The sequence below is a fragment of the Euleptes europaea genome, chromosome 13 (assembly GCF_029931775.1).
Source record: "Euleptes europaea isolate rEulEur1 chromosome 13, rEulEur1.hap1, whole genome shotgun sequence".
In the NCBI taxonomy this organism is placed as follows: domain Eukaryota; kingdom Metazoa; phylum Chordata; class Lepidosauria; order Squamata; family Sphaerodactylidae; genus Euleptes; species Euleptes europaea.
Genome location: NC_079324.1, coordinates 59,879,166 through 60,003,225, shown reverse-complemented (window position 1 = coordinate 60,003,225; position 124,060 = coordinate 59,879,166). Strand labels below are relative to the sequence as shown.

The following is a 124,060-nucleotide window of genomic DNA, read 5'->3' as shown; positions in this document are numbered from 1 at the left end:
CGCTGAACGTCGCGGAGGCGGCGCCTTTCGAGGAGCTGCTGAGCCGCGACGACGGCGAGGAGGCCGACACCATCCTTCGCTTCCTCAACCAGCGCGGCACCGCCGAGGAAGGGGCGGCCGCCGCCCTCCTCCTCCGCCAGGAGCAGCGCCTCGACGAGGTCGAAGTCGAAGTCGGTGCGGGCCCCGCCTCCTCTTTTATTTTCCATTATTGTTGTTTTTGAAACGCAGGGTGTGGCCCAGGGGCTGCAGAGCGCGTGCAGAGCGCCGCCGTGGCCTCGCGCGCCCCTTTTTCCCTCTCCAGGAGCAGCGTGCCTCTGAACATGTGCAGAAAGCTTTAGCGCCCCACTGTGCAATAAATACGGCTGCCAACCTCCAGGTACTGCTGATAACAATGCCAATATAGTATAGCTACATATACACTTTACAGTATGTGGTGATGAAACCAACAACAACACATATATTCAGTAAAACAGAGGAGGTACAAAATTTCCACAATTAATTTGAAATATAAATCCTATCAGGTGAGTATTAATCCTGATAGGATTTATATTTCAAATTAATTGTGGAATTTTGTACATCCTCTGTTGTAGCTATAATATATTGGCGTTGTTATCAGCATTGCTCCTGTACTGGTTTTCTCATCCTCCAGATAATAGTACAGAGGTGTCTTTTTTTCTTCTTAACCTCCAGGTCCTAGCTGGAGACCTCCTTCTATTACAACTGATTTCCAGGCGATAGAGATCAGTTCCCCTGGAGAAAATGGCCGCTTTGGCCATTGGACTCTATGGCATTGAAGCCCCTCCCCAAACCCTGCCCCCCTCAGGCTCCACCCCAAAAACCTCCCGCCGGTGGCAAGGAGGGACCTGGCAACCCTAGAATAAAACGTAGCCCCTTTCCTCGGTGCCTACTGCGTGTTGCGGAGCAGTGAGAGAGAGCATTTGAGCATGTGCAGAGTATCTCCCAGTCAGTCACCATAGTTGAGCACACTAGCATTGTCGTGATGCCTGCCTTGAATTACAGGGAGCAATGAGGAGAGTGTCTGCGAGCATGAGGAGAGTGTCTGCGAGCATGAGCAGAGTGCCCCCTCACTGAAGCCTTGAAGTGGCAGAAAAAGTCAGCATATAAAAACCAACTCTTCCTCCTCCTCCTCCTCCTCCGCCATATGTAGAAACAAGAATTCTCCTGAGCATATTAGAGTCTCTCCTTTCCTTGTGCCCCCCCAAGTAATCACAGCCCTTCCACCCCAAAAACACTTACCTGGAATTCTGTATCAATGATAAACAAAGTGCCTTTGAGGTTGTGCAGAGTATTTGCCCCAGTCTTCATAGCCTTGTGCCTTCTCTGTAGGTTGTCACCTCCGGGTTGGAAAATTCCTGGAGATTTGGAGGGGTATCCTGGGAATGGGCAGAGTTTGAGGAAGGACTTCAGGGGGTCTAATGCAATAGAGTCCACCCTCCAAAGCAACCATTTTATTGGTTCTTAGATGCTCCTGTTTTCATCCATTTTGCATGGATGGGAAATGCATACTTTCCCATTGGGCTGTAACATGACTCAGGTCTGTTGTCACTCTCTGCATCTTCTCAAAACAGAAGTACCATTTGAAGAAGGCGAAGAGGAAGAGGAGCGGCTAGGTGCAACCTCTTCCCTCTCCATGGTAGATGGAAGTAAGTATGGGAGCCCAATGAATGCCAGCATGGTGTAGCGGGGAGAGTGTTGGACTAGGATCTTGGAAGGCCTGGGTTGGAATCCCCACATCTTCCATGGAAGCTCACTGGGTGTCCTTGGGCTTGTCATAAATGCTCAGCCTGGCCTACCTCACACTGTTGTTGTGAGAGAATGGAGGTGGGGAGAATGTTCTTAGCCTCTTTGAATCCCAACTAGGAAAAAAAGTAGAATCATAGAATCGTAGAGTTGGAAGGGGCCACCAGGGCCATCTAGTCCTACCCCCTGCACAATGCAGGAAATTCACGACTGCCTCCCCCCCACACCCCCAGTGACCCTTACTCCTTGCCCAGAAGATGGCCAAGATACCCTCCCTCTCATGATCTGTTTAAGGTCACAGAATCAGCATTGCTGACAGATGGCCATCTAGCCTCTGCTTAAAAACCTCCAGGGAAGGAGAGCTCATCACCTCCCGAGGAAGCCAGTTCCACCGAGGAACTGCTCTAACTGTTAGAAAATTATTGTCGAAGGCTTTCACGGTCAGAGTTCATTGGTTCTTGTAGGTTATCCGGACTGTGTAACCATGGTCTTGGTATTTTCTTTCCTGTCGTTTCGCCAGCAGCTATGGCAGGCATCTTCAGAGGAGTAACACTGAAGGACAGTGTCTCTCAGTGTCAAGAGTGTAGGAAGAGTAATATATAGTCAGAAAGGGGTTGGGTTGAGGTGAATCATTGTCCTGCAATACTCTTGCAGAGGTGAGACCCCCTCACCTCTGCAGGAGTATATCGTATACCTTGCAGCTGTGGACAAGTTTACATTGTGACAACAAAACGCAGCTACAAACAAGGATAAAAGAACATGAAAGATACTGCAGACTTGGCCAACCTGAGAAATCAGCAGTGGCTGAACATGGACTGACACAAACAGGACACAGGGTCTTATTCCAAGACACTGAAAGACTAGACAATTCTACCAACTATTTTGTCAGATTGCACAGAGAAGCCATTGAAATTCATAAACATCAGCACAACTTTAACAGAAAAGAAGAGAGTTTAAGAATAAATAAGGCTTGGCTTCCTGTCCTGAAAACCTCCAGTCTAACAAAGACTACAGTCAACAATAGCCATGCAGATTAGCTTTGGATTTCACACATTAACAGATCACTTCAGGATACAATGGTTCCATTTTAACATACCACACCCTCATTAGCACATTATCTTGATACTTACAGGACAATGATTAGCACATTACCTTTGATACTTTTTGCAGGACAATGATTCAGCTCAACCCAACCCCTTTCTGACTATATATTACTCTTCCTACACACTTGACACTGAGAGACACTGTCCTTCAGTGTTACTCCTCTGAAGATGCCTTCCACAGCTGCTGGCGAAACGTCAGGAAAGAAAATACCAAGACCACGGTTACACAGCCCAGATAACCTACAAGAACCAATGTTAGAAAATTCTTCCTAATGTCTAGACGGAAACTCTTTTGATTCAATTTCAACCCGTTGGTTCTGGTCCAACCTTCTGGGGCAACAGAAAACAACTCGGCACCATCCTTCTTATGAGAGCCCTTCAAGTACTTGAAGATGGTTATCTTATCACCTCTCAGTCTTCTCCTCTTCAGGCTAAATATACCCAGCTCCTTCAACCTTTCCTCATAGGACTTGGTCTCCAGACCAAGTAGAAGATAAATAAATAAATGCAAGAAATGCAATACAATGAGGAAAAACCTTTCTAGTAGCTAGAGATCCATATATGGAAACTATTAGAAGGGCCTTGTAGATTGACCTGGATGGCCCAGGCTAGCCTGATCTCGTCAGATCTCAAGCTAAGCAGGGTCAGCCCTGGTTAGTATTAAGATGGAGGACCACCAAGGAATACCAGGATTGCTGTGCAGAGGAAGGCACTGGCAAACCACCTCTGTTAGTCTCTTGCCATGAAAACCCCAAAAAGGGGTCTCCATAAGTCGGCTGCGATTTGAAGGCACTTTACACACATAGATTGAGAGCCGTGACCTAACCAGGGCCAACACTGCTTAGCTTCCAAGTTCTGACAAGATTGGGCTAGCCTGGGCCATCCAGGTCAGGGCAGTTTAAAATACAGCCCTGGTCAAATAGGTGATGTGTTGCAACCATGGCTGCTAACGATTCCTCACTCTGAATTTTATTTTGTTAGAGAGAGGTCGGAAAAGCAAAATATCTCTGTCTGAAGCTGCAGAAAAACGCCAGGCTTCAGCGGTCTCTATTTCACCAGGCTTGGCTGATATAGAACGCGAGCTGGTCGTGGGGATTTCTCCTGTTCGAACATACAAAGTAAGTCGGTTTCTGCTCAGCACCACACAGGCAGTGGGTTAGATTCAGCGTCGATTCCACGAAGGGTGGTTCTTTCCCCTGGCACAAGGAGTGTGTGTCCTTGTCCCTTCCACTGTTTTTGAGAGGGGAGGGTGCCTTGCACTGAGGGAGGGCGTCACCATAAATTGAAGGAGATTCCCCCCATCCAGCACCATTTTCCTGTGTGTCCCTTGCCCCGCCAACAAACCTTTTGCAAGCTATTCTTTTGTTTTGAGAGCCTGCGTGGTGTAGTGGTTAAGAGCGGTGGTTTGGAGGGGTGGACTCTGGAGAACCGGATTCGATTCCCGACTCCTCCACATAAGCGGCGGAGGCTAATCTGGTGAACCGGATTTGTTTCCCCACTCCTCCACATGAAGCCAGCTGGGCTACCTTGGGCTAGTCACACTCTCTCAGCCCCACCTACCTCACAGGGTGTCTGTTGTGGGGAGGGGAAGGTGATTGCAAGCCGGTTTGATTCTCCCTTAAGTGGTAGAGAAAGTCGGCATATAAAAACCAACTTCTTTATCATAGAATCATAGAGTTGGAAGGGACCACCAGGGTCATCTAATCCAACCCCCTGCACAATGCAGGAAATTCACAACTACCTCCCCCCCAACACTCCCAGTGATCCCAGTTCCTTCAGTAGCCAATCAAATGCCCCATCGGAAGCCCACAGACAGGGGAGATCTGGGGCTCACGCTACTGACGCTGCTGTTTGGGTTAGTTGGGCAGGGCGGGTCCTGTTAATCTCGCTTTTGTGCTCACCAGCTATGCAGGCTGGCCAGGTACCAGGACAGCCCCAGGTGTAGGCATCTTCTGTGGGTATCAGATGGTTGCAAAAACTGGATTACATGTTGGGCACAACTTGTTCCCAAGGCCGTCCCATGCAGATGCTCTCTCCTTTGCAAGTGTCAGACTGGAATGCATGAAGCTGCCTTCTGCTGAATCAGACCCTTGGTCCATCAAAGTCAGTATTGTCCACTCAGACTGGCAGTGGCTCTCCAGGGTCTCAGGTGGAGGTCTTTCACATCACCTACCTGCCTCGTCCCTTGAACTGGAGATGCCGGGGATTGAACCTGGGACCTTCTGCATGCCCAGCAGAGGCTCTACCACTAAGCCACAGCCCTTCCCCAAAAGCAAGCTGCAACTAGCCACACCTCCTGTTTCTTTCTGAAGCTGTGAATTCCTTTCTTGTCTCTTTCAGCAATTAATAAAGCAGGAGGTATATAACCTGTATTATCACGTGGCTTTGGATGATGTCCCGGAAGAATTTGTGGAGAGTGAGACTGTGTTCTTTCTCAGAGACAACACAGGTATTTGCATGGTGATTTATGATGGGATATTTCCACTGAAAATAGCTATGAGATGTGTATGTGTGTGTGTGTGTGTGTCACTTTTTTTCAACACAAAACCACAGATTCCCACTGAGGCCTTGACCAGCCATTGAAAGCAATCCCACACCGTGATTGTCTGTCTGGGAAATCCAAGATTTGAACTGCTAGCTCAAAGACCTTTTGGAAGAAAGAAGGGGACAAGTTAGCAGAGGTGGAAATTTCCCAGGTCATGCAGAGTAGTTTCTTCCCATCTTTCAATCCTATTTCTGTTCTCAGACTCCCACCCTGGCTAATGTCTGTCCCTTCTCTTGTACGAATGCAGTCAATATCATGTGTCAGCAAGCAAAGTAGACTATAATTACAGCAAAGAAACCAACCCCTTACTCCCTTTTCTTTTCTCATCCCCCCAGTCTTTATCCATCAAAAACGTCTGCAGTCCAGCTACCTGTGTATTATTCTCATTATCACCAGTATTAGCCTGGGTGGTGTAGTGGTTATAGCGTTAGACTAGTCTCTGGGAAACCCAGGTTCAAACACCCACTTGCTGTGGAGGCTTGCTGGACGACCTTGAGCTAGTCACACCTTCTTAGCCTGACCTACCTCACAGGGCTGTTGTGATGATAAAATGGAGGGGAGGAGAACAGTGTAGACTGCACTGGATCCCCTTTGGGAGAAAGGCAGAGTATAAATGAAGGAAATAAGTAAATAGATCCAACACTTCCTGCCGGTGGAGAGCTAGCTTGTCAGGTAAAAGGCTCTATTTCAGTTTATAAAAATCTTGCTTTTCAGCATAAAATCAGCCCCCGAAGCAGCTCATGGGAATAAAAATCTAATTCAAATGACAATTCAGTGGAAAATGTTCCTTAGGGAGGGGATTCTCAGCTGGATGGGGTTCTGGCATGGTGGACGGGGGCCTGGCTGCTTCCTGCCCTCCCTCTTTAGCCCTCATTAGGTGGAGGGACTGGGTACACAGCTGGAGCTGGATCCAGGCACCTTGATGTGCTAGCTTTCCATGTGCAGAGAGGGGCACATTTATTTAATTTTATTACATTGCGTCACATCACCTCCCCCATTTCTTCCTTCATGGAGCTCAAGGCTGCATAGAATTTCCTGGGGAGCGTTCAGTTCAGGCAGTGGCTAGAGACGGAGCAGCTGCAGCCAAGTTGCTGCCTCATGTGCCTTTAGAGCATACTGCACACAGGGGGGCCCATTCTAATTTGCAATCACCCCGTGGCTAGTGACTCCTAGAAGGCCTGTAGTCCATAATTTCCCCAGACCTATAGATTAGCTGTAGGGCAGGTGGCATGGTGTAGCCCAGTCTCACCAGATCTTTGAAGTTAAGCAGAGTTGGTACTTGGATGGGAGACCACCACGGAAGGCTGTGCAGAGGAAGCCAGTGATAAGCAGCCTCTGCTTCTCACTTGCTTAAAAAAAAAAACCTAGTGGTGGTGGTAGGGGTTGGAATTTGACGAAACTTTTGTATGTATAGATTAGCTCCTGATCAGGAACATAGCTAGAGTGTGGGCTTCCTAGAGGCACCAGGTTGGCCACTGTGGGAACAGACTGCTGGACTTGGTGGGCCTTGGTCTGATCCATCAGGGCCTTTCTTATGTTCCTATGGAGGATGGGGTTGTCCTGCGACAGCCACCACTCCGGGCTGTCTGGGACTAGCCCAGCTGACAACTGATCCAGCACACACACCCCAGGAGACGGGAAAGACGCCACGCGGGCGGCTGAACCTCAGGGCAGACAGGCCCTTACATGGGAAGCTTGCTCTTTCCACAGTCTGCGTGGCGGGTGGCTCGAGGGGCGGGGTTAGAGGGAAGGGGCTGGGAGCCAGGCCTATAAAAGGCCGGTAAAGCCGAGGCCAAGGAGGAGGACTGTCAGAGATTCTATTGCTGGCGAAAGACAGTAGAGTGATCCTGGCTTCTTCTGAGGGAGAGGGTGATTCTCCCTCAGAATGGTCTGAGGCCGAGGAAGCTCCCTTGGCTCGACCCTTCCAAACATCAGAGGAGAAGAGGGCAGTCCCTCTAGAGGCAGCCAGCTCTACAGGGGTTATCATTGGCTACTAGTCCAAATGGATACTAGTCATGATGCCTACCTGTTCTCTCCAGGATCAGAGAAGCATGCCTATAAGATTAGGTGCTTTGGAACACAGGCAGGATGGTGCTGCTGCAGTCGTCTTGTTTGTGGGCTTCCTAGAGGCACCTGGTTGGCCACTGTGGGAACAGACTGCTGGACTTGATGGGCCTTGGTCTGATCCAGCATGGCTTTTCTTATGTTCTTATGTTATTAACACCTCTTTAAACAGACCATTAAAATTTTTTTTTACTGCTCAGAAACTGTTACTGAACCTAATGACTTGATTGAAGCTAACGACGTCCTACCGCAAGTACTGGAATATGGCATCCTGAATGGTCATACCCTGGTGATGCTCAAACAGATCTTCTCACTAGTGAGAGTTTTTTTTTTAAATCACTTCTTGAAAGGGGTTTCTTCATAGACCAAGTCACTGCGAATTCGGAGGCACATAGACCACAGGCATGTAGTTATTCTGACGGCAAATGCCTGCAGTCATGGAAATGACTGAGCTGGGATTCTGGAGTTGTCCTTAGCAGGAGATTCAAGAGAAGCTGTCTCGCACAGAAGCACTAGTGGGAAAACCATTGATCGGCCTACATTCATCATTTATGTCGTGGGACTGAAATGGCCTGCTAGCCGTTTTGGGCTCAGCCCTTTGCCCAGAGCACAAGGAATGCCTAGAACATAACCAGTGGCAAAGGAGGAGAGAACTCCTGTCCTCTCTTCCATCTCTGTGGAAGTGGGCATTTGGATATGTACAGCTGTTAGTCCAAGGGTGAGAACAGCTGCAACTTCTGGAAGTCCCTCTGGTGCATAAAGGAAATAAGGGGTAAGCTGCAGTACTGCAGTCAAAAGCTCTGCTCGCATCCTGAGTTTGATTCCAACCAAAGTCAGTTTCAGGTAGTGCCTTAAGGTTGACTCAACCTTCCATCCTTCCGAGGTCGGTAAAATGGGTACCCAGCTTGCTGGGGGTAAAGTGTAGACAACTGGGGAAGGCGATGGCAAATCACCCCTTAAACATAGTCTGCCTAGTAAATGTCAGGATATGACATCATCCCGTGGGTCAGGAATGACCCAGTGCTTGTGCAGGGGACTACTGTCACTTTTTTACAACTGGATATAATATCAAAAATTGCCACTTAAAAAAAAAACCTCAAGTGAGGCTCTGCTTTCAGAAGACTGTATTTAAAGTTTTGCATGCATTTAGCGGTCATATTCGAAATGGGAAAAGGCTGTTTGTCTTTCAGGTTTATTTGCCTACCATGTCCTATAACCAATACAAGCCAGCTTCTGCTACTTACCCTGAAATAGATAAAGGAGAGGGTGAAGATGCTGTCTCTGTAGCGAAGAGGAAAGAGATGCCAGTAGAAATAGGAAGCTTCCAGAACCTAAGGAATGAGTTCCTAATGAATATGCAGAAATTCCTAAACCACATTCAAAGAACCATACAACAGATTGAAGGCAAGTTGACAGAATTCACGTCCAAGGCCATTCCCCTCACCCACGTTTCTATCAGTAAAACATGGCAAAATAAAATGCAAACCACATTTTCTTCCAACAGGGGAGATAAAGTTAGAGATGCCATCCTTAATCCTTGATGACGATGCAAATGACCTTGCTGCTGATCGGGACGTGGTTGAAATACTGGAACAGCTGGCTACAAACTGGCTTAATCAAATATCCTCGGTAGACGAGCAACTGCAGAGAAAGACCCCCCAGGTAGTCTGGCTCATGTGAAATGTGTTGCTTAGTTCTCTGCCTTCTCCAGTTAGGGGAAAATATCCGGCCAGGTCAGTCGGGAGGTAGCTTCCTTTAGAAGAAGATGGGTTTGATTCCACACTCCTCCACATGAGTGGCGGACGCTATTCTGGTGAACCAGGTTGGTTTCCAACACTCTTACTCATGAAGCCAGCTAGGTGACCTTGGACTAGTCACAGCTCTCTTAGAGTCTTAGAGCTCTCTTAGCCCCACCTACCTCACAGGGTGTCTGTTGTGGGGAGGGGAAGGGGAGGTGATTGTAAGCCAGTTTGATTCTTCCTTAAGTGGTAGAGAAAGTCGGCATATAAAAACCAACTCCTCCTCCTCCTTCTTCTCCTTCTTTATCGTGTTCAAAACACATCCCTAAAAATCCTTTGCCAAAGGACAAGACTGCCAGCAATGAATACAATCTGCATTACATGTGTGTACAGATGGTCGGCCTTCCTTCTGATGGTCGGCCTGGCGTCTCACACTGCTTCTTATCACCTGCAGGGGAATGGCCCGTTGGCAGAGATTGACCTCTGGCGCGAGAGAAACGCTACCCTGAGTGCCCTGACCGAGCAGCTAAGACTGCCCATTGTCCAAAAGGTCTTGGAAGTGCTCGAAGTCGCCAACACTGGGATTGTCGAAAGCTTGCAGATCGTAATCAACGAACTCTGCAAGCACCACGTGGAGGCAAGCGACAACGTGAGGTTCCTTTCTACCCTCGAGCGACATTTAAAGGTATGTTTCTTTTAGCTTTACAGCAGGGATCCCCAAACTTTTTGAGCCTGTGGACACTTTTGGAATTCTGGCACAGCATGGTGAAAGGGTTGCCAGGTCTCTCTTCGCCACCTGGAGGAGGTTTTGGGGGTGGAGCCTGAGGAGGACGGGGTTAGGGGAGGGGAGGGAGCTCAGTTAGGGTTGCCAGGTCCCTCTTCGCGACCGGTGGGAGGTTTTTGGGGCAGAGCCTGAGGAGGGTGGGGTTTGGGGAGGGAGCTCAGTTACGGTTGCCAGGTCTCTCTTCGCCACTGGCAGGAGGTTTTTGGGGCAGAGCCTTAGGAGGGCAGGGTTTGGGGAGGGACTTCAATGCCATAGAGTCAATTGCCAAAGCAGCCATTTTCTCCAGGTGAACTGATCACTATCAGCTGGAGATCAGTTGTAATAGCAGGAGATCTCCAGCTAGTACCTGGAGGTTGGCAACCCTACATGGTGGGCGCTGCCAACAAAATGGATTTTATGGGAGGCAGAAATAACCACAAAGTGGCTGTCTTGGGTGGTGGAGCCAGCCACAAAATGGCGGCCACAGCTTCAGTTATACAGTAAAGATCCTTGTGCTGTGATGGTAGCTGCTGCCAAAGCAACATTGTTTTTTAAATCTGCAGAGCCAACCAGAAGCCTTGCTGGGCAAAAGCCTCACCTGGACACATCCTCTTTCTAAAAACACATGGTGGGGTCCAGGAAAGGTGTCGATGGCTGCCATGGCACTCATGGGCACCACGTTGGGGACCCCTGCTGTTGACGCCCTCTTTTGGAAGGAGGAGGACAAGATCCAACAAGGTGCAAAGGACTGTTCTTGGACAGAGGCCTTTTATGCAGGGACGTTTCCCCGTGGTCACCCCCGCCGACCGCTTCGGGGCTTCGCTTTGATTATGCATGCCTTTTCTGCCAGTCGGTGGTCACCTCGTTCTCCCTGTGCATTTTGCCCATGTTTTCCAGATTCTGGCTAAAGCAGCATATGGAAAATGTGGGCAAAGCGTGCGGGGAGAGCGAGATGACCTCTGGTGGAAAAGGCATGCATAATCAAAGGGAAGTCCCGTAGCAGTCGGTGGGGGTGACCGCGGGGAAATGTCCCTGCATAAAAGGCCACAGAGCTCCAGAGCACCAAAAAAGCTATATATCTAACTAGCAGTTATATATTCCTTATGCAGCTCAACCCTGCAATAAATCTGGAACAAGTGGGAAAATGTCATAATGAAAATCCTAAGGTGGGGGGGACTCAGTAATCAAGCAGAGGGCTAAACTACCATCAGTTTGGAGGTATTTTTACATGCTTACAATTGAGGGACAGTCCACCAGGTGCCTCTAGGAAGTCCACAAACTGCAGCAGCATCGTCCTGCCTGTGTTTCACAGCACCTAATATAATAGGCATGCTCCTCTGATCCTGGAGAGAATAGGTATGCATCATGACTAATAGCCATTTTTACTAGTAGCCGTGAATAGCCCTCTCCTCCATGAACACATCCACTTCCCTCTTCAAGCCTTCCGAGTTGGCAGCCATCACCACATCCTTGAGCAGGGAGTTCCACAATTTAACTATGCCTTGTGTGAAGAAAGACTTCCTTTTATCTGTTTTGAATCTTTCACCCTCCAGCTTCAGCAGATGACCCCGCATTCTAGTATTATGCAAGAGGGAGAAAAGCTTCTCCCTGTCCACTCTCCAAACCATGCATAATTTTATAGACCTCTATCATGTCTCCCCTCAGCTGCCTTCTTTCCAAGCTAAACAGCCCTAAGCGTTTTAACCGCTCTCCATAGGGCAGTTGCTCTAGTCCCCTGATCATTTTGGTCCAATTCAGACCTTTATTGGCATACAGATCATTTTGGGTGCTCTTTTCTGCACCTTCTCAAGCTCTGCAATATCCTTTTTTTTAGGGATGGTGTATCTGTCTTTTGTGGTCAGTAACACCTGCATCCTGCTTCTTCCCACTATCCTTCCCTGATTATATTTGCCCGTCCACTCAACAGAACTTGGCCCACGGCACCGGCTTCCACATTGTCCTGGACACGATCCCGTCGTTGATGAACGCCTTGAGAATGGTGTGGATCATCTCACGGCATTACAACAAGGATGAGCGGATGATCCCCCTCATGGAGCGGATCGCCTGGGAAATCTCGGCAAGGGTCTGCAAATCTGTGGACCTGCGGACTCTGTTCAAGTAGGTAGCATTTCCCAGTTGACATTAGGACACAGGAGGGACGTTCTGTCGCCTTCCTGGGTGGGGCTTTGCACTGGCAGCTGTAGCCCAGGGCCAAGGCTACTCGGGGCCCCACACAGAGGTCTATCTGCCCACCACCACCACTCTGTGCACTCCGCCATCCCTCCGCTCTGGCATGAATTGCCCATTCCTTCCCTTGTCCGCCTTAACCATGATCCACATCAAAAGTATAAAGTATGCTTCTGCTATGTAATTCCTGCATCACTTAATGTGTCGTGCTTAGATGCTTATGCTTTGGCCATTTATGCAGGGTCAATTTTGATGCTTGCTCAAAGCTGTTTTTTTAAATGCGACCTTTAAAATGCCTATTCACGGTCCCGATGCAAAAGAAGAAATTCCACCCCCCCTCACTCGCCTGCTCCTTCATTCCTGTTTGCATAGCCATTAGCAACCTCTGTGTGCATAGCTAACGCGCGGCTGTAATTTTGCAAGGTTCCTTGAGGGGATTCTTCGCGGCGGGGGCGGAGCAAACACAAAAGGTTGCGTTAAAGGGGCTCTTAAGAAATACGAAGCTTTGCAATCACTTCCTGAATGTTGGTTCAGTGTGAAAAACTCTAAAAAATATGCTGGGCAATTCAGCCTGGAACATGCTGCTAATTACCAAGCATAAATGGCCTTTGTTTCAGGTTCCTGCTTGTTTTCAGGTTTCTCTAACCCCAATCCTATTGCATTGCTTATTGGGGTGTCCCATCCTGTTTACCATATTGATTTGCACTGTGTAATCTGCCTTGAGCCTCAGCGAGAAAGGTGGATTACAAATAACGTAAATTTTAAAAAGATTTTTAAAAGTGTGGAGCACAATACACTCTTATAAATGATTTGGATGAAGGAATAGAGGGGATGCTTATTAAATTTGCAGATGATACTAAATTGGGAGGGGTAGCAAATACGGTAGAAGACAGAGCCAAAATGCAGGATGATCTTGACAGGCTGGAGAAGTGGGCTAGAACTAATAAAATGCACTTCAAGAAAGACAAATGTAAAGTTCTGCATTTAGGTAGGAAAAATCAAATGCATAATTATAGGATGGGGGAGACTTGTCTGGCAGTAGTGTGTGTGAAAAGGATCTGGGGGTCTTAGTAGACCAAACACTGAACATGAGTCAGCAGTGTGATGCGGTAGCTAAAAAGGCAAATGCAGTCTTGGGCTGCATCAACAGAAGTATAGTGTCCCAATCATGCGAAGTAAGGGTATCGCTTTACTCCGCTCTGGTTAGACCTCAATTAGAGTACTGTGTTCAGTTTTGGGCACCACAATTTAAAAAAGATGTAGACAAGCTGGAACATGTCTAGAGGAGGGCAACAAAGATGGTGAGGGGTCTGGAGACCGTCCTATGAGGAAAGGTTGAAGGAGCTGGGTATGTTTAGCCTGAAAAGGAGAAGACTGAGAGGGGATATGATAACCATGTTCAAGTACTTGAGGGGCTGTCATATTGAGGATGGTGCCGAGCTGTTTTCTGTTGCCCAAGAAGGTCGGACCAGAATCAACGGGTTGAAATATAATCAAAAGAGTTTCCATCTAGACATTAGGAAGAATTTTCTAACAGTTAGAGTGGTTCCGCAGTGGAACAGGCTTCCTCGGGAGGTGGTAAGCTCTCCTTCAGTGGAGGTTTTTAAGGCTCAGTGGAGGTTTTTAAGGCTAGATGGCCATCTGTCAGCAATGCTGATTTTGTGACCTTAGGCAGATGATGAGAGGGAGGGCATCTTGGCCATCTTTTGGTCACTAGTTGTGAGGGGGAGGTAGTTGTGAATTTCCTGCATTGTGCAGGGGGTTAGACTTGATGACCCTGGTGGTCCCTTCCAACTCTGTGATTCTTGACTCACTTGTTCTGAAGTTCCTCTGATAAAATGCCATCTGTGGGCCAAAATACGTTGGGTTTTTTGAATGTGGGATCTGTCTGTCTTTTTGGTTTGTGTTCGTTTCTTGCATTTTGAATAAACGTGTCTTCATGCTCTTTCATGGAATCAAAGAGAAGACAGGCAGATGGCAAAAGCCAAAATGATAGATGCCAAACGGACCCTTGAAATTTGGAAGACGTCTTATTTCGACATCCGTGCCAAAATTGAAGCTTCGGGAAGGGATGCGCGCTGGGAATTTGACAGGAAGCGGTTGTTTGAAAAAACAGACTATATGGCCTCCATTTGCCAAGACTTCTACGATGTGTTACAGGTGACAGCGTGCAAAGATTATCAAAGAATGCTGAGTTTCTAGCACCAGGTCTTTGCTGAGTTTCTAGCACCAAGGTATCATGACTTGTGCTGCAGTCCCCATGTGTGCATAGAGTTCCCTGTGAGCAAGGTCTCTTCTACTTGTCTTTAGCACCGGAGCACCAGCGTGGTGTAGTGGTTAAGAGTGGTGGACTCTAATCTGGAAGGCCAGGTTTGATTCCTCACTCCTCCACATGAAGCCAGCTGGATGACCTTGAGCTAGTCACAGTTCTCTGAACTCTCTCAGCTCCACCTACCTCACAAGGTGTCTGTTGTGGGGAGAGGAAGAGAAGGTGATTATAAGCTGGTTTGATTCTTCCTTAAGTGGTAGAGAAAGTCGGCATATAAAAACCCCCAACTCTTCTTCTTCTCTCTGTCCTTGGCTTCCCCAAGGTGGAGCCTGTCAACTCTAACACTGATGTCAGCAGGAAATCCATTTACATGGGAAGTCAGCTTGTGCTTCTTTGAACTGGAGCCTGTGATGTTGCACACGGTTTTGTATTTCTACTTGTGGCACAGGGGTTTATGTTACTGTGTGTTTGGACTTTGTCTTTCTTTGAATGGAGGAGACGGTGAGTTCAGTAGACCCATTGTGGATGGAAAAAAAACTCTTCCTATTCAAACTGCTGCTAAACCCCTGCTGTCTTTTCAAAAAGTGTGAAGCATGGTTTGCACTTTTCCATCATCTGGTGGGAAGGTTGACTCTTCCGATCGACTTCTGGACCATCTCCATGGGCAGTCCAAATTGAGATTTTAAATTGTGGCCCTTGGGGTGTTTTCCCCCCCATAATTGTTGTTTTCTTTCCGTTGTAAGCCACCACCGCAAGGCAGAAAAAGTGGTTAATAAATGTTTTAAATAAATAAATTGGCACGCTCTTATTTCCTTTTCCTCCTTCCACTGAGGTTGCAGGATGATCTGCTCTGGAAGGCACTTCTGTAGAAATGTTCTCTTTCCCTTTGTTAACCGCATTAGTCTACATTAGATGGGGGAGAGGGGGTTTCTTTGGTTTATTCTTAAACTGATTTTTTTTTAAAGCCACTCAAACGAAGCACCAAAGCAAAGTGACCAAAAGTCCCGTAAAGCTTCAGCCTGAGGGATTACAGGCTGCGCCTGAGCCACTGGGCGTTTAGGGGTGATTCTTCTCCCCAACCAAAACAGCTTCAGGAGGAGGTTTAATGGGACCAAGGTTATTTTCATCAGATGCGTAACGTCTTCTCCTCCGTGATCACAGGCTCACTAGACAGCTTGTCCACCTTCAGTTACTGTCTCTGGGATTCCCTTTTGGCCCGTCTGTCAAAAAAATCTCATACCCTGCCAGAAATTCTGTTAGTTCCGCCACTGGGCGCTTGCTCTTTTCTACTGTCAAAAATAAAGCAGACATTAAAAGCCATTAAAAATATCATCTGCTTATGTGTGAACTATACTTTCTTGCCCCGACAGGTCATACAGGAATTTTACAACATCTTTGGTCCTGAACTGAAATCCGTCACAGGGGACCCGAAGCGCATTGATGAAGTCTTGAGCAGAGTGGATGGCCTGGTGAGCCCGATGGAGGCTCTGGTATTCGAACCTTTCAACATGAAATGTTCTACTCAGTGGAGGCTTGTTATGGAAAGCTTTAAAACAGAAGTTGTGGTAAGGGTGCTAGATGGACTCGCGGAGGATAGCTCCATCAATGACTACAAGCCATGATGACTATAGGGAACCTCCATGTCCAGGGGCAGCGAACCTTTGAATACCAGTGCTTGGGAGGCAGCACTGGGGGCGGGGGGAAGGCCTTGGCCTCCGTGCCCTGTTTGTTGACCCTCCACGGCAATTGTAATCTGTAATCTTGATCTGTAATCTGTAAATCATAATTGAGGATTTTATAATACTAGACTGGAATTATGTTTTAAATGCATGTCTTGTTTGTATTATATGTATTGACTGTTGGAAGCCACTCTGGGCCAGCTTTGCCAGGAAAGGTGCGGGGTAGAAATCAAAATAAATAAATAAAAACTGGTTGGCCACTGTTTGAACCAGTATGCAGGACTAGATGGGCCATTAGTCTGATCCATCAGGGCTCTTCTGATGTTCTTAACCTGCAGTGGGTTCATTTGTCCTTTGGAGAGCCACCGTGGTGTAGCAGTTAAGAGCGGTGGTTTGGAGCAGTGGACTCTACTCTGGAGAACTGGGTTTGATTCCCCACTCCTCCATATGAGCGGTGGAGGATAATCTAGTGGACTGGGTTGGTTTCCCCACTCCTACACATGAAGCCAGCTGGGTGACCTTGGGCTAGTCACACTCTCAGCCCCACCTACCCCACAGGGTGTCTATTGTGGGGAGCGGAAAGGTGATTGTAAGCCAGTCTGAGTCTCCCTTAAGTGGTAGAGAAAGCCGGCATATGAAAACCAACTCTTCTTCTGTAGGATCTGACTAGATTCGCATTTCTCCCTTCCAGCTCCGCATGCTAATCTTTGACTGCAATCCTCATCCGTTCCCACATAAAGTGGCTTGGGGAGAGGCCGATACATTTGCCGTGGTGTTGTGGGGGAGTGAACGGTGATGCGTTAAGATTGCCTTCCTGTGCTACTGATTCATGAAAATAACTAACTCATCTATTCGTGAAAATGACTTTCCCCGCTTGCTTTCCTTAATTTCTAGGATATAGAAAAAGAAGCAAAGAACTTCATTGATGAATCTTTTAAGACCCTTCGTTCTGCAGAAGCCGCTTTTGACATGCTCTTAAACTTCAAGCACATCCGCTCTCGAGAGGCCATTAATAAGCAGATGATGATGAAATTCAACGACATTCTGACACAGTATTGTAAAGAGGTATTTTTCAGGCATGCTTTAGACATTTTGGAGCAATGCATGGAAAAAAAAACCCACATCCTGGTTTCTCCTGGAGGCTCTTGGTCCGGGGGGCCCTTCCTAGGCATCATCCCGCCTTACTTGTTGAGGCCTCCTTCCTCGTAGTCGCACCAGTCAGTTGCACCTAGTGGTGAAGATGCCCCTGCTTCCACAACTAACAACTGCAGCAACCTTCCCGTCACATTGTGCTCGCAGGGAAGTTGATCATGCTTCAAAAGGCTAACCCATCCACCTCCCAGATCCCATGAAAACACCTCTGAAAGCTAGAATTCAAAGGCTGCGAACACGGCGGGTGCTCACTCTTGTTGTGCTGGACATCATAGACAGCATCCAATAGGTCCTGTAAAAAAGAGCTATGTTACAAATCCTTCCTTCGTGTCTTGCATCCGTCTTGGTGCTTAAGCTATCTGTAGTAAAAGGTCTTTTATATGAGAAGTGTGTGACACATGGGGAATTCTATGAACATTTATGCCATCTCAGAATTGAGAAGTCCCCAGGGCCTGGTGTTGAACACATGAAGCTGCCTTATACTGAATCAGACCCTTGGTCCATCGAAGTCAGCATTGTCTACTCAGACCGGCAGCTGTTCTCCAGAGTCTCAGGCAGAGGTCTTTCACATCACCTACCTGCCTAGTCCCTTTAACTGGAGATGCCGGGGATTGAACCTGGGACCTTCTGCTTGCCAAGCAGAGGCTCTACCACTGAGCCACAGCCCTTCCCCAAATGTTGATGCCGGATGTCATATTTCTAGGAAGATGATGTGGAGTAACTTTTGTTTGTTTGTTTGCTTTTGTTCTTAGCTCGAGCAGGTTAACAACATCTTTGTCAGTAACCTCGCCAACCCTCCTCTGTGCAAGAATCACCCTCCAGTGGCTGGAGCAATTTACTGGGCACGGTCTCTTTTCTTCCGCATCAAGCACACCATTGTGCGATTCCAAGAAGTGGAGGAGCTGCTGGCTAGTGACCATGGGAAAGAGGTGGTGTGGGGTTTTGTTGTTTGTTAACAATAGGCATTAGCATATCAGTAACGGAGTGTTTCAGCGGAGTGGGAAGATCTTGGAGACAATTTTTTCCCATTAATGTATACGGGAAACCCCAGTCAAAAAAAATCCTGGGACTTCAGAGGATCTGGAATAATGTTGTTTGAGGATGGGACTACTAAATACTTTTCCTGAGTTTGAGGAGCAAAAACTGAGGAGAACACAGACCAGTGGGAGTTTTGACACGGTGTGGTGGGCACAGCTACAAAATGGCCACCGTAGGAAGCGGAACCAGCCACAAAATGGCTGCCGTGTTCAGTCACAACAGTGGAGATCCCTGTGCTGCGCTGGCACCTGCTACCATTTTTTTTTAAATCTGCAGAACCTATCGAATCTCCAGTGGCCAATCAGAGACCTTGCTGGGAAAACCCCCAGTTGGCCCCGGCCACATTCTAAAAGCACTTGGCAGGTACCAGGAAAGGTGTCAGTGGCTGCCATGGCACTCATGGGTGCCGTGTTGGGGACCTCTGGAGTAATGTATAAAATTGTTTGTTGTCTGAGTGTTCTAGCAGATTTGTTTTGTTCGTTTTCCTGCATGGAAAGCCAGCATGGTGAAGTGGTTAAGAGCAGTGGTTTGTTGAAAAATTTTTTGAGGAATTGGCAAAAACAAATAGATCAGTATATTTTTCAGGTTAAAAATCCAAGATCTGCCAAGTTTTTGAGATACAGCGCACCTGGTAAGGGGGGTTGGGGTATACCAAATATTACATTATATTATACAGCATATCAATTAAGACATATTATTCCGTTGGTCTCTTTATTTAAAGAAAGAAATAAGTTAAATATGGACCTGTATCACTTAGAGAAAGTAGGTGGCCTTCAAATGCTATTTCAAAATAAGAGAGGGAAGAATTTAAATACAACTCCTTGGTCTACATTATATAGCCCGATTATGTGTTGGAACAAATAGAAAAAGAATTTATACCCAGATTATTCCTCATTAATACCTTTTGTCTACCATCCAAATTTTGAGGTGTTAAGAGGTTATGGAAGGGAATTTGAAATGATTCTTGATAAAAGGATGTTTTTAAATAATGTTAAGAAAACGATAGAAGAGGAGGGGGAATTAATGGGCCTTGAGGCTTTCCTCCCTAAACAAAGTCATTGGCTATGGAAATATCAAATAACTTCTTTTTTGAGTAAGAAGGAAATACAAGAACAAATGAAAAAGCCTTTGAATGATTTTGAGGAATTAGTTGATAAGATTGATGTAAAGGGAAGGAAATTGATTTCAAGAATATACAAAGTATTAATTGATCAGGAATATAAAAAGGCATCATCATTAAAGAGGATATGGGAAGGGGAGTTAAAAATGAATTTGAGTGAGGAGGAGTGGAAGGAAATTTTTAAAAGACCCCCATTCAAATCGATATCCATGAAAATTCAGGAACATGGTATAAAAGTATTGCAGAAATGGTACTTTACCCCACAAAAATTACATCTTATAAATAAGGGAGTAGATAGGCATAGTTGGAGAGTATGTGGGGAAATTGGTACATTTATCCACATGTGGTGGGACTGTCCAGTCATACAAAAATTTTGGAAAGAAATTTTTAAGAAAATTGAGGCGATTACTAAAGAAAAAATAGAACCCTCAGTGCAGATAGTTCTCCTGAATCTATTTTTGAACGAAAATGGGAATTGTACACAGAAAACATTAGAAGTTTTGTGATTATACCAGCAAGGTTGGTAATTGCCGTGAATAGGAAAATGGCAGAAAATATTACTTTGGACAGGTGGTGACAGAAAATAAAAATGTTCATGCTTTTGGAAAAAATTACTTTTAATACCAGAGTAATTCAAGGATATAAGGTGGGGGAAGAATTTAATAAAGGTGTGGGGTAATTTGTTACTTTATTTTGGTAAAACCTATGACTGTAATATAAGTAATTTAATTAGGTAAACCAATATTTTATGTCTTAATGAGCAGAGAATTAGTGGAATGTATTGATGCTCACATTGGGGTTTGCAAATGAAGTTAAAGAATGGTCTTTTTCTTTGGTCTATGTAATTTTTGTAATTTTTTTTGGTCTATGCAATCTATGTATTGGGTTTTTTTTTCATTCTTAATTTCTGATGTTCCTGGGTTTTGTGCACTTTCTAACAATAAAACTCTTTAAAGAAAAGAAAAAGAGCAGTGGTTTGGAGCGGTGGAGTCTGATCTGGAGAACCAGGTTTGATTCCCTGCTCCTCCACATGAGCTGTAGAGGCTAATCTGGGGAACCGGATTGGTTTCCTCACTCCTACACATGAAGCCAGCTGGGAGACCTTGGGCTAATCACAGCTCTCTTAAGAGCTCTCTCAGCCCCACCTACCTCAGAGGGTGTCTGTTGCGGGGAGGGGAAGGGAAGGTGATTGTAAGCCGGTTTGAGTCTCCCTTAAGTGGTAGAGAAAGCCGGCATTATAAAAAGCAACTCTTCTTCTTCTTCTTTGTTTTACAATTTCACCATTTGTCAGTTTTGTTTCCTTGCCTGCGGGCTGGATGATCTCACAGGTACCTTCTGGTAGCAATGGCAGTTTATTCTGGCAGAAGGTGCCTTCCCCTGACACAAGATGTTTGGAAAATGACTTTCACTTGGAGAAAGTTTCTTCCACGGAAGGAAAGCACCTCTGCCAGCAGAAGAGATTTTCTGATCCTTGCCAGACAGGAACTGGAAACAAAGAGCGATGTTCTTATTTTTTAGTATCAACCAGCATTTTCTTGTCTGTCTACGGGACACAGCGTCTAACTGTCCCTGCCCTGGGTGACTTCCTGGCCTGTTCCCATGACCCCATTGTGGTGTAGTGGTTAAGAGCGGTGGTTTGGAGTAATGGACTCTAATCTGGAGAACCGAGTTTGATTCCCCACTCCTTCACACGAGCAGCGCATTCTAATCTGGTGAACCGGGTTGGTTTCTGCACTCCTCTACATGAAGCCAGCTGGGTGACCTTGGGCTAATCACAGCTTTCTTAGAGCTCTCTCAGCCCCACCTACCTCACAGGGTGTCTGTTGTGGGGAGGGAAAGGGAAGGTGATTGTAGGCCAGTTTGATTCTTCCTTAAGTGGTAGAGAAAGTCGGCATATAAAAACCAAGTCCTATCTATCTATCTATCTATCTATCTATCTATCTATCTATCTATCTATCTATCTATCTATCTATCTATCTATCTATCTATCTATCTATCTATCCCAATAGGGGCCCAGAGCAGCTTACAGCATTCTCCTCCGCCGTTTAATCCTCACAACAACCTTGTGAGGTAGGTTAGGCTGAGAGTGTGTGACTGGGCCCAAGGTCATCAAGCAAGCGTCCATGGCAGAGTGGGGATTCGAACCTGGCCTCTGCCAGATCCTAGTCTGACACTTTCACCACTACACCAGGCTGGCTCTGTCTGAATCCTTTGTGCAGGTTAACATCTCTTGAGCCATTGCCATGACATCACAATCCCAGTTTTGGGTCTGAGGCAGAATATTGGGACGCTTGTCATCCTGGGAGCCACCTTGTACATTTTATAAGAAGCACCAGAGCATCATCAGCTGACGTGATTTCACCATGATGCTCTTAGAGGTCTCCTGTCCAAAATCCTCTGGCTTTCTTACTGCTCCTGTGATTTCTAGAGGGTTTCCTCCAGTGTTCTCTCTTTCTGCTGTGATGGGCAGCCTTCACACCTGGATAGAGAAAGAGCACCGATCAAATTGCACCTGCTTCCTCTCCTGCAAGGAGAAGACATAACGCCAAGTCTGTCTACCACGGCAAAAAGAATAAAAAAAGACTCACCAGCAAGTGTCAAACTTTTCCTATTGCCTCACTAGGCCATTAGGATCAATTGGACTGTACGGTGACGTCAAGAAACATCTAGATTTGAGTCCAGTCGCACCTTAGAGACCAACATGATTTTCAGGATGTACGCTTTTGAAAATCAAAGTTCCCTTCGTCAAATACTTTGGCTTTCAAAAGCTTGTACCCTGAAAATCTTGTCGTTTTCTAAGGTGCTACTGGACTTGAATCTAGCTGTTCTCCTGCAAAGCATGCCAGCTGCCCTCTGAAACTATCAAGAAAGCCAGTGTGGTGTAGTGGTTAAGAGCAGTGGTTTGGAGCGGTGGTCTATGGTCTGGAGAACCGGGTTTGATTCCCCACTCCTCCACATGAGTGGCAGAGGCCAATCTGGTGAACCTTGTTGGTTTCCCCACTCCTACACATGAAGCCAGCTGAGTGACCTTGGGCTAGTCACACTCTCTCAGACTCACCTACCTCACAGGGTGTCTGTTGTGGGGAGAGGAAGAAAAGGTGATTATAAGCTGGGTTTGATTCTTAAGTGGTAGAGAAAGTCGACATATAAAAACCAACTCTTCTGCTGCTGCTGCTGCATCTACTCTTTTAGAAGTGTGGTTTCCAGCTTGAATTAATTTATTTCAGGTAAGACAAAGATATCTTGAGGTGGCAAAGAAGATGAAAGAGTACGAGGATCTGAAGTATGACCAGTGGAGAGATGCAACAGAAGAGAACCTCCCTACCCTGTTGAAAAAACCCCTCCTCGCTAGAGTTCATCCTTCTGGAGCTATTATTCAGGGTAACCCAGAGGCCTATGAACTGGTGATTATAAAATCTATTCCATCCCGGACTTTTGTCTGTCCTTGGGAATGTATGCATGTTTTAGAACAGTTTCAAGTTTCATGAGTTTCTATCCCCTGATGACATCCTGTTCTTTGTCTTGCCGGTTTGACACGTCACCCTCCGTTCCATGGCGGTTGTTTTCGTGGGATGTAGACCCCGCGTGCTGACGATGTGGAGAAAAATACACGTTTCATAGTCAACTTTTCTCCCAGACTTCGAGAGATCATCAATGAAACGAAATACATGGAACAGCTGGGGTTTCCATTGCCTGAGATAGCAAGGAATGTGGCACTACAGGAGGACAAATTCCTTAGGTGAACCTTTCATTTGAATCTGCTCTGACCTGAAAGAAATATTGTGTGAAGCTCATGGTGGACTCTGATCTGGAGAACCGGGTTTGATTCCCCACTCCTCCACATGAGTGGCAAAGGGTAATCTGATGAACTGGATTTGTTTCCCCGCTCCTACCCATGAAGCCAGCTGGGTGACCTTGCTAGTCACCCAGCTGGTTAGTCACAGCTCTCTCTTCCTTAAGTGGTAGAGAAAGTCGGCATATAAAAGCCAACTCTTCTTCTTGGTGTCCCAAGGCTCTTCCTGACGCAGTTGTGCTATGCATGGGCTGGCGTGCCAAGCCAAGGGTGGGGGGTGAGGGAGCCATTCTAGGAGCCTCCTGGTTCAGCTGAGCTGTGACCTCAAACAGTGGTGGAAAAGATACTGACCTATGGTGAAAGCCCAGCAGTAACTGGCAAATCTTTATGAGGAACCAAAGTTAAGTCAAGCTATACAGGAGCTGGACAGTTCCCAGGGCAAACACCCAGGAGATGGGTGTTGCCTTAACAACTGAGCATCTAAATAGTGCAGGCTTCTGAAAGTACAATCCTATGAAGAGTTACTCCAGTCTAAGCCCATTAATTTCAGCTCATTAGACTGGCAGAGGAAGAGGAAAGAAGAAGAAGGAAGAAGAAGAAGAGTTGGTTTTTATATGCCAACTTTCTCTACCTTTTAAGGAAGAATCAAACCGGCTTACAATCTTCTTCCTCTCCCCACAACAGACACCCTGTGAGGTAGGTGGGGCTGAGAGAGCTCTAAGAGAGCTGTGACTAGCCCAAGGTCTGCCAGCTGGCTTCATGTGGAGGAGTGGGGAAACTAACCTGGTTCACCAGATTAGTGTCTGCCACTCATGTGAAGGAATGGGGAATCAAACCTGGTTCTCCAGATCAGACTCCACCGCTCCAAACCACCGCTCTTAACCACTATATCACGCTGGCTCCCTCTGCATAGGAATGCGCTATGAATGTCTAAACCTTTTGCCTCTGCTGAGAGCCACCTAGAACTGAGTGGCAGAGCACCGTTTTGGAGCCTTGCATACTGGCATTGCTGTGGGTGTTCTTCAGATATATACTCCACCAAAAACTTGGAGTGAACCGAAGGGCAGCTGGAAGAAGTGATGGAGCCTTGAAGTGAAGGTTCCTCCCTTGACTTTGAGGACAGAGGCAGATGTTGGAGGCTCTTCCTCTGGCTGGCCTTTTGGGTGCTCTTCAGATCAAGTCTGCAGGATTTCCAGAGGCAGCCTTTAACTGGACCCACATCTGGATCGGGGTTGTGAGACTCATGCTTTTTGTACTGCTAAACACAGATGGTTGATCAGGTAACACACGCACGTTAAATCAGTCGCTTTTGCCTTGATTAAGAAATGAATGGCTATGAGAGTAGTACAGGAACATCAACAAAAGTATTAAAAAGACAAATACAAACCATATTTGAGGATATGTTTTCCAAATCAAAGGTCTCTAACTGCATTTGAGAAAGCAGGTTTGGTCCAAATGCCAATGATTTTAAGTCTGTCAATTCAAATTAATTTGTAAAAATCCATTCTGTTTGCTAAGAAATATCAGATGGTCATAAACCATTATACTTTCCAAATGTAGTTATGGAAGTACTTGGCAGTGCAATCTTCTTCAGAGTTACTCTAGTCTAAATCCCTTAATGTCAATGGATTGCACTGTTAGTGATAGAGATCCTTGTTGGATCAAACTGAGTTTTCACACTATTTTGATTAATTTCGCTTTATTTCTCTGATAAGTATTTATTTTTGTTACTTTGGGTATTGCATTTTCTATCAGTCATGTTTTTATTCTGCTCTTCCTCCAGATAGCTCAGGGCAGCACTCTTTGCTCTCCCTTACTCCATTTTATCCTCACAGCAACCTTGCGACATAGGTTAGGCTGCGAGAGTGAGTGAGCAGCCCAAGATCAGCTTCATAGCTGAATGGAGATTTGAACCTAGGTCTTCCGAGTCCTCTTCAGCCACATTACCGCACTGACTCTCCCAAGTGATTGATTGATTGATTAAAGTGATTGATTTAATTTGCGTCTGCTTGGTTAACTCTTTTTGAATTTGCTCCTCAGTTTTGTATTGAGCATTGTATGACTGTGTGTTAGTTTGGTTATTTCCTTTTGAATTGAGCTACAGTTGCTTTTCCAGATGTTACTTTTCAGTTACAAAAAATGTAAGGTCAATATCCTTTTTGAATAGTTAGATACATGTCAATTTTGTATCTGTTCCCCTGCCTGGTAACAAACTGGTAAAGCCATATCAGGAAACTGATACACCTCTCACTGTCTAAAAGTGATTTTGGCAATGTTAAGATGGGGTGATGTCCGAACGCAGCAGCTCTTAGCGGTTTCCTTGTGCCACTCTCTTGTCTTAGACATACGGATGGCATAAAGCAGATGTTGGATCACTATTACAAATTAATAGCAACACTGAATTCAGCAGAGACCCAGCTTCTGGACGAACAGATACAAGAGCTTTGGCGGGTTTTCAGATCTGGCTACAAGAGGCTCAACTGGAACTCATTAGGTAAGAGCACTCATGTTGTGAAACCTTTTTCAAGTAGTTTTTGTGAATGGAAACCTTCCCAGATACACCACATCATCCTCTTGTGTCATTCCATCCCGTGAAAGAGACCGTTCAGTTATTCTGGTCCAGACCATAACTCGTGTTGCATTCCTTTCCAGTGTTGTTCTTCAGTTTCCTAGCACTAACCTTGGTGCATTTCCTAGATGTACACTCCTTCTGTTCCCAGTATTAAAGGTAAAGGTAGTCCCCTGTGCAAGCACCTGGTCATAACTGACCCATGGGGTGATGTCACATCCCAACGTTTACTAGGCAGACTATTTATGGGGAGGTTTGCCAGTGCCTTCCCCAGTCATCTTCCCTTTACCCCCAGCAAGCTGGGTAGTCATTTAACCGACCTCGGAAGGATGGATGGCTGAGTCAACCTTGAGCCGGCTACCTGAAACCAACTTCCGTCAGGATCGAACTCAGGTCGTCAGCAGAGCTTTTGACTGCAGTACTGCAGCTTTCCACTCTGCGCCACAGGGCTCGTTCCCAGTATTGCATACCTTTTTTACTGACTTTTTTCTTGCCCCTTAAATAATAATGAATTTGCTTGACTGTACTCTTGAATTCATACAGTTCAGGCCACTAAAATATTTTGATATCCTACATGTAGAAGAAAAAAGGCATAACCTTGAGACGAGACTGTGAAATAAATGAGGTCTTGGGTTGTAAAGAAGGCAGCTTTCGCTTCTGGTGAAGGAATTTGAGTGGGTGCAGTGTCACAGTGTAGAAGATCTGTTTGTTTTTTTAAAGAAGAGAGGAGAGATAATGTTGAAACTTGTCAGGTTTAGGAGTATTTTATTGTTGATTTCAGATTTTTCTGCAAACTTAGAGAATCCCCCAAGTCTCCCAAGTTTCTGCAAACTTAGGGAGTCTCCCAAGTTTGAAGAAAAATCTGTTTAGTGTCAGTGTAGCCTCGATTCGCCGATTTAGGTATCTGCAGATCGGGGTCATACGTTGCTATTAGATATATAGATCAGCTCAATACTCACAATTTGAGACCAAATTTTAGATGCACTTTGCAAAATAATGCTACTTTGGATGTATGTGAGGATAAGCTTCAGTAATACTTCCTTTTTCCTTTAATGGTACAGCTCCTAGCCAATAGGCTGTAAGCTAACAGCACATACTTTCTAGGAGAAGACTGATTGTTGAGCAGAAGTATTACATCTATGCTTGTTTCATGGTTTTATGTGATTACAATGTAAATTGTGGAATCTCCATCAGTTAAAGTAATTTAAGTCAATCTGATGCTCGCCCAAAGCACGATAAATGAGGCTGTGGGAGATCTTTCTTCTGTAGATTTTAGATTTAACCTGAGAGATGTATTAAGGAGATGGCATGCAGACCAATTAACCTAATCAGTGAACAGATCAAGGTAAAGAAGAAATTGTGACCTGGGCTCCTTTGTTTCACAGGTATTGGTGACTATATTGTCCGGTGCACACACGCCATTGGGAAGTTTGAATCACTTGTTCATCAGATTCACAAGAATGCTGAAGACATGACCAATAAGCTTTTATTAATAGAATCAACCAATCTGTTCAAAAGGCCGCCTTCCACTGGTGAAGATACACTTCCTGGTATATCTTGTCATTTTTCTTCTGAATCTGATAAAATCATTTATTTGTTTATTTTGTTTATTTGCTGTCGAGTCACAGCTGACTTATGGCAACCCTGTGGTGTTTTCAAGGCAAGAGACGTCCAGAGGTGGTTTGCCATTGCTTGCCTTCATGTCACGGCCCTGGTATTCCATGGAGGTCACCCATCCAATACTAACCTGGGCTGACCATGTTTAGCTTGATCTGGGTTCAGTGGTGGAGAAAATTATTCTTCTCCTAACTGATATAGATCTGTAAGTTGTCCATGTGATCTCGTTGCTTATTTTTGCTGCTATGAAAATCCCAGCCAAAGCCATGCTTGAGGACTAACCTGTTGTAGACTGATTTGTGTTTTTTCGGCCAAGCTATCTTTGCTGATAGGAAGAAAGTAGATTCCTTTGAAATGTGGTGTTGGAGGAGTGTGTTACCAATACCGTGGACTGCCAAAAAAAAACAAATCAGCGGATTATAGATCAAATCAAGCCTGAACTGACCCTAGAAGTGAAAATGACTAAACTGAGGCTGTCGTACTCTGGTCACATTATGAGAAGACAAGAGTCACTGGAAAAGACAATCATGCTAGGGAAAGTTGAGGGCAGCAGGAAAAGAGGAAGACCCAACAAGAGATGGATTGACTCAATCAAGGAAGCCATGGCCCTCAGTTTGCAATACCTGAGCAAGGCTGTTGACAATAGGACGTTTTGGAGGACATTGATCCATAGGGTCGCCCTCAGAAGTGACTTGATGGCACTTAACACACACACACACACATCTTTGTTTGGTTTCCTATCAATGTTTTATCCAGTTCATTTTTATTGTTTTTTCTTTTTGGGATAATCTTTGTATTTTATGTATTCTCAATATTTCTCAAGACTATAACAGCCTTTGGCCATATGCAATACATTTTTTATTGTATTTGTAGGATACAACCCCTTTTGTTTTTAATGTTTCCTCTGTCACATGTACCTTTGTCACATGGCAGGTATCTTTTAAGGGCGGGGAGAGATTTGTGTGTGTGTAAAGTGCCATCAATTTGCAGCCAACTTATGGTGACCACAGCAAGGGGCTTTCAAGGCAGGTGAGAAGCAGAGGTGGTTTTGCCATTGCCTTTCTCTGCAGTGTCTCCCTTGGTGGCATCTCTTTCAAGTACCGACCCTGCTTAATTTCCGATATCTGGCAAGATCAGGCTGTACCATGCCACCTTCCCTCCTGGGGAGAGATTTGGGGCTTGTGGTTTTATTTTTGGTTTTAAACTGAAAATGTTTTTAACTATTATTGTAAGCCACCTTGAACCACAAGGAAAGATGGGATATAAATGTTTTAATAAATAAGTAAATACAAGACCGTGTTTTCATCCCACTATTGTGATGATTTATTGTCGTTGCAAATAGCATTTGCCTTGATATAGTTAACATCTTAATCTTGCTGCCCACTCGACAGGGGTGAAGGAGTACTTTGAGTATGTCAAGCATGAGAGAGCCAGGGATGTGGAGCACATGGTTCGCAAGTACATTGCCATTGGCCCACTGCTGACGAAAATGGAGGGGCTCATCCTGAACACAAACACGGGCAGATCCCCAAGGCTGGCTCATTATTACGCCTTTTGGGAGAATAAAGTTTATCAGAGCTTGACCAACTTAGTCCTCAAGTAAGTCTGTTTCAGCACCATTTTTCTCATTTGTGGTTGTTTTTCTGATCTTTGATGTACTTTTTATTGCAGTTTATTGTTTGCTTATTTGTAGCATTTTTAGGGTACTTTTTGTTTTGCTTTGGGCCCCTCTTAGGGAGATAAGCAAGGTAAGAAGTGCCTAAATAAATAAAAAGATTGTCTGTTCTTGCTCCCAGGAAACAAATTTGATTGTCTCTTTTCTGTAGAAATTTGCAGTCTTTCAATGCAGCAGTGTTGGGAAATACTCCACTATTTCAAGCCGAAACAATTTTGTCTGCTCCTGAAATCATTCTGCAGCCCAATGCGGGTGAAATTGAAAAAATGTGCGTCCTCAGCATCCGAGATTGTGTGGAAGTAACTAAGGTGAGAATGTCAGGTTTGCTCATTATCAGATTGCCTCAATTCATGCACAGATAGAGTGGGGTCTACTTATTATTAGTATTAATTGCAGAGCAGACCAGGAATGTTACTAGAGGATGTGCTGTCTCTTCATGCTTGCATTCTGCACCATTGCAATCTCAGTGCATGCATAAAGCAGCTGGAGTTCATAGAGCTGTAGATTTCGAGATCACAATAAGTCATGTGAACATGTGAAGGTGCCTTGTTCCATTGGTACATCATTGTGGGAGTTCCAAGGTCACAGTCTACTCCGCCACCACCCCGTAGAGACACTCCCCAGTGCCCCAACTCCCCTGGAATCCTCAAACAGGGAGGGGAGGAGGAGGTTGCTCTCACCTGGGTCCTCCACGCTGCCCTCATGCTCCTGCTGTCTCTCTCTCTGGAGGAGAATAAGTCTGATACCTTCTCATCAGCCTCTGTCTGGGAGGGATTAAGTAATAGTAGAAGAAGAGTTGGTTTTTATATGCTGACTTTCTCTACCACAAGGGAGACTCAAACCAGCTTACAATCACCTTCCCTTCCCCTCCCCACAACAGACACCCTGTGAGGTGGGTGAGGCTTTAAGAGAGCAGTGAATTGCCCAAGGTCACCCAGCTGGCTTCCTGTGGAGGGATGGGGAAACAAATCCAGTTCACCAGATTAGCGTCTGCTGTTCATGTGGAGGAGTGGGGAATCAAACCCAGTTCTCCAGATTAGCGTCCACTGCTTCAAACCACCGCTCTTAACCACTACACTATGCTGGCTCTTAAGTAGCTCTCAGCAGTCTCTCCAAGCCCTGACCATGACCCCCAGACCTGGGAGACTTTCAGACATTGTGAGGACTTCGACTCCATGGCAATGGCTCAGAGGCATGTAGCCCTTCCCAGGGCGCCAAGACTAGGGCTGGTGTCAGCATACTATGCTGTGGGGCAGCTGCCTGGGCCCAGGGGTTCCGGCAGGGCCCAGTGCTGCCACCCACCCCCACCCTCTCACTTGCTAGCCCTCTACCTCCCATGCTCCCCTGCTGTATCCACAGCCTGGTGCCAGTGAGGAAAAGTCTGCAGGCAGCTGTGAGCATGGGCAGTGGGAGGGCTTGTGAGCAGACAAGGGAAGGACACTCAAGCAAGTGGAAGTCATGCAGGTGGGTGGGAGGGAAGAAGGGCATGAGTGCCTGGTGGTGGGCAGTGGAGGGGAGGGGACCCTGGGAACTGTCTGTCCGGGGCTCCCAGAAACCTGGACCCGACCATGGACACAAGACCTTCAGGGCCTCCTGGTGGTCATTTGAATGGGGTGACAGCCTCAGTCTCTGATCTAGGCCTTTGTCCAGCCTCTGGGGGCAGAGTCCCATTGCTCAGTTGACTCATGGCATCAGTCTCGCAGGTAGATGGAGGAGGCTGCTCTGGACGCTTAGTATTGTTTCCTCAGCCTCGTTGTGCTCAGACTGAGAAGCTGGGTAAAAAAACGTAATAACATAAGAAAGGTCCTGCTGGATCAGACCAAGGCCCATCAAATCCAGCAGTCTGTTCACACAGTGGCCAACCATGGGCCTCTAGGAAGCCCACAAACAAGACGACTGCAGCAGCATTATCCTGCCTGTGTTCCAAAGCACCCAATGTAATAGGCATGCTCCTCTGATCCTGGAGAGAATAGGGATGCATCATGACTAGTATTCATTTTGACTAGGAGCTATGGATAGCCCTCTCCTCCATGAACATGTCCACTCCCCTCTTAGGGCCAGCATCAGAGGTAAATGGAGGCACCCAGAGCAGAGAGGAGGCTGGGGCACTAGTAAGGCTGCAGAGAGGAAGAAATGAGAATAGCAACTCAGGAGTACAAGAAAACCTGGAGAGGTGTCAGGAAAAGAAGAGAAGTGGCTGAGGGGTGCAGTAGGGAAAGACAAGGCCAAGCAGGCAGTGAGGAGGCCATGGAGCCTGGCCAGGAACTTCCCTCCCTCGAATTGCTGCTACCACCGACGCATCTGCCCCTCCTCTGAATGCCGCATGTCCCTCTCCCAGTCTCCCATACTGGTAGATTCTGCAAACTTCCCCTCCCCGGCTAGGGTTGCCAATCTCCAGGTACTATCTGGGATCTCCTGCTATTACAAGTGATCTCCAGCCAATAGAGATCAGTTCACCTGGAGAAAATGGCTGCTTTTGCAATTGGACTCTATGGCATTGAAGTCCCTCCCCTTCCCAAACACCCGCCCTTCTCAGGCTCTGCCCCAAAAACCTCCCGCCAGTGGCGAGGAGGGACCTGGCAACCCTACCTGTGTGTTATGCGGCCCCCGGAATACTAATATAACACTTGTTAGAGGCCAAGTGTCCAGTTTAAATAAAATCATGGGCCTGGGATATGCTAGTTAGATTAATGGGGCATTTTAATGCCACATGGGAGAAAGACCCGTGTTTTTTGGTTGTCCTGTCCCAAATGGGGCCAGCTTTTTCTTTTGCCAATAGGGTTGCCAACCTCCAGGTGTTAGAAAAAATAAACAGCAATGGTGCCAAACATTAAACTTATATTAAGCATAAATTGTGATACATGTGTACAAAGCAACAAAGTGAATCATAAACAGTCAAATAACATTTTCGCTTTCATGCGTTTGTTCCCGCTAAGGAACTTGGATGCAAGCGGCAATGGCCACAGAGACACATCTTACCCAACAAAAAGGAAATATATCGAGCCTAAAACTCTGTCATTGCCATTAACGTAGCCCATCGGTTTTCTTCTAAAAGATTGACTGTACCTTTAAGCAATTCGCTAATGTAAAAATATCTTTATAGAATAGCAATATAGTTTGAATAGTTTAGGTGTAGGTTTGACAGTAACTATATATGTTATTTGACTGTTTATGATTCACTTTGTTGCTTTGTACACATGTATCCAAATTTATGCTACATATAAGTTTGTTTGGCCCCATTGCTGTTTATTTTTTCTAACACAGAATGCAGCAAACTAATTTTTTTGTGTTGCAAACCTCCAGGTGTTGGCTGGAGATCTACCTGCTGTTACAACTGATTTCCAGGCGATAGAGATCTGTTCCCCTGGAGAAAATGGCTGCTTTTGCCACTGGACTCTGTGGCCTTGAAGTCCCTCCCCTCTCCAAACCCTGCCCTCCTTAAGCCCCTCCACTCTCCAAACCCTGCCCTCCTTAAGCTCTGCCCCAAAAATCTCCAAGGTAATTCCCAACGCAGAGCTGGCAACCCTACCCCGGGCCCTACAGTGCCTACTGGTGCCCTGGAGTGGTGTAGTGGTTAAGATCAGTGGTTTGGAGCGGTGGACTCTGGAGAACTGGGTTTGATTCCCCACTCCTCTATATGAGCGGTGGACGCTGATCTGGTGAACTGGATTGATTTCCCCACTCGTCCACATGAAGCTAGCTGGGTGACCTTGGGCTAGTCACAGCTCTCTCAGCCCCACCGACCTCACAGGGTGTCACATGAAGACATGAAGCTGCCTTCTACTGAATCAGACCCTTGGTCCATCAAAGTCAGTGTTGTCTACTCAGACCGGCAGTGGCTCTCCAGGGTCTCAGGCTGAGGTCTTTCACAACACCTACTTGCCTGGTCTCTTTAACTGGAGATGCCAGGGATTGAACCTGGGACCTTCTGCATGCCAAGCAGATGCTCTACCACTGAACCACAGCCCCTCCCCTTAGTGCCGCAAGTCCTTCCAAAAAGGAGCAAAAAACAATTTATGGAAGCCCTTGAAGGGCTTGTCACCCTCCTAACCTAAGAGTCTTCCAGATCCATGAACACACATGAACACATAAAGCTGCCTTCTACTGAATCAGACTCTTGGTCCATCAAAGTCAGTATTGTCTCCTCAGACTGGCAGCGGCTCTCCAGGGTCTCAGGCTGATGTCTTTCCCATCAACTACTTGCCTAGTCCCTTGAGCTGGAGAAGCCGGGGATTGAACCTGGGACCTCCTGCATGCCAAGCAGATGCTCTACCACTGAGCCATGGCCCCACCTGGAATAAATGAAGCTGCCTTATACTGAATCAGACCCCTGGTCCATCAAAGTCAGTATTGTCTAAGACCAGCAGTGGCTCTCCAGGTTCTCAGGCTCAGGTCTTTCACATCACCTTCTTGCCTAGTCCCTTTAGCTGGAGATGCTGGGGATTGAACCTGGGACATTCTGCATGCCAAGCAGATGCTCTACCACAGAGCCACAGCCCCTCCCAGCCTAAGATCCTGGGAGACCCAAGTTTGAATCCCCACTTTCTAACGTTTTGCTTGATTCAAGAGTTCCAGGGTGGTTGTTTTTGAGAGTGGAAACTCCCTTCACATGAACACATGAAGCTGCTTTATACTGAATCAGACCCTTGGTCCACCAAAGTCAGTATTATCTACTCAGAGTCTCAGGCAGAGGTCTTTCACGTCATCTGCTTGCCTAATCCCTTGAACTGGAGAAGCCAGGGATTGAACCTCGGACCTTCTGCATGCCAAGCAGAGGCTCTACCACTGAGCCATGGCCCCTTCCCTGTCTGTTGTGGGGAGAGGAAGGGAAAGTGATTGTAAGCCGGTTTGAGTCTCCCTTAAGTGGTAGAGAAAGTCGGCATATAAAAACCAACTCTTCTTCGACGTCTTCTTTTGTCTACCACGTAGCAATTTGTCCGCTGGATGCACGGCACCTGCATTGACTGCCCGCCGCAGCACACCGACGACGATGAGCTCATTGTGGTGAGCTTCTTCAATGACATCTCCCAGAACACACACATCATCGAGCAGGCCATCCTCATCACCCAGAACATGCACAAGCTGCTGGGCTCCCTCACCAAGTACCTCAACCGCTGGAAGAGGTACCGCCCGCTCTGGAAGCTCGACAAGGCCATCGTCATGGAGAAGTTCGCTGCCAAGAAGCCGGCCTGCGTGGTCTTCGATGACAAGCTGCAGTTCTATATGAAAATTGGCCAGGAAGTGATGCAGCAGCTGCTGGTCAAGGACGAGCAGTGCCTCCGGCTGCTGCTCGGGCCTCTGGCCTGCACCGTGCAGGAGAACGCCAAAAGCTGGATGATGTCGCTCGGGAGGCTGCTCAACGAATCGGCCAGAGAGGCGCTCTTCAGCCTCCAGGAGGAAATTGAGGTAGGTGGGAAAGCCTCGGTGTGGGGATGGGGAACTTGCACGCGTTCAACTGATCACTTGCATCATTCTGTATCATGTCTAATATTCTGTGCTTGTTTCAGGTTTCTGTAATCCTCATCCAGGGGTCCCCAGCCTGGTGTCCTTGGGCACCGTGGCTCCTGCTGGCACCTTTCCTGGCGCCCGCCAAATGTTTTTGAAACTGGGTGGGGCCGGCTGGGGCTTTTGCCCAGCAAAAGCTTCTGATTGGCCATTGGAGATTTGATTGGCTGCACAGATACTTTAAAATGGTGAGGGGCTGTGGCTCAGTGGTGGACCCTATGTTTGGCATGCGGAAGGTCCCAGGTTCAATCCCCGGCATCTCCAGTTAAAGGGACTAGGCAAGGAGGTGATGTGAAAGACCTCTGCCTGAGACCCTGGAGAGCCTTGGAGAGGGGCTGTGGCTCAGTGATATGGCATCTGCTTGGCATGCAGAAGATCGCTGGTTCAATCCCCGGCATCTCCAGTTCAAGGGACTAGGCAAGTAGGTGTTGTGAAAGACCTCTAACTCAGACCCTGGAGAGCCGCTGCCTGTCTGAGGAGACAATACTGACTTTGATGAACCAAGAGTCTGATTCAGTAGAAGGCAGCTTCATGTGTTCATGTGTGTTCATGGATCTGGAAGACTCTTAGGTTAGGAGAGTGATGAGCCCTTCAAGGGCTTCCATAAATTGTTTTTTGCTCCTTTCTGGAAGGACATGTGGCACTAAGGGCTCAATGGTAGAGCATCTGCTTGGCATGCAGAAGGTCCCAGGTTCAATCCCAGCATCTGCAGTTCAAGGGACTAGGCAAGTAGGTGATGTGAAAGACCCCTGCCTGAGACCCTGGAGATCCACTGCCAGTCTGAGTAAATAGTACTGACTTTGATGGACCAAGGGTCTGATTCAGTATAAGGCAGCTTCATGTGTTCATGTGTTCAAAATGTTGCTTTGGCAGCAGCTGCCACCATAGCATAAGATAAACTGCGGCAGCCATTCTGTGTCTGCCTCTGCCTTCTGCGGCAGCCATTCTCTGGCGACCATTTTGTGGCTGCGCCCACCACGCTGTGCCAAAATTCCAAAGGTGCCCACAGGCTGAACAAGTTTTTCAGGGTATGAGCTTCCGAGAGTCAAAGCTTCCTTCATCAGATACCTGACAAAGGGAACTTTGACTCCCAAAAGCTCATACCCTAAAAATCTTGTTGGTCTCTAAGGTGCTGCTGGGCTCGAATCTGCAGATTCTACTGCAGACCAACATGGCTACCCTCTGAAATATGAGGAAGGTGGACTCCAAATAATTTGGCTTGCATCTCGTTTGTGGTTCTGAAATTCTAGTGTTGTGTTAATCACAAACAAACGAACAGTTAGATAAAAACACATCCAGGGAAATATTTCCAACTCAACCTTCCTCTTAAAAACAAATACTTCTCTCCAGAGATTGTCACAGAACCTCAAGACAACTCCCAGCACACTGGAGGACCTCAAATTTGTCCTAGGTACTATTGCCGAGATCAGACAAATGTCTCTAGAAGTGGAACTCAAGTACTTGGATATTCAAGAGCGATACCGTACCCTCGCAATGTACAACATTCCAGTAAGTGAAAATTTCTTAAGTCTGGGTGTTGTAGTATTTGTTTGAGGTACAACAGAACCTCTGGGAATCCCTGCTTTAGGGTTCCTTCCTGTTAGTTTTCTTGTTTAGAACATGCATATCCAGTGTGGTTTAGTGGTTAAGTTGGACTAGTATCTGGTACAACCGGCAACTTCAGTTAAAAGAAGAAGAAGAAGAAGAGCTGGTCTTTATATGCTGACTTTCTCTACCACTTAAGGAAGAATCAAACTGGCTTACAATCACCTTCCCTTCCCCTCCCCAAAGCAGATACTTTGTGAGGTTGGTGGGGCTGAGAGAGCTGTGACTAGCCCAAGGTCACCCAACTGGCTTCATGTGGAGGAGTGGAAAACAAATCCAGATTAGCATCTGCCGCTCATGTGGAGGAGTGGGGAATCAAACCCAGTTCTCCAGATCAGAGTCCTCTGCTCCAAACCACCACTCTTAACCACTACACCACACTGGCTCTTAACCACTACACCATGCTGACTAGGCAAGTAGGTGATGTGAAAGACCTCTGACTGAGGCCCTGGAGAGCCGCTGCCAGTCTGAGTAGACAATACTGACTTTGATGGTTCTGATTCAGTATAAGGAAGCTTCATGTGTTCAAACCAAGAAACCTCTCTGCCTTCTTGCCAGCCCTCTACTCTAAATAATAGACTCCCATGAAAGCTTTTCATTTTTTTAAAAGTTAGAATGTTGTTAGATGTATATGCACCATTTTATGAATAGTTCTCATGATTTCACTGTAGGCAACAGAAGAAGAACTGGCGCTGGTGAATAATATGAAGCAAATGTGGGAAACACTTTTCACTGAAGCGTCAACAGTTGATCACAGCCTTGGAAGTATTAAAAAGACATTTACTGAGGTATCAGCGTATTTACTTTAATAATTAAGTGCCGCCAAGTCGCAACCGACTTATGGCAACGCCCCCCATAGGGTTTTTATTTACGTGGTTGGAAAATGCACCAAAGAATGAAACACCAGTCTAATTTGGATCATATTCTCTTTAGATTACACGGGAGCAAATTGGAAACTTCAGTAAGGAAATTGCAGAATTCTACCACAGGTTTACTACCAAAGGGCCAGGTTCTGTTGGTGAGAATCTTGACCAAGGTAAGAAGGTGTAAGCTTTGTGCTTATTTCACTACACACTTTGAAGAAAGGATGGGAAGTGTGTGCCAAATGGGGTTAGGAACCCTGCGACTTTTCAAACCCTCTCCTTTGAGAAAGCAAGGGTAATTTGGATCAGCTATATATACTGTGATGACACTCCTCGCTCTAGTTTACTTTTTTGGGTCTGCTGCTGTTCTCTGTTTTGGTCATTTTTGTGAGCCAATTCCAGTCCTGTTAAAAGGTTTTTCTCAAAGGGAGAATTGGGTTCTGTTGACTCAAAACTATGTAGCACTTTGTCCATGAAGGTCTGCTTCAACTCAAGGTTTTTTTGGGGGGTGGGGGGGGCACAATGCTGTAGCCTCAAAACTATAGAATTGTAGAATTGGGTTCTTTTCTCTTGATGACGAGCGTTCTTACTGCCGTTTGCAGGGGTCGAACTTATGATTGTTTTTGAAAAAGAACTAGAGAAACATGAGAAGAATCGCCAGGAGCTGGCGAATGCTGAAAAGCTGTTTGACCTTCCAATCACCATGTATCCTGATCTGATGAAAGTCCAGAAGGAGATGAAAGGCCTGAGGCAGATTTATGATATTTATAAGCTGCAAAGAGTAAGTCCTTTGGGATAAGGTACTTTCAGGGCTTCTGTTTTTACTAGATGGCAGAAGGTGGGACATTCATATTGTGCACCATCAGGCAATGACTGGGCTCCTTCAGCAGTAAACAGGGCCTCATCTACTGGGCTGGGAAAGTCAAAAAGTCTTTCCTCCCTCCCAAATCTATCTATCTATCTATCTATCTATCTATCTATCTATCTATCTATCTATCTATCTATCTATCTATCTATCTATCTATCTATCTATCTATCTATCTATCTATCTATCTATCTATCTATCTATCTTCCTTCCTTCCTTCCTTCCTTCCTTCCTTCCTTCCTTCCTTCCTTCCTTCCTTCCTTCCTTCCTTCCTTCCTTCCTTCCTTCCTTCCTTCCTTCCTTCCTTCCTTCCTTCCTTCCTTCCTTCCTTCTTTGTAATTTTTTTATTTAGTTTTAAGGATACAGAAAGAAAAAAGAAAAAGTGGGTAACAAGATAACATCATTGGGTCAGTGTCCAGACCAGGCCCTCCTCCACATCTGGTATTAATAGATTCATTAATAATTAATTATAATTTTGCCTGTCCTTCTGTCTGACCATAGTTGCCTTAATAGGAGAGGTGAATAGGAAATTTCAATCTTACAAGTTACAATAATTCCATAAGATATGAACCCTTATTCTTACTAGCATGTGGTATTCTATCTGTTGCTTACATTATTAAACTATACATTATTTTCTTACATCTAGCTTCAAAATAAATTCTATATTCACATATGAATTTTATATTTCTGCTAACTTGACACATACCTATTGTAAAAAGTTGCACGCTTGTTCCCATCCTCACCCTGTTGTGTCTTTCCATTGTTTGGAGTGCATGGAGCGGATAAGCCAGGGAGTAGAGGGGGAAAGTGAGGTTGGGGAAAGGACTGGGGATCTCCACCCCTTTCCTGCCCATCAACCTTGATAGCTAGTAAAATATTAATCAGTTGCACGGAATTAATTTCTGCCTTTGGACCACCAAGCACAAAGATGTGGGGTGCAATTTATTTGTTTGTTTCTGCTGGATTTCTTGCTTTTGTTAGTGGTAGAACTTATGAAGGGAGTGGTCATCATCAGCCACATGTCACCTGCAAGTTTTTTGCTCAGGTGAACAAAGGGGATTCTTTGGTGTTGGGTAATACTCACTTGGTCCAGTGTGGTTGATGCTGGCCGGGGGGCGTGTGCATTTCCCTATGCCGTTTTATCTTGCTTTACAGTATGTTTGCACATTTGGAAGAGTCGTTTCTCACAGTCTATTTCCTGGTTCCAGGCTGCTAAAGAGGAATGGTCCCAGACTCTGTGGGTGAACCTCAATGTGCAGGTTCTGCAGGAAGGGATCGAAGGGCTTCTGAAAACCCTTCGGAAACTACCCAAACTCGTCCGCAGCAGTCCTGTCGCTTATCACCTAGAAATGAACATGAAGGCGTTTAAGGAGTCCATTCCTTTGCTGTTGGATTTGAAGAACGAGGCGTTAAGAGAGAGGTTCGATACTGGGTTTCTAACACATGGGTTTGGGCTAAAGCTAAACATTTTATTAATGTGTACCTCAAAAGTAGTCCTCTGTGCAAGCACCAAGTCATTCCTGACCCTTGGGGTGACCTCACATCCCGATGTTTACTAGGCAGACTATGTTTATGGGATGGTTTGTCATTGGCTTCCCCAGTCATCTTCCCTTTACCCCCAGCAAGCTGGGTACTCATTTTACTTACCTTGGAAGGATGGAAGGCTGTGTCAACCTTGAGCCGGCTACCTGAAACCGACTTTTGTCGGGATCGAACTCAGGTCATGAGCAGAGCTTGGACTACCTTTACCTTTTATTTATGAAGAAGTGGATAAAGGTGCCCAAATGCACAGCACCTTCTGGTTTTCTCCTCTCATCTTCTCAAGGATAGCCAATGCATTGTATGATTCACATGTGAATAGAAATGTTCTTCATGCAAAAAACCTCCAGGGTGGCTTAAACCTAATGGCTAATATCACTCAAACACTATGGAAGGAGATTAGCTTATGCATTTCCATTTTCATTAATTAATATTTTTATTTCATATAAGCGTAAACATATAGACAAACAATAACAAGATAAACAAAAACAATACATACCCAATACATCACATAAGCAGACAACACAATACGTATGTGTGTGTTAAGTGCCGTTAAGTCGCTTCCGACTCATGGCGACCCTATGAATCAAAGTCCTCCAAAATGTCCTATCTTTGACAGCCTTGCTCAGATCTTGCAAATTGAAGGCTGTGGCTTCCTTTATTGAGTCAATCCATCTATTGTTGGGTCTTCCTCTTTTCCTGCTGCCCTCAACTTTTCCTATCATGACGGTCTTTTCCAGTGACTCTTGTCGTCTCATGACGTGACCAAAATACGATAGCCTCAGTTTAGTCATTTTAGCTTCTAGGGTCAGTTCAGGCCTGATTTGATCTATACCCACTGATTTGTTTTTTTGGCAGTCCACGGAATCCATAACACTCTCCTCCAACACCACATTTCAAAGGAATCTGTTTTCTTCCTATCAGCTTTCTTCACTGTCCAGCTTTCACACCCATACATAGTAATAGGGAATATGATGGCATGAATTAATCTAGTCTTGGTGGCCAGAGTCACATCCTTACACTTAAAATCTTTTCTAGCTCCTTCATGGCTGCCCTTCCCAGTCTCAATCTCCTTCTAATTTCTTGGCTGCAGTCTCCCTTTTGGTTGATGGTGGAGCCAAGGAATAGAAAGTCTTGAACAATTTCAATTTCCTCATTGTCAACCTTAAAGTTGTGTAATTCTCCTGTAGTCATTACTTTTGTTTTCTTGATGTTCAGCTGTAGTCCTGCTTTGGCACTTTCTCTTTTAACTTTCAGCAGTAGTTGTTTCAAATCTTCACTATTTTCTGCCAATAATGTAGTGTCATCAGCATATCTCAAATTATTAATGTTCCTCCCTCCAATTTTCACTCCACCTTCATCTAAATCTAATCCAGCTTTCCTAATTATATGTTCTGCATATAGATTGAAGAGATAGGGAGATAAAATACATCCTTGTCTGACACCTTTGCCAATTGGAAACCATTCCGTTTCTCCATATTCTGTTCTAACTGTGGCCTCTTGTCCAGAGTACAGGTTGCGCATCAAAACGATCAGATGTAGTGGCACACCCATTTCCTTTAAAACCAGCCATAGCTTTTCATGATCCACACAGTCAAAAGCTTTGCTGTAATCTATGAAACAGAAGCTGATTTTCTTCTGAAATTCTCTCGTACGCTCCAGTAACCAGCGTATATTTGCAATATGATCTCTAGTGCCTCTTCCTTTTCTGAAACCAGCTGGAACATCAGGCATTTCTCGTTCCATATATGGTAACAGCCTTTGCTGTAAGATTTTGAGCATCACTTTACTTGCATGAGAAATTAATGCAGTGGTCCGATAGTTGTTGCAATCTTTGATGTCTCCTTTCTTGGGAATTGGAATGTAAATGGATCGTTTCTAGTCTGTGGGCCATTGTTTTGTTTTCCATATCTGTTGGCATATTCTTGTCAAGATTTTGATGGACTCTGTTTCTGTGGCATGGAATAGCTCTATTGATATCCCATCTGCTCCTGGTGATTTGTGTCTCCCGATTGCTCTCAATGGAGCTTTCACTTCACTTTCTAAAACTGTAGGTTCTTCTTCAAAAGATTCTTCTTGGAAAGAATCTTTTATCCTTTCATCTCTTCTGTATAGTTCTTCAGTGTATTGTTCCCACCTTTTCTTTATTTTGTCCTGTTCAGTTAATGTATTTCCAATATGTATACAAGATCTAAAATACACTAAAATAATATTTAACTGAGGGGACATGCAAAAGTTTTTGTTCCCCTCTTGTTATCTTCCCTGTAAATACTGTCATAACTTTATTACATTGAATCTACTGCTTTTTAATCAATCTTTCTCATAATATAAATACTTTAAACCTGCATTAAAGAACTAACCGTTATTAAATCATTGTAACTTCTTAGAGCCAGCGTGGTGAAGTGGTTAAGAGCGGTGGTTTGGAGCAGTGGACTCTAATCTGGAGAACCAGGTTTGATTCCCCACTCCACTCGAGCGGCAGACTCTAATCTGGTGAACTGGGTTGGTCTCCCCACTCTTCCACATGAAGCCAGCTGAGTGACCTTGGGCCAGTCACAGCTCTCTTCGAGCTCCATCAGCCCCACCTACCTCACAGGGTGTCTGTTGTGGGGAGGGGAAGGTAACTGTAAGCCAGTTTGATTCTTAAGAGGTAGAGAAAGTTGACATATAAAAACTAACTCTTCTTCTTCTTAGATAAATTTGTATATATCTAGATTATAATATATACTTTTCCATTATAGCATTATAATGAAACATTATCATTTCCAGTTTTAAATAGTTTACAAAACATATGCATAATATAATTTCCCTTTTTTCTTGAAACTCTTCACTGGATATTTTGTTCACATACTTTGTCAACTTAGCCATTAACTTATGCCTTTCCCATACCCATGGAGCCCCCAGTCGGGACAAATATAATCTTCCCCAGTCCATTTCAGGTCAGAAAAACCTCACGAGGGAAGACACCTTCTCCCTGCAGTTTCCTTTCCCACCAATTCTCTTCTACAAGAGTTCCCTTCACTCCAGTGTTTGTATGGCATGCTTGGTTTGGGACCATGCAGTTGCCAAGGTAACATGCAGTTCTGCCTTAAAGCATTGAACCAGAGCATCTTATTGTTGACTTGTCAATTCATTTCAGGCACTGGAAGGAGCTGATGGACCGAACCGGGACCCATTTTGAGATGGCAACAGAAACGTTCACTCTTGAGAATATGTTTGCTATGGAGCTGCACAAACATTCTGATGTTATCATTGAGATTGTGGGCTCTGCTGTCAAAGAGCTCAGTATTGAGAAGGTAAATTCTCTCTCTGCTAGCAGCCAGGCCCAACTATCGCCCTTAAGGCGCTGACAGCAAGAAAACAGTGTTGCTTACCTGTAACTGTTGTTCATTGAGTGATCCTCCTTGCAGTCCCACATGGGAACTGCGCATGCCCAGGCCAGCTGGCCTGCACATGCACAGTTCCCATGTGGGACTGCAAGGAGGCCATGAAGATTAATTAGAATAATGAATTAGAATAGCCCTGAGGGATGCTGACCCTTATTTTTTGCCTTTCTGCTCTCTCATAGGGCGTGAAGGAAATAGTGGAAACCTGGGAGATTATGAAGTTTACGGTACAAAGGTACTTCAAAGGCACCCAAGAACGGGGCTTCATTTTGGGATCCGTCGATGACATAGTTCAGATCCTGGACGACAACGCTGTCAACCTCCAAAGTATTTCTGGGAGCAGATTTGTAGGACCATTTCTGGCAACCGTTCACAACTGGGAAAAAACTCTCTCCTTGATTGGTGAAGTGATTGAGGTAGAAAAGAGTCAGGGTCCATTTAATTGGTAATTTTGTAGTCCTTTTTAGTTTAGGTTGCTCACTGTTTCCCTTTTTAAATGTTTGACTTTCTTAGGTCTGGATGATAGTTCAAAGGAAATGGATGTATCTGGAGAGCATCTTTATTGGAGGAGACATAAGATCTCAGCTGCCCGAGGAAGCTAAAAAATTTGACAACATTGACAGGATATTTAAAAGGGCAAGTAGCTGGCTTGAGTTTTAATGGGGACTTTGAAGCAGTACGAATGATTGATTGCACGTTATTCTTTATTTATGCCATTGGTGAGTGCCTTTCGGTATTTCAGTCTACAAAATGGCTTACATCATGAAAACACGGTCTGATCAATAAAATAATAAACCCCAATAAAACTACAAGGCAAGTCAAACATCTTCATTCTCAGAAGCTTTGTATCAGAGAAACATTTTTTTCTGCTTTTGAAAGACTGCAAGTAACGGGGCAGTCTGGTAGGAAAGCAATCCACAGTATTGGGGCACCTACCGAAAAAGGCTTTACTCCTGGTAGATACCCGTGTGGTATCCACTGAAGGTGGTACCTCAGCAGGGCCACATTGGTAGATCCTAAAGCCCACATGGTTTAGGACTCACCACCTTGCACTTACAGAATAATTCACGGTCAGTACTTCCTCAACTCCGTTTCCTTTTACCTGCAGATAATGGCTGAAACAGTCAAAGAGCCACTGATAAAGAAGTGCTGTGAAGCTCCAAACCGTCTTTCAGACCTACAGAATATAAGCGATGGCCTGGAAAAGTGCCAGAAAAGCTTGAATGACTATCTGGATTCTAAGAGAAATGCTTTCCCCAGATTTTTCTTCATATCTGATGATGAACTGCTTAGCATTCTTGGCAGCAGCGACCCGCTTTGCGTGCAGGAACACATGATAAAGGTGGATTATGAGTCCTTCCATAAACAGCCCTTCCACGTTTTGCTCTTCTGTGTCCATGGGCTGTCTCTGCAGCCAGACTGCATGCCTTCCTTGAGACACCATGCAGCAGTTTCCTTCTGGTATCCAAAGAAACTAGCCAATTACACAGAATCCTCAGATCTTCAGAGGGGCCGTGTCTCAGTAGCAGAGCATTGGTTTTGTGTGCAGAAGGTCCCAGGTTCGACCCCTAGCATCTCCAGTTAAAAGGGGCAGGTAGTAGCTGATACGAAAGCTCCACCTGAGACCATGGAAAGCCGCTTCCAGTCACAGTAAAAAAGAAGGACCTTATTAGACCAATAGTCTAGCTCAGTCTAAGGCAGCTTCTTACAGTATGTTTGTATGTCCTGCTTTGAGCAAACAGTCAGATATATGTGCATTTGAGTGAGCTTTAATTAACTATGGCCATTTATGCAGGGGTATTTCACTTGCAATCCCTGCTGGACTGCTTTGAGGCTCCTTTGCATTATTCATGATTTTAACAACCTTTAGAAGTTACTTTGCTCCCACCTCATTCTTTCCCCGCAGTTCTAGGTTGCTGTTTTATAATGAATTCTTTCTTCACAGCAAGAGCGAGGCAAATCCTTGCCATTTCCATGCATAGTCCTAACTTCAAGGTTTCTCTCCCCATGCCCATTCTGGCTTCTCCCTCCCACATGTCTGTCCCTCCCATCCAATCCCTTCTCTCAAAGCAAAGCACAAAAGAGGGAGTGAAACCTTCATGAAATGTGCAGGAAGGCACCAACCAAAGAGTGGCTGGAAGGCAGCTCCTGGCAGGGAGCTGTTGAAGAAAGGAGAGGAAGGAATACCCAGCTTTGCAAAAGCACACACACAGACAGGGAGCAGTCCCTTTAAGAGCTGACCCGCCCCCTCCAAGTAAAGGGGGAGGGACTCAGAAGCTCCCTGATTCACTGGGGATGCATAATTAATCACAAGGTACTCCTGGAATTTCTTGGGTGGGGAGAGAGAAGCCCTCATGCATATGATGTTTGAAAATTCGGATTAGAAAACTGCAGCAAACCAAACAAACTTCCCCTGGTAAATGACCAATATATTTTGTCCAGGTATTGGACGAGACCAAAGTTACACGTAAGAAATGGTGACATACACGAGAACCTCACTCCTATTAGCACTGTCCCAGATGCTTATATATTTGGCTTGTGTCTGTCTCGTTTGCAAACTAGGGAATTCCATATTCTTCACTGGTGGAGGAGGGTTGCCCACCTGCTCCATCCGTAGGCAGGGCTGTGCTCAGTTTAGCAGGGTCTTTCCATTTCCGATGGGAGGCGGGTGCCTAGAGCACACCCTGCCCGCTGTGCAGGAAGAGGTCGCCTTGTCAGCTCTGCTCCTCTTGAATTTTACAGCCGGTGATGCAAGAGTCTTAGGAGACTAAGGCCATGCTTAAACGTTCTCCCTTCTTGATGCACCTTAGATGTATGACAACATCGCCGCCCTGAGGTTTCATGAAGATGACAACGGCACAAAGATCGCCTCCGCCATGATTTCGGCTGAAGGCGAAGTGATGGAGTTCCGCAAGGCTATAGCAGCTGAGGGCCGAGTAGAGAACTGGATGACCGCCGTGCTGGTTGAAATGAGGAGGACCAACAGGCTGATCACGAAAGAAGCCATCTTTCGGTACTGTGAGGACAGAAGCAGGTGAGGCAGTCGAATGCAGCATGTTAGGCAGACGATGGGCTGGACTGAGTTGTTGCTTAAGGAAACATTTTCATGTCAGCTCTCCAGTCTGTGTTTTTTCACTACCTGTCTGCATTTGCAAGTGGGAAGAAGAAAAGTTGGTTTTTATATGCCGACTTTCTCTACCACTTAAAGAAGAATCAAACCAGTTTATGATCACCTTTCCTTCCCCTCCCCACAACAGACAACCTGTGAGGTAGATGGGGCTGAGAGAGTTCGGAGAGAACTGTGACTAGGCCAAGGTCACCCAGCTGGCTTCATGTGTAGGAGTGGGGAAACCAACCCAGTTCACCAGATTAGCCTCCACGGCTCATGTGGAGGAGTGGGGAATCAAACCCGGTTCTCCAGATCAGAGGCCAGCTTCGACATTTAGTCTGAGTCATTGCACAATGGTGGTGAAAAGTGCCATCAAGATGCAGCCCGCCTATGGTACACTCGTAGGGTTTCCAAGGCAAGAGATGAACAGAGGTGGTTTGCCATTGCCTGGCTCTGTGTTGCAGCCCTGGACTTCTTTGGTGGTCTCCCATCCAAATACTAACCAGGGCTGATCCTACTTAGCTTCTACGATCTGACGAGATTGGGCTAGCCTGGGCCATCCTGGTCAGGATCATTGTACAATGCCCTGTTATTAATGCTGGTTTAACCCCCCCTCACCTTTTCATTTAGTGCTATATTACTAAATGAGCATAAGAATATCTTCTGTAGATGCCCTTGAAGATGCGTGCTTCTGCTTTCAGTTATTTGTTCAATGCAAGGCTATCAGCAAAGTGGTTGCCCCCTGCCTTCTCTGCAAATACCTAATGTAATAAATAATATAGACACAATGTCAATATTTTGCATGCTTTTTAATATTGACTCACTCAACAAACCTATGAGACAAACCATTTCCCCCCTTGTTATAACTGAAGTTCACTGACAGTGTCTTGGCAAAAACAACCCAGTTGATCTGTAGCTAAACTGGGGGTTGATCCCAAATCTCACACCAGCAGCCAGAAGCACCCCGGTCTTGAGAAAGCAGACAACTCTCCTCCTGCGGCCTTCCACTTAAGCTGAACCTCCCAGGTAGCCCTACATGTTTATAGCCCCAGATGTTAGAATACTGCCACCCTCCCTCAGATTGAAACCTTCAGACCTGGGGTGTCCTACTATTTGTTCTCCATCACTGAGACATTGTTTTTCCTTAGAGTTGACTGGATGCTGATGTACCAAGGCATGATGGTGCTGGCTGCCAATCAGGTGTGGTGGACTTGGGAAGTAGAAGACGTCTTTCAGAAAGTGAAGAGGGGCGAAAAGCAGGCGATGAAGAATTATGCCAAGAGGATGCACCAGCAAATTGACTCGCTAGTCACTCGGATCACCAAGCCGCTAAGCAAGAATGACAGGAAAAAATACAACTCGGTTCTCATCATCGATGTCCACGCAAGGGATATAGTTGACACATTCGTAAGAGACAGGTAATTGCAAGCTTTAGAAATAAGAATCAGTTGTGGTGTATAGCAGAGAATCCGTGACACTGTTGTAGAATCTGGTATGAAGCACAGGTTCCTGAGATCACATGTAAGGCCCAACCAGTACTGATCCTCCTACTTTCCTTGCGTCTCTCCCATTTGCCTTTACCTCTGCGCTCTCTGCTTGTGCTCTTCTTTTGATACCACTGGTAGCCTGCTCTGTTGTCATCATAAGCGTCACAGAAGTCTGACCCCTGCGGGGGGCTGTGGAAGATCCTGTGCTTGGCATGCAGCAGGTCCCAGGTTCAATCCCCGGCATCTCCAGTTAAAGGGACTAGGCAAGTACGTGATGTGAAAGACCTCTTCCTGAGACCCGGGAGAGCTGCTGCTGGTCTAAGTAGACAATACTGACTTTGATGGACCAGGTGTATGATTCAGTATAAGGCAGGTTCATGTGTTCATGTGCACATGTACCCAAGACAACAGAGCACGTAGCTCGTACCTGGGAGCCACTGCAACCTCCTTTCTCTTTTTTTAGCATCATGGATGCCCGCGAGTTCGAGTGGGAAAGCCAACTGCGTTTTTATTGGGACCGAGAGCCTGATGAGCTCAATGTGCGCCAGTGCACCGGCACCTTTTCCTACGGCTATGAGTACATGGGCTTGAATGGGCGGCTGGTCATCACACCGCTCACAGATCGCATCTATCTAACACTCACACAGGTAAATTGTGAGCTTTTCCATTAATGAAGTGTCCTTGAACAAGCAGAGTGAAAGTTTGGCCTGCCTACAGCAAAGTCTTTACTCCAGCATGGCGTAGTGGTTAAGAGCGGCAGACTCTGATCTGGAGGACCAGGTTCGATTCCCCACTCTTCCACATGAAGCCAGCTGGGTGACCTTGGGCCAGTCACAGTTCTCTTCAAACTCTCTCAGCCCCACCTACCTCACAAGGTGTCTGTTGTGGGGAGGGGAAGGAAAGGCAACTGTAAGTTGTCTTTATATTTTTATTTCACATTTTTATTATGCTTATATCACTGCCTCTTCCATCTGGAATCAAAAAACTTTTTTAGCCTGTTGAATTTAAAGTTCCAGTAGCATACAGTGCTTCATTTGCCTTTTACAGTATTTATTGATTAATTAATTATGAATCTGATTTTTTTTTGTGGAACTGTATTTAATTCATTTCTTCTGAGTGGCCCTGGGTATTCTTTGGGACAGGAGGGTGAGGCAGAAATTGCCGAATGAATAGATAGATGCCACTGGAGCAGGATACAACATGGTGTAATGGTTAAGAGCAGTGGTTTGGAGCAGTGGACTCTGATGTGGAGAACCGGGTTTGATTCCCCACTCCTCCACATGAGCAATGGAGGCTAATCTGGTGAACTGGATTTGTTTCCCTACTTCTACACACCAAGCCAGCTGGGTGACCTTGGGCCAGTCACAGCTCTCCCAGTCCCACCTACCTCACAGGGTGTCTGTTGTGGGGAGGGGAAGGGAAGGTGATTGTAAGACGGTTTGATTCTCCCTTAAGTGGTAGAGAAAGTTGGCATATAAAAACCAACTCTTCTTCTTCATTTTCGCAAGCTAGCAATACGAGAAAAGAATACATATTTGGTAGCAACAAGTGGAGCCACACCATTGTGCTTCTCATTCCAAGCAGAACCGATACCAAAAATCCAAGCCTAAATCAGAAATTGGTAAAGTTGAAGACAGATTATAGCATTTTTATAGAACCCAAGGCTGTCTGAAAAAGGGATGTTGGTGTGCCCACCTTCATCTCTTGGTGGTGTTTCAGAAACCTGTTAGACCCATTTTACCAGAGGCAAGGGAGGGATAAAAGCAACGTCACGAGAAGACAAACCTTTTCCAAACCAGATCCTTCCTCAGATCTCTTTCATGTCTGTCAGTCTCCATCCTTCGCTGCTGGGGAAGCAGAGCAGACCTTTCTTTCCCAGCCTCATTTCTGGATTATTTTCTTCCCAAGGCTTTGTCCATGTACTTGGGTGGAGCCCCTGCAGGCCCAGCAGGAACAGGGAAGACAGAGACCACCAAAGATCTAGCCAAAGCCCTGGGCTTGCTTTGTGTAGTCACCAACTGTGGAGAAGGCATGGATTTCAAGGTAGAAATATCAACTCTTTCTCTTCTCTGCTTCTCCCTTTCTGTTGTGTAGAAAGCCTATGGTTAGCTTTCCTATAGCTACAGAGCCAGCATAGTATAGTGGTTAAGAGTCACAAAATCACACAAGGTTGGAAGAGACCACAAGGGCCATCCAGTCCAACCCCCTGCCATGCAAGATCCCACAATCAAAGCGCTCCCGACAGATGGCCATCCAAGTGGTGGATTCTAATCTGGAGAACCGGGTTCGATTCCCCACTCCTCCACAGGAAGCCTGCTGGGTGACCATGGGCCAGTCACAGTTCTCTCAGAACTCTCTCAGCCCATGCAGAGCCAGGCAATGGGAAACCACCTCCGAACATCACTTTTCTTGAAAACCCTACAGGGCCGCCATGATTCGGCTGCAGCTTGATGCACTTTACACACACAGAGCTATCCAGTCTTTCACGAGACACAACAGACACAGGGGGCCTTGATCATCCTGTGACTATTGACTTCTTCCTTAAAAGTAGCACAATAACAATATGGTATCCGTATTCAGAAATGACCCCCGTTTAATGCTCTAAATTCTCCTTTGCCTTTTAGGCAGTGGGCAAAATTTTCTCTGGCCTCGCGCAGTGTGGCGCTTGGGGCTGCTTCGATGAATTTAATCGGATCGACGCCTCTGTGCTTTCGGTCATTTCCTCGCAGATCCAGACTATTCGGAATGCTCTGATGAACCAACTGAAAACATTTCAGGTAAACGAGAAGGTGACTTTGTCTGTGAGAGGCTAGATTTGAGATACGTTAATGCATGTGTGTATAGACATGGATCACGGGGAGGGGCCAAGGCTCAGTGGTAGAGCATCTGCTTGGCATGCAGAAGGTCCCAGGTTCAATCCCAGGCATCTCCAGTTAAAGGGACTAGGCAAGTAGGTGATGTGAAAGACCTCAACCCGAGACCATGGAGAGTCACTGCCAGTCTGAGTTTAGAAAAATGACTTTGATGGACTGATGGTTTGATTCAGTATAAGGCAGTTTCTTGTGCTTATGGGGGTCCTGCTGTAGGCCTGTTCATTGTGGCATGCCTATGAGTGACATTGACTTGTGTCTGTGTCTCAGTTTGAAGGGCAAGAAATTTCTCTGGATTCTCGAATGGGCATTTTTATCACGATGAATCCTGGCTACGCTGGCCGTACCGAGCTCCCTGAATCCGTAAAGGCTCTGTTCAGACCTGTGGTTGTGATTGTGCCCGATCTCCAGCAAATCTGTGAAATCATGCTGTTTTCGGAGGGGTTTCTTATGGCAAAGGTAGGCATTGCAGAGGGGCTTATTCACACATGCGTATACATCCCTTGATTATTCTAAACTTGATGGCTGGCAGGTGAAATTTGGAAGTGAATACATTGGAAAACACTGTGCTCAAGGTGATGTAAAATTTAGTGGAAGAGCCAAGATGGTCCAAGATCTTGCCAGAGTGTTGAGCTTGCTTTGTATACTCACCAACTGTGTGCATAGCATGGGCTCATGCATGCAAATCATTACGTGGTGCTATACTTGCCAGGCACATGTGTGGATCAACACAAATTGTATTTAAGAACCACTAATTTACATTACTGCGTCTTTTATACAAATATTTCTTTTCATGCTTCGTTTTGTCCACCAGACCCTGGCCAAAAAGATGACAGTCCTGTACAAGTTGGCCAGAGAGCAGCTTTCTAAGCAGCACCACTACGATTTTGGGCTTCGGGCTTTGAAATCGGTGCTGGTGATGGCTGGGGAGCTGAAGAGAGGGTCTCCAGATCTCCATGAGGTAAGCCTGTTCTGGTCCATTATCCTGCAAAATCAGGAAGCGGCAAGGCTAAGGGCCCATTCTCATTGATTTGACCCAAAATCAGCCTGGGTCCCTTGGGGGATATGGTGCACATGGTAGCTAGGCACTCAGTCACAAGATTACTCTACTGCAGAATGGACTCACTGGTGTTTAGCCCACAGCAAAGTGCCTGTTGTAACACTGCAATGTGATTATGGTGTGAGACATGAGATGAAGTTATCTTATGTCCAAAGCAGATGTATATCTGAGCTGGTCAGGAACAGAAGCAATGCTTTTAATCTCTGTATTGCAAAAGGGAAGGGAGAAAGAGCTTGTTCCTCCAAGCTGGACAGGGACAGAAGCAATGCTTTTAACCTCTGCATTGCAAAAGGGGAGGGAGAAAGAGCTTGTTCCTCCAAGCCGGACAGGGACAGAAGCAATATTTTTAATCTCTGTATTGCAAAAGGGAAGGGAGAAAGAGCTTGTTCCTCCAAGCTGGACAGGGACAGAAGCAATGCTTTTAATCTCTGCATTGCAAAAGGGAAGGGAGAAAGAGCTTGTTCCTCCAAGCTGGACAAGGACAGAAGCAATGCTTTTAATATCTGCATTGCAAAAGGGAGAGAAGTAAGAGGTGCTTCATGTCCTTTTCTCTGCATCCTTTGTCATTGACAGTTTGGCAACACAGTTGTAAAATATAACTGATGGGCAATGTGAGGCTCAAATGGTGGGGAATTTCTTCAGAAAATACATTTAGTTCACGAAAAAATATTAACTCTTGTTCGTTTGTTTAAAATACTAGGATGTGGTCCTGATGAGAGCCCTGCGAGACATGAACCTCCCTAAATTTGTTTTTGAAGATGTTCCTCTTTTCCTTGGGCTGATCTCTGACCTGTTTCCTGGACTAGATTGCCCTCGAGTACGTTATCCTAAATTTAACGATGCTGTTGAACAGGTGCTGGCTGAAGGAGGCTACGTTGTTCTGCCGATTCAGGTACCTAAATAGAAGGGAGGCTTCCTGCTCATACAGCCAGAACTTCTTGGGGCGAGGTAGAATTGCATCTTGAAAGTCAGGCTGTGGCTCGGTGGCACCTTCTGCACAGCCCTCAGACAGCAAACCTCATGTCAAGCGAGCATCACGTTGGATGACGGAAAAACCTTTAGGGATGATGCATTAGGGATGGTGCTTGAGATGGGTTTATTCTTGTGTTTCCCTCAGTATAGGGTTTGGCTCAAATATCTGGGCTGCATCTGTCTCACCAGCCGGGTTGTGTGCAACCTTTCTATACCTTGGACTTCCTTGTTTGTGCCCTGAGAAACACCATATGTAGTACTCGGTGGGTAGCTGTGTCCAGTAGCACGTTAAAGACTAACAAAATTTCTGGCAGGGTATGAGCTTTCATGAGCCGCAGCTTACTTCTTCAGACATTCTATCTGCATCTGAAGTGAACTGCGGCCCACCAAAGCTCATACCCTGTCAGAAATTTTGTTAGTCTTTAAGGTGCTACTGGACTCCTACTCTTTTCTACTACATATGTAGTACTGTGAGCTATCTTGCTTTCCAGGGCTTGAACCATGCGCCTCAGAGCTTGAGGACCAGCAAGTTACTTGGGACAGTTTGTGCTCAAGACCCAGAGCCCTTTTCAGCCACTGATAGGCACAGAAGTGTGTGACCGTATTCCCAGCAGTTGGCAGACATTCTGAAGCTTCTGGATTGGCCTGGCCTGCTATAGAATCATAGAGGTGGAAGGGACCTCCAGGGTCATCTAGTCCAACCCACTGCACAATGCAGGAAACTCACAACTACCTCCCCCACCCACATCCCCAGTGACCCCTACTCCATGCTCCCCGCAAAACCCCTCCAGGATCCCTGGCCAATCTGGCCTGGAGGAGAATTGCTTCCTCACCCTGAAGTGACATTCGGCAGTTTCCTGGGCATGTAAGAAAGGGTCATGAGAACTAAACACCTACACAACCCTTCCTGCCCTCCCTGTCATGATCTGCCTAAGTTCACAGAATCAGCATTGCTGACAGATGACCATCTACCTGTCCTGAGGCTGGTTTCAGCTGGGGAGGGCAGGATAGAAATTGAAAATAATAAATGAATAAATAAATATCTATATATACTAGAAGTTTCTCCTGTCCAATAGAGCAGTACGTTTTGCCCACTGCACTTCACAACTCCAGCCACTGTCTTTGGGGCTTCTGGATTGGAAAACATTGTTCCCCAGTCTGGATTCTAGTGCAGCCACCCATACCTGTGCTTTGACCCCAACAATTACTTTAATGCAGTTTAAGAGCCAGGCATTAGGAAAGGCACTACAGATATGTTTACAGACCCTTTCTGAGACATGGTGGAACCTTTTGCTTCCCATAAATACAGCTCCCTTCCAAGTTCGTAAAACCTTCCAACACTCCATGAGGTTTTTTTTTAAGGCAGTGAGGGGTCTCCGTCTTTGTGCTCCACTCAGTGAGACCCTCAGTCCTTCTTCTCAAGAGAAACAGGCCTGAACTGTGTGAGCTTTTGAAGGATGTACACAAAAAGCTTTGCAGTGGCAGCTATGGAAGTATGGCCTCATCCAAGACGCCTTCTGGGCTCCTGATCTCTTCGAACCCTACCATGTACTGAAAGAATGTGTTATTTGCTTATAGCCAGCTCTTTACCACTAAGCATTTCACAGAAGATGGAGATATGGATTTTTGAGCCATAAACTTTGTGTTTGATGGATATGCAGAAAACCAGCGGGGCCACTTCTGCTCTTAAATCCCATGAAATGGAGCTTTGTTGATTCCTGGGGAAAAGATTTGTCAGCAAGTTTAGCAAGTAAATGTCTGTGACAAAATGTATGTTTTGACGGCAGGTGGATAAAGTTGTCCAAATGTATGAAACCATGTTGACTCGTCACACCACGATGGTGGTAGGACCAACTGGAGGGGGCAAGTCTGTGGTCATCAATACCCTGTGTCTTGCTCAGACAAAGTGAGTATGGATCATGAATGCAGGCAGGAATATACTTGGTATATATGGCTGTTGTTTGCTATGCTAGAGTGTCTCGAAAACAACAGGCGAAAGAAGAGGAGGAAGAAGAAGAGTTGGTTTTTATATGCCAACTTTCTCTGCCACTTAAGGGAGAATCAAACCGGCTTACAATCACCTTCCCTTCCCTCCCCACAACAGACACCCTGGGAGGTAGGTGGGGCTGAGAAAGCTCTAAGAGAGCTGTGACTAGCCCAAGGTCACCCAGCTGGCTCCATGTGTAGGAGTGGAGAAACTAATCTGGTTCTCCAGATTAGCATCCACCACTCATGTGGAGGAGTGGGGAATCAAACCCGGTTCTCCAGATCAGAGTCCACCACTCCAAACCACCGCTCTTTACCACTACACCACTCTGAAAGAGAAGGCACTGATCCACTTTGGTGATCATCCTTCTTAACTGAACTAACATGAGAGGCAGCGTGGTGTAGCGTCTAATGTGCCAAATTAGGATCTGGGAGACCCAGGTTCAAATCCCCACTCTACCATGGAAGTTTGCTGGGTGAGTTTGGACTAGTCACCCACTCTCAGCCTAACCTACCTCACAGGGTTGTTGTGATGATAAAGCGGAGTAATGGAGAGTGATGCAAACCACTTTGGGTCTCCACTGGGGAGAACAGCGGGATACAAATGAAGTAAATAAATAAACGTCATGGGTGGTCTTGCAGCATACCTGGCTGTGTTGGATAAATGACCTCGATGAATTATTTTGGAGTGCTTTCTGTTATTGTTGTCCTTCCTAACTGTATCTCTGATTTTCCATTAGGCTAGGATTGCTGACCAAGCTTTACACACTGAACCCCAAAGCCATGAGCGTCATTGAACTCTACGGCATTCTAGACCCCACTACGCGGGATTGGACAGATGGCGTTCTGTCCAATATTTTCAGAGAAATCAACAAACCCACTGACAAAAAAGAAAGGAGGTAATTTGTTAAGGCTCAGGTGTTACATTCACAGGGCTTTGATAGTTTTAGTACCCCTTACCCACTTTCCTCCCACATTTCCTACTAAAATCTTTTGATCCGGCTGTCAGCCAGAGCATCCATTCGGGCCCCTGATAAGCAAGCTCCGTTCTCCCCCCCCCCCCCGTGCTCATTTTTTCTCTCGCTTGGCATTAGCCTTTCAATAGACATCCGCTGTGAGCTAGCTGGAGCCGCAGGACTATGCCTGGGAGCCCGGCAAATACTTCCTTATTGTAAACTTGTATCTTTTCTCATTCAGGACAGCTCTGCTGCATCTCATCCTTTTGTGTTCTGCCATTACGTGTAATCAATTCTATTGTATGTTCCCTATAAAGATGACCAGTATTTCCCCCATCTGTATTCTGACCTTAAGTTTGTATGGACCTACTGAACTCATTTTGCTTTCTTAATAAAACTTTTAACTCACTGCACCGTCTGGAGTGAAGTTTACTATTACTGATATGCAATGAGATACTGTAGTCCTGACACCGGCAGACCGGGAGTGTTTTGGGGATGCATTAATGTGCGAGAGGTGTTTACGCCAACTTTTGTGCACAGGTACATTTTATTTGACGGTGACGTGGATGCTCTCTGGGTTGAAAACATGAATTCAGTGATGGACGACAACAAGCTGCTGACCTTGGCAAATGGGGAGCGAATCAGGCTTCAGACTCATTGTGCCCTTTTGTTTGAGGTAAGGGCGCCTTGTGGCCAGTGTTGAAGCTGGCTGCCTGGCTGCCGGAAAATGTGACGCTTCAGAAGGACCTGTCCCCATTTTGGTCTTGGAGGGCAGTGTTATTGTAGTCCTATTTTCCTCTTAGTTGTTTATTTTTTTACCATCCTGCCCTTTCTTTAAAAAGCTCAGAGCCTTATTATGTATGAGCCCAGCTGGTCTTTCATCCAGGCAGCTTATAAGGCTAAACCCACGTAGTTCAAACCACATTATGTGCTTTCACATCCCTTTTCTTCAGTGGTGAAGGCTATCCTGGAGCAGCTGATTTCTCCCATGATCCCATGATTCAATTTTTAGTCCATTCCAGTAGGAAACCGCAGTCTCTCGTTTGCCTGCTCTGAAGCAACAGGGGGCTCCCGAATACCCACTGTTAAAGATTGTGGTGCAAACCCCAACTGAGTAGTCTGATAACCTCCCTCAGTGGGGGGAATTGCTGGTATCTCTAGGTTGCTATAACTTCCTGATAGGCAGGAATGAGCAAGGGTCGTGAATTGAACTTTGCCCATGGGGACAAGTCTATGCAAGCTACTGTAAGGGTTACAGCAGGGGTGTCAAACTCAATTGTTACCAGGGCCGGATATGACATAAATGTCACTTGGTCAGGCCGGGCAATGCTTCGCCAGCCCAGATCGAGGGTGTGTGTGTGTGTGTGGCTGCCTTGGCTGGCTCGCGTGCCGGATAAGAGCTCTCAAGGGGCCGGATCCGGCCTGCTGGCCTTGTTTGACACCCCTGGGGTTAGAGGTTTCAAATCCTCACCTTCATGAAGCTCACCGGGAAGCCTTGGGCTGTCTCCCAGCCTAACCTACCTTGCAGGGCTGTGCTGCAGGATAAAATGCGGAGACCGATAGATGCCTCTCTGAGGTCCTTAGAGGAAGGATCAAATGTGATAGGATCAGTGTCTGGGTCTTCCCCGAAAGAATTTCAGTGCATCAAGGTGATTCAAACCTGAGTGTCAGGTTGGTGGGAGCTCACTGTCTCTGTTGGCAGCACACTTAAGGGGGATCCAAAAGCACATTGGCAGAGTCATCAAGTTTTAGACTGGGGAGGGGGGAGAAGTTGGTTGAGGGACAAGTCCTGATATTTCAGTGGTTGTTGATCCTTCCTGTGCCACGCAGACTGGCGGTGGTGGGGGTATCAGCAAAGGCAGAGAGCAGGTTGTAATCCTCAGAGACCAGATCAACTGAATGAGTGTTTCTGATCCCTGCAAAATGCCCTGTGTGTAAAGATCTCATGTCTTCCGTTGCATTTGGCATCAATTCCTGGAACTACTAGTTTCGTAGCATAGAATTCCTGGTAAACGTATGGATTTCCTTTTTTTAGGTTGGAGATTTACAGTATGCATCACCTGCAACAGTATCACGCTGTGGGATGGTCTTTGTGGACCCAAAGAATTTGAAATACAAACCTTATTGGCAGAAGTGGACGAACCAAAGGAACAACAAAGTAGGAAGCAGTTGCTTAAGTTTTTTTCCAACATTGTCTGAAATGAGTGCAGCTCATTGATTATTAGATGTGTGACAATCTGGCCAAGCTGATTTTTGTGGACTGCATCGTGTGGCTTAACCTCCTTTAGCATTCCAACTCACGGATTTCAGTAGGAAGAGATGTCTTACCCCCTTCTTGCGTCTAGTACCTTTTGCGGTCCTCCTCAGCAGAGGCGATGTGCATTCACTAGGAACTGAGCTTGGGTAAACTGACCTGTTCTCTTCTCTGAGACTCAGAGGACATCTTATAAGCGGGTGTTTCTCTTCCTATGCTCAGGGATAGGCAGGATCTTAAAGACTTTCACTTCCTGTCCTGTGGTAGAAACGCCCCCTGACTCCCAGTTCTAATCCTGCCTCAGAGGGATAAGCACCATCAAAGCGAGCTCCTGCTAAGCTTTGAGCCGAGCTACCATTTCAACCTACCCTTTTTCCTACTAAAGCCTAAGGTCTACCCTTGTTGTGTCTTCCCTGTCAAGTCTGTACCTTGTTGTCCCGCTTGTGCCCCTGTTGCCTTCCCGACCCGAGCCTGCTCATTTTTTCCCCTCACGGAGGAAAATGGCGGCAATGGAGGAGCGCTCTGGAGATGAACTTCTCTCCGGGGACGAGGCCGTGGACGCGGGACTCCTACCCCCCCGCCGGAAAAAGACAGTGGAGGAGGGTGGGGGAAAGAGTAAGCGGCGCAACGAGCCTGAGGCGGCCGCCGGGAGATCAAAGCGCAGGCAGCCGGCCGAAGAAGCAAAAGCGGCCAGGGAAGCTAAAAATGGCGCAAAAAAGGCGCGCGCAGAGGAAACGGCCGCCGAACCTCCCCGTTTGTCCCTGCAAGGTGACGAGGGTGAGTGCTCTCAACCAGCCCGTAATGCCGACCCTGAAGGAGACTCTGCTACGGGCGACGGACCCAGCACAGTAAGAACCTCTCTTTCCCAACTTATGGCGGGGGGGGGGGTGAGTGAACAAAACATGATTGCCTTAATGCGAAGGGCCCTCAGGGAAGAGTTTGCCCTCCTTGGAGAATCGTCCTCTAGGGGGCCAGTGAGCTCCAGGGCCTCCTCTCCCTCTAGAAGCTCAGTAAGATCAGAGCGCTTAATGATTTCTGAGCCTGCAGCACAAGGCCCCAGTACTGCCTGGCCAACTAAAGCAGCCCAAAAGGCCCATCCAGCCAATCCGCCCAGGCTATCCCAAGTTGTTCAATCCCAGGAAAATCCTTACCCTGAGGAAGAGAGAGAGGAAGGCGAGTTCTCCTCAGAAGAGGAGCAAGAAGGGGGGACCCAGGGCCAAGACCCCCACCCACGTTTATTTGCAGGGGAGGACTATCAGTCTTTCCTCTGCAAAGTCATGGCAGCCCTTGACCTTCATGAGGATGAGGACACTGAGGCCATCAAGAGCAAGGCAAAATTTAGGGGATCCAAGGAGTTCTTCACTAGACTCCAAACCAAAACAAGATCAGTGCCCTTCCCAGAGTATTTCGAGGATCTGGTTAAGGCTGAATGGCAGAAACCCATGTCTAATAAGCAAATTCCAGCCTCCATAAAAAAGCTGTATACACTGGAGCCTAGAGCCATGACTCTGCTGCAGGTACCACTGGTAGAGGCACCAGTAACAGACCTCCAATCCTCGGGCCTAATCTCGGAAGATGGGGCAGGCAATATAAAGGATCCCCTGGATAGAAAAATTGATTATGCAGCCAAAAAGGCACACGAGGCTGCAGCATTGTCTATCCAAGCGTCAGCCACCGCTGCCCTAGTGGCAAGGGCTAGCATAATGTGGATTCGAAAAATCATTGATTTGCTCCCACAGGACAACAAAAGAGTCTTGGACGGTCTCGCACGTCTCTTAAAGGCCTCCAATTTCATGGCCAACGCGACATTGGACTCTATGTCTTTTACAGCTAGATCATTGGCAGCATCCTGTGCAGGTAGGCGAGCTGCCTGGATCAGATCTTGGTCGGCAGATTGTGGGTCTGTCCATCCTACTGGGATACCCTTTCGAAGGGGGAAAATTGTTTGGGCCAAAGCTGGACGACATCCTTGTGGAAAACAAGGATAAGAAAAAAGCCTTGCCAAAGTACCTCAAAAAGGATGGGAAACCATCTTTCTCCCATTCCTTTCGTCCCTTCAGGACATCACATTACATGGCACGCCCCAGATCAGATGGGAGGCGAAACTCTTGGAATTCAGGAAGGGGAACCTTCAGGAGAGGATCCAGATTTGGAAAAGGCCCCCAGTTCAACCAAGGGGCAGACAAAGGAAGCAGATTTGCTGACAAGCAGTCCAAACAATGACTCCAATCAGGCACCGGTGGGGGGAAGGTTAAAGTTCTTCGCAAAAACCTGGACCTCCTCCACAACAGACGCATGGGTACATCGGCTGATATCCCAAGGTTACACCATCGACTTTCAAAAATTTCCTCCGAATCGTTACCTGGTCTCTCCAGTCACCCAAAATCCGGACAAGGCCCTCAGAACACAAGGAGCCATTCAACACCTCCTGGATATTCGGGCAATAGAACACGTTCCTATTCCAGAGCAGTGCACCGGGGTTTACTCCTATTTCTTTACTGTACCAAAAAGGAACGGAGACTGGAGGGCCATTCTAGATTTAAAATTCCTCAACCGGTTTGTTCGAAAAAAGCACTTCAGGATGGAAACCCTCAGGTCCATAGTAGAGGCGCTGCGACCTCAAGCCTATTTAACATCAATAGACCTCACAGAGGCGTGTCTGCACATCATGATACATCCAGCACATCGCAGATTTCTTCGATTCACGCACGGACATCTACACCTGCAGTTCCGAGCGCTGCCCTTCGACCTTACATCTGCCCCAAGGGTCTTCACCAAAGTCATTCGAACCCTACAACAACATGGGTCCCTGGTCAACATGTGCAAGAGCCTCCTGTCGCCAACGCAATCAATACATCACCTGGGGGCCATCATAGATACAACCCAGAACAAAATGTTCCTGCCTCAAGACAAAGTATCCACGTTACAGACTCTAGCCAGAACCACCATGACTTCGAAATCAACCGGACTATCGTCCCTGGTGAGGCTCCAAGGGCTTATGGTAGCTTGCATCGGCGCAGTACCATGGGCACGATTGCACATGAGGACTCTTCAGTGGTTCCTGAAACCATATCAAATCCAGATATCCCAGAAGCGGAACCCTCGCCTTACCTTAACGAAGCAAGTCAAAACCAGCCTCCTATGGTGGACCAAGAGATCCAACCTAACCAAGGGCCTCTCATACATTCCAGAAGCCACGACTCAAATCTTTACAGATGCGAGCCTACAAGGATGGGGCGCTACCCTACAACATCACATCGCCCAGGGCCAGTGGACTGCAACAGAAGCCCGTCTGCATATCAACAAATTAGAGTTGAGAGCCATACACAAAGCCCTTTTACAATTCCAGCCTCTACTGAGGAATCAGCACATCCTGATCAGGACGGACAACGTGTCCGCCAAAGCACATCTGAACAGGCAAGGAGGGTCTCGTTCCTCATCCCTCCATGCAGAGTCGCTACTCATCCTAAACTGGGCGGAAAAACATCTTTCCTCCATACGGGCGGAACACATCAAGGGCACGCTAAATTCACAAGCGGACTGGCTAAGCAGGCAGCAGCTGGACGAAGGAGAATGGACCCTGATCAAAGAGGTCTTTCAACTCCTATGCACGAGATTCGACCGTCCAGCAGTCAACCTCTTTGCCTCAGCCGAGAACCGACAGCTAAACAGGTTCTTCACAAGGTTCGTGCATCCAGAGGCAGAAGGGGTGGATGCATTGGAGACACCGTGGCCTCGGGAGACGCTATATGCCTTTCCACCACTTCCGTTAATCCCCAGAGTGATCAGGAAGATCTGGAGGGAAAAGGCCCACATCATCCTAATCGCCCCCTACTGGCCTCGAAGACCGTGGTTCCCCGCTCTGAGGGAGCTATCCACTCAAGACCCGTGGGAGCTGCCAACAACCAGGGACCTTCTACATCAGGGACCCATCCGCAATCCGGACCCAGCGTGGTTAAAACTGACCGCCTGGGCCTTGAAAGGCAGAGGATGCTGAACTTAGGCTATTCTGCCGAAGTAGTATCCACCATGTTGGAAGCCAGAAAGTTGTCAACAAAGCGCATCTACAGCTTTACCTGGAAGGTTTTTGTCCGTTGGTGCGGGAGAAAACACCTAGATCCTCTTAATATCTCTACGGCTAACCTCCTCAATTTCTTGCAGGATGGCCTACTGCTTAAACTGAGGCCCGCCACCCTTCGCAGGCAGGTGGCAGCTATAGCTACTGTGGTCACCCACCTGGATGGATACCCTACCACTCGGCATCCTCACGTAATCACCTTCTTGAAGGGAGTTTCATACTTAACTCCTCCGACGGTTCACAGGTTCCCCACCTGGAGATTGAACGTTGTGCTCAATGCACTGACAAAACCACCATTCGAACCCCTAAAAGAGGTGTCGCTGTCATTCCTGCGTATGAAGGTCATTATCCTAGTTGCAATTACATCAGCAAGAAGGGTGTCAGAGTTAGGTGCCCTTTCATCTAGAGACAGTCTCTGCATATTCCATGCAGACAAAGTCGTCCTTCGCCCGGATCCAACCTTTATCCCCAAGGTAAACTCAACCTTCCACAGACAACAGGAGTTGTCCCTACCATCATTCTGTCCACATCCGGGCCATCCTAGAGAGAAAAACTGGCATACCTTGGATGTAAGGAGAGCTCTCAAAATCTATCTAAAACGAACCAAGCCATTCAGGAGGGCGGAGGCCCTTTTCATTTCGATCAATCCACCAAACAAGAAACTACGAATGACTCCTTCAACCATCAGCAAATGCATTAAGCAATGCATTCAACTATGTTACCGACACTCCAATATCCCCTGCCCACAGGGAATCACCGCGCACTCAGTCCGCAGTGCGGCGACCTCGGCGGCCTTTGATAAACACGCCTCGGTAGAAGAGATCTGCAGAGCGGCAACTTGGGCAAGCCCATCCACCTTTGTTAAGCACTACAAAGTCAACGCCTATGCCTCCGCCGATGCGTCCTTCGGGAGAAGAGTTTTACAGCAGGTGGTGGAAGATAACTAATCCCACCCAGAAGTACAGCTCTTGAAAATCCCGCTCATAAGATGTCCTCTGAGTCTCAGAGAAGAGAACGGAGCCTTGGCTTACCTGTGAGGGCTCCTTCTTCTCTGAGTGAAGAGGACATCTTGCCCGCCCAGGGTGAAGATCAACACTTTCTAAGCACCACTGCTGAACACCAAGATGCAGATACATGTTTGCCGCCATTTACTCTATCCCACGTGTGTTTTTCCCAAGTTCTAACACCTTGATTGTTGTCAAGTTGGTTATGGCTACACAGTTGTTTAAATTTGTTGCCGCATGTTTTTTCATGTTGTTTAAAATTACTACTGTTATATGTACTTTCTGTCCTAATTTTCTGCTTTGGAAGTCCTCGAACTGGAAGTCAGGGGGCGTTTCTACCACAGGACAGGAAGTGAAAGTCTTTAAGATCCTGCCTATCCCTGAGCATAGGAAGAGAAACACCCGCTCATGAGATGTCCTCTTCACTCAGAGAAGAAGGAGCCCTCACAGGTAAGCCAAGGCTCCGTTTCCCAAGAGGTTAGAGGTTAATTTACCCTAAGCCCTGTTCTGAATTTGGAAGGTTAAAAAGCACTCCATAGCCCGACACTCCCCCCCCCCATGCAATGACCTTGTCCACCCTTGCCAGAAACAGCCAGTGATATAGAGCTACAGCAAGAAAAACTCAAACAGGCCTCCCCCCCTCCCCCCTATGTTACAGAAGGTATGGTTGAGGGCGGCCGCCTGTGTGGCTCTTACAGTAGAACGGGATTGTGCACCATCTCAGACCAAAGGTTTTAAGGCTTAACTTTATTGTTGGTTTTATTGTTATTACTATGTGATAGTTAGGCTTTAAGTGACGTTACCTGCCCTGAGCCGGCTTGCTGGGGAGGGCAGGCTACAAATTTGAAAATACATAAATAAATGAAGTGTGGTAATACTGGGAGAAGATGGGGTGGCACTGTTTGGGGCGGCATTGCTGAGGCTTTCGGCGATGTCAGAGTCGACCCACCCTCATTTTGTAGAATCATAGAGTTGGAAGGGGCTACGCAGGCTATCTAGTCCAATCCCCTGCTCAATGCCGGATCAGCTTAAAGCATTTTTAATTGTTACCTTGTTCCTCTTTCACAATTGCAGCTTGTTCACTGGGGGCACCTGACTAATTTTTTCTGATTACTTCTTTCTGAAGGGGTTGTTTTTCAGCTTGCCCAAGGCTGGTGTCTTGACTTTGCCTGAGAGATCTTCAATTATTAGGGTGTGCATGGAGTTGTACCAGCTATCTGCATATATATTTCTAATCTATTGATGGAAGCAGATGGAGCCATTTCTACCAAGAGCTGAAGGGGACAGGGACAGAGAGGGACAAATCAGACCAGGACTTTGGGAATATTTCTGTTTTGTTTCTCAGCAAGAACAGCTTCTGTTAGATCGGCTGTTTGAAAAATATGTACCCTACCTGATTGACATGATTGTGGAAGGAATTGTTGATGGCCGGCAAGGGGAGAAACAGAAAACCATAGTTCCACAGACAGACCTAAATATGGTAAGTGAGCCAGATTTTGCAGATTAACAAAGCACTTAAGGTGAGCTGTTTGGTATGCTTATTAAGGACTTTGGGGGGGGGGAGAAATCTTGAGAATTTCTACATAATAGGTTTGGGGGATAATTACATAGTTTTGAGAGCAGATTCCAGAGCATGGCCCAGTACAGAAAATTCTACAGGGAAAGCAGGATTTGAGCAACAAAGAGGCACAACCCAATGCTAGCAAGTTTTCCTCAGCGAGGGGTGGTGTACATAGTTCTCCTGCCATTTTGTCCTCACACCAATCCTGTAAGGTAGGCTGGGCTCTGATCAAAGAGGGCCACAGGGAACCTCTCTTCACCACTTTCTCTATTTCCTGGATACTTGAAAGGAGGTTCTTACTGGGTGATGAATTGCAGCAGCCATGTGAAAATGCATTTTGCTCGATTTCTCACCATCTCTGCCTCAATACACTCCTAGTATACTTTGCTTGGGACTGGGTGAGTGGGCTGCACTCTCCTGCCCGGAAGGAGAGTCCAAGGAGTAAGCCTGGCGATAATGAAGCAACCTGTTCGTCCCCTCCTTTAGACTCCGCAAAGTATTTAGTGCTGCTGTCAGCCAGCCAACAGACTTCATAGCAACGTGTCTGGGAAAGAGATTCAGAACAGATAAAAGGAAGTATTTCTTAACACAACACATAGTTAAATTGTGGAACTCCCTGCCCCAGGATGTGGTGATGGCTCCCAACTTGGAAGGCTTTAAGAGGGGAGTGGACATGTTCATGGAGGAGAGGGGTATTCATGGCTACTAGTCAAAATGGATACTAGTCATGATGCATCCCTATTCTTTCCAGGATCAGAGGAGAGAAATATAATTGCCCATTATATTAGGTGCTTTGGAACATAGTCAGGATGGTGTTGCTGCAGTCTTGTTTCCTAGAGGCACCAGTTGGCCACTGTGGGAACAGACTGCTGGACTAGATGTACTTTGGTCTGATCCAACATGGCTGTTCTTATGTTCTTACGTTCTTAATATAATTGTAGCAGTGGTCTGATGATTGTTCTGTGACTTCAAACTACAGGTGACGCAGTTAAGTAGGATGCTGGACGCTCTCCTAGAGCAAGAAATTGATGACCCCGACGTGCTGGAGTGCTACTTCTTGGAAGCTTTGTACTCCTCCTTAGGGGCCTGCCTCCTGGAAGCGGGAAGATCAAAGTTTGATGATTTTGTGAAACGTCTTTCATCCATGTCGACCGTGAATGATGAGATGGTTCTAGCCAAACCAGGAGAGTTGCCAGGTAGGGCACTACCAATGCTGCAAGGGCACAGTCTATTTCTGGAAGCAGCCTTTGAGCTTTCACCCACAGGGGCACTCCGTGATGGACTGGCAACCTTCCTGCTGCAGTGAGCAGTCTCTTGTGCCAAGTAAGGTCCCCTCGGGTGAGATGCCAGCATGATGTCAGTGTGGTCCCATCCAGCAAGAGCCAGCATGGTGTAGTGCTGAAGAGCAGTGGACTCTTAATTTGGAGAACCGGGTTTGATTCCCCACTCCTCCACGTGAGTGGCGGACTCTAATCTGGTGAACTAGGTTGGTTTCCCCACTCCTCCACATGAAGCTGGCTGGCTGACCTTGGGCCAGCCACAGTTCTCTCTGAACTCTCTCAGCCCCACCTACCTCACAAGGTGTCTCTTGTGGGGAGAGGAAGAGAAGGCGATTGTAAACCACTTTGAGACTCCTTACGGTAGAGATAAGCAGGGTATAAAAATAAACTCTTCTTCTTTGTCTTCTCCTCTTGCTATTAACAGGAGTGAGGTGCAATTGGATTGGTGCTCCTCAAGGAAGGAAGTAGATCTCCCCCAACCCCAAAGCATTGTCTCTTCAGTCAGGAAGGGAACTTCTCAGCAGTTGGCTTGAGACCCGTTAATTTTGCCCCGCGATTCAGATAACACAGAGAATGCTTTGCTTCTGGCCATCCTGCCTTAGACACTGGTGAACACACGTCTCCTGTGGATAATCTTCCATGCTTAATTTATTTCTAATTTATCTTTCAGGACAGCTTCCGACTTTGTTTGACTTTCATTTTGAAGGAAAGACGAAGAAATGGGTGCCTTGGAGCAAATTGGTCCCTGAATATGTTCACTCGCCTGACTTGAAATTTATCGACATCCTGGGTAAGTGTGAATTAAGCTGGCATAATGTGGAGGAAGTAATCAGTTAAAGCTTGTAAGCCTACATGTCCTTTTCAAAGCAGTGTGTTTGGAAACCCTGCTGTTTGGCTTTATGAGCCCAAAAGCAGGTGGACAGGGTGCTTTCTACGCCAAAGGGTTGGATTCATTTTGTGACCAGGGCAAAAATAACAGCCGCTGTTCAGACTGAGGTGCTGTTTCTGTATCCTTTGTTTTTGCATTTTGCATCCTTTTAAGTATGTAAGCATGAAGTCATGCGAGGTGTGGTAGTTAACAGCGGTGGTTTGGAGCGGTGGAGTCTGATCTGGAGAACCGGGTTTGATTCCCCACTCCTCCACATGAGCGGCGGAGGCTAATCTGGTGAATGGGATTTGTTTCCCCAATCCTCCACATGAAGCCAGCTGGGTGAACTTGGGCTAGTCACACTCTCTTGGCCACACCTGCCTCACAGGGTGTCTGTTGTGGGGAGGGGAAGGGAAGGTGATTGTAAGCCGGTTTGATTCTTCCTTAAGTGGTAGAGAAAGATGGCAAATAAAAACCAACTCTTCTTCTTCTTCTTCTTCTGTATTCTCTCTCTCTTTGTCGCATTACAAATTGCCATTTTCCCCCTTCCAGTTCCTACAGTGGACACAACCCGCACCAACTGGCTGCTGGGACAGATGGTCAAAATCAAACACCCCGTTGTTCTGGTTGGAGAATCGGGTACTTCAAAGACAGCGACAACACTTAACTTCCTCAAGAAACTAAACCCAGACACAAACGTAAGGGGTCCAGATTTTGAATTCATGCAAGCTACTTGATATTCAGAGCTCTGGTCCGTCCTGCTGGGTGTTGTCTACTCTGACAGGATTGACATGTCGTGATCTCAGGCGGAGAAAGGTCTTTCTCACCATCGGCACCTTTGGAATTCTGACACAGCGTGGTGGGCACATCCACAAAAGGGATGCCATAACTTGGCTGCCGCAGAAGGTGTAGCCAGCTACAAAATGGCTGCCCCCCGCTTACCTTCAGTCACACAGTGAAGATCGTTGTGCTGTGGTGGCTACTAAAGCAGTGTTTTTAAAAATCTGCACAGCCGATCAAATCTCCAGTGGTCAACCCAGTAGCCTCCTAGCCCCACCCACTTTCTAAAAACAGTTGGTGGGCACCTGAAAAGGTGTCTGTGGGCACCATGGTGCTCCCAGGCACCACACTGGGGGACCCCTGTTGTAGAATATAGTCAGACCTTCAGAATTAACTCCTGGTTTTCCTTGCCCTGTACTCAAATTCATTTGATTTGAGAATTATTCTTTTTGTCATAACCTGCTGTGTGTTGGTTAGCCACAAGCTGGTATATCAACTCCCGGGACTGCTACGGGAAGGCCCTATCAAGCTACCACGTACCAATCATTTATTTATTTATTTATTAGAACATTTCTATCCCACCTTTCTTCATCATTCAAGTCAGCTTACAATAATAAGCATTGACGTTGCTGTGCCAGAAGGCCTTCCTATCAAAAAACCACCTTTCCTTTTCAGGTGCTGCTGATCATTAACTTCTCCTCTCGTACAACTTCAATGGACATTCAGCGAAACATGGAAGCAAACGTGGAGAAGCGGACTAAAGAAACCTACGGGCCCCCAATGGGGAAGCGGCTCCTGGTCTTTATGGATGACATGAACATGCCTAGGGTAAGGCCTCAACCAGTCTGCATACTGGAGCGTATTTTTATTTTTATAGCTCAAGGGGGGGGGGACTAGAGAAAGGGAATTCCAGGTGCATGCTAGAAATGTAAGAATATAGGAACTGATTTGCTAGATCAAAGCCACAAGAATCCAACTGTGTCCATCACAGTGCCCCAATGTATGCCATGGGAAGCTTCCAGGCAGGGCCTAATGCCAATGTGGTGTAGTGGTTAAGAGCAGTGGTTTGAAGCGGTGGACTCTAATCTGGAGAACCTGGTTTGATTCCCCACTCCCCCACATGAGTGATGGATGCTAATCTAGTGAACCGGGTTGGTTTCCCCACTCCTACACTTGAAGCCAGCTGGGTGAACTTGGGCTAGTCACACTCTCTTGGCCACACCTACCTCACAGGGTGTCTGTTGTGGAATGGGGAAGGGAAGGTGATTGTAAGCCGGTTTGATTCTCCCTTAAGTAGAGAAAGTTGGCATATAAAAACCAACTTCTTCTTCCTCTTCTCCTTCCCTCTCTCTCTGGGTTCAGAGGACATCTTCAGCAGCGGGTTTTGTCGCTCCTATGCTCAGGGAGGCAGGATCTATTTTTTTTTTACTTCAACTTCCTGTCCCCTGTGCTAGGACCGCCCTCTGACTTCCAGTTCTCCTCCTGCCTCAGAGGGAGAAGCAGTGCGAGATTGAGCCCTAGAGCAAAATCTAATTTTCTTTCCTATTCTTATCGGATGTTAAGAAAATGTATCATTGTTGTATTGGAATGTCAAATGTCTATAAAACCTCTTGCATTAGCCCTGCTTCGGGGTGACAGGATCGCGGAGCTGTTTGTCTGGATCCTGGCTCACCCGGTTATGACTCCTTGGCCAATAAAGTAAGCCGTAAGCTCAAACCAACCTCCTGCCCTCATTGTTGCTCATTGGACTCTACGATAATGGGGGGGAGAACTTCACTATTTTACCCTATCTACTTAACATCCCCTCCGACCCTGCACCTAATTCCCGCAGCTTCCCTCTCTCTCACTTCCCTCTGTTGAGTCCTCGTTAAACCTTAACCTCCTGTCCCCCCACCCCTCCTCTGGGAGAAATGGTGGCCGGGGAAGAACAGCACGCTGAAGAGCTGCTATCGGGAGATGAGGAGCAGGTGGCTGGGCTTCTCTCCCCCAGACAGAGTGGTGCAACCGCAGGGGAAGGCGAGGGGGAAAGCCAGCGAAAGCAGCCGACCGCGGGAGTGGCGGCAGGCAAAAAGAAGCAGCCTTCAGAGAATGGGAAAAATGGCGCGAAGAAAGCGCATCTGGAAAAGAGCGCTCCCGCGCCTCCCCGTTTGAGGAGGGAGAGGGTTACGAGGTAGAGGACACCGATTCCTGTATTTCTGGCCCCAGTGGAGGCTCCGCTACAGGGACAAGTGGTAACGTACAGGCTCTTTTTTCTGTTTTGGCGGCGGAGAGGGCAGAAGAAAGGAATGTGATCGAATGGATGAGAAAAGCCCTCAGAGAGGAATTTGCCCAACTTTGCGACCCTTCCCTCAGAGAGCGAATGAGCTCAAGGGCATCCTCCCCTTCCATCACTGGGGCTCCGTACGCGCTGAATCACTGGGCAGATTGTCTCACAAAGGCCAAAGCCGTGCCTGGCCTACCAAGGCGGCAAAGAAGAATTCCAGAACCAGAGGGCAGACAAATCCAACAGATTTGGCAACAAACAGGGTCAGATAAGCTGAGTTCTTGGCCAGGAAGGCACATGAATCTTCATCATTAGCCATACAAATACATGACACCACATCCATTTTCCAGGGGCTACAATGGTTTGGAAGCAGAAACTCATCCAGCTAATTCTTACTCACAAGCCCAGAATATCAGAGGGTCTAGTTACGGTATTAAAAGCAGGAAGATGTGTCCATACATGCCATGACCGTCTTTCTGCCAGGTCACTCGCCTTAACAACTGCCATCAGGACAAGCCTTACCCAGACAGGTCTAAAGGGACGGCAGGCTTCCGCATGACCAGCCTTAGGTTACCTCGTATCCTTCCTCATTTTAGTTGGAATAAGAGGACAGGATCCTGGAAATAACAGGAACTACTCTCGTAGAGGAGGGATCAAAGGGATCTAATAGACAATAGTAGAACCAGCTGTTCTGCTCAGACGAGGGAGACAAGCTCTTCAAGGCTAATAATCAGGGACACCAACATTTAGAGTAATTAACAACCAAGTATATTTCTAGGTTCAGTAGACTATCTACATACCCCTAGGCATCTAGGGCATCTCAAGTCCCTATGCTTCACTTGTGACCATCTACTTTATCAGCTCAAAGCCTCCTATGTGGACCGGCTCTGGTACCCTGAATGTGGCCAAAGTACTAGTGACCCTCATTACCCCATTAACGCTCAGACAAGAGGACATCAAGGTACAACATACCTGGTTGGCTTATCAACTTGTACTCCAAGGCGAACATAAATTCCTCACGCGTTAAGAATAACAGAAGTGCTAGCACCCCACGGATACCTGGTGAACAGGGAGAAGCTTCCTTAATGCCATCCCAGATACGTAACATTTGGGAGCTGCCAAACACAGAGACCAATTTCCTTGCTGTTACCACTACAACGGTAAACAATCGAGATATGCAGCCAGATTAGTAGCCAAAGTCACCTCGGTAAAGTAACAATCCTGGCACGTCCATTAGTTGAAATGGTGTCACGCATAGGAGGGGTTTCTCGAGCCAGATTTCCCTCCAGACCACTGCAGAGCCTACAGCAGCTTACTAGATGGACATTCTAGCGGGAAAAGTCAGCTCTGTGTGTGTCTGCCTGTAGGTCAGACCAAATCTGTCACAGGCGGATAAGTAGACACACCATAGGAAGGGGACAATCTCACAGGAGGAATCCGTACAGTTCGTTTATGAATGCAACCCTGCAAAGGCGGGGAACCACTCTAAATAACAATACAGCATAAGGGAGTCTCTCTGAGAAAGAAAGACTTGTACACGTAAACATAATAGAACTTCAAGCACTCAGAGGGGTCCTATTAGAGTTCCAACATTAGAATTTCAGCCGTGCCATCCCAGTAAAGACCGACAACATTGCAGACAGCTCCTTTAAACGGGGGTCGAGATCCTCGGCCTTACATCAAGAAACAAGATAGTCTTGCTCTGTCCAACAAGGACCTTCAAATCCCTAAGAACATAAGAAAGGCCCTTCTGGATCAGACCAAGGCCCATCAAGTCCAGCAGTCTGTTCACACAGTGGCCAACCAGGTGCCTCTAGGAAGCCCCCAAACAAGACAACTGCAGCAGCACCATCCTGCCTGTGTTCCACCACACCCAAAATAATAGGCATGCTCCTCTGATACTAGAGAGAATAGGTATGCAGCATGACTAGTAACCTTTCTAACTAACAGCCATGAAAACCCAAAGGGCTTCTCAATGTATAGGCAGATTGCCTGAGTTGTCAGTCAGACGACAAAGGACATGACCTCTCAGCCAGAATATATTTGTGAGGTGCTCTGACTCCCTCGGACATGCGACCCCTCCCACCGGCGGAGGAGGAGGTCGGGTCAGGGGAGCCTCCTCGGCCTCAGACCACTCTGAGGGCGAGTCTGAACTGCACTCCCCCTCAGAAGAAGCCAGGGTCTCTGTGCGCTCTGCTCAGCCGACCCATGTGACTTCCATCCTCCCTGGCCTCCGCTTCCCCCGACCTTTTATCCTCCTCCCCAAGGAGCCGCCCTCCTCCCTCCCAATCCCGGCCCTTCCCCTCAGGTGCCATAAGGGAGCGCTCCCTGCTGCCACCCTGCCTCCTCCCCATCCGGTGTTGGGCGTCCCTGCCCCTTTCCCCGGCGCGCCCGCCCGACTAGCAGCTGTCCTGCGGGCTGTCCCGCCCGCTGCTCGTCATCTGGGCCGTCTCCGCCGCCTCTGTCATTCCCCGGGGTACCCGGCCTCCGGAGCTGCTCGGGGCTGCCTGTGGAGGAGATTGGGTGGGCAGGTGAGGCGTTGTCGCAATCTGCCCTCTCCCCCTGTGCCCTGCCCTTGGCCGTTCTGGACGGCACTTCCGCCGCCGGCCCGGTCTCCGCCGCTGTGCTTTGTGGCGTCTCGGGCGGCTGTCCCCATTGTCCCTCTCTGGGCGGAGTAGGAGGTGTGGGAGCGGGGTGGAGTCCGGGTGTGCACGGGTGTCTCAGGACAATATTCCACCCTGTAGTAGACACATATGGGATACCAAAGGCGGGTCCCTGGCCTCAACTCTCAAGAGGTCAAGGTTCTTCTCCAGAATTTATGGTCACAAAGTGGAGAGAACCGAGGCGCTTCTCAAATCATGGCTGAAAGGGATACTATCTGCCTTCAACTGCTACCAGTACGGACACATGTTCTGAGTAGGTCTCAGCAGAGAGCACATGTGTTTGATCACCCCATTCTGGCCACAAAGGCCAGGGTTTGGCACACTGAGACAGTTGACGATTCAGGAACCATGGAAAATCGCAACTTCCTGGGGCACCCTACAACAGGGTTAAATTTGACTATGTGGCTCCTGAAAGATGAGGGCCGTTAAACCGGGGGTAAAACAATGAAGTGATCAACCCTATTACAGAGACCAAAAGGCCAGCAACCAGGCGCATACACATCAGGGTTTCCTTGTGAGATAGTATCGCAGGGAACAGACCAATTCCTTACATCTGAACATTGGAAAACTTCTACAGAAAGACATCAAAATGAATTTTAGGGCATTACATCTACCCCACCAACTAGCTGTCATAGCAACAGTTCTATCATTATAGATTGCATTGTACTTACATATACAGATACTCTTAAAGAGGTACAACTAAGCAGACCTCCAATAATTCACCGTTTCCCCATGTGGAGACCTAAGTTAATACTATATACCTTAACCAAACCTCCCTCAAGCCTTGCAGGAGAGTAACTTAAATTTATTGAGAATAGTTCCTATTTTAATGACCATAACTTCAGTCCGCAGACGGGCGGGGTTAATCGCATTGTCAATTGGTTTCGCTATATTCATAGGGACAAGGTGAGATTAAGACCACACACCACCTTTCCCAAGGTGACCTCTAATTTCACAGGTCACAGGAACTTGCCTACCTTCCCTGTCCCTTAGCCGAACTGCCAGAAGGAACAGGCATAGCAGTCCTTTCACCTCAGGAATCACGGCTCATTCAGTCCATAGCGCAGCTACCTCAGCAGACTTCAACAAACAGGCTTCAGTCGAAGAAATCTGCAGGGCTGCGACATGGTCTAGTCTCTCTACCTTCATGAGACACTATAAAATAAACTCCTACTCTTCTTCTGACGCTGCCTTCGGTAGAAGAGTTCTGCAGCATGTAGCGTCAGATGATTAATCCCACCCAGAAGGAACAGCTTTAGAAGATCCCACTGCTGAAGATGTCCTTTGAACCCAGAGAGAGAACGGAACCTTGGCTTACCTGTGAGGGTTCCTTCTTCTCTGGGAGAAGAGGACATCTTGCCCGCCCAGGATGAAGATTTGCTGCAGAATCAGACTATATTACAGAGTACATACAAGTACCTAGGGGAACCAGAAGATTCCTACCTTCTGTTCCCAGTGTTGTCTACCTTGTTTGGTTACAGACTATATCAAGAGTACATGTACCTAGGGGAACCAGAACATTCCTACCTTCTGTTCCCAGTGTTGTCTACCTTGTTTGGTTACTAACTGAGTTTCTGTAATATAGTTATTTCAGGTTCCTGTTACAGTTTTGGTTACTCCTGTCTTATGCTTGGGAAGTCCTCAAACTGGAAGTCAGAGGGCGGTCCTAGCACAGGGGACAGGAAGTTGAAGTTAAATTTTTTTAGATCCTGCCTCCCTGAGCATAGGAGCGACAAAACCCGCTGCTGAAGATGTCCTCTGAACCCAGAGAGAGAAGGAACCCTCAGAGGTAAGCCAAGTTTCCGTTCCCCTTCCCCTCCTCCTCCTCTTCCTCCTCCGCTTCTTCTGCTTCTTCACTAATAGCGGTTGATACATTTTATTTATTGTGATTCTTTTGCATGCCACCTTGGCCCTCACCCTCAGCGGGGTGGGGGAGAAGGCAGATTTCAATGTTCAAGTAAATGAATATGAGGACTTTCAGAGCAAACTACGGGCTGCTTTGGAAAGGGGGAGGTGGAGAAAGATCTGTTTCACCAACTCCTTCCTTGAAGGTGTCCTGGATTCAACCACCTTATTAATAATCACAGCGTGGCAGTTCTGTCTAGCGTGTCCACATGTTTACTTCCTTGTTGTCCAAAGGTTGATGAATACGGCACCCAGCAGCCTATCGCGCTGTTGAAGTTGCTGTTAGAGAAGGGCGCTCTCTACGACCGGGGCAAGGAGATGACCTGCAAGTACCTCCGTGACCTCGGCTTCATGGCTGCCATGGGCAAAGCCGGGGGAGGTCGGAACGAAGTGGACCCGAGATTCATTTCACTCTTCAGCGTCTTCAATGTTCCTTTTCCGTCTGCGGCGTCTCTGCATTTGATCTACGCCTCCATTCTAAGAGGTCACACTTGGGTAATGTGAATTATTGATCTAGAAGGATAGGTGGACAAAATCATTGCATTTTCTTCTGTTAAACTAAAGAATGTAAATGCTTTTGCAAAACTTACCCTCTCCCTTCAACAATGCCAAACCTACCCTTATTCATTGGTGTTTGTTATTCATGGGAATCTTTTATCCTTTGAGGCTTGGTAATCTGTTTTAATTTGTTGCCCATGACAACTGTCGAAAAGAAGCTGTCTCAGAACGTTGTCCAGGACTTTAAGCCCCACATGATCAATTGGCGTGCCAACTTGTTTTGTGTGTTGTAACAGTAGCTCTTTTAGCGCATTTTCACCATGTCCAGATTCCTATCTGCCAGCTAATGAAGTATCAGTGAACCAAAAAAGCATAGCTCCTTCTGAATTCTGCTCTCTGGTTCCGCTAAGCTAACTGGTGCACCTTGGATTGTCATAGGAAAATCCACAAATAGAAGGGTCACAGCAGGCAACTGCTGGTCTGAGGGCTTAGTCTAGCCTCCGGATTTCCCATCTGGCATGACACCCCGTCCCAAGCCTCACCTTGTGAGAGAGCCAGCGTGGTGTAGTGGTTAAGAGCAGTGGTTTGGAATGGTGGACTCTAATCTGGAGAACTGGGTTTGATTTCCCATTCCTCCACATGAGCGGCGGAGGCTAGTCTGGTGAACTGGATTTGTTTCCCCACTCCTATGCACGAAGCCAGCTGGGTGACCTTGGACTAGTCACACACTCTCAGCCCCACCTACCTCACAGGGTGTGTCTGTTGTGGGGAGGGGAAGGGGATTGTAAGAGGGTTTGATTCTCCTTTAAAAAGGTAGAGAAAGTTGGCATATAAAAACCAACTCTTCATCTTCTTCATCTACTTTGGCTGTTTTCTCCCCTTTCCCCCCTCCTTGCCACCAACACCATGACAGTCACCTGGCCATTATACGCTTCAGCTGTACACTCTCATTGGCCTGGGTCTCAGAGTCACTTAGACATGGGAAGCCAGAGAAGGGGGCAAAGGGGTCCCCCCTGCAGCCATTTCCACTGGCAAAAATGGCACAGGAGGGAAACTGGAAGCCCCTCCTACTCCCTCGTAGTGCACAAGAGCCAATCAGAGCACTTTCAAGGTAACATACCCAGTTCATACATGGGACAGAAACTAGGATCGGGCATCTGTGTTCCCCCCTTCTGGATGCACACCTTAACGTGGTGAGGGGGTTTGTGAGTGTCAGGGAAGCTGAGAGCAATACCGTAAGGGGTCTAGACTCTATCAAGAGACTAAACTCCTAGCAGAGTCACTCAAGACGGAATGGTCACAGCTGAGAAGAAACGGAGTTGCTTTAATAGTGAGGCAAGATGTAGCAAAGGCAGTCAGGAGCTATAGTGCAAAGTCTGACCGAATAATATCAATCAGACTTCAGGAAAAGCCTATCAACATAAGCATCCTTCAAGTTTATGCCCCAACTACAGATGCTGATGAGGAAGAAATTGAAAGTTTTTATGCCAGTGTTCAGGAAGAAATTGATCACACACCTAAACAAGATATGCTGATAATCATAGGTGATTGGAACGCAAAAGTAGGAAACAAAGCAGAATCAAATGTTGTTGACAGATTTGGGCTAGGAGCACGGAATGAAGCAGGAGAACGCCTCGTAGAATTCTGTGAAGACAACAATCTGTTCATTGCAAACACATGTTTCAGGCAACCAAATAGACGATTGTATACATGGACATCACCAGACGGCCAGTATAGAAATCAAATAGATTATATAACTGGAAGCAGAAGATGGAGAAGCTCTATTCTCTCGGCCAAAACAAGACCAGGAGCCTACTGCAGTACAGATCACGAATTGGTAATATCGAAAATCAAGATAAAGCTTAAGAAAAACACCAAAACATTCATAGCACCAAAATATAATCTAAGCAATATTCCGGAAGAGTTTAAAGACCATGTAAGGAACAGATTTGCATTACTAAGTTCAAGTGAATGTAAACCTGAAGAACTATGGGTGGAAACTAGAGATATTATCAAGGAAGAATGTGCAAAGACTATTCCTGTAGCCAAAAGAAAAGAAAAACCTCGATGGATGTCTGAGGAAACTCTTAAAATTGCCAAGATAGACGAGAAGCAAAAGTAGAAGGTGACAGAAATAGAATCAAAAGTCTAAGTGCAATGTTCCAGAGACTAGCACGTAGAGACAAAGAGACCTATTATAATAACCAGTGTAAAGAAATAGAAGAGAACAACAAAAAAGGAAGAACAAGAGATCTGTTCCACAAGATCCAAGAAATCAAAGGGAAATTTAAAGCACGGTTAGGCATGCTGAAAGATCAGCATGGAAATACATTAACTGAACAGGACAAAATAAAGAAAAGGTGGGAACAATACACTGAAGAACTATACAGAAGAGATGAAAGGATAAAAGATTCTTTCCAAGAAGAATCTTTTGAAGAAGAACCTACAGTTTTAGAAAGTGAAGTGAAAGCTCCATTGAGAGCAATCGGGAGACACAAATCACCAGGAGCAGATGGGATATCAATAGAGCTATTCCATGCCACAGAAACAGAGTCCATCAAAATCTTGACAAGAATATGCCAACAGATATGGAAAACAAAACAATGGCCCACAGACTGTAATCCATTTACATTCCAATTCCCAAGAAAGGAGACATCAAGATTGCAACAACTATCGGACCATTGCATTAATTTCTCATGCAAGTAAAGTGATGCTCAAAATCTTACAGCAAAGGCTGTTACCATATATGGAACGAGAAATGCCTGATGTTCCAGCTGGTTTCAGAAAAGGAAGAGGCACTAGAGATCATATTGCAAATATACGCTGGTTACTGGAGCGTACGAGAGAATTTCAGAAGAAAATCAGCTTCTGTTTCATAGATTACAGCAAAGCTTTTGACTGTGTGGATCATGAAAAGCTATGGCTGGTTTTAAAGGAAATGGGTGTGCCACAACATCTGATCGTTTTGATGCGCAACCTGTACTCTGGACAAGAGGCCACAGTTAGAACAGAATATGGAGAAACGGAATGGTTTCCAATTGGCAAAGGTGTCAGACAAGGATGTATTTTATCTCCCTATCTCTTCAATCTATATGCAGAACATATAATTAGGAAAGCTGGATTAGATTTAGATGAAGGTGGAGTGAAAATTGGAGGGAGGAACATTAATAATTTGAGATATGCTGATGACACTACATTATTGGCAGAAAATAGTGAAGATTTGAAACAACTACTGCTGAAAGTTAAAAGAGAAAGTGCCAAAGCAGGACTACAGCTGAACATCAAGAAAACAAAAGTAATGACTACAGGAGAATTACACAACTTTAAGGTTGACAATGAGGAAATTGAAATTGTTCAAGACTTTCTATTCCTTGGCTCCACCATCAACCAAAAGGGAGACTGCAGCCAAGAAATTAGAAGGAGATTGAGACTGGGAAGGGCAGCCATGAAGGAGCTAGAAAAGATTTTAAGTGTAAGGATGTGACTCTGGCCACCAAGACTAGATTAATTCATGCCATCATATTCCCTATTACTATGTATGGGTGTGAAAGCTGGACAGTGAAGAAAGCTGATAAGAAGAAAACAGATTCCTTTGAAATGTGGTGTTGGAGGAGAGTGTTACGGATTCCGTGGCCTGCCAAAAAAAACAAATCAGTGGGTTTATAGATCAAATCAGGCCTGAACTGACCCTAGAAGCTAAAATGACTAAACTGAGGCTATCGTATTTTGGTCACGTCATGAGACGACAAGAGTCACTGGAAAAGACTGTCATGATAGGAAAAGTTGAGGGCAGCAGGAAAAGAGGAAGACCCAACAAGAGATGGATTGACTCAATAAAGGAAGCCACAGCCTTCAATTTGCAAGATCTGAGCAAGGCTGTCAAAGATAGGACATTTTGGAGGACTTTGATTCATAGGGTCGCCATGAGTCGGAAGCGACTTGACCGCACTTAACACACACACACATCTGTGTTCCGGCTTGTGCCACACATAATGTCTTTTTTGGCTCTTGGGTGCAATATTAAAGGAAAGCTCTGCTGAGATGGAAATGGCTCCGAAGTCCCCTTGCATCTAAGCTTATGTGTGTGAGAGAGAGACCCTTAAATGTAGACCTCTTTTTTGTTAAAGTCAAAATACTGTCCCCAATTAAAATTCATTACAAGGCAGAAGGAATATTGATCCATGCTCCAATGAATTCATCTTGTATCCATTACCAACAACTGATTAATTCTGATGAGCAATGAAACCCTTATGGAGAAGACCAGAGAAGTCCTTGCTTCAGAAGAGAACTCTTTTAGTCATGTACAGGAGCCATCAATGAAATGACGTACCTCTCTGAATGAGATTCAGGGAAGGTGCTCCCACCATAAAATGTGTGAATATCTTGTGCTGGATTATTTGTGCTGGAAAATGTTTCAGGCAAGCCATTTCTCTCAGTAGTCTCTGTCCTGTGTTTGCAGTCTTTTAACGAATTGATTGCTGCAATTGCTGACAAGTTGACAGACTGTACTTTGACACTGTACGACATGATAGTCCGGGATCTTCCTCCAACTCCTTCCAAATTTCATTATATTTTCAACTTGCGGGATCTCTCCAGGATTTACAATGGACTCGTTCAGACAACCTCGGAACGGTGAGTGTGTTTGGAATGTGGCTTCTTGCTGGGCTTGTTTGCTTGTTTATTTTAATTAATGAATTAATTTAAATTTATAGCCCGCCCTCATTGCTGGCCAAGTCGGGCTCCAGGTTGTTACTCTACTCCAGGGGTCCCCAACACGATTACAGCCAGGTTCCCAAACTTGACACCCGTGGGCTCCACGGCACCTGCCAGCATCTTTCCTGGTGCTCGCCAAGAGGTTTTAGAAAGGGGGGGCAGGTGGGGCTTTTGCCATGCAGGGCTTCTAACTGGTGACTGGGGATCTGATTGGCAGAGTTTTAAAGTGTTGCTTCAGTAGCAGCTACCACCACAGCACAAGGATCTTTACAGTGAAACTGAATGTAAGCTGTGTGTATGCAGGAAAATATTTTTAAACATGTTCATTTTAAAAGGCATCCTTTTAAACAGAGGTTCTTCTTGAAAGAGTTACTATTAAAGCTAGACACGACTTCACTCCCGGACATTTTGTGGTCAGCTGCGTCTCCTGCGGCAGCCATTTTGTACTGGCATCCTTCTCCAGAATTCCAAAGGTGCCCACAGGCTCCAAAAGGTTGGGAACCCCCAAATTAGAGCATATTGATTCAGAAGTTATTCACAGTTCGATTAGAAGGGGCAAATGATTTACAAATTCTGACCTGGATATCCCGAAATAATAATAATAATAATAACAACAACAACAACAACAATAATAATAATAATAATTTATTGCAGTCATCGACCAGTAAATATAATATTGCATTGCTATGCTACAAATCCAAAATCTCAAAACTTATATTTAAAAAACTGGTAACGAGACAAATAAAAAACAGATAAAATATTATTTGCAGTATAAAACTTGGAGCAGAGTTTCTATACTTATTAAATTTCCTTATCCTTTCCATTGGCTCTTTTCTTGCTCCAGGCTTTTATCACACCAGCACAAAAATTGGCCACTTGTTTTGAGATCGTAGGGTTTTTGTCAATTAATGATATCCCTGCTTAATCTTATATGTTGCTTCAGCTGCTTTGATTCCGTTTTCGTTTTGATCCTAGGTTCCAGACAGTGGCACAAATGGTGAGAGTCTGGAGGAATGAATGTCTCCGGGTTTTCCATGACAGACTGATTAATGAAGTAGACAAAAATCTGGTTAGTCCTTTTCTTCCGGATCTAGTAGCGTAGTATCAATTGGATTAATTAAAGAGAACAATGTTCCCAGGATTTTCTCGCCAGCGGTGAAATTGTAGGCTCAGCTGGCAACTCCTTTACTTTGGTTTTTTTGCTTACATCCAAGGGATTCTGCAGTTTTGTAGTCACAGCTTGCAACATCTTTGCTTATGGAAATTAAAGGGCAGACAAATAGAGGATGCTTTCATTGACTAGGCAAAAAAAAATAGGACCCAAAGGTCTTTATTCATTAGCGTGTATTGGGCTATTTTAATTGTAGTTTTAATGCTTTTTTTCTGTTTTTATTATATGTGGTATTTTTGTGAGCTGCCCTGAGCCCAGCCTCCATCTGGGGAGGGCTGGGTAGAAACGTAATAAAATAAAATAAATGTCTGGGTAGTTTTGCTCGGACAGGCATGGATTCTCTCACTGCCAGGCTATTCTAGCTCTATTTAATAGTAAAGTAGTTGGCCCATCTCCCCTCAGTGCCAGTCAAGAAAGTAACACAAGCAGGCCTCCCATAGACTCTAGATACTTGTTGCTTCTCCCTACGTATGTGGAGAACTATGTGTGTAAAGTGCCGTCAAATCGCAGCCAACTTAGAGCGACCCCGTAGGGTTTTCAAGGCGAGGGACATTCAGAGGTGGTTTGTCATTGCCTGCCTCCGCGTGGGCTGAGAGAGTTCTAAGAGAATTATAAGAGTCCGCCGCTCTTAAGCACTACACCATGCTGGCTCAAACTAAGAATTAACCAAAAGAAAAACACTGCTCCCCCAAAAACGAATGGTTTGATAAGGAATAAATATGCACTAGGAGTATGGAGTGTTGAGAGACAGAAGTGGTTTACACATGCTGAAGAACAAAGTAGCTGAATACTGAGGTGGCAGAATGGAATGCACCCACTTTGGACTGCTGGTGATGGATTCCAGCTATGAATGTTCCTTCTTGTGCAAAACTCCATGCAAATAGCAAAACCCACAGAGGAGGGGGAAAGCTCCTTCCATTTCCCCGGTTTTCTATTTGCAGACCGTCGTCTGAAGAGCTGCAGTCCATTCTCTCACTTCATTCCCACCTTGTTTGCCTGTGATGTGTAAATCTTATTTCAGCTAAAGGGAAAAAGGGGGAGGGAAAGCCCACGAGAGTTTATAGAATCCTGAATGGAGATTCTGTCCTCCTGATCTCTCTGTTCAGGAGATCAGAAGGACAAGCACTTGTCAGGGATGCTCTAGGCTGATCCTACATTAAGCAGGGGGTTGGAATAGATGGCCTGTATGGCCCTTTTCCAACTCTATGATTCTATGATCTTGGGAGTGGAGTGATTTTCTAATTGTTCAGTCTATCCTGTGAATTCTCATAGGCCCCCAGATGACTAAAAGGTCATCTGAAACATAACAATTATAAGAATTGTTATGTTTCAGATGACCTTTTAGTTGCAGAATCTCCTTTAGACACACACACACTCACTAAATGTCCTTGCTTACTGCAACCCACTGTCATTAACAATATTTGGAGACTTCAGCACCTCTGACAAGGCTGTAGCTCAGTGGCAGAGCACATGGTGTTGATACAGAAGGTCCCAGGTTCAATGCCTGGAATCTCCAGAAAACCAGTTTTAGGTAGCAGGATGGGAAAAATTCTGCCAGTACTGACGTTACTGGAGAGCTGGACATATGATTTTACTTGGTGCAAGGAAGCTATTCGTGCTGTTATGTTTGTGAGGGTGAATTTAGCAGACGCTCATTTGTGTGAGTAATCAAGTCAGTGCAAGAACTCCTGCCAAGCCAGAATGGACAGGATCGATCCTAAATATGGAGCTTACATTGTGTGAGTTTATAATTCCATTCTTTTTATATCTCAAAAGGTCCAGGGCCATATAAAAACCTTAACCGAACAGCATTTCGAAGATGATGTCGAGCAGATTATGAGAGATCCTATTCTCTTTGGCGACTTTAGAATGGCCCTTAACGAAAGTGAGCCTCGTGTTTATGAAGACATCCAGGACTACGACGCAGCCAAAGCGCTCTTCCAGGTACAAAGTCCAAATCAGAGGGAAGGGGGTTCTTTCTTTGCACAGCAGAAGGCTTGAGTGGACTTTGGGCCTTCACATGGTCAGGTTTTCTCGGTAATGGTGAGGACTAGAAACTGTTACTGTAAATGATACTGATTAGTCTGGTAATTTGGTTTTATTTGTTTTTTATTGTTAGGACTGTTTTAAAATTTGTAGTGACAAGTGCAAGCCAAACATAACTATTCTGTAGGTATTCATAAGACCGTTAAGAGAACAACCCACATTTTCTTTTCACAGTCCTAAAATGTATCTTTTTACGTTCCTTTCATTTGTCCCCCTCAGAGTATTTTTAGAATACTTCACCTTTTAAAGAAATTATGGGAAGTGTGCACCAAATTTGCCATCTCTCTTTGCTTTTACTTGAAGGAGATTCTTGAGGAGTATAATGAAATTAACACCAAAATGAACCTGGTGCTGTTCGACGATGCCCTCGAGCACTTAACCCGCATTCACCGTATAATAAGGATGGACCGGGGTCATGCTTTGCTCGTAGGAGGCGCAGGAAAGCAATCCCTAACGAGATTGGCTTCTTATACATCAGGATGTGAGGTCAGTGACTTTTTAAAATCCAGCCATCCTTCCTTCTATCAGGATCTGACTTTGGTAAACATCCAGAGGGAGGAAATTCCAATTCTAGGGAGAGCCCGTCCCCCAAAAAATCAGCGCACCGTATCAAAATACAAATAATTTAATATTTCATCCTTAGATCTTCGAAATAGTACTGAGCCGAGGATATGGAGAAAGCAATTTCCGGGAAGACCTGAAGTCTCTGTATACAAAACTTGGGATTGAGAATAGGATGATGGTATTCCTGTTTACAGACGCTCACGTAGCCGAAGAGGGATTTTTAGAGCTCATCAACAATATGCTGACATCTGGTAACTAAAACAAGGGGGCTCTGCTTCAATTCTCCACTCGCAGAAATGTGAATAATTATAAAGCCCACTTTGCAGGCAAATTGTGAGGGCAGAGGAAATAAGGGGTAAGGGAAACTGCAGTGGCCCTGACATTATATGTTAATAATGTGAGGTAAGATCTGTAAGGCGCTTCATAAGAGGAAAAGCAGGTCAGAGTCTTCAGAACCTGCTCTTCCCTGTTCCGGTCCCCACTGCTTCTACTGCTCTGGGCTGATGACATCAACAGCTCTTGGAACTCTCCATGGTGCTGGCCGTTGAGGCACTGGGAAGGTGGTGATGGATAGACTTCTCCTCAGCCCTCGCTGATGTCGATGTTTGGAGTTTCTAGCAGGGGAGCGCAGCTATCATATACCCTTGAACGAAGAAAGGTACACTCCATCTATCTGGTACGGTCGTCCTCTTCCACTGAGTGCGCAGCTTCAGGAGGGACTCTCATGGAGCGGTGAGGGAGGTAGGGGACACCCGCCTAGCCAGCCAGATTAGCCGAATCAACCCAGGCGATTAATGGGGTGACAGATGTCGCAGCCAGATCGCCCTCACATTCACTTGACCCATCCATGTTCATGGAGGAGAGGGCTATTCGTGGCTACTAGTCAAAATGGCTACTAGTCATGATGCATACCTATTCCCTCCAGGATCAGAGGAGCATGCCTATTATATTTGGTGCTGTGGAACACTGGCAGGACAATGCTGCTGCAGTCGTTTTGCGTGTGGGCTTCCTGGAGGCACCTGGTTGGCCACTGTGTGAACAGACTGCTGGGCTTGATGGGCCTTGGTCTGACCCAGCAGGGCCTTTCTCATGCGCTTATGTTCTTATGACGTCTCATTGGGTCTTCAGCAGTGGCTGTGGCAAAGATGCCCATGCTCCCACAGACCAGCTTCTGCTCTGCAGTCAAATGTCTTCTGTTTCCGTGTTTGCTGGTGTCTGGTAGTTCCATTGTCAGAATTCCACTTTACGGCTCCCTGTTGCTTCTCTGCTGTAGTAGGGTCTGTCGACAAGTAGGCTATGTTTCTTCTATGGAAGAAGATACAGTTACTCCTTTGTGGTTTCTGTGTGTCACACAGATGGGATTGTGCCTGTGCAGAGATTCAAATTCTGAAACTTCTCGAGTTAACACTCAGGCGGGGAAATCCTCTCCCCTCAGAGATGCAGCTCAGACTGTGTATGCCCAAGGGGGAGGGGTCACACCTTCTCACTCAGTTCCCTTTCATCTGCTGCAGTGGGAGCATTGACTGGCAATCTTCTATGTGGGATATTGGATTTCTCAGACTTAGCAAGTTGTCCTTTGAATTGGCTCATAAGCCACATCCACAGAGATTCCAGACTCATTCCATTAGAGCTGTGGCCATTCCTTGGCATTCTGTATGGTGATCTTGCTCTTTGAGTTCTTCTCAGCAGCTCCTTGGTCCCAGCCCTTCCAGCCTTCCGAAGCACTGTGCCCTAGACATCCAGAAAAGGAGCATCCTTTGGCAGAACAGTCTGAAGCACCAGTACTTGCCTCTAGTTAAGTCCATTTTGTTAGTCTGTGCTCCTCAGTATGATGTACAGAGGCCATGAAGAAGAAAGTTCAGGTTGCTTACCTAGAACAGTTGTTCTCTGAGTGGTCATCTGTGTATTCACTTGACCCAGCTGGTGCCTTTAATTTGCTTTAGTGTGTTCTTACATTTTGGAAGAAATGAAATGGGAAGGCACAACTCCACCCCTCTGGGTATGTGTGATTTTGAAGCTGCTTCTCTAAGGGAGAGAGGATTGCTGTATTTAAACGCTATCTCTAGAAGCTTCCAAATCAGTATAGATTCACTAATGGCCACTTGAAGAACAACAATTCCAGGTAAGCAAACTGTTTTTGTGAGACTGTCCACTACATAGAATAGAAATTCAATAGTAAATACTGGATCCTCCCTTCTTATAACTCCTCTGTTTTTTTAAAAAAACAGGAATTGTTCCAGCCCTTTTCCCAGATGATGAGAGAGAAAATATTTTAGGTCAGATCACAAGTGAAGCAATGAAAGCTGGAGCTGCCCCAGCCAAAGAAAGCGTCTGGCAGTACTTTGTAAACAAGAGTGCCAACAACCTTCACATTGTCCTTGGGATGTCCCCAGTTGGAGATACACTGAGAACACGCTGTCGAAATTTTCCAGGTACCCACGGCTAGCTCCTTTCTGCTTCTGGATAGTGGAAACCTAAATATCAAACTTTGTTCTGAAAAACCCTGGGGTTCCTTTGAAACTTATCAGGGTTCCCTCCATATTTACAGTTCAAGCACCTATTCCCCAAAACCAATTAACTCCAAAAATATAGGAAGGTCATTAGATTATCTCATTCAGTCCAGGCAGGTCTTCTAAGGAGATCACCTCAGTATTACATAGAATACTTGGGGAAGTTCTGTAAAATGAGAGACTGCAGAAGAGAGATGTGGAGATAACTGGAACTCTGTGGGAGCAACCCTAAGCAGGTTTACTCGGAAGTCTCACAAGGCAGACAATGGCAAACCAGCTGTGCTCATCTCTTGCCTTGAAACCCCCTTGAGGTGAATCTTCACGGGGTCACCATGGGGCAGCTGTAACTTGACAGGTCTGGCCCATGCTTTGTGTGAATGGTGTGCCCCCAGAATTCTCTGCATTGCACAACTTTCCATGCCAGGCACGCAGGTGTTCCTCAGAAAACAACAAAGAAAGGATTCCCTGAAAATGAAAAGTTTAAAAGTAGGGAGATGGAAGTTTTCTAGTTATACAGAAAGCCACATTTAGCACGCACAGCCCTGTCAGCAGGCAGCAGCAGTTTACCCAATGCTGACTCATAAGAATGCAGCGTGGTGGTATTCACATAAATACAGTTTTAGGGCACAGAAGAGAAATGACTGGAGGAGGAAGGATCCACTATCTGCTCCCCTCCAGTTCTTAGCCATGAAGACCCCTTTACCACCTTCTTATTTACCTTCCAAGGTCTTGTCAACAACACGGGGATCGATTGGTTCTTGCCCTGGCCAGCTCAAGCACTGTATGCAGTGGCTAAGTTCTTTTTGGGTAAGTAACATTCTTGCCCGTGGTGCAGAGTTGTAAACTGCAGTACTGCAGTCCAAGCTCTGCTCACGACCTGAGTTCGAGCCTGATGGAAGTCGGTTTCAGATAGCTGGCTCAAGGTTGACTCAGCCTTCCATCCTTCCGAGGTCGGTAAAGTGAGTACCCAGCCTGATGGGGGTAAAGGAAAGATGACTGGGAAAGGCACTGGCAAACCACCCCGTAAACAAAGTCTGCCTAGGAAACGTCAGGATGTGACGTCACCCCATGGGTCAGGAATGACCCGGTTCTTGCACAGGGGGCCTCTACCTTTTTAACATTCTTGACGTCTCGTGGGAAACTGTGGCATGCAAAAAAAGGCTTGGGGGGGGGGGGAAGACGGGACACAGCACATGATGCCTGAGTTAAATTCCCCGCTAAACTACCACTGTTGAGCATGCCTTGATTTCGTACAGCCAGTTAGCACATTGCAGCAGCTGTGTGTTGCCCACTTTAGATTGGAGCCTCTTGTCCTGCATTTGTACGCAGTGAGATTTTGATCTCCAGCCCCTGCTCAATGGGTCTCCACTACTTTGATTCTTTGAAACCCTTCTTTTCCAGGAGAGAATCCTCTGATACCATCAGAAAATACAGATGCAGTGATCGAACACACTGTCATGGTGCATGACTCTGTAGGAGACTTCAGCAAAAAGTTTCTACAGAAGCTCCGACGCAGCAACTATGTCACCCCCAAAAATTTCCTGGATTTCATTAACACATATGCCAAGCTACTGGAAGAGAAGAATCTGTTCATTTTGGGTAACATCTGGTTTTTTTTAATGCATTTTGTAAATTTCAGATCAGTTCAAATGCTATGTGAAGACAAGTGATCATCCATTTTAGAGTATAAATTAGGCTGTAAGTAAAATGTATCCCTGACCTGGATGGCCCAAGCTGGCCTGATCTCTTCAGATATCAGCTGCTAAACATGGCCGGCCCTGGTTAGCACTTGGATGGGAAACCACCAAGGAAGTCCACGGTCACTACGCAGAGACAGGCAATGGCAAACCACCTCTGTTGGTCTTTTGCCTTGGAAACCCTACAGGGTTGCCATAAGTCAGCTGTGACTTGACGGCACTTTCCACCACCAAGTAAAATGTGATTTTACAGAAGCTCAGAAAAGACACAGAATATGGTCTACACAACTCAACACCCGAACCATTGTGGTGCTGTTTAAAAACAAATGTATTTCTAAGCTTGTGAAAATAGACATGATTACATGTTTTCAGGTTTCGCTTTGTGCTTGGCCTAAATTGTGGAAGTTGTATGCTTTGGCTGCTATGAAAAATTCAAGCTAGAACTGTACATTAGGCCCATCTTCCTGTAGGTTGATTTGAGTGTTTATTATGGTTGTTGTGTCCGTCCAATTTTTATCTAACTTATTTTTATTGTTTCAGGTGGGTAGCCGTATTGGCCTGCAGTAGAAGAGCAAGATTCGAGTTCAGCTGCGCCTTAGAGACCGACATGATTTCCAGGGTATAAGCTTTCGAGAGGGAGCTTTGACTCTCGAAAGCTGCTACCCTGGAAGCCCTGTTGGTCTTTAAGGCCAACTTATACCCTGGAAATCTGGACTTGAATCTTATTTTTGTTGTTATTTCCTGCTCAGTTGTATCTAAGGTTGTCATGGCCTTTGTCCATTTGCAACAAATAACTACTTCCTCTTGTCTCTCAAAGCTCAGTGCAAACGTCTGGAGGGCGGTTTAGACAAACTTAAAGAAGCTTCAATTCAGCTGGACGAGCTCAACCTGAAGCTGGCAGAGCAAAAGATTGTGCTGGCCGAGAAATCTGCTGCATGCGAAGCCTTGCTTGCAGAGATAGCAACTAACACAGCAATCGGCAAGTGTTGCTGACCCCGTCCTTCCTCAAGCTTTAGCATACCTGCCCCACAAAGTGACTAGGGCTCTTTGGGGTCAACACCAGTAGTGGGATAGAAGGTTTTCCAAACTTTGAATGACTTAAAGACAGTGGATTCCCCCCCCTTTCAGCCAGTGCATGCCTTATCCTTTCATCCCAAGCAAATTATAAGGTCCTTTTTCCTGGAATTGTTTAGTTCTAAATCTGAACTTTCACCAGTGTCGTTTCATTAAAGGAAGATCAGATCCAAAACAGTTTCCTACCCTTCGTGATGACCTCTGAATTTTGGTTCGTTCATACTAGAAATCCAAGGTGTTGCTGAATTATTTTATTATCTTAATATCGTGAGCCACTTCAAGAGCTTGCAGAGCCAGTAATGTGCCATATACATTTTAGTAACAAAATTGATAAATGTCTCCAATGTATTTGCAAAACAAGAGATTGCTGTGGTTAGTAAACTTACATTAGAGAAGGGTTTAACACGAGGGCGATCTGGCTGCGACATCTATCACCCCATTGATCGCCAGGGTTAATTTGGCTGATCTGGCTGGCTAGGCGAGTGTCCCCAACCTCCATCACCACTCCAAGTGCATCCCTCCTGAAGCTGCACGCTTGGTGGAAGAGGACGACCATCCCAGAGAGAAGGAGTGTACCATTCTTCGGTCAAGAGAAGGGTCTGAATTCAGTCTTGGCTCCTCCAGTATTTTGCTTCTTTCCTTCCCTACCTTCTTGCCTTTGGTATATAAATTGGTGTTTTTTAGGGTCCCTACCCATCATCCAAGGATTTTTGTGTGCTGATGTGAAGTTGGAGAGGGGAACCACACCCCCCCACACACAGACTCTCTAGATTTAGGCTACCCTGGGATCTCTTCCCATCTCTTCTAGGTCAGACTACTGTCACAAAGATGTTTTCTTCTCAGTTTTGTAGCTTATACTAATAAGCCATGCTCCGTTAGCTTTCTCGGAGAGTAATGTTTTTCACTCACTCCTTTCACGCTTCTTAGCGGAGGAGAAAAAAAAACTGGCCGAAGAAAAGGCCATCGAGATAGAAGAGCAGAATAAAGTCATTGCCGTGGAGAAGAAGGATGCAGAGACTGCCCTGGCAGAGGCCATGCCCATCTTGGAAGCCGCCAAGCTGGAGCTGCAGAAGCTCGACAAGTCTGATGTCACAGAGATCAGGTACTGGGTGGGGAGCTGTCATGGCAGACGCGGGGGGAGAGTTTCAGCGAGTGACATATTATCAGTGGTAATAATGAACTGGCTGATCGTTGCATGGCACTATTTTTATGGAGCCAACAAACAGCTTTAATGCCAGTTTCTGTTTGCATCTCTCCTCTGTGTTATTAATTTGCTAATATTTCTCCTCTTTGTGCTGTGGTAGACAGTTGAAATGTCCTGTCCTCGGGACAAGGGGACAAACAGAACTTCCAGTATTCTGAGTTTGTCTGTATCCCAGCAACAAGAGAACTGTGATTTTCTTGGGATCCCCCCCCCCTTTTTTCTCCCTCTCCCAAAATACTAGGGCATTAGGGGAAGACCTCTGCCTCTGTGCCCAGGTGTTGGCCCTCCAGAGGAACAGCTTGGTCACTGCTGGACTAGGTGGGCCACTGGTCTGATCCAGCAGGGCTCTTCTTATGTTCTTACGTTCTATTCTTTTCCAACACCTTATTTTCTCTTTGCTTCTGCCCATTTACAGAAATATTGTACTTCATATTTAAATATCTTTCCTTCTTGTCAGTTACCAAATTCTCTCCTCGTCCTTAAGAGATGAGTGAAGTAGACAGGTTTTTGGACCCTCTCCCCAGTCAGGTTTGGAGAGAAAACCAATCCCCTGCAAAACTAGCAAATACAGTCACACAACATGAGAATAAAGATACTCGGTCCAGGCAATGTTCATTCCAACTTTCTGGTGTGTCTGTTTACTTCAGCAGTTCTCAGAGCCAGGCCTGTTCCTCCTTGATCAAACCCAGCCAAGCCAAGGGCTATTTATTTCAGTGAATTCAGGGGTTTTCAGCTCAGGCAGTTCATGAAAAACAGCATCTGGGGATCTGGTCGTTGGGAGGAGTGCAGTTCATCCAGAGCAAAAAAGAAAGGGAGGGATCTGTTCTTCCTCTGACTCCATTACTGCAGGTGCTTCCGAGGGTCAGTCCGTGGAATTGTTGTGCCTTTCAGGTCCTTTGCCAAGCCCCCCAAGCAAGTGCAGACCGTCTGCGAGTGCATCCTCATCATGAGAGGCTACAAAGAACTCAACTGGAAGACAGCCAAGGGGATGATGTCCGAGGCGAACTTCCTGAGATCCCTCATGGAAATTGACTTTGATAGCATTTCTCAGCCCCAAGTGAAATCAGTGCGAGGTAGATGGCTCAGCAGGATGAATCGCGTGCCTGGAATTGAGCCTCGGGAACTCAGGAATTGAGCGCCGTTGGCGTCCTTTTGGGGGAGTCAGATATTTAGGGAACAATCCAGCAGTTTGGCTGAAAATTACTTTTTTTGCATGGTGTAAATGGTACGGAGTACTGGTGCCTTTGTGGGGGGGGAGGCTCTCCCAAGTTCTGAGGGGGGGGATTGATGCATCCTTATTTATGAGTACTGGCATTTCTGAAACCCAAATGGGTCTGGCTCAAGCCCAAACTAAATGCTACACGTGGCCGTCAGACATGTTAGAGAACTAATGTTTCCAACCACACTGGGGCCCAGCTCAGCTCAGGAGTGCGGCACTAGAAAAGCAGGGACTTCAGTTGTCCCTCCCTGTGCTGTTTTCTCAAACTGAAAGCCCTATTTGCCCCATGGAGCTCTGATGTAATGTCTAATTTGGACCTCTGTGCCCGGAGAGCAAGCGTGGTGTAGTGGCTAAGAGCGGTGGTTGGAGCAGTGGATTCTGATCTGGAGAACTGGGTTTGATTCCCCACTCGTCCACATGAGCAGCGGAGGCTAATCTGGTGAACTGGATTTGTTTTCCCACTCCTACACATGAAGCCAGCTGGGTGACCTTGGGCTAGTCACAGCTCTCTTAGAGCTCTCTCAGCCCCACCCACCTCACAGGGTGTCTGTTGTGGAGAGGAGAAGGGAAGGTGATTGTAATCTGGTTTGAGTCTCAAGTGGTAGAGAAAGTCGCCATATAAAAACCAGCTCTTCTTCTTCTGGATGGGAGATCTCCTGAGAATTCTAAGTCACTTGGAGTTCCATAAGAGAAAAGGGGTGTGTGTTTATGTGTAAAAAACAAAGGATAATTCATTTTCCAAATATGTTGTCAGCTGTGCCTGTCAGTGGCTCTCAAGGGCTCCAGGCAAAGACCCCTGCTACGGGATTTTAGTTGGAAATCCCAAAGATTAGACAAAGAACCTTTTGCGTGCCTAGCAGGTGCTCTTTGATGAGGTGATGGCCCAGGAATTTTATCAACTGTTTATGAATAAAATGGAAACTTACAGCTAACTGAAGAATATTTAGTTGATTAATCACCTGCCTTTTAGGTAATTAATCCAACTCTTTTTCCAGATCGCAAAGGAAGTATAACACAGTTTCGATCTTTGCATCCCCTGCGTAACATTCCCTGTAGTTTGTTTTTTTAAACTGAGTTTATTCTGCTGCTTCTGGCATATACGATTTGATTGCCTTGTATTGCTTTTACTGTTGCTTCTATTACTGTTTGGATTTTAGTGTGATATTAACAGAAGTACTTTTTAAGTAGAAATCTTTGAAATAAAAAAACACCCTAATAAAATGGTTTCAAGGATACTCTTGACTCCCACTCCCACTGATAACAGTGGCTTATTGCTTAAAGTTGTCCTTCATCTATCAGTCCAGTGAAACATTAATGGATGGGAGGGCATGGCTCAGTGGTGGAGCATCTGCTTGGCATGCAGTAGGTCCCAGGTTCAATTCCCAGCATTTCCAGTTAGAGGATGTGGTAATAGGTGATGTGAAAGACCTGTACCAGAGACCCTGGAGAGCCACTGCCAGTCTGAGTAGACAGTCCTTACTTTAATGGCTCTGGTTCATTGTAAGGCAGGGTGTCAAACATAAGGCCTGCAAGCCAGATCCAACCCCTTGAAAGCTCTGATCTGGCCCATGAGCGAGCCAAGGCAGCCATACTCCCATTCTCAATCTGGGCAGGTGAGGCATGGCTCAGCCCCCACCAAGTGACATTTATGTCATATCTGGCCCTCGAAAAAATATCTGGCCCTGATATAAGGCAACATCATGTGTCCGTGTGTTCATGAATCTACTGATCAAGCCAGTTAAAACATCCATCCCTAAAAATTAAACTCCTCTCTTGAGTGATGCTGTTATAAGAGCAGCATTTGTTTTAACTTGTCCCTCTGAAATTACATTTCACATTGGATGGTCATTTTTGTTTTTTTTAATTTGAGGGCTGCTAAAAAACTTGAATACTACTTTTGAAGAAATGGAAGTTGTCAGCAGAGCCGGCTTGGGAATGCTGAAATTTGTTGAGGCCGTGATGAGCTACTGTGATGTTGCCAAGGAAGTCAAGCCTAAGAGAGAAAAGGTATGAGCCCGGAGGACTGAAATTTGGGGAGAGTGTTGAGGGTTCTTTTTCAGATGTCCCACACCCCCACACTCAGAACTACAACTCCCAAGGTTCCCTGTGCTGAGGAAATGACCTTTTTGTCTGAAAGCCCTGATTTCATGTTATTGTGGAATGCATATTCTCAGGGTTGGATTATGTGGCTGTTTTACCTGAGTGAAATCAATGTGGCAATTCAGCTTGTAATAAAGCATTCCTGCCCCTGCCAATTTTTAGTAGAAGTCCACCAAGAAGATCAGAAATTTTAAGAGTTTTTAGGACAAAGTTTTCTTATGACTTAGATTTATAAAATTAGGTTTATACAATTACTAATTGGACGGAGAAAGTACTCGATCTCTGTTCTTGCTCTCACGCTGCATACAAAACCGTTCCATAAACTTCAAAGCCATCTCTCATGAATGGCAGCCAAGGCAGTAGGCACAGGGGTGGGCACCTTCTCCTAAGGAACTGCACTACCACGGGGCAGCAGAAAATGGGCTGGGCACAGGACTGCAGCAAGTTTGTTTTGTTTTGAGGGAGACAATAGCCTTTTATGCAGGGACGTTTTCCCGCGGTCACCCCTGCCGACTGCTTCGGGGATTCCTTTTGATTATGCACCTTCCCTGCTCGTCAGAGGTCACCTTGCTGTCCCTGCGCATTTTGCCCATGTTTTCCAGGTCCTGTTTTAGCCAGAATCTGGGCAAAATACATGGGGAGAGTGAGGTGACCTCTGTCAGATGGAAAAGGCATGCATAATCAAAAGGAAGCCCTGAAGCAGTCGGCGTGGGTGACTGTGGGGAAACGTCCCAACATAAAAGGGCACATGGTCCCCGGCGGAAGCTGCCATTTTGGTGGGCTCTTAAGATAACATTTACAAAGCTTCTGGGCATTGACTGGCGACAGAGTGCCAAAGGTGTGTTGACATCCAGTTCTGCAAGCGGTTTTTTCTCCATGCAGGTGGCTAGACTGGAACGGAATTTCTTCTTAAGCAAACGCGAGCTAGAGAAGATCCAGGCTGAGCTGTTGGCCATTCAGAACGAGCTGAAAGCTCTGGGGGATAAATACGAGGCGGCCATCCGGGAAAAGCAGCAGCTCCAAGAAGAAGCGGAGATTATGGAACGGCGGCTGATCGCTGCCGACAAACTCATCTCTGGCTTGGGATCTGAAAACATCAGGCAGGTGGAGGGCCGCTGGAGAGGCGGAATGCTTTTCACTGAAAGGGCTTTTAGGGGCTGGTATTTTTTCTTAGGTTTGGTATGAATGGGCCTGGAGTTTAGCTCCCAGAAAGGTGGAGCGTTCCCAAACATGGGGAGGTATGGGGTGTAGTGCCAACAGCAGCCCCCCCACACATACAGTGAGGCCCCCAAATTGTTCTTTCAACTCCCCCAAGTTTTATGCAGTTTTGACCTCGGGTTCAAGAGTTGCCTTTGGGAAAGTAACTGGAAAAAGTGTACACCCCTCCAGAAGCTGTTTCCCTGTTGACACTTCTCATACTGCATACACCAAGCACGGATGAGGCTTTTTCCTCCCTGCCTCGAGAACACCACCTCCGTAGAACGGCTGTGCCCTGTTGAGTGGGGAATCTGACGTCTGCCCTCTTGCTTTCCGGTGGGGAAGCCCAGTTGACATCTGTTATTTTGACCAGGTGGACAAACGATTTGGAGGAGCTGAAACGGCGGAGGGTGAAGCTGCTGGGGGACTGCCTGCTGTGCTCTGCCTTCCTGAGCTATGAGGGCGCCTTCACATGGGAGTTCCGGGACAAGATGATCAAGGGGGTGTGGCAGGAAGACGTGCGGACCCGAGACATCCCTCTCAGCCAGCCATTCCGATTAGAGAGCCTATTGACTGACGAGGTCGAAATCAGCAGGTAGGGCTGAACGTTGCCCTCCTGTGCCGTGCTCCCTTGTTTAGGTCCTCTGTGGTTCCATGGTTTACCTTCTTCTTATTGATTTCCTGGTGATACTTGGCCCACTGTCAGTTCTTTGACTACCCATAAGCATTTGTGCGTGTGTGTGTGCGTGTATCAGAGAAGTGGGAAAATTACAGGCTATGGTCACCATTTGGCCCACAAGAGCTTTTCATCCAGCCCTCGAGTAGCTTAACGTTCTGTTAGGAGCACCAACCAGCCCTTTGGACGACAGCATTGGCTAGTGGGCTGAGACTGTCCAAAAATTGTTCAAAACCTCACGGGCCAATTAGAGCAACAGATTGGGACAGAGAGCCATGTCTGGGTCATCACTCTCTTTCAAGGGCTTAGATCAGGGGCCGGATCCGGCCCCTTGAGAGCTCTTATTTGGCCCCCAAGCCAGCCAAGGCAGCCACCCTCCCCACTCTCAATCTGGGCTGGTAAGACATGGCCCAGCCCAACCAGGTGACATTTATGTTGTATCCGGCCTTCGTAACAATTGAGTTCGACAGCTCTGGCTTAGATGCTCTTCCTGTTTCCAGTGCCAGCAAGCTGCCAGAGCTGAAAACAGGAAGAGCCACCTACCCCAATACAGTGGCTTTGCCCTGACCTGGATTGCCTAGGCTAGCTTGATCATATCTCATCAGGGTCAGCCCTGGTTAGTACTTGGATGGGAGACCACCGAGGAAGTCCAGGGTCACTATGCGGGGGCAGGCAATGTTCATTCTCTTGCCTTGAAAACTGTACGGGGTTGCTATAAGACAGCTGCAACGTGATGGCACTTTCCACTAACAATGTAGTGGCTGTTTTGACCTTCAGTGGTCTAGTCTCTGGTCGTCTCCCCCATCCCACTTGAACTGCCCCCTCCCCATAGCTCATATACACATAAATGTGTGCTTAAGTTTGTATGGACAGCCTGCCTGTGGGCTCCAAAGGCTTGCAAAGAGGAGAAGGGGATCCCTTTGCATGGGGAGGCCATTCCCCTCTTTTTTGTCTCTTGTGTTCAAGGTGGGGGTCTCAGGGTCTGCCTCCCGACGAACTCTCAGTTCAAAATGGCATTCTGACTACGCGCGCCAGCCGCTTCCCGCTGTGTATCGACCCGCAGCAGCAAGCACTGAATTGGATCAAGAGGAAAGAAGAAAAAAACAACCTCAGGGTGAGACTCACTTTTCCAGGTTGCTCTTTTGAATTACTCGGGAGATTGTGTGTCCCTCTGCAGCTTAAACCTGTCAGTGCTCTTGGACACTGGCCAGAATAAATGGGTGAACTGCCCTCAGGGATAAAGGGCTGGATACTTAAGGCACTGAATGGAGTCTTCATCGTTGTATCTTCAGTGCAGTCCCGCATGGGAAGTGAGCTTGCGCAGGCCAGCCAGCGCATGCACAGTTCCCATGTGTGCCTGCACAGAAGACCACTCAATGAACAACAGTTACAGGTAAGTGCAACATTGTTTTCATCTTTGTGGTTTCTGTGCAGTCCCACATGGGAACTGCGCATGCTCAGGGTGGTTTGCTTAAGTGCAGTTCCCATGCATGCCTGCACTGAAGACACTCGATGAACAACAGTTACAGGTAAGTGCACCTTAGTTTTCCCAGGTAGATCCAGGGACATCTGTCTGTCAGACATTCCATCTAATTTTTATCTCCATTTACCCCTCACCTTTGAGGTCGGGTAGGCTGAGAGAGAGTGACCAGCCCAAGGTCGCCCAGAGAGCTCCATAGCTGGGTGAACCTGTGGACACCGAGGCCTCTGATATGGGCCAGGCTGGAAACTCTCAACCTTTCGTGCCTCAGGACCGCCAGTGAGCTCCAGTATCTGTGGGAATGAGAGTAGCTGATGCTTGGGCCTGCTTCAGGTGGCTGGCCTTTGATTCTTTGAGAGCCAGTGTGGTGTAGTGGTTAAGAGCAGTGGTTTGGAGTGGTGGACCGGGTTTGATTCCCCACTCCTCCACATGAGGACACTAATCTGTTGAACTGGATTAGTTTCCCCACTCCTACACATGAAGCTAGCTGGGTGACCTTGGGCTAGTCACAGCTCTCTCAGCCCCACCTACTTCACAGGGTGTCTGTTGTCAGGAGGGGAAGGGAAGGTAATTGTAAGCTGGTTTGATTCTTCCTTAAGCGGTAGAGAAAGTTGGCGTATAAAAACCAACTCTTCTTCTTTCAAAAGCAAATCATCGCCAGAGGTACGGTTCCTGAGAGCACTCCTTGTGAGAAAATCATATGTGCTCTTTTTGCTAAGACACTTATTTAGACCATGCTGAAGAAGGACTTGGTACGTGAAGGGGCTGGGTTTAGAAGTGCAGCTATGGTTTTCATCCCTGTGCCTTGTTCTCTCTGCCAGACGGCTTCCTTCAATGACCCTGACTTCCTTAAGCAACTGGAAATGGCCATAAAATATGGGAACCCTTTCTTGTTCCACGATGTGGATGAATACATTGACCCAGTGATCGATAATGTCTTAGAAAAGAATATCAAGTGTGCCCAGGGCCGAACGTTCATCATTCTTGGTGACAAAGAGGTTGACTATGATGCCAATTTCAAACTGTACCTGAACACCAAACTTTCGAATCCTCGATATTCTCCAGCAGTGTTTGGGAAAGCAATGGTTATTAACTACACAGGTAAGCAAATACACCATGAATTAAAAACTGTTTTCAGTTCTACAGCTTCACCAGTAGGCTCCACCAGTCTGTACTGAATTTTCAGGGGCGAACACTTTAGGTACAAAAAAGGCACTTGAGGAAGGTCTGTAGAAGACCCCTTCTCAAATGTCACCATTTTTTGCACTGGTTTAAGCCTTGTTCACAATCTCTCTTGGCAGCTGTTGTGGTATCTGTTTTTTCTTTTTTAAAAATAAGGGTTCTTACTGGCTACACAATGCAGCTGATCAGGGACCATATGATGATGTCACAGCATCATATAACCAACTAGATTGTAATTACATCACAAAGCCAAATCAGAATGAGGGCATTGCTCCTTGCCCTCACGTTGGACAGATGAACATTTCCACCCAGTTTTGTAAGCCTTCTTAATTACCTCTACCACAGGAGAGGGAGGGATTGGTTTGGATAAGGTGCAGTTTTTCACAAAACATGCTCTCCCCCCACTGCAGTACCTCCCTGTCTCTGGGTTCAGCTATGAAACAATCCTGCTAGTAGAGTTTGAAGAATGGTGAAATACTTTGTCAGTCTAAACTAAGGAACATACTCAGTTTTCCAGACTCAGCGGATCCATTCTGGCAATGGTGATGCTTGGTCCCTCAAGGAACGGCTCTTCAGGCTCCTTTCACTGGGGAAAAGCGCAGAACATATCTGTGGGATCCAGTCCAAAATCTAGAAGCAGGTGGTCACTAAAGTGGTTGAAAAATGATGTCATGTGTACTTCAGAATGGTAGATGCTCTTGATTCCTGAAGCATTTTAACACTAAAATTGCCCCCCAAAATAGCCTTTGAATACTTCTGAACCAACCTGGTTTGGCCAGTGGTCTTTTGAGTTTTGTAGAGTTTCACGGAAGTCAGCTAATAGCTGGCCTCTGGTTGCATCCTCTCAGTCTGTAGAACCAACATGGTCCCCTCCACAAAGCAGGTGTGGGACTTGCGGAATTGCATTGAGAGCTTCTCCAGTGGTGAGCAAACACGTCCTCAATGAGGCAGACTTCCATTTGCTCATGCAGGCATGGCCTGAAATTCAGATTGAGCTCACCTATATCCCCTGCTGTAGGAATAAAGTTCTCCGGGTTGTCAGTATGGGGTAGAGGTTAAGAGCGGTGATTTGGAGCAGTGGACTCTAATCTGGAAAACTGGGTTTGATTCCCCACTCCTCCACATGAGCGGCGGACGCTAATCTGGTGAACTGGGTTGGTTTCCCCACTCCTCCACATGAATGGCGGATGCTAATCTGGTGAACTGGGTTGGTTTCCCCACTCCTCCACATGAAGCCCGCTGAGTGACCTTGGGCTAGTTACAGTTCTCTCCAAACTCCCTCAGCCCCACCTCCCTCACAGGGTGTCTGTTGGGAGGGGAAGGGAAGGTGATTGTAAACCGGTTTGATAAGTGGTAGAGAAACTCAGCATATAAAAACCAACTCTTTTTGTCCTCCCTGCCTGCTCTGCTGGGGAAGGCATCAGTGCTGTCTCCTAGTTGTATTAAGGCACTGTTGGAGCATTGACCTTCTTCTAAGTGTCCTCTTGTTAAATCACACACACACCCAGTTACTCTGAAAGGTTTAGAAGACCAGCTTCTCAGCGTTATCGTGGGGTCTGAGAGACGTGAGCTGGAAGAACAGAGAGAGCATCTCATCCAGGAGACTTTTGAAAACAAGAACTTGTTGAAAGATCTGGAAGATTCCCTCCTCCGTGAACTGGCAACTTCCACCGGGAACATGTTGGACAATGTAGACTTGGTGCACACTCTGGAGGAGACAAAATCCAAAGCTAACGAGGTACGAACGATATCCCTGGTCCCTGAAATGGTCCCATCATCCAGCTGCCTTCCTTCCTCAGGGACCCATTTCAATACAGTTTCTCTGAATTAAAAAACGAGTTTTTGTTGGAAAAATTAAGGAGCAGTTCTACCATGTATACCAAGTCTTCATTCTCTGACAAGGTGGCTTTCTCACTGTCATGGAGTCCATGGCTAAGTGGTAGAACACCTGTTTGTATACAAAAGAATTCATGAAGTTTCCATATACTGAGTCAGACCATTAGTCCATCAAGTATTGTTTACTCAGACTGGCAGTGGCTCTCTGGGGTCTTGGGCTGAGGTCTCTCACATCTCCTCCTGCCAGATCCTCCAAGTGGAGATGCCAGCATTCAACCTGAGACCTTCTGCATGCCAAACAGAGGCTCTACCACTGAGTCACAGCCTCTCAGGAACCCCTGGCATCTCTGCTTTAAAGGATACCTGAAGGCAGGGCTGATAAAACCCCTGGAGAGCTACTGCCAGTCATAGTGAATGGTATTGGTCTAGAAGGACCACTGGTGTAGCATATTATAAGGCACGTTCATCTGTTTACATAAGCCAGAGGTATGTCGTATTCTTTTATGGTCTTTGGGTAACTTCACACGTTTCATTTTTCCCATATGGAATAAGTATACCTGCAGGAAAACATTATTTTTTGTATAAGTCTGACATAGTATTTATTGTATTAATAGTCTACGTCCTGTTTTTCAATAGAAAAACTCCAAGCAAACTAACAAAAGCAACAGTGACGTACCCGTGGGTCAGAGTGGGCCAACGGACCGAGCCTCCCTGTCTCTCCCTCCATTTTCTGGCCCTCACTGATGGAGGTGACCGCTAAGGCTCTCTGACGGAGGAGACATCTCTCCTTCCCCTGCAGAGTGGCTGGCCATGGGTGGTCCATGAAAAGGGGGGGGCGGAGAGGGGCTTGGGCTCAGCACTGCAAGTTTTCCCCTCCACCACAAGTACATGAGTGAATGTGTTGTATTTCCACTTAGCTCAGATGTTGTTTCATGACTGCTTAGATTCCCTCAAGCTGCTGTGGCTGCCACGGCTTCTGCATCTAGTTGAGGTGATCCCCCTCTCCCTTGCAACCAGGTATCGGACAAGCTCAAGCTGGCCGAAAGAACCGCAGCTGACATTGACAAACTGCGAGACGGCTACCGTCCCACTGCCAAGAGAGGAGCCATTTTGTTCTTCGTGCTGTCGGAGATGGCCCTAGTTAATACCATGTATCAGTACTCCTTGACCGCCTTTTTGGATGTCTTCGGCCTCTCTCTTCGGAAATCGATTCCTGACACCATCCTTGCCAAAAGGCTGCGAAACATCATGGACACGCTGACATTCAACATATACAACTACGGCTGTACAGGTTTGCCTGACCAAAATCTCCTTCCATACAAATGGGTCCATCTGTAGGAGAGAAGGGCTGAAGGTTGAGAGCCTGGGCAGCAAACCAAGTCCACCCAGAGCTTGAGAAGCAGTAGACCAAGTAACTGGTCAGTAGAGGTCTTACTACTGGCCCATCAGGATTCATCTTAAGGGAGGGTAAATGGGAACGATCAGGGTGGCATGCCTGCACTCACTTGAGTCTTGTAGAGAGCCCCTCGGTCACCAGGTGGTAGAGTGGCACAGAGTTGTGGATGTTATGTTTTCTAGCTCTAAGCAACCTTTTCTATATCAATTTCTTTGCTAAGGAACTCTTAGCTTCTGTCATGGATCCTTTGTGTGGTGCAACGGATTCTGGGGCATGATCTAGGATGCACGAGGGGCCCTGCTATCACTCTGCGTTTATTGTTATTTTTTTGGGTGTTTGTACGCCACATCTGTGGAGGGAAGGCGGCATGGCATAGCCCAAACTCGTCAGGTCTCCAAAGCTAAGCAGGATGGCTCCTTGGAAGGGAAACCACCAAGGAGAAAACTGCAGAGGGTAATCTTCCCAGGAGCTTCAGGGTTCCCCCAACCAATTCCTTAGATAGTCTAATGGGCGATTGAGGTTTGGGATCAGAATCTGAGAATTAGTTCAGGCCCTTTAATTCATCTGGAAGGAGTTTTTTTCCATCTAGAAATTAAGAGCATTGTGGTTTCATTCACAGGCTTGTTTGAGAAACACAAGTTACTCTTCTCCTTTACCATGACCATCAAGATTGAACAGGCTGACCACAGAGTCCCTCAGGAGGAACTGGATTTCTTTTTGAAAGGTAGCTCAAGATACCGTCTAGTTCTCCAAACTAAACATGGCTGGGTGCAAAGACCACTGGCTCACAGGACCACTTAGACCCTTCATCCTTCTCTTGTACAACAGCTGGAAGATGACCAGTTCCATTCTTTAGCAGATTAATAACAGAGTGAGTTTATGTACATTTTGCCTTCTTGCAAATGAACCGTGGCACTCACTCACTTTTCCGTCCCATTCCTAGGCAACCTTTCTCTGGAGAAGAGTGCCCGAAAGAAGCCGTGTGCTTGGCTTTCTGATCAAGGCTGGGAAGACATAATTCGTGTCGCGGAACTGTTTCCTGAAAAGTTTGGGTCCCTTCCAGATGAGGTGGAGGATAATCCCGACGATTGGAAAGCTGTGAGCAAGATTCTGCATCCAGAATGTTCTGACTTGAATGTTCCGCTTGGAGGGCCCCTGCCTTTCCCTTGGTAAAGTACAGAGACTGACGGCCTGACCTATTGGGGTATTTCCTACAGAAATACAAAATTCTGATTATTATTCACAGGGAGATGAAAGCTCCAATGAGAGACCAGGCCACTCATCCCAGTACTTTATTTTTGGAACATTTTCCCACCAGCAGAGTAGTTTATGGCATATAAAAACCTCATTTTCATATATGGTTATATACCATAATCTCTGGCATTTGGTCACTTCCATATGGGTTACTTGCCCCGGATTGGATGCTATTGGGAAGCAGGATTTTTACCTCTCCTTCACGACAGCATTCTGGTGCTTCTTTGCACCTCCTGGGTTCTCCCCACCTTTCTTTCAAACTTATTCAAACCTGCTTTGCTGCAACATTTTGGGGAAGATGGCACCAGAATTGGGGTGGCGCCCATGCAGTCGAGAAAGTCCCAGCCCCACTCACATCAGCTCAGCGCCATTTCCCTGCTCCGCTTCTCCACAACTGTCATAGTTCTCCCCTTCCACCAGAGGTTTTTTTTTTTAAATTCTCAGTAGACATATTGTTACAGCGTTATAGCAAAGCTGCTCACCAGGTTCTCCGAGTACCTTGCTTGCTTGCTTGCTTGCTTGCAAGCTCCTTCCTTCCTTCCTTCCTTCCTTCCTTCCTTCCTTCCTTCCTTCCTTCCTTCCTTCCTTCCTTCCTTCCTTCCTTCCTTCCTTCCTTCCTTCCTTCCTTCCTTCCTTCCTTCCTTCCTTCCTCCGCCAGTCAGTCAGTCAGTCAGTCAGTCAGTCAGTCAGTCAGTCAGTCAGTCAGTCAAGCCTTTTCTCCTGCTGGTGCAGCAGGGATGGGAAAACGTGTAGGGCAATCCACCATGTGAAAGCACAGTTCCTGCTGCACTGTGTCAGGAGCCACACCAGCCTGCCCCCCTCTGGAAAGCCCTCTTGTCACTTCTTTGAGAAGCAACACCAGGTGGGCGTTCAGCACTGAGGCATGCTCCTCTCTCGTTTCCTCCGCAGTGGTACGATATCGATGCCCTGGAACAAGCCCCGTTTCCCATGCACTACGGAAAGAGCCTCACCAACTTCCAGAAGCTGCTGCTTTTGCGTTGCTTCCGGGTGGATCGTGTCTATCGCGCGGTGACTGACTATGTCACTCTCACAATGGGGGTGAAGTAAGTGGTTCCTCTTTCCTTATTTCTTAACAAATGAGAACCTGTAGAAAATCGGACCTCTTTGACATGATTAAATACAATCTCCCCCTCTTTTCCTCTGTTCCCTAGATACGTCCAGCCTCCGGTGATCAGCTTTGAAGCCATCTTTGAGCAGAGCACCCCAAATTCCCCCATTGTTTTTATCCTGAGTCCTGGCTCTGACCCTGCCAGTGACCTTATGAAGCTAGCAGAACGGACGGGCTTTGGAGGGAATCGGCTCAAATTCCTGGCCATGGGTCAAGGGCAGGAGAAGGTAAGCTTGGTCTGAAAAGTTCGGGTTTGGGGGACCCCACAGCCTTGGTGTGTGTCTGAGAATGATGGTTCACTGCCCTTTGCCTTCTCCTGATTGCAGAATTCTGTTTACTGCCAGTTCTCAACTTAAACCTGAAAGGGTGGAAAGCAAATGTATCATGCTGGGAAATGGCCTGCGCGTGCGCAGTTCCCATGTGGGACTGCACAGAAGCTACGATGATGAAATGCTTTTCCTGGCCGAGAAAGGGCAGGGTATAAATAAAATGTTCTGCACTACGTCCTTTGATGTGGACTGCGCCACTTGCGCAGACTGTGTGGGGGCTGACAAAGACTTGCAGCGGCCATCGTGAAAGCCAGCGTGGTGTAGTGGTTAAGAGCGGTGGTTTGGAGCAGTGGACTCTGACCTGGAGAACTGGGTTTGATTTTCCACTCCTCCATGTGAGCTGCGGACGCTAATCTGGTGAACCGGGTTGGTTTCCCCACTCCTAATCATGAAGCCAGCTGGGTGGCCCTGGGCCAGTCACAGCTCTCTTAAAGCTCTCCCAGCCCCACCTACTTCTCAGGGTGTCTGTTGTGGGGAGGGGAAAGGAAGGTGATTGTAAGCCGGTTTGATTCTGCCTTAAGTGATAGAGAAAGTCGGCAAATAAAAACCAACCCTTCTTCTTCATCATCATCATCTTTATGCACTCTCCCAGTGTGCTGCAGAAAGCTCTGAATCCTTTATATGTACCGCAGAAGAGTAAATGGTCTGCTGTCCCCTTGCTCCCATTTCCAAGGTGCAAAACGTCAGTAAATAAATTGAGGCGGCTCTCTTCTTCTGAGGGTGTTCCCCACCCATTTCCTGGATTCCTTTTAGATTGCCGCCATGAGATTCATGCGTTCCTTTTTTGACATCGCTCCAGGTGGCACTGCAGCTGCTGGAGAATGCCGTGGCGCGCGGGCAGTGGCTGATGCTGCAGAACTGTCACCTCTTGGTGAAGTGGCTGATCGATTTGGAGAAGGCCCTTGAAAGGATTGTCAAGCCGCATCCGGATCTCCGCTTGTGGCTGACGACAGACCCGACCAAGGGATTTCCGATTGGGATACTCCAGAAATCTCTAAAGGTAGAAGAACATCTGGGATGGGGTTTGCTGAACATACTGCACACAGGGCTTTGATCTTGACGAGGGCCAGCCTGAGCTCACCCCCCTGTACCAGAAAGAGTCAGAGCCAGTGTGGTGTAGTGGTTTCAGCTGTAGACTCTGATCTCGAGAACCGGGTTTGATTCCCCACTCCTCCACAGGAGCGGTGGATGCTAATCAGGTGAAATGGATTTGTTTCCCCACTCCTAATCATGAAGCCAACTGGGTAACCTTGGGCTAGTCACAACTCTTTTAGAGCTCTCTCAGCCTCACCTACCTCACAGGGTGTCTGTTGTGGGGAGCGGAAGGAAAGGTGATTGTAAGCTGGTTTGATTCTTCCTCAAGTGGTAGAGAAAGTCAGCATATAAAAACCAACTCTTCTTCTTCAGAGGTAAAAAAACACCCCAAATCTTAGCAGCTGTGCCCACACACAATTTTTGCGTTCGTGTGTGTGTGTGGTTATCTGGGTCGAAGGCCCAAACAGAATGAAATATGCTAGTCTCTCTGTTGTTTTTTTTTCCATGTATGAAAATGTTAAGCCCGTGCCTCTGCTGAGCTGGGCCTCTGTGTCAGTGGGGCAGACATTTGGAGAGGAATAGCAGCATCCAGCTGTTCCCTGTCTGAGGCTTTTATCGCATCCCAGCTGATCTGATTATTTCTGACTCACAGACTGGAGAAGCTCTGCTCATGGTCTTTCAACAATAACTTGGCTCCTCTTTCTCTTAATCCCTCCTGTGAATTTAATCACATCATCGGCCAGATGTCGAAGCAACAGAACAACACCACTGTCTGTCATTAGGCCACAACTTTTCCACTCTGGTGGTGTCCTGCAAATGGCTTTCTCTCAAGTAGCCCTGGCCAAGTCAGTGGGACTTCAGCAGAGAATGTATGCTCTGCGTGCAGAAGGGCTCACATACTCAGCTCCTGAATTCCTCAACTGAAAGGACTTCAGCAGAAGAGCTTGGAAAGACTGCTGGCTGAGTAAGACCTTGGAGAGTCAGAGCAGACGACCCTGGGACCAATGGACCGGCTCAGCATCTGGCAAATACATTCATATGGGTTGTTGTGATTCTGTTAGATGCAACGGACACCATCCAGTTGCTATCAGGAGCAAAAGCGGTGAAGAATCGCAAGAAGAAAACTACAATTATTGTGGTTGATAGAGCCCCGTGGTGCAGAGCAGTAAGCTGCAATACTGCAGTCAAGAGCTCTGCTCATGACCTGAGTTCAATCCTGACGGAAATAGGTTTCAGGTAGCCGGCTCAAGGTCGACTCAGCCTTCCATCCTTCCAAGGTTGGTAAAATGAGCACCCAGCTTGCTAGGGGTAAAGTGTAGATGACTGGGGAAGGCAATAGCAAACCACCCCGTAAACAGAGTCTGCCTAGGAAACATCGGGATGTGATGTCACCCCATGGGTCAGTAATGACCCAGTGCTTGCACAGGGGACTACCTTTTACCTTATTGTGGTTGCAAGGAAAAGTGGTGAGGCCAAGAATGCAGACAGTGGCTTAGTTTTCCTAATGAGCTTCTGCTAACAAGCTTGAGTTTTGGTGTGGGGTTTTTTTTGCAAAATTTTGGCAGGGACTGTGGGGATAGAGACTGGGACCCAATGCACACACTGAAAGAGCAGCAGGAGTCACTCAAGTAAATTTGGCTGCCCACCCAGGGATATTCTCGGGTCATCTTCATTTTCTCCCATGTATAGGTTGTCACCGAGCCCCCCAATGGGCTGAAGCTGAACATGAGGGCCACCTTCTTCAAAATTTCTCATGACTCTCTCGACCAGTGCCCACACCCAGCCTTCAAGTCCTTGGTCTACGTCCTCGCTTTTTTCCATGCCGTGGTCCAGGAGAGAAGGAAGTTTGGGAAGATTGGCTGGAACGTGCCTTACGATTTCAATGAATCCGACTTCCAGGTGGACGGCTAAACTCCACCTCTAGGGGCATTTTTCTTGGGAAAGGGGCAGCTCCCAGTCTGGCAGCTCTCAGTTTTGCTTCCTGGTTTCTGTTATAGGGCCCAACCCATAAAAATCTGGCTTGTGCCTGCAGGCTTTTGCTTTTACCGTTCATAACTTTAACAGGCCATGTGTCTGCAAACACATCCTGCAAGAGAACAGCAGGCGCCCCCCCTCCATATTTAAGTTTCGACCTAAACTTGCAATTTGCATGTCCATCAGATTCCTGAATGCACCCCCCTTTGCCTTTTATCTGTATTGGGAGTCTCCCCCCCCCTCCAATTTCTGTTAAGAAGAAGGCATTGTTAACTTCACAAGTGGAATCTGCTAAGGTGAAACAGGTTGAAGGTCAGGAATCACGAGCTTTCTCATCTCACTGTCTTAGGTCTGCATGGAAATTCTCAATACTTATCTGACGAAAGCATTCCAGCAAAACGATGACAGAATCCCATGGGGGAGCCTCAAGTATCTCATTGGAGAGGTAAGCAAGCATCTTGTGGTGAAATGATTAGGGAGGGCATAAGAAGCAGCAGTCGTACTGGGTGTTAAGGGCAAGCCTGTGTGTATTCCATCTGCCAAGGAATCTGAGACCTACGGCCGCCTCTTGAAAATCTCCCCTTTCATCTCTTCTGAAACAAAGGCTCTTATCTCAGCAGAGGAAAACTTGACATATTGGCAACTGCCGACCCCTCTCATCGTATTAATTTTTAAAATGCATTTTGAAAGCACAGTAAATGTGGAGTTTTTGCTTTCCTATGCTATCTTCTCTGCTTGCATGAGATATGGTGTTGCGTCATCAGACTTTTCCTCGAGCCATGAAGGCTAGAAACCTGTCTTTTAAAAAAATGAAAGGTGATATTATTACAAGCCTTTGTAGCAAAGGGCAATGGACAGAAAGCTCTCCTGGCCTGACAGCACAGCGGGTTCAGTGCAGTGCCTGAGGAAATGGTACAATGGCACACGTGCCTCAGTTGTTACCCTGATTAGAGTATTTCCATTTTAGTTGGAGCAATTAGCAGTGGAGACTTAAGCTTAGCAAGAGGTTGGGTAACCAGGATCTTTTGCCAGCGTTTACTGGGATAAGGTCCCTTTTGGAAAACTCTTAATAAAGAAAATAACAGGGAGGAGGGGTGGGATTCTAGAGTGAGGGTTAAGGCGATATTTACCCGTCCAGTAGAGCGACGTCTGAGTGAAAGCACCGCTGTAGAGAGGGGAAAGAGAAGGGAGCCCACGCACAAGTGGGGGTGTATGCCATTCACACTATGAATGGCAAGAGGGTCAATGTTTATAGTTAAAATGAGCCCTGGGGTAGCATGAGGTAACTGGCAAAGAATAGCTTTTACTTAGGGACATCGGGGTTCAAACAAAAGAGAGAGGAGAGGTTTGAAGGCTCAAGATTACCTGAATGGTTCTCTTGAGTAGTGACTGCTTGTGGTGATAGTAACAGGTATGAATCCTTGATTTTCTGGCAACAGAATGCTTGGAGTATTCTCCTGAAGCTGAGTGAGTGCCAGGAAGGGTGCAGATAATGCAAGTAGTGGTCTGCTCAGGGCGTTGATTGAATCAGGGTGAGACAATGGCAGTTAGTCAGCCCCATTGTCCAGCTAGGCACTCCCTGGGCCGAGGGAAAATGCACAGCTGCCGACTCCTTCCTGCCTCCTGACAAGCACACAATGGATTCCTCGCTTTTCTTAGAGGCGTCCATTTTGTGTGGACCAGTGCCTTGCTCTTATGTCAGTTTCGGGCCACTGTGCCTGTAATGGCACCCCGTAAATGGAGGAGGGGCCCGCCTACCTACACAGTATTCCCTAAAGATAATTCACAGTGGGTAGCCATGTTAGTCTGTCTGCAGTAGTAGAAAAGAGCAAGAGTCCAGTATCACCTTAAAGACTAACAAAAATATTTTCTGGCAGGGTATGAGCTTTCGTGAGCCACAGCTCACTTCTTCAGATATCTGCAGAAGTGAGCTGTGGCTCACGAAAGCTCATACCCTGCCAGAAAATATTTTTGTTAGTCTTTAAGGTGCTACTGGACTCTTGCTCTTTTCTAGTATTCCCTAAAGACTCACCTTACCAATTTCCAGGTGATGTATGGTGGGCGTGCCATTGACAGCTTTGATAGGCGTATTCTGTCCATCTACATGGATGAGTATCTGGGGGACTTCATATTTGACACCTTCCAGCCCTTTCATTTTTTCTGCAACGACGATGTTGACTACAAAATCCCTGAAGGGGATTCAAAGGACGAATTTGTTGGTAAGCAAAAGCATTGTTTATTCTTTCTGTCTCCTGTCATGAACTCAGAGCAGCTCCCAGGAGGTTCCCAGGAGGTCTCCCATCCATGCGCTGACCAGATTTCTGCAAGGTGGCTGCTTTCCAACCCCCCCTTTTTTGCCATCAAGTGACATCTGACTTATGACAACCCCGTAGGGTTTTCAGAGCAAGACATTTGGAGATGGTTTGTCCTCACCACGTCACGACCCTGGTATTCCTGGAAGTCTCCCATCCAAATATTTGCCAGGGTCGATGCTGAGGTGTGTGACTAGCCCAAGGTCACCCAGCAAGCTTCCGTGGCACAAGTGGGGGTTTAACCGGGTTTCCCAGGTCCTAGTCCAGTACTTTAACCACTACACCACGTTGGCTGTCCCTCCAACCATACCCAGGGACAATGTGTCAGTTGCAAAGTCTGCTTTACTACCGTGGCTCCGAGATACACTTTACCTCCTCTTCAGTAGCCATCAGTACATCACCATGGATTTAGTGAACTACAAGTGGTGTCATGGCAGAGCTTTTGGCCACCTGACTTTCTCAGGAGTGGCATTGCAGGGGGCTGCAGTGGGAAAGAGGAGGCAAAGATAGCCTCTGCAAACTCCCCTCTGTTTGCAGGCCATCATTTCTAATAGTTGTGAAGGCGTTTGGGGCTCTGGTCCTTTTCAGGTATTTACCAGGTTTGATTCCCCACTCCTCCACACGAGTGGCGGACACTAATCTGGTGAACTGGGTTGGTTTCCCCACTCCTCCACATGAAGCCAGCTTTTTATCCAACAGGGGTTTGTGTCATGAATCTCACATGGTGCTTTCTAAAACAGAAAAGAAATGGAGGCTTATAAATAAAGTGGTCATCCTTCACCCATTCATGGAGGGAAGCTAGTGGCCTCATCCAGGGCCCAAACATGAGAACTTAAGAAAGGCCCTGCTGGATCAGGCCAAGGTCCCCACTCCTACACATGAAGTCAGCTGGGTGACCTTGGGCTAGTCACAGCTCTTGTAGAGCTCTCTCAGCCCAACCTACCTCACTGGGTGACTGTTGTGGGAAGGGGAAGGGAAGGTGATTGTAAGCCGGTTTGATTCTTCCTTAGGCGGTAAAGAAAGTTAGCATATAAAAACCAACTCTTCTTCTACTGCCCACTGGAAAGCTGTGTGCCAGCTCTCCAGGAACTCAAAAGCAGAGATCTAACAAATCACCAACGACCTGATCCTTTTCCCTGCCATTGCCAGGAACTGAACCTGAGACCTTCTGCGTGCAAAGCAAAGTCTCTTCCACTGAGCCACTGCCTCACACGTAGAAGTGGCTCTTTTGTCTGTCTGGTGTTCATATTTTTCACGCATATGCATGTGCACCCACCCACCTTCATTTCATGTTCTCGTTGTACAGAAGAGATTGAGTCCCTTCCTCTTGCTAACACTCCAGAAGTATTTGGCCTTCACCCAAATGCAGAAATTGGATACTACACACAGGCAGCTCGGGACATGTGGTCACACCTTTTGGATCTGCAACCCCAAACAGGTATGACTTTCGATCACCAGTTGACGACCAGTCTACTGAAAGCTTACACTCCTTTTCAGAGTAAATACAAAATTCACATACAATAAAGACAGTATAGGAGGCCAACAAATATGTCTTATTATTCCAACATCAAACAATAGCATACTCAATGCTATTAAACAACATTAAACAATAGCATGCTTAATGCTGCAGAAATAGCCAAATAGTCAAAAAGGTGCAACATTCAACCACCAACTCTTGCAATAAATTCTTCAGGTGAACTTGCTGTAGAACAAGGTGGTAGTCAGCCCATCATATAAACATACACTTCATAGTAATTAGTCATAATAACACTCATTTACATTCTTCAAGGATGTATAATAACCACCTTTTGGACTATTTGGCTGTTTCTGCAGCATTAATTGAGTATGCAGTTTGTTCAATGTTGGAATAATAAGACATATTTGTGGGCCTCCTATACTGTCTTTATTGTATGTACACTCCTTTTCAGCACAGAATGTAAACTTGAAACCTTAGAAATCAGTTCCAGAGGGCCCGCTCACTCCTATGAGTGGTTTTTTTTTTAAAGTGTTTCCGAGAGCATATCCTCTTCCAAAAAGACATCCCCTTTTCGAATGAGTCTCTCAAAGTGCTGTTGGAGTGTGATTCTAATCCAGTTAAGTGATCACGAGAACTATCTAGGTGAATCTAAAATGGGGGAGGGGTGGCTTTCTCCCACCACTGCATTCTGGGCAATGAATTTTACAGGACAGCCAGTCTTTCAAACATGTCCAGATGGCTGACGTAGAGTAAGGATTACGTTATCCCAATGCAATACATTAAATGGTCTTGGGAATGTGCCTTTCAAACAGAATTGACTTTGGTAAATGATAGCACACTCCTAAGCCTTCAGTGGACTTAGAAAGGTATAATTCTGCTTTGCATTGCAGTGGAAACACTGAACTAGAAGCTCTTTATTAAGAAAAGATCACCCCAAAAATCAAACATTTGTCATATTGGAGTCTTTTGTGGGTATTTTTGACCTCTAAACTGGTTTTATTTCAGGTGAAACTGGTACCGGGATAAGTCGAGATGAATACATTGGGCAAGTGGCCAAGGACATAGAGAACAAGATGCCCGCCATCTTTGACCTTGATCACATAAGGAAGTGTTTTGGGATGGACATTACACCGACCACGGTGGTGCTCCTGCAGGAACTGGAACGCTTTAACAAGCTCATTATTCGTATGACCAGGTCACTGGCTGAGCTGCAAAGGGTAAGGAGCTCTCTCTGTGTCTCTCTGTGTGTTTCTCTCTCATAGAATCCTAGAGTTGGAATGGACCACCAGGGTCATCTAGTCCAACCCCCTGCACAATTCAGGAAATTCACAACTACCTCCCCCACACACCCCCAGTGACCCCTACTCCATGCCCAGAAGATGACCAAGGTGCCCTCCCTCTCATCATCTGCATAAGGTCATAGAATCAGCATTGCTGATAGATGGCCATCTAGCCTCTTCTTAAAAACCTCCAGGGAAGGAGAGCTCACCACCTCCCGAGGAAGCCTGTTCCACTGAGGAACCACTCTAACTGTTAGAAAATTCTTCCTAATGTCTAGACGGAAACTCTTTTGATTTAATTTCAACCCGTTGGTTCCGGTCCGACCTTTTGGAGCAACAGAAAACAACTTGGAACCCTCCTCCATATGACAGCCCTTCAAGTACTTGAAGATGGTTATCATATCCCCTCTTAAGTCTTCTCTTCAGGCTAAACATACCCAGCTCCTTCAACCTTTCCTCATAGGACAGACACACCCCACTTTTCCCATCAGGCAGTGAAATGTAACAAGACTTCTTTGGCTCATCTCTCACCAGGCCTTGGCTGGGGAGGTTGGAATGAGCAATGAACTGGACGAGGTGGCCCGGGCACTCTTTAATGGGCAGATCCCAAATATCTGGAGGAAGCTGGCCCCCGACACGCTGAAAACATTGGGGAACTGGATGATCCATTTTCGGAATAGGCACAACCAGTACACGGCATGGGTGAGTGCGAGAGGTTTTCTTTTGAATATGCTCTCTGCTTATGCCACGTGAAGAGCAACAGAAGAAGAGTTGGTTTTTATACCCACATTTTCTCTACCTTTAAGGAGTCTCAAACCAGATTACAATCACCTTCCTGTCCCCTCCCCACAACAAACACCCTGTGAGGTAGGTGGGGCTGAGAGAGTGCTAAAAGAGCTGTGAATGCTGTGGAGTGAGGAATCGAACCCGGTTCTCCAGATGAGAATCTGCTTCTCTTAACCACTGCACCATGCTGGCTTCTTAGCACAAAAAGATCATGGAAAATGTGATGTGTTTAAATGCACCCAATTATTTCTTTCACATTTTGTATCCTCTCCTTTCTCCAAGGAGCTCAGGACAGCCTGTAGGGTTCTCTGCTTCCTCCATTTTACCCTCGCAACAATCCTGGTTATGCTGAGGGTGTGACAGAGTCACGGCCAGCCAGGGAGCCTCCTGGCAGAATGGGAATCCAGGTTTGTCCAGCCCTGGCTGACCTGGATTGTGCCTGTGATTATTTGGACCTGGCAACGATACATTTGCATTTGCAGGTGGACGAGAGCGAACCCAACGTCATGTGGCTGTCAGGGCTGCACATCCCCGAGTCTTATCTCACGGCACTTGTTCAGGCAACCTGCAGGAAGAACAGCTGGCCCTTGGATCGCTCCACCTTGTATACCCAAGTGACCAAATACAGGACAGTTGACGAAGTCACTGAACGCCCAGGCCAAGGTAGGACTCTAATTAAAGATTTGTGAGGCTCCCTTCCCAGAAAACATATTGGTGTTTTCCTTTCCTTTCCCCCTTAGAAGCTCCTTGATCCATTGATCTTGAGCAGCATAGTTTTGAATCTAATGTTTGAGGGATATAAGGGCTGAGATAAATTTGGCCACTGTCAATGTAGCCTTGGGATCCCTGTCACTTAATAAAAAAGGCACCTTATCAGACACAGAGGCATTGGATTTATGTATTAAAAGAGGAGAGATTTATCATCTTCTAAGGTGATCTCCTCAGATCTCGGAAGCTAAGCAGGGTCAGCCCTGGTTAGCATTTGGATGGGAGACCACCAAGGAATACCAGGGTTGCTGTGCAGAGGAAGGCACTGGCAAACCACCTGTTAAGTCTCTTGCCATGAAACCCCCCCCCCCCAAAAGGGGTCGCCATAAGTCGGCTGCGACTTGAAGGCACTTTACACACACACAAGGTCCTCATAGAAACAGCATTCCAAGAGCCCATGAGCTAATGAGTCAATGGAGCCAGAAGAGCACGGAGTTGGCGTATTGCAATCGGAGCGTGCTAAGGTGGATTGCTTTCCACATGTTCGTGGTTATTCACTAAAGGCTGGACCTTGCTGGCTAATTGACTGATCAAAGATTGCCTGTAGCCAAGACTGCAGATGTGTTAGGTGGCAGGCCCCGTGGCAGTCAAGGCAAACCTGGCAGCGTCGCAGAGCTTCTGTCAGGCACCAGCTACAATCGCAGGCATTTCCAAATGGACTTTTGCTTTTAATAGTTTTGCTGGCTTTGTTATTTTAATTGCTGTACCTGCAGTGCATCCTCAGTGCTCCAGCCATAGAGAGAGACTGTTCTGTGAATTGTTCATGTTTAAAAACTACCTAAAAGTAACAATAATTCAATTTTTAAAAATTTAATTTGTTTCATCCTAACAGCTAGTCAACATCACTATCAAATTGGTTAATGATTGGGAGTGGGTTGTGCAGTTGCCACAAACAGTGTAGCAGCCCCAATAGCCCATACTAGCCTGATCTTGCCAGAGCTTGGAAGCCAAGCAGGGCCAGTACTGGGATGGGAGACGCCAAGGAAGACCGGGGTTGTTATGCAGAGGAAGGCCATGGCAAAACCACCTCAACTCATCTCTTGCCTTGAAAACTCCATGAAGTGGAACTTCAAGGGGTCACCATGAGTTGGTTGCAACTCAGTGGCACAAAAAAAATAGTATTTGTCCATTATTTGACAGATAGAATCATAGAGCTGGAAGCGACCATAAAGGCCATCTAGTCCAACCCACTGCTCAATGCAGGATCAGCCTAGAGCATCCCTGACAAGTGTATAGATCAATTGAACAACTCTAGAACAGCCAGAAACTTCCACGTAGAATCTTGATGTGACAAGTACATGCAGATGTTTCAGGATCGTCTATAATAAAATACATCATGAGCTTTATGAAATAATACATTTGAGGAGCCAAAGTGTATTCATTACCAAAGAGTGGCTTTTCCCCACCCACCCCATCATCTTGTCATTCTGGTCTCCTCCCCCTCCCCAGGGTGTTTTGTTTCGGGCCTGTATCTGGAAGGTGGTGACTGGGACCTGGAAAACGGCTGCCTCATCAAGAGCAAGCCCAAAGTACTGGTTGTCGACTTGCCCATTCTGAAGATCATTCCCATCGAGGCCCATCGGCTCAAGCTACAGGTATGAGCTGCCAAGAGCAGGTTTTAGGGCTTTCTCGAAACACCCAGGGACCTGGACTCAGGCATTTGGGAACCTCGTCTCCCCCCGTAAGCAAACGTGTTCAGCCACTTTTCATGTCAAGAGTGTCACCTAATTTCAGACAGGTCTGTAGGTGCAGTCATCCCCCCACCCAAGTGGGAAACTTGAGATGACTCTCAGCACTCCTGCTGTGACGATCTCTTCCCTGCCATCTGCCCACCTTTTGTAGCTTCTATGTGCTCTGTAATATCACAATTGTGAGTTGAACTGACACCAAGAGACACTTCTCTCTGATGGAACGCCTTTCCCCTTCTAGCCACAACCGTCCATATGAGAGCGCTCCATTTCTAGCATAGCCACAAATATATTGAGAATGTCACGAGCTCTTCACCGATTACTGTTCCGCAAAGAACCAGCCCTGCCTATTGGTTCACAAGCTGCTCTTGATAACAGATGCGCCTTCACAAGGCAGAGCTGTCCCAGATATGGAACTTGGGGGTCCCCCGGACCACGCTTAGTAACGCTCTGACTCTGTCATTTGCTTCCCCTCAGAACACCTTCCGAACGCCCGTGTATACAACATCCATGAGGAGGAATGCCATGGGGGTGGGCCTGGTTTTTGAAGCTGACCTTTTCACCACGAGGCATCTTTCCCACTGGGTGCTGCAGGGGGTTTGCCTCACGTTGAATGCTGATTAGCGGCCAGCCAGAAAAGCGCTGCGATTTTGCGGCCTCTCCCACCGGTGACACCGATCCCACCTGGCCTTAGTCAGACCCCAAGGAGTCTTCTTTGAGATTCTGAACACACATTTCACAGAAGATTTTTTTCTTTTAAAAATGTAAGTAGCACTCCTTTGTTTGTGTTTTTAATACACTTGTATTACAGTTGTTTGTTTGGAAATAAAGATTTTTTTTCAAAAATAAAGAAAACCCCAAAGAGAAACAGTGCTTTTTAGCCAGAAGATGCAGCAGATGTAAATAATTTGGCTTCTTTGAATACTCTTCTGCTTAGCTGGTGCCAAGTGAAATCCCAGTGAAATCAGACACGGACTGCCATATATTGGGGGCCACAGGATTGTAAGAAAGGTTTAGAGCATTTTTAATTTTACAGTACCGTTCTCCCAGAATCTTAGGTTTGCTTTCCATCACTGGATATGGGAGTAAATAGAAGATATAGTAGATAAATGATCAAAACCAATGGTGGTCAATGCAATACATTTAAAAATGGTGTCTGATTAAAAGTAAACGTTTCCCGTTAACAGTCTCCAAGAGAGACTCAAGTGCTGACTCGAGAAGAAAAAATCCCAACACATGAGGACAAATTAACAAAATAAATGAACCAGGGAGGCAGGAATGGGTTAGAGACACTCCAAACGCTATGCCCATTTCAAGACAGGGTGGGGAAATGGTGCTGGCCAATGTTATGGGGTTTTCAGGAGAGTCAGTCCTGTACTTAGGAGTAATCTTAAAGGGGCCCCCGTGGCTCCAAGATACACGCTTGGCTTTCTGCAAAAGTTAAGCCCCCTTTTTCAGCAGTGCTGGGGCAGGATACTTCCTGAACAAGACTACATACAACTACCAGCACTGGCTTCCATCTGCCGTTCGTGCTTTGGTACCACACTTCCTTGACAGTTTAAAGATGTGCCAACGGGAGGGGGGGAAATGGCTCTTTGAATTGGCCCCATGTCCAAGAAACCAACCACTGAGCCAAACACTACCCAGGTCCAGCCACACGCCTTGCTGTGTGATGTCCTAGAGTGAAGCACACTGCTTTTTCCCTTTGGCCAGGTTAAGAGCGGAGCAGAAGGCACATTTTAAGCTAGTGACATTTCCGCCCCCAACAAAAATTGCTTTCCACCTTTACCAGGCAATGGGGCTGTTTTTATGCTTACCTGACAAAGACTGAAGTGACTCAGCGACTTTTGTCAGTGGCTCAGGTGGCCAGCGTTTGGGTTCCACTCTCTGCCTTGACTCCACCCCAGAGGAGAAGAACCTCTTTGTGAAAAGTCACAGTGTAAAACAGTTGTGGGCCGGGATGCCTTTAGCTGTCATAGGTTATGAAGTGCACAACTATGTCATTTAGAAATTCCAAAACAAAAGGCTTCCTCGAGCAATCGAAAGGGACAGCCAGATTTAAAAATGATCCTTTTGTGGTCTGTCTGGAGAGCAGCTACCTGTAGTCCTGGCTGGGCCAAAAGTGGGAGAATCACCCCAAATGCAGATGTGCTTCTCCCTCCCTTACACCACATTACATAGACTGCCCCCCACCCATAGAGACTGCCACCAATCTCACATAAAGACAGGACCAACCTGGACTGAAGGAGTATTTTGGATCCCTCCAAATTAATGTGTCTCGTTGATCTACCTTTTGGGACCAGTAGAAGCCCACAAAAGCCCACCTTGTGTTTCAGGTAGTTGAGAGATTTGTCCCCTCCTGGCCTGTTACCAACCGTTCCCTCTCTCCTTCTTCCAAGGGAAGAGCCAGCTGCGATTGCAGCACTTCCAACATTGAACAAAAGGACACAAAACAAGATCAGCAAGGGTTAACAAAATAGAGTTTGTTGGGAATTTAGTAGCTCTAGATAAAAACGTAACAGAAAAACATGAACACTGTGATCAGGACCAGGCGATGGATGGGGGGAAAGGCTCGCTCAGCCGGTCTGGTTCTTCACACACAAACATCTGCATCGAAGTCAGCTCAGCCCCCCCCCTTCCCGCCTCCCTCCCCACTGAAGGATTTGTCTGGATTGTGTGTGATGTGATACATACGGGGGATGCTGGAACCATGAGCAGCCAATACGCAGTGCTGCAGGGTTATCAGGAGGATGGTGCTGTCATTGCTACGGATTAATAATGCAGATTGTTGCCTGGGCGCTTAGAATAAATGACGGAGCATTGGAAGCAAGCAGTCAGGCAGACACACCTGAGTTTGGCCACAGCGTTTCATTAAGCAGAGACTCTGCGAATATGGACACAGTCAGGGTGGGGGCAGTGCGGTGCCACCGAAGGAGATTATTCTAGTGATGGAAGAAATTTGGCATGCGGGGGGGGGGGGGCATTCGGAAGGGAGAAATTAAATTTACCGCAGATGCAATTAACCCTATTTGTGATCACAGTGCATAAAGAGAGTCACCCCCCGCCCCCAAACGGTTGGCTTAAACAGTTCTGTCTGTCTTCCCCGAATGCTTCCGGACCACCTTGCTCCCGTTCACCTGATCCACCGCCAGCGTCTCAACCTCTGGCGGAGCCTGGGGAGGGGCCGCGTGATGGATGCGGTGCGCCACGCCCACGTGAGCCCTGTGCTGCTTCTCCCGCGCCGGGCTGTGGGGCTCTGCGCAGGGGCGCTCGGAAGGAATGGGCGGGATGACCAAAGGCCTCTCTTTGAGCAGGTGGATCTCGGCCGTTTCCCTGGCCAGCAAAAAGGGCGTGGGGTCAGGCATGGCGTCAAGCGGCTCCCGCAGCAGCAGCTTCCGTCCGTCCGATCCCAGCCTGTAGGCCTCCTCAAATTCGGGGTTAAGCGGGGCAGACAGGCTCTTCTTCATTCTGCGCCGTGGCGTCTCCGGGAGCTTCTCTTTGGGAGGGGCCGGCTTATAGCTGGACAGCACAGGGCTTCCGGAAGGGGAGCTGTCAGAAGTCCCACTCGAGCTCATGAGCTTTTTCTTCGTCGCATGCAGCTGGGAGGTGAGGTACGCGATGGTGCTGGCCCGCTGTTCCAGTTCGCTCGACAGCATGTTCAGCTTATGGCTTTTCATTTTGAGCTCTTCCAGGTACTTCTTCTCCCTCTCCTTGATGGTGTTCTCAAGGACCATGATCATGGCGTTCTTTTGCTCCAGTTCCTTTAGCAACTCGTTGTTTTCGGCCTCTTTTTCTTTGAGCTGAGCCTCGAGCTCTTCACACTTTCTCTTGAGTTCTTCACTCCTTGAACTCCCATTTTCTAAAAGAACAGAGAGGAAGAGTTTCACACCAGGCACGACCTTTATCGCACGAGCATCGCACAGCCCCATGGCTGAAAATTTATCTTTCATGTTAAGAATAGCAACTGACCCACAAGGGTGCAGAAACACTCTCCGCCTTACTTTGGAAAGCAGCCCTTGCTCTCTTTGGCTATTTTGGAAAGAAGAGATACAGATTGCTGAAATGCATGAGAAGAAAATGGCCAAAGGATACCGTGTGCTCCTTAGGCAAAAGAAGCCGAGCTCTTGGACTGCCATTGTGTCGGAATTTCTCAGACTGGGAAGCGTGAAAAGGCCCACCCAACTTACAACAGAGAGTGCCTGCCGACAGCCTCCCAGAGGACTTCCGAAGAAAACAGAGGGCACAAGCGCCTGCCCAGGGAATATTTTTATTTATTACATTTTTACCCTGCCCTCCCCAACCCGAAGGTCGGGCTCAGAGCGGCTTACATGATCCAAAATATAATTAAAACAATAAAACATTTAAAAATACAATTTAAAATAGCCCAGATCAATCTAATAAATAGGGCAATGCCCCCCCCCCCGATGGTGCTAAAATCCACAAAATAGCCATCTGCGGCTGGCAGATGAATCTGAACCACCCCCAAGATGGTATAAGCGGGGGTGGTGCTCAGCAGCGGGGGAGGGGGGGATGGATTAGGGAAGCCAGTATTTATAATGAGAACCGTCGCTGGCCTCAACCGTAAGCCCGGCGGAATAGCTCCATCTTGCAGGCCTTGCGGAATTCCTGAAGATCCTGCAGGGCCTTGATCTTATTAGGGAGGCTATTCCACCAGGCAAGGGCCAGAGCTGAAAAGGCCCTGGCCCTCGTCAAGGCCAACTGGATTCTCCTTAGGCCAGGGATCACCAGTAAGTTGGTATTACATGAACGTAAATTTCTCTGGGGAACATGCCAGGAGAGGTGGCCCTGTAGATACAACGGTTCCAGACCATGTAAAGCTTTAAAGGTCATAACCACCACCTTGAACCTGACCCGATATTCCAGCTGGAGCCTGTGCAGTTGACAGATATTTGGATATGCCCAACAAAGCTCCCAGGCAGTAGAAAGATGAGGAAGTTCAGTGTGTGTGTGTGTGTGTGTGTGTGTGTGTGTGTGTGTGTGTGTGTGAACAGTACAGTTTACAATGTTACAAAGTTTAAGAAACACAAAGGGTTAAGTAGGCAGTTAAGGGGATAACGGAAGAAAGAGGGGCTCTGCAGGCACATTTCCCCACAGGCACCCAACAAAGTACTAAATCAGGGGTCCCCAACGCAGTGCTCGTGGGTGCCATGGCACCCGCCGACACCTTTTCAGGTGTTTTTAAGAAGTGGGTGGGACCAGGTAGGGTTTTTGTCCAGCAAGGCTTCTGATTGACTACTGGAGATTTGACAGGCTGTGCGGATTTTTTTAAAAATGTTGCTTTGGCAGCTGCTGGCTCCATCTCCTGTGGTAGCCATTTTGTTGCTGCGCCCACCACACCACGTCAGAATTCCAAAGGTGCTTGCAGGCTCAAAAAAATTGGGGCTCCCTGCCCTAAATGATTTTAACAATTCTCCAGCCTGAGAAGAGAAAACTAGCAAGTGAATAACAAAGGAAACAGACTGCCATTAAGGATTATATAGACTAAGGGCAAAAACGCATGGGAGGCTTTGCCTTGGATTTGCCGATCTCTAGCTGCACATTTTCTCCATCTGAATTCTCAGAATTCTGCACGGGGGCTTATTTTTTAGTTTTGAGAATTTGGCTGGAGAAAATGTGCATTTAGAGAGTGGCAAATCCAAGGCAAAGCCTCCCATGCATTTTCGCCCTAATTTTCAAAATGTGTATCTACAACAACAAAATAGGAGCTCACAATTGCGCCAAGCAGTGTTTGGGAGAGAATGGGGCACTTCTCACCTCATGGTGATTGTCATGTTGTGTTAATGGAATTAGCACATCCTTAGCAGATGAAATCACCAGTGCCCGGGGCAGATGGGAACAACCTCTGGCAAGCGCTGCCAGCCCCCAAAGCCTCCCTTTTTTAGTCTTGGCAATCCACAAATTTGCTGTGTTTGATGTTGAACTGTTCAATATAACAAAGTTTACAGATTTCCCCCCCTGAACATTTCAGTCTGAGAATCAAAATGAGAATATGCCAAACATTATTCCCTGGTGTTGCCCATCCCCACCTTAGCCCAAGAACAACCTGGAACATCGAGTTGCTTTACCTGTCAAGTCTGAACTTTTGAGAGTCAACTCATACGTCAGATCTGAAAGACAAACAAACGTTTAGGAAACGGCAGAAAAGTCCTCCTCCTACACATGAATAAATGGAACTTGGAAGGCTTGAAGAAGAGAGTGGACATGTTCATGGAAGAGAGGAGTATTCATGTCTTCTTGTAAAAACTGATACTAGTCATGATGCATACCTATTCTCTCCAGGATCAGAGGAGCATGCCGAATATGTTAGGTGCTGTGAAACACAGGCAGGATGGTTCTGCTGCAGTCGTCTTGTTTGTGGGCTTCCTAGAGGCACCTGGTTGGCCACTGTGTGAACAGACTGCTGGACTTGATGGGCCTTGGTCTGATCCAGCAGGGCCTTTCTTATGTAAGAGCTGAAGCTCTACCTGACCTAAACTGCCAGGGAGAAGGGAGGCGGACCCTTGGCCCATTACCTGTGCAGTGCTGCTGCAGCCGTCGGATTTCGGCATGCAGGCCCTTGAGCGTATTGGCATGTTCCCGCTGGAGAAACAGCAGGTTCTTCTGGGCGCTGTGCAGCTGGTTCTCCAAGTTCGACGCTGCCATCCTGACATCCAAGGAACCTAGGGGAGGGCGATAACAGCACCACGAATTACCTTGAGACCAGATCCTGTTCCTTTTTCTTGCACTGAGCAGGCCCAGAATAAACCAATGGCCTTTGGACCATTTGGGCATAGAGCTCTGTGGCTCACTGGAAGAATATGCAGAAGGTTCCCTGCTCCACCTCCAGGTTAAAAACGTCTCTGCCAGTGGCTGTGGAAAGCTGCTGCCAGTCTTGAGTGGACATAGGGAAGGGCAGTGATAGAGCTGCATGTAAAGGAAGTGAAGGTCACAGGTTCAATCTCTGACCTCTCTAGAGAAAAGATCTCAGGCAGCAGGTATTAGGAAAGACCCTTCTCTGCCTGAGAACCTGGAGAGCTGCTGCAAGTCAGAATCAATGGATCAATGACCTGATAGATCAATGACCTTGTTTGGTACCAAGCAGCTTCCCATGATCATAGAGAGGGCTCAAGAGCACCCAGTGAGGTTGTTGGGCAAGAGATTCAGGACAGACAAAAGGAAGAACATCTTCACTATGTGAGTAATTAAACTGTGGAACTCACTGCCAGTGGATGTAGAAGAAGAAGAGTTGGTTTTTATATGCCGACTTTCTCTACCACTTAAGGCAGACTCAAACCAGCTTACAATCACCTTCCCCTCCCTCAACAGACACCCTGTGAGGTAGGTGGGGCTGAGAGCTGTGACAAGCCCAAGGTCACCCAGCTGGCTTCATGAGGAGGAGTGGGGAATCGAACTCAGTTCTCCAGATCAGAGTCCACTGCTCCAAACCACTGCTGTTAACCACTACACCCGCTGGTATCACATAGTGATGGCCTCAAGCAGAGGTGGCTTTAAAAGGGGATTAAGCAGATTCATAAATGGTTACTAGCCATGGTGACTAAAGGAAACTTCCACATCCAGAGGCAGTTAACCTCTGACTACTACTATTAGGAAACACCCCCAAGGGAAGGCGTTAGCCTCTGTGTCTTGTTTGTTGGCTGTCTGGGATCTTCTAGGGCATCTGGTGGGCCACTATGTGAAAGAGGATGCTGGATTAGATGGACCACTGGTCTGATCCAGCAAGGCTCTTCTTATGTCTGATGCAGCCCCAGCAAAGCTCTGAAGACAGGTCTATTCTCACAGCTACAAAAGGCACAGCATCATTTAGAGTATGACAGAACTCCCAGGTACCTGAACAGTACCTGCTGATGTCTAAACATTTGAAATATTCTTCCCATGGCGCATGTGTTGACATCTTCACCTAGGGCTCGGACACCGGCAACTGCAGAAACCCCAAAACATTGTGGTCGTGTGTGGGAGTAGGGGAAGAGGAGGAAATATCACCAGGTGCTCATATGTTTCTAGTTAATACATTTAAAAGATTAGCACCAGACAGTCTTTAGGGCACAAATCCCCTTAGGAGATCAAAGCAGAGTTTGAGAAAACTGCCAGTCACCTCCCTGAGCTACATTTAGAGAGATGCCAAGATCCTCCTCCAAGACAGGAAAGCCCACTGGATAAGCTGATCTTTCAGAAACCCACAGCAAACAAACATTCCCAGGGCCAGCAAAAGCTGTCACCACTCGCTCCGGATAGCCCAGGACCCTGCTGCAGTTGTTGCTAATGATGTTCTCTTGTGTTCCACCATCAACGCGCAGAGGCAGAAGCTAAGGCAGCCTGCTGTCCCCATATATAAAGTTCTTGTTTCCAGCAGCATCTCACTTCTTGCTTTGGTGCTTCCCAACAGAGCAGATTGTCTCTGGGGGATAGAATTTTAAGGACCAGAGCTGACTGAGACAGAGGGTGCTTTCATACATGCCAAATAATGCACTTTCAATCCACTTTTAATGCCCTTTGCAGCTGGATTTTAGAAGAGTTGGTTTTTATATGCTGACTTTCTCTACCACTTAAGGGAGACTCAAACCGGCTTACAAGCACCTTCCCCCCCCCCCCAACAGACATCCTGTGAGGTAGGTTGGGCTGAGAGAGCTCTTAATAGAACTATAACTTGCCCAAGGTCACCCAGCTGGCTTCATGTGTAGGAGCGAAGAAACAAATCCAGTTCACCAGATTAGCCTCCACCGCTCATGTGGAGGTGTGGGGAATGAAACCCGGTTCTCCAGATCAGACTCCACCACTCCAAACCACCGCTCTTAACCACTACATCACACTGGCTTTTACTGTGTGAAATGGCAAAATCTGTTTGTAAAACAATTGATAAAGTGTATTAAAAGTGCATTATTCAGCATGTGTGAAAGCGCCCAGAGTATCACAGGGACGTGCAGCAGAAGAGACTCCAGAGGGAACTTGTTTTTCCCCTCTGATTTGACAGACTTGGAGTCAGCAGCAACAGATTAGCTGGCTGAACCAGGTGATCTCCTGGTGCAGGGGTCTGCAAACTGAGGCTCCCGAGCCGCATGCGGCTCTTTGGCCCGTTGGTTCGGAGCCCCTGCTCTCGTGCCCGCTCGTGCCGGCAGCCAGGCTGCGGAGCCGGCGCGCCTGAGAGAGAGCAAGCGCGAGAGAGCAGGCGAGCGGGCGCGCTGTCTCTTCCTCACCCCCACCATGGAGAATGGCCGGGTCCCCCTTTCCCTTGCCCTCAATGGTTGGGAGGCTAAAGCCTTCCCTCCCCTCTAGCCGCGCGATTGCTGGGCGGGTGGCTCGGCGGTTCCTGCCCCCCCCCCCGCCTGCCTATCAGCTGTTGGGCGGGGCGGGCTTCCTTTGGTAGACCTGGCCTCCGGCTGAGTCCCATTGGGAGGCCATGTCTACCCACTGGCTTTCTTGCCAGTAGACCTGGACTCCGAGGAGGGGAAAAAGTCCCCCTTCAGAGGCCAGGTCTACCAATAGGCTTTTATGGCGGTAGACCAGGCCTCCAGAC

The 124,060-nt window shown here is 46.8% G+C and overlaps 2 protein-coding genes across 2 annotated transcripts; one reads left to right on the top strand and one right to left on the bottom strand.

The window, feature by feature from the left end:
• The first annotated feature begins 8,774 nt into the window (after positions 1–8,774).
• Positions 8,775–115,152, top strand: DNAH10 (dynein axonemal heavy chain 10). Its single transcript, XM_056859433.1, has 73 exons — positions 8,775–8,877; positions 8,978–9,135; positions 9,667–9,897; positions 11,903–12,093; positions 14,124–14,322; positions 15,802–15,996; positions 18,015–18,191; positions 22,648–22,773; positions 22,999–23,159; positions 25,556–25,707; positions 27,168–27,332; positions 28,791–28,998; positions 29,226–29,382; positions 34,004–34,480; positions 35,930–36,088; positions 36,856–36,972; positions 37,118–37,220; positions 37,650–37,828; positions 39,121–39,332; positions 42,591–42,747; positions 43,020–43,253; positions 43,351–43,473; positions 43,946–44,179; positions 45,648–45,871; positions 47,095–47,364; positions 47,897–48,080; positions 49,342–49,476; positions 50,058–50,210; positions 50,574–50,762; positions 51,118–51,264; positions 52,064–52,255; positions 54,123–54,241; positions 55,062–55,220; positions 55,818–55,953; positions 57,313–57,435; positions 63,959–64,093; positions 65,154–65,370; positions 66,125–66,244; positions 66,875–67,020; positions 67,778–67,930; positions 74,168–74,428; positions 78,891–79,063; positions 80,120–80,213; positions 82,092–82,259; positions 82,665–82,847; positions 83,005–83,176; positions 85,154–85,357; positions 86,162–86,242; positions 86,837–87,034; positions 87,950–88,111; positions 89,134–89,308; positions 90,302–90,483; positions 92,500–92,636; positions 93,612–93,829; positions 94,300–94,521; positions 95,569–95,716; positions 96,904–97,183; positions 98,773–99,002; positions 100,118–100,391; positions 101,116–101,220; positions 101,440–101,594; positions 102,660–102,814; positions 102,923–103,106; positions 104,008–104,208; positions 105,933–106,142; positions 106,567–106,662; positions 108,265–108,436; positions 109,836–109,967; positions 111,012–111,223; positions 111,821–111,988; positions 112,555–112,735; positions 114,290–114,435; positions 115,006–115,152. The coding sequence occupies exons 1-73, from the start codon at positions 8,775–8,777 to the stop codon at positions 115,150–115,152; spliced, it is 12,846 nt and encodes a 4,281-aa protein (XP_056715411.1).
• Positions 115,153–117,535: 2,383 nt separating this feature from the next.
• On the bottom strand, positions 117,536–121,204 carry CCDC92 (coiled-coil domain containing 92). The gene is made up of 3 exons (XM_056859409.1): positions 121,062–121,204; positions 120,615–120,656; positions 117,536–118,387 (listed from the first exon to the last, which is right to left on the bottom strand). The coding sequence occupies exons 1-3, from the start codon at positions 121,189–121,191 to the stop codon at positions 117,609–117,611; spliced, it is 951 nt and encodes a 316-aa protein (XP_056715387.1). The 5' UTR covers positions 121,192–121,204; the 3' UTR covers positions 117,536–117,608.
• Between the last annotated feature and the right edge of the window lie 2,856 nt (positions 121,205–124,060).

Coding starts and splice junctions, on each gene's coding strand:
- DNAH10 (XM_056859433.1), top strand. CDS start 8,775: ATGCCAGTAGAAATAGGAAGCTTCCAGAACCTAAGGAATGAGTTCCTA. Junction 18,192..22,647: donor CTAGTGACCATGGGAAAGAG/GTGGTGTGGGGT, acceptor AATTTATTTCAG/GTAAGACAAAGATATCTTGA. Junction 89,309..90,301: donor TCTGATGTCACAGAGATCAG/GTACTGGGTGGG, acceptor TGTGCCTTTCAG/GTCCTTTGCCAAGCCCCCCA.
- CCDC92 (XM_056859409.1), bottom strand. CDS start 121,191: ATGGCAGCGTCGAACTTGGAGAACCAGCTGCACAGCGCCCAGAAGAAC. Junction 120,657..121,061: donor GCTGCAGCAGCACTGCACAG/GTAATGGGCCAA, acceptor TTTGTCTTTCAG/ATCTGACGTATGAGTTGACT. Junction 118,388..120,614: donor CAAAAGTTCAGACTTGACAG/GTAAAGCAACTC, acceptor CTGTTCTTTTAG/AAAATGGGAGTTCAAGGAGT.